The sequence below is a fragment of the Cupressus sempervirens genome, chromosome 6, assembly GCF_028749045.1.
Source record: "Cupressus sempervirens isolate cs-2001-9-10 chromosome 6, ASM2874904v1, whole genome shotgun sequence".
NCBI classification, from domain to species: Eukaryota; Viridiplantae; Streptophyta; class Pinopsida; order Cupressales; family Cupressaceae; genus Cupressus; species Cupressus sempervirens.
This window is the reverse complement of record NC_143123.1, coordinates 690,254,347-690,387,396: the sequence shown is the minus strand read 5'-3', so window position 1 is coordinate 690,387,396 and position 133,050 is coordinate 690,254,347. Positions and strand designations below refer to the sequence as shown.

The 133,050-nt window shown below is 36.6% G+C and overlaps 2 protein-coding genes across 7 annotated transcripts; both read right to left on the bottom strand.

Moving 5' to 3' along the window:
• Positions 1–24,907: 24,907 nt before the first annotated feature.
• On the bottom strand, positions 24,908–83,749 carry LOC149554077 (protein SAWADEE HOMEODOMAIN HOMOLOG 2-like). 6 transcript variants are annotated; one of them, XM_089789411.1, is made up of 10 exons: positions 83,311–83,749; positions 83,027–83,219; positions 75,118–75,200; positions 74,788–74,833; positions 74,556–74,691; positions 54,516–54,579; positions 52,409–52,460; positions 25,528–25,671; positions 25,299–25,418; positions 24,908–25,193 (listed from the first exon to the last, which is right to left on the bottom strand). In XM_089789411.1, the coding sequence occupies exons 2-10, from the start codon at positions 83,081–83,083 to the stop codon at positions 25,143–25,145; spliced, it is 753 nt and encodes a 250-aa protein (XP_089645537.1). In that variant the 5' UTR covers positions 83,084–83,219; positions 83,311–83,749; the 3' UTR covers positions 24,908–25,142. The 6 variants fall into 6 exon arrangements, with proteins under 6 accessions (XP_089645537.1, XP_089645536.1, XP_089645540.1 ...); XM_089789410.1 differs by having other exon boundaries at positions 83,027–83,177; XM_089789414.1 differs by having other exon boundaries at positions 25,299–25,367; positions 83,027–83,177; positions 83,311–83,740.
• LOC149554078 (uncharacterized) lies at positions 62,355–63,365 on the bottom strand. The gene is made up of 3 exons (XM_089789417.1): positions 63,137–63,365; positions 62,598–62,997; positions 62,355–62,485 (listed from the first exon to the last, which is right to left on the bottom strand). The coding sequence occupies exons 1-3, from the start codon at positions 63,251–63,253 to the stop codon at positions 62,415–62,417; spliced, it is 588 nt and encodes a 195-aa protein (XP_089645543.1). The 5' UTR covers positions 63,254–63,365; the 3' UTR covers positions 62,355–62,414.
• Positions 83,750–133,050: the final 49,301 nt, after the last annotated feature.

Here is a 133,050-nt window from a genome sequence, read left to right as displayed (position 1 = left end):
TCTAATGCATGACTAAATGTATGATCCACCCCTTTCTTTGTGGAATGTATTAATAAAATAGAACTAGAGAAGGAAGCACCACTCTAGAACCATAGTCGATTAGATCATTTTCAAATCATTTTCACATTTTTGCTTGTATGAAAGGCATGAGGGAACCTCTTAGATCTGCAAAATGGTTAGTCAATCCATTACCATATAGTAAGAAATGGTTTAGAATCTCACATTTTTGTTAGTGAATGCCCTCATAGATGTATTAAGGATGTCCATTAGAAGTTGGTTCCAAAGATAATTAAATATGCAGTGTACTGTGATTATCTTTCTTCACTTATTATTTGTGTGATTCTTTGGGCATTTTCTATACGACTTGTAACTCCACATTCAGATTACATATGTAGCCTTGGTTATTTTCCTTTTCAAAACCCTATTAGGTACAACATTTATCTTTGTTCTAATACAATATTTAATAACATATGGATACTAGAGTTTGAAATTAACAAGAAGAGGGTTCTTCTTTCCTTGAATTAAACCTTCATATATGTCATGTGGTAGCGTAGTGACAAATTCAATTTCTATCCTAACCTATGAATGTTGAATCTTCACTAAAAATATCATCATTTCCACTAGCATTTTATGTCCTCTACCTTTGCCTACCACTTAACACTAGCAATGATATTAAAATATTCTATGACTAAAGTTTGTGAATTTTGACAAGTGGTATGTGATAGTTGCATTTGTAATATGCCATATGGCAAGTGTTTGAGCTAGTATACTAGATGTTATTGGGGATTGCATTTGAGCACAAAGTATTGTTTGCACCTACAAAAGTTTTCTAAAAGGTTTTTAGTTGATAGTGGACTTATCCTATCATGTCTTTGGTAAATCATGGAAACTAAATTCATAGCTTCTATTGGATTCCAAAGACTATTAGCCATCTATCCTTTTATTGCCTCTATGCTAGGGAACTATGAAAACCATGTGGTCTAATTGTACATTGCAAGATTCATGCATATGATATCATGTTTGGATTTTTTAAGCACCTCAAGAAATATTATAATTTGTTCTGTTCTATTGCTTCTTGAAGTATTTTTTGGACTAAATGGAGATGTTGGAATGATAGTGTTTTTAACACTAATAACAAGGCACTTATGGAGTCTTTGTGGAGATTCTTTATGTTTAAAGTTTTGTGGCAAGTTATCATGGTAATGAAGTTCTCTAGAAAAAAGTTTGATAATTTTATACAAGATGACACAACTATGATGTTAAAATGAAAAGTATTTCAAAGCTTTACCTAGGAAACTAAAGAAGATGATAAGACCCCCTTCAAGATGGATGTAACTATCCTCCCAACAAGATGTACCATTGAATTTTTAAAAATTTGGAAAACACAATAGAATTTTGCCTAGACTTTCAAGATGAGTTATTTATAATCTAAATGATTTACACAAAAATTGTGAAATCATTGTGCTTTTTTAGATCTAATAAAAAAATCATTATTTTGGTTTTTGGAATTCATTTTGTCGACAAGATAGCTTGCACCATTTGAGATTGCATTGCACAACTTTATGACTAAATTAGAACTTAAGAAAGGTAGATATGTATAGTAGCAAGAGATTGCTCTCCTAATTGCACAAGTTTTCACACACCCATACTTAGAACACATGTAGGTAGGGAAGGAATTGGTATGGAAGAAGACTCCATGGGTTGGATGACAAGGATAAAGACTATGGGATATAACAACTCCCATAATCGAGACATAATACTATTTTGGTTTGCAAAGAAAGTATATAGTTGCTAACTAAGTTCAATATGTATGGGAAATAACTCAGATACTAAATAATGAATTTGGACTGAATCTATAGATTCCCCTTTTTGTAAAAGGCTTGACACTTAATAGAAAAACAAATTGTGCAACTTTGTCAAAATGCCTCAATGGCGATGTACTATTGGTCCTTGTAAATTTGTACACTTGATTTTTTTTTATAAATAAAGTGGGTTGCTTTTGACCAATAGATAAATATTTTAAAAAAAATTGTATTGAGAAAATAGATAATTTTTCTTAGTGAACTTTTGATTTGCAAAATCTAATGTATACCTATTTGGATGTGCTCAAGAACTAGTGTTCTTCTCCTGACTAACTCAAGTTTGTCATATGTCAAATGATGCTCTATCTTACCATTAGTTTTCTTCTAGGCATATGAAGTTTGTCATATGTCAAATGATGCTCTATATTATGATTAGTTTTCTTCTAGGTGTACTATGGTAGCCTTAAAAAATGTTTACTGACTCTATATATTTCCCTTTTTTATAAAAGATCCCCTTACATTTAATAGAAAAAGTTAATTGTGCAACTTTTCAAAAATGACTCAAGAAAGGTACATTATTGATACCAATAAATTGGTACAATTGATCTAATTGCTGACTTTTTATTTAAAAATTGAGCTCATATTAACTAATAGATAATTTTATAATTAAAAATTACATTGAAAAAATAAACATTTTTTCATAGTGAACGTTTAATTTGCAAACTATAATATACACTTATAATAAAGTTTTTAATGTATGTCAAATGATGCTTTATATTATGATTAGTTATAGTCTAGATGCACTATAGTAACATTCTATAAGAAAGAAAAATTGTTTGAAACTTCAGGATACTTTTTTTTTTACTTTTATTATAAAAGACCATCTGATATTTTTATGAATCTTGTATTATGAGCTATCATATGATAGGAAGAAGAATTGTGGCTTGGCAAATGTGCTCTGCTAGGTTTTGCATGCAGTACGACTTTTTCTCTGAATTCATCTGTGGTTTTGCACCTGTTATACCACATTTATTACAAGAGCATTAGGGGTTTTATTATGGCTCTATCCAACTTTAGCCCAATAAATAAATGGTGGTGGATTTCATACTGCGGATGCTCATGGTACCTCCACAAGAAAAATAACCTCACAACTTTGTTCTAAAAGTGTTTCATGAGGTAAAACCTTCCCTGATATTTGTTCTCAACATTCAAAATTTTGATAACGCCTCTGAATTGTTAGAGAAACATACTTTGATAGAGTATTTTGTGAGTAGAACTCCTCTTGAAAGCATGCTTAAAGAATGTGTTACCAAGTCCTAGACTCCTCATGGAGTCTGGCTTGAAGGTGTTAAAAGCCTCGCCAAGGGTTTTTTCTTATTTCGATTGCTAACTCTTCCAAGGTCAACACGTTTTTAAACCACAAACCCTAGACAATTAGCTATTCACAACTATTTTTCTAGCGATGGTCCCATGACTTCTTTGGCTCAGATGAAAAGAAGCTAAAGGTCCCTATATGGGTTAAGCTCCTAGGTTTCCCTGTGGCATGTTGGTCATCTATCGGCCATTTCATTGTGTAGACCCTTGGCAAGGTGGTTTGCATTGAACCTGAAAATTTTCTCAATGCTTGCCCTCAAAGAAGGGCTTGCATCAAAGTTGACCTTTCCCAAGACCTTAAAGAAACTATTGATATCCAGTTTGGGGCCCACACCTTCATCGAGAAGGTTCTTTACTTTAGCTTGTTGATCAAGGATTGCCAATTGGTTGTGCCTCACAAGCCGACTCTTAGCAAAGATTCATAGGCTTGGCCAAACTTGACGAGAATGGCAAAAAGGATGAGTGGGAAACTATTATTTGCAATGGAAAAACTTCCTTGCCACCAAAACAAACAATGTCTCCCTCGACCTTCGCTAGAGATTGTTCCAATCACTTCCACTACTGTGCCATTTATGATGATGATGCCACAACCCACTTTTGTATTGGTTTGTTCCAAACATCACTTCTAGAAAGATAAATTGTTCATATGGTATGTTTTGTACCCTATGGGAAGGTCATACCATAATGTGGGAGTAGGTTAAACACACAAGAAAGGTCATATGATAGTAAAGTGAGGTCATATAGTAGTTTATCAAGGTCATAAAGTAGTGTAGCAAGGCCATATGGCCTAGAGGAGGAGGTTGTATGGTGGTTGTGGAGGGAGCCATATGATGATTAGGGAAGGTATTATAGTATCAAGACTTAGAGCGGATGATGGAGGAATGCCTGTATGCTAAGGATGGAAGGTTGTACGGAGCTGAGAGATCTGAAGGGTGACATGTGTATATGAGCAATGTTAGTATGCTAATAGAAACCAAATTTAAATAAAGCTTCTACAAACTAAACAAAATTCATAAACTTCAAGATAGACTAAGATGAACTCTCAATTGAGAAAATGAGCCATTAATGGACTCTCTCAATAAGAAGCTCTCTTGTTGAGTAGCTTTATCTAAATGGATAGGATGTATGCTCAATATGCTTCCAAAGGCTTCAATGGATGATTGTGGATTTTTGGTGTGGATAGATGGCTTTAGTATGGATTTGACTCTCAAAATAGCATTATAACTTTACTTCATGGATTGTGTTATTTTGCAAAGGGGAAGGATCCAATTTATAGGCAAGAGGCTTGAGGGTTTGAGGGCTAAGATGCAAGGATGGGAAAAAGCTTATAGAGGGCTCAGATTGCATGAGAGGAGAGCACATGGATTGTGCTTCCTTATAGCCAATCAAGGAGTGACACGTGTCACATGGTGAGAGGATGGAGGAAAGGGGAAGGATGAGTCAACAAAGGAGGCTCAAGGGATAAAATCTTCATAAAGACCCTCATAATGACTTGTAAGAGCAATAAAAGGGCTTGTAAGAGTCATTTATGACCTAGTGGACTTCATAAAGTTTTATGGTTGAGATATTTTGAGGGTGATGAGAGAAATTTCGACTTGGACTTGATTAGGAAGGTTTTAAGCTTGTTTAGGCTTGTGCAAATGATTAGAGGATGGATTAGGATGGTTTAGGATTAGCTTAGGGATAGGCAAGTGGATGGCATTTAATGAGGGTGGGTGAAGGAGGAGATATTTGTTAACTTTGGCTTGGGTTAGTAAGTCTTAACCCATGTTTAGGAAATGTGACAAGGTTAGGAGGGGATTAGGATTAGTTTTAAAGACATCTTCTAGAAGAGTCTAGACTTTGGATGAGGATAAAGACTTTCTAGAATAGTCTAGAATTTCCTAGGATGAGGATGGAGACTTTCTAGAAGAGTCTAGAACTTCTTAGGATGAGGATAAATTAGATTTTTAGGAAATAAATAAAGTTTTATTTATTTCAAGGGTTTGGGTTGAGGAGATATTTATTAAAACTTTTTTAATAAACATGAGGATTAATATTTAATCTTAATTAAATATTTTGAGTTGGGATTAGGGGTAGGAAATGATGGGATTAGCCTTTAATTAAAATTAAATAAGGATTAGAAGATTTTGGAAGAGGTTAGTGATCTTAAGGAAATTCGCCAAGTTTTGGGCAAAAAATAAATTTTTTGTTTATTTTGGGTTTTTTGGTCAATTTATTAATTAAATAATTAATAAATAAGGAAATAATGTTTAAATAAGATTTAAACATTTTTGGGAGGGATTCCTTAATTAAATATTTTTAATTAAGATAAAGGGATTTAATGGCATAAAAATTAATTAATTAATTAATTAAGTAATTAATTAATAAATGATGATGTCATCGGGACTTTTTCAGAAAATAAAAATACTTTATTTTCTAAAGGTTTTTAGGTGTCTACATTTTGCCCCTCTTTGATGTGATGCCACAAGTGGCATGTCATCAAAGATAAGAAAATAAGATGCCCAAGGCTAGAGCAGAAGATGAGAGAATGGACTGTAAGATGCCCCCTCAAGAAGGCGGCGGGGAGAGAAAGCGAGGCTCGATGACTTCTTGAAAAGTACAAGAATCCAAGATGAGAAAGAAGAATCAGATGGGTAAAGAGAAGGGGCTAAATTAGCTCAAACTCTCACTATGGGAGAATGATAAAGGAGAATCAGATGCAGAAGAGGAAGCAAGCTTAAGACTTCAAGGAAGGTGGAGGATGAAGAAGCAGAGCGCTATAAAAAGGAATCTAGGATAGGGAGATGGATGAGGGGATTATAAAATTGATGCAACAGGATTTCAAAGAGTCAGATTGGTGGAAGATGGGTTTTGGAGATCCCTAGGACTAGGATTGTGGATCTCGAAAGATGAGGCTTGGTGGATTGATTTGGATTGGTGGATCCCTAAGACTAGGATTGTGGATCCCTAAAGTTAAGAGTGATGAGTGATTCAAAGAGATACTGATGCATAAGTTGGGGTAGGAGAGACAGATGTTGGATATGGATGGGGGATAATGGAGATGAAGGAAAACCATTGAAGCTTTTTGAGCGGGGGGATACTTCAAAGAGAAGTACCACCATAAAGTTGAGCACTAGATTTGCTATAGGACTATTGGTTAATTGCCAAGGTTACCAAGAACATCAAGGCCTTTTCACCAACCGTCCAAAGGACTAACAAACTAACTCAAAAAAAACACACAAGGATTGCCCCAGCATCACACATGAATCCTAGAGGAAGCAGCGTGGAAACGACACTGGAGAACCCACAAGCAGAGAAGAAAAAAAAATGAAAGACTTGATCAAGAACTTACGCTCTAATTGCCCCATTCGCAATATACCATGATATGGAAGATCGTGGACAACTTTGAGGAGGGAACAAGGAGATTGCTTGGAAAAGATATTTCAAGACCCAATAGGGAAGAGTCTAAATCAAAAGAAAGCGAAAATCCAAAAGAGAACCGTTTGCCAACGAGATGGGTAGGACGAGGTACTAACGGACCAAGATCAGACATGAGGAAAGCTATATCCTGCAAGGACCTATCGGAGAGCACCTAAGCTGGTGGATTTGGATGAGTGATGTGTCAAGCAAGCTGAACTAAGAAAGATAACACTTTGGTGACAGGAAGTCTAGCTAAAGGATGCATTAGAATAGCTAACCAAGGGTTGTGCGATGTGTGCAAGATGCTGATCAAGGAGGAACTGACACAAAAGATGGATAGATACAATGGTACTAAGCTAAAGAGGATGTACAAGCTGATGGACCAAGATATTTACAAGCTAAAGCTAACCAAGATAGTTACAAGTAGGAAAAAGCTCAGGATGATAGGATAGCGGGATGGTTCGATGTTGTGCAAGATGCAAAAGCTAAGGGTGGGGTGATAGTGAAAGATATGGATTTGGCAAGATGCATCCAATGATGATGAGAGATTTTGTGACCAAGGATAGCTAGAGGAGTAGGATGAGATGGCTAGATAGGATGCTAGATAGCTAGGATTATGATGGATATAAAGAGATGACATTGGGTTTGCATGAGGATAGCCTAGAGCTAGATACCAATGACAAGGGAGGATGGACAAGACAAGATCTCCAAGGAATGTAGTGCCCCAATCAGAAGATAACATGTGAAAGGAGGTCTTATGATGGATGTGATAGGATTGAAGCTAGGATGGAAAAAGATGAAGGGGCTAGGGAGATGGATGATAACTGGGATGGTTGGCTGAAGCTGCAGGAGATAAGTGGATGGTATGAGATGGAAGATGGAGGGTGGAGGATAGGTGGATAGATTGGAAGATGGAGTTGGATGTCAAGAGATGACCAAAAGCATGAGGGTGATAGGCTAAGTTGGGGATGGAAGGATTACGCATGACGCTTGTTTGCCAAGTTTTCATCATGGTACTTGTCCAAGGCGCTTGAATTGCCAAGTTTTCACCAGTGGACGCTTTTTTTTCTTTTTTTCTTTTTTGACTTTTTGACTTTGGACTTAGCTGGAATGATTTTGGCTTTCTTCAGCTATTTTGGCTTTTTGGGGATTTTTCATTAGTTGTTGGAATGTTCAATTTTGTTGCTAGTTGTTGGTACACCAAATGTGTGATTTATGCAATAGATCGGATTAGATGGGATTGATGGTAGGAGATGGAGGGATGAAAATGCTGGAAAGGAGCATGAGATGGGGATGCTTGCAAGAGCAACATTGGCACATGTTGGAATGGGTGCGAAAAGAGCATATGGGGGATAGATGGTAGATGCAGGTGTGATGGAGGATTTGTGGAAGCGTGCTTGGGGATATAGGCACCCAAGATGGAGTTAGGAGATGAGGGACATGAGTCACTAGATGGGGGATTAGCAATGGTGGATGCCATTATGCATTGGGTTTCAACTTTTTTCTTGGGGATCCACATGGTTTTAGATTTTCTTTTCATAGGCTTTTGCATTGTTTTGCATTCTTTGATTGGATTTTGCCTTTTTGGAGTATGTCTTTTAGAATAGACATATGATTGCCTAGGATGTGGATTTTTAGCTTTATGCATTTTGAAGTTGGCATTCACATTGCTGTGGTAAGCTTTGGGAAGATGGTTAGGAGAAGCTTTGTGAGATGGAGAGGATATGAAAGAGCATGTAGGGGGATGATGATGGATGATGTGCCCTGATATGTGCCTTTGTTGATCTTGCATAGGAATGGATGGAATAGGATTTTGATGATGGCTGATAGGAGGATGGAGGATGGTAGATTTTGGGACATAGGGACCCAAAATGGATTTAGCGGATGAAGGGGGGATAAGGTAGGTTGTTTTGGGTTGCAAAGATGGTGGAGGGGGGATGACATAAGATTTCTTGAAGGAGTGATGGGAGGTTGGCATGGTGGGCTTGGAGATAGGCTTGGTTTGGGGGTGTGGTGTACCAACACCTTTAGATGGTGAGCCTTTGGATACATATCCAAGACCATGAAATCCTAGATTTTTTTGTGCAATAATAGGCTCTCTGATTCCTTGCTCTTGTGGTCCTAAACCTTGACCTTGATAATTCCATCGATTGAGCATTTGAACAAGTTGAGGAAACTTTTTGCTTGCAGAAAATGGTAGAAGTGATTTATTAGGTGTATTGCAATGGGGAGATACTGTTCTTAATTCTTTTGCTGAGAGAGGGCCACCGTGGATGAATGTAAGTGAACCAAGAGGGTAGATTATAGATGGTGGAATAGCTTGGATAGGTGGTAAGATGGAAGCATGGAGTGGGGGAGATGGAAGGATAGGATCTTGATGTAGCTGGTGGGATGACAAGATATCTTGTACTGGAGGAGATATGGCTCGAGGTTTTGGAGATGGAGGAGATGGTGACTGCACTATGGATGGAAGACATGGTACGATGATATATTCATTTATGCTTTGGGGGATGTCAACATTCTTTTGGGCAGGATCTTGATAGGATAGGTTTGGAGTGGATGGTGCGATAGGAGGTGAAGGGATGGATTCTTCAAAGGCAGCAGATGGATAGATGGGAGATTCAGTAGTGGAGATGGGTGAGTAGAAGATGGATGCATAAGGGTCATTACGAGAGATTTGGGAAATGTTTGGAGGCGATGTGGATAGGATTTGGAGGGATTTGATAGGTGGTGGGATTTTGATGCTTGCGGGAAGTGGAAGGATTTTAAGCAATTTGATGGATGGTATGGGGATGATAGCTATGGGAGATGGAGGTGATATTATAGATGGGGAAGCTTCATCACTGACTACTTCACATTGTTGGATTAGATGACATGGCTTATCGACTGTTGGAGGCAACTTTTCTTGTATTTCCTCTAGGAGATTCCTTGGAGACTCGTGTGTCGAAGGTGGAGGTGGATTGACAAGAATAGCTAGTGTGATGGGGGTGGAAGATTGGAAGCTTGGTTGATGGGGTGATGGAGGGGAAGCTGGAATATCAGATGGCATGACTAGATAGTTTGGAATAACTCTTGGATTTTGGGGGATGCTTGGGGGAATGTTTCTAAGGCTTTCAATATACCCATCATAGTCAACAAGATTTTCATCATCATTGGAATAGGAGGTGGCAGGAGCAAGGACAATGCGACCAAACACATCATGATAGGATTGGTACTTCATGCTTTGATGGTGAGTTTGATGGGGATGGGGTCTTGCATATGGATGAACACGAAAGCTCATGGTTGGATTTGGATTAAGCACAGATTTTGGATTGGTTGATGAAAGATTTCCTAGGGAGAGTCAAAGCTGTATGACAAACCTAAGGAGGATTGGCTGGAGATTTTTGGCTTTTTTGTGGGTGGAAGACTTCAAGGGTATGCTATCAAAAAGTGAGAGTTTTGCTTTCCTATGTGCAGGATTTGGTGGTGGCTATGTCAACTTGAGGATAGACTAATGATCCTATGGGCATGACACAAGATTGACCACTTGTGGATCCCAACCTTTAGCTCAAGGTGATGAGGGATACAAGTGACAAAGCTGGATTACCCTAGATAATGCTCTGTCAGAGGGATAACCTTGGTGAGATTGGTTGATTGGTAGGATTGATTGGATAGCAAACTCTGGCAGAGTAACAACAACTCTTTAAAGGCTTGGGTGATTTTGGATTGGGTTGCTAGCTAGCTGGGGGGATGATTTGGATGGACTTTGGATTTGGGATTGTTCTAAGGCAAAGAACTAGATAGATTCGGTTGCAGTGGGGGAGCTTGGATGATTTTCTGATGAGGCAGTGACTATGCTAAGTATGCCTTGAGCTAGGAGATTTTTGCTTTTCTGGGATTTCGACCAAAATTGGCAAACATTCATTCAAAAGCTATGAACAAACAAGCATACAAAAGTTTTGAGCAAGCACGTCAAATACACCAACATCCTAAGAAGCTTTCTACAAGGATGAAATTTGGTTTAGCTAGGGAGTCCTCGATATACACAAGGTACGTGAGGCCCAAATCCGTAGATGAAACCAAAAAGATGTCACACAACCGAGAGGAGCGGTAACCCACTTCTCCTCTTTCACTTCTCAAGGGTATAAAGTTCCTTGAGGCTTAGCCCGAGTGACAAAATTTTGATCCCAAGAGAGGTGTCTTTGGATTCACCTCCTGATTTTTATACTCCGCCGGAATGCTGGAGTTGAGGTCGTCCCAAGGGGTGATGAAATCCCCAAGCAGGCCTCCTAAAAAGTGTAAAACAAGACCACATACATGATCTTGGGCTTTAAAAGACACGCGTTCATTCCAATTGATGATTTAGATTTTGTAAGCTATGATTAAAGACAATTGTGATTATGGCATACAATGTCCATTCCAATTTGACAGCGTCGTCAGCATAATGAAAGTCGAGAGATCGTCAACATAAGAAATGCGAGCGTCATTGAAAATGCATCCAAACCATGCAATGTTCATTGATTGTTAGGCATTCAAGATTGAGATTTGTTGTTTTAATCATGCATTCAAGGAAAATTTGATTTTAATTCATGGCATTCAAGAGTGATTTTAGCAACATGCATTCAAAGACAAGTGATTAAACATTCAAGTTCTTTTCCTTTGAGCATTCAAGATTGAGATTTTGTGTGTTGTTTTAAGAACTTTGAAGTGCTTTGTTCTAACCTTAGATCATTCAAGATTTTTTTGGACTCAAAAGTGAAAATGACTCTTTGGAATTTGGTTTTCATTCAAGATTTTGTGTTCTAGTTTGCATATTTTAAGCCCAAAAATGATATTCTTAGATTGTTTTGATGCATGAAAAACTTAAGAAACATTCAAGATTTTGCAACAAGACATTTGTTTGGAACAAAGCTTTTAGGACAATTTTTTGCAACCATTTAGGACTCTTAGTTTTCATGAGATTTTTTTAAAAGAACTTTAGTGTGCACTTAGTGTTGATTTTGAACCTTTTGAAATGGAAACTTGAAGTTCTTTTTAAATTCCCAAAAATGAAGTGTTCCTAATTTTGCATGAATGCATCTAAAACCTTGATGTTGCAAGGATGCAAATGATTAGATTGGTTTAGTTTCACTTGTTAAAAGATTTTTTCTTTTTTGCAAATTTTTAATTTTTTAATGAATTTAAGTATGATTTGGGGGTTCATTTTAAGCACTAAAAAGAAGTGTGTATGATTTTGCTTCCTTAAAAAAAAATGGCCAAGATCTCCCACAAGAAGAAGAAGAAGTAGTAGATGGAATAAGAAGAATATAGACAAGAAGAGGAAGAAGAATTCCAAGTGCTTTGTCCACCTATAAGCTTGAAAAATTTGCAAATACTATGAGATAGACTATGAGTTCCTTTGTCTTCTTCATGCTCATGTGGACCTACAAAACCAATTTATACAATCCTACCAATCACAAAAACAAGCAAAATTAGCCAAAATCGGCAAATGACATACAAAACTTGACTAAAAAAGCTAATGAAGATGACCCATGCGGGGTCCCACCGGGCGTGCCAAAATGTATATGAGCAATGTTAGTATGCTAATAGAAACCAAATTTAAATAAAGCTTCTACAAACTAAACAAAATTCATAAACTTCAAGATAGACTAAGATGAACTCTCAATTGAGAAAATGAGCCATTAATGGACTCTCTCAATAAGAAGCTCTCTTGTTGAGTAGCTTTATCTAAATGGATAGGATGTATGTTCAATATGCTTCCAAAGGCTTCAATGGATGATTGTGAATTTTTGGTGTGGATAGATGGCTTTAGTATGGATTTGACTCTCAAAATAGCATTATAACTTTACTTCATGGATTGTGTTATTTTGCAAAGGGGAAGGATCCAATTTATAGGCAAGAGGCTTGAGGGTTTGAGGGCTAAGATGCAAGGATGGGAAAAAGCTTATGGAGGGCTCAGATTGCATGAGAGGATAGCACATGGATTGTGCTTCTTTATAGCCAATCAAGGAGTGACACATGTCACATGGTGAGAGGATGGAGGAAAGGGGAAGGATGAGTCAACAAAGGAGGCTCAAGGGATAAAATCTTCATAAAGACCTTCATAATGACTTGTAAGAGCAATAAAAGGGCTTGCAAGAGTCATTTATGACCTAGTGGACTTCATAAAGTTTTATGGTTGAGATATTTTGAGGGTGATGAGAGAAATTTTGACTTGGACTTGATTAGGAAGGTTTTAAGCTTGTTTAGGCTTGTGCAAATGATTAGAGGATGGATTAGGATGGTTTAGGATTAGCTTAGGGATAGGCAAGTGGATGGCATTTAATGAGGGTGGGTGAAAGAGGAGATATTTGTTAACTTTGGCTTGGGTTAGTAAGTCTTAACCCATGTTTAGGAAATGTAACAAGGTTAGGAGGGGATTAGGATTAGTTTTAAAGACATCTTCTAGAAGAGTCTAGACTTTGGATGAGGATAAAGACTTTCTAGAATAGTTTAGAATTTCCCAAGATGAGGATGAAGACTTTCTAGAAGAGTCTAGAACTTCTTAGGATGAGGATAAATTAGATTTTTAGGAAATAAATAAAATTTTATTTATTTCAAGGGTTTGGTTGAGGAGATATTTATCAAAACTTTTTTAATAAACATGAGGATTAATATTTAATCTTAATTAAATATTTTGAGTTGGGATTAGGGGTAGGAAATGATGGGATTAGCCTTTAATTAAAATTAAATAAGGATTAGAAGATTTTGGAAGAGGTTAGTGATCTTAAGGAAATTGGCCAAGTTTTGGGCAAAAAATAAATTTTTTGTTTATTTTGGGTTTTTTGGTCAATTTATTAATTAAATAATTAATAAATAAGGAAATAATGTTTAAATAAGATTTAAACATTTTTGGGAGGGATTCCTTAATTAAATATTTTTAATTAAGATAAAGGGATTTAATGGCATAAAAATTAATTAATTAATTAATTAAATAATTAATTAATAAATGATGATGTCATCAGGACTTTTTCAGAAAATAAAAATACTTTATTTTCTAAAGGTTTTTAGGTGTCTACAACATGTACAGGGAAAGAGTGTCGGAACAAATTCTAGTGGAAGTTAAATATGCAAACAAGTGAAATCCAACATAAGTAATTGCACTTGAATGGAGAGTGTGAATATTTGCTAATAAGAATATTGATTAGATTTACCAAATCCAAAGCCCACTAAAACAAGAGAAAGCTAAGTAGGAAAGATCTTTCACTTCCGAAAATGGCGAACAATACTGGACTCCAAAAGAATCCATAGTACAAAGAAATAATCCAAAATGCATACCAACTACTACCTACATGTCATGCTTAAATACCATTCAGAGGAACTTCTCGAGGGATTACAATGATAGCCTATGACCACACCTATGAAAATAATTAAATAAAAAAAATGGGTTTGAGATACACTAAAACAATCAGCCCATTAAAAAAGGCTTGATTATTATTGATTTTATGACAGGAGCATTATAGCTCTCTCGTCCCAAACTTTTTTTATCCTCGAGTAAATGCAATGCCGGATGCTACAAAATGTGTTCACCTTCCCAAGACACATTGTCCAATGGCAAGTGTTTCCAGCGTACCAACTATTCTTTCAAAATACTTTTCCACGGGGTCTTCTCACATACATCAATGATCTCAGTTGGTTCCAATATGAGCTTCCATTCATCATTAAGTGGTAGAAGGTCATCAGTTGTCGTGATCTTCTTTCCCACAACTTTCTTCAAGAAGGAGCCATGAAAAACATTATTAATTTTCCTTCTGGAAGTTCCAACTCATAGGTAACTTCACCGATGCGGTGAGCTACATGATAAGGGTCATAAAACTACAACTTCAATTTTTCTCTCCCCTTTGCCTTTGATGAGGACTACCTATATAGCTGGAGTCTGAGATAGATCAAGTCTCCCACTTTGAAAATTCTCTTGATTTGGTGTCCCTCGACATACATCTTTTGTTGATTATGCGCCCTTTGTAGGTTCTCTTTCAAAGATCTCAGGATGTCTTTCCCTTCCTAAAGTCAGTCCCTTGCCCTTGGTGCATGAGTGTCACCCAACACCATGTCGATAAATGAAGGGGTTCATACCCGTATAGTTCTTTGAAGGGTGCCATCCCAACGAACATGTGATAAGTTGTATTGTAACACTATTTTCCTAGATGCATCCATTTGACCCATGCATGTTATTGTACTGAAACATAGTTCCAGAGGTAGCCTCCTAGCCACTTGTTCACAATCTTTGCATGTCTGTCTATTTGAGGGTGGTAGCTTGTACTTGGCAACAATTCTATTCCTACCAACTAAAACAATTTTGTCTAGAAAATATTGATAAACTGCCCATCTCTGACAAAGTTTCAGGGTAACTCATGCACATGAAAAACTTCTTTGTAAAATAAGTCTTCTACATGCGTGGCTTGAAAGTATGAGGGGATGGTGAAGAAGTGTGCATACTTTGTTAGCCTGTCCACCATAACAAACATACAATCTTTCCCATTTACTTTAGTAAGTTCAGTGATGAAGTCCATAGATATGCTTTCCCACTTTTGTTCTTATATAGGAAAGGGCTACATTAACCTAATAGGTAAAGTGTGTTCAGATTATTTTGTTGGCAGGCTGCACATTCTCGTGCATATGTCTACAATACATCTCCTTTAAGTCCCTTCCATGAAAACCTCTCCCTAAGCTCTCTATAGGTTCTAAGAAACCTTGGTTGCTTGGCCAAGAGTGAGTCATGTATTTCCTTTAGGATTTTCTACTTTAGTTTGGAATCAGGCATCAAATATATCTGATCCTTATAGTAAATGATGTCATCCACCATCTTGTATTAGTCATCTTGAGTGCCTTTTTCCATTAGCTTACATGCAAATGTGTTTTTCGAATATTCCACCAATAAGTGTGCTTTCCAATCAATTGATATTTGAGATAGTAAACAGATTGCATGTTTTCTTGACAGGGCATCTGCAACCACATTGTTCTTCCCCTTCACATATTCAATGTTGAAATCAAAAGCTTGAATCTTACTTACCCATTTTTGTCATCTCTCGTTTAGATCCTGTTGCTCAAGAAAATATCTGAAACTATTATGATCAATACGAATAACAAAGTTGGCACCTACCAAATATTGTCAGAATTTGGTTAGTGCATGCACGATGGCCAACATCTCTTTGTCATAAATAAAATATAGACACACTCCACTTTTGTAATCTTTCGAATCTCATAAGCTATAGGGTGTCTATCTTAGATTAATATCATGCCAATTCCCTCTCCAAATGCATCACTCTAGAATGAATGGTTGTGTAAAATCGGGTAAGGCGAGAATTGAACAAGTGCTTATTATTTCTTTAACTTATCAAAAGTGTGTTGCACTCTTTCATTCCATTGGAAGAAGCCTTTATTTGTTAGATCTATTAATGGTGCGTTGAGCTGAGAGAAACCACATACAAACCTTCGGTAGTAACTACATAGACCTAAGAATCCTTGCAACTCAGAGAGCGTTTTTGGTGGGGGCTAATCCAGGGTAGCTCGAGTTTTCTCTTGGTGGACCTGCACTCTATATTTGCTAATAGCGTGCCCTAAGTATACTAGTTTTGTCATTCCAAATTCACACTTGGATTGCTTGGTGAATAAGGAATGAGCCTTCATGATCCCTAGGACTTCATTCAAGTGTTTTGGGTGTTCTTCCCAAGTTTTGTTGTAAATAAGGATATCATAAAAGAATACCAACAAGTACTTATGTATTTGTTTGTTGAAGATGTGATTCATGCAAGACTGAAAAGTAGCTATTGCATTCATTAATTCGAACAACATGACTAGGAACTCATAATATCTATAATGATAGAGGAAAGTCATCTTCTCCATGTGTTCTTCCCGCATACAGATCTAATGGTACCTAGAACAAATATCTATTTTAGAAAAATAAATCGCCCCATGCACCTCATCCAACAATTCATCAATCTTGGGAATAAGGTATTTGTTTTTTATTATCTTCTTATTCAGTGCATGGTAGTCCACACATATGTGCATCATCTCATCCTTCTTTCTTACCAAAACCACTAATGATGATCTAATGGTACCTAGAACAAATATCTATTTTAGAAAAATAAATCGCCCCATGCACCTCATCCAACAATTCATCAATCTTGGGAATAGGGTATTTGTTTTTTATTGTCTTCTTATTCAGTGCATGGTAGTCCACACATATGCACATCGTCTCATCCTTCTTTCTTACCAAAACCACTAATGATGCAAAAGAGCTAGAGATAGGATAGATCCATCCTTTCTCTAGTAGTTCCTGAATCATCTTCTCGATCTCATCTTTGAATTTCTTGGGATGATGGTAAGGCGTGGTGATAACTAGTTTGGCGTCGACTTCCAACTCGATGGTATGTTCAACCTTGCGATGGGGAGATAATGCTGGGAGGAATGTCCATAAAAACTTTATCATGGGTCTTCAAAATATTTTGACGGTTAACATCCCACTAAGGGGTTTTTTGTCCTTTTTTAGGTCCTTCATTGGCCATTCCACAGAGAACAACCTTCTTCCCATTGACAACAAAAATGAAGTCCATCTATTTGAAGCTTTGAGTGTATTAATCAAGTGTCTCCATCTACTATATGCCCAAAACAACCTCCATCTCATCCAAGTCCATTATAAAGAAATCCTTTGTCACAATGTGGTTAGTCATGGTGATACTTAGTTGGGGAACAAGGTGTGTCCCTTCGGTGACCTTGACCTAGAATCCTACATTCGTCTTAGTAGGTAGACCTCTTTGTTTCACCAATGATAAGTTTATGAGCTTTAGAGTGGCTCCGCTATCGAGCATCACCATGATGCTTTGTCCTTGAAGGATTCCCTATACACGAAAGACCGTACACCTCAGACGCCTAGCTAAAGCGATGGTTCCTCCATGTCACACCAATGTTGTAATTTTCTTCGTACAACTCAAACTAACCATTTTGGTATCCTTGTGGGGATGGTCATTTTCTGTAGGTAGATCCTCCTGATCGTCCTCATCATCGGATATTAATTCAATGTAGTGTATTTTTCCTTTACCAAGGCATCTGTGCCTAGGCTCCCATGGTCCCTTGCAATTGAAGCATAATTTCTTCTTTTCGTAGCTCTTGTCTGGTGGCTTCATCCAACGAAGGCTTCCTCGATAGAGGTTTATTATCTTTGTCCTTCGAAAATAATGATAGTTTGGACTGTGATTAACGTCAAGAGGATGATGTCGATGAAGATGCCACGCTTCACACATTTTTTATAACATTTGAAAGGGTGGCAAAATTCAAAACTTTTACCCAACCCCTCAGTGGTTTTGTCAGTCCATCTATGAAGAGCACTAACTGTCTCCTTTTGCAAATGTCCAGTGACCAAAACAAAGAGTTTTTAAAATTTTGTGATGTACTGGTCAACCGATCTAGTTCACCTTAGTTGTGCTAATTCCTTGAAATTAAGTTCTGGATCTTTACCATCAAATTGATCTATCAATCTTTCAGTGAATTATGCATAAGTATTTATTTGGTCATGATACAGTGTGATGGTGTCATGATACCACCATTCATGCATCACTCCCTCCAAGTGCAGTGTTGCAAATTTGATTGCTTCTTCTTTTGGCATTGGATTAAGTTGGAAGTAAGTGTCGGCCTTCATTACCCTTGCTTGAAAAGATATGGTCCTAGTTTCATCAAATGGTGACAGATTTACCTTACTCAACTTTCTTCTCAGATCATTGTTAAAATATCCTCGATTTTTGCCTCCATAATATCTCATTCTCAATTCTACGTAATCTTTGTAGGATATATCTTCCTCCAAATTTGCATTCTTCCAGTCTTCTCTCAACTATCCTTGAACTTCCTCAAAGGTTGTCTTCTTTCCTCCATGTGATACCTCCGTTCGTCGAGGAAAAAATGACATGGAAGGTCGAGAGTGTGCTAGATGAGGTTTGCCTTACCCAACACCGAGTCCATGCTATGACCATTTTATTCACTAGATATTTTATTATTTGTCAATTTTCTAAGAGTTTCTTCCATAAGTTGCTGAGTAACATCGATATGTGCCTGATTCTTGAAAGATCTCTTAGTAGTGCCATGAGTTTAGCAGTAGTGGGTTTTTGTTCTACCATTCTATCAACCAAATGTGATCTTCTTCTCTTCCAGCTATAAACTCCCATTCACTATCCATAGGTTGGCAAGATAATTGGCTCTGATACCACTCTAATGGTCTGTTCCAAATGTCACTTCCAGAAAGATAAATTGGTTGTACGATTGTGTTTTGTTCCCTATGGGAAGGTTGTACTGTAATGTGGGAGTGGGAGTAGGTTAAACACACAAGAAAGATTGTACAGTAGTGATGGAGTAGGGTCATATGGTAGTGCATCAAGGCCATGCAGTAGTGCAGCAAGGTTGTATGCACTAGAGGAGGAGGCCATATGGTGGTTGTGGAGGGAGTCGTACGATGAGTAGGGAAGGTCATATGATAGCAAGACTTAGAGTGGATGATGGAGGAATGCCCATACGATGAGGATGGAAGGGTGTACGGAGCTGAGAGATCTGAACGGTGACAGGTACGAGGAAAGATTGTTAGAACAAATACTAATGGAAGTTAAATATGCACACAAACAAAATCCAACACAAGCAATTGCACTTCAATAGAGAGTATGAATATTTGCTAATAAGAATATTGATCAGATTTGCTAGATCCGAACCAAGAAATACACAGACGGAATAGGGTGAGAGTTGAAGCCCATTGAAACTGGAGAAAGCCAAGTAGGAAAAATCTTTCACTTTCGAAATATCAAACAATACTGAACTTCAACAAGAATCTACAGTACAAAGAAATAATCCAAAACACATACCAACTACTACATACATGTCATGCTTAAATGCCCTTTAGAGGGACTTCCCGAGAGTTTACAAAGATAGCTGATGATCACACCTACTAAAACAATTAAATAAAAAATAGGTCCAAGATATACTAAATCAATCGACCCATTAACAAAGGTTCGATTAATTATTTGTTTTATGAAGAGTACATTATAGTTTCAAAATCTGCTTCTCGAGGGACCGAGGTGTGTGTGGGTGTGTCTTGACCCGCTTGGGTTTGCACTCCATAGACGACCTCCATGATTGTTTCTCAGCCCTTGCGAAGTTCTCGCAATCTAGATGGTCATGGAGACCTAGATGGTGGTTCTGAGAATTGGAGAATCATCTTTGGTGAAGATTCTTCTCCCACCTTCACCACTAGTTTCTTCTTGCACAATAATTTCTCCTCTTGGGGACAAGGATGACATGCAAGAGTTGTTATCATGAATTTACTCTCATGGAATGTGCAAAGTCTCACAAACCTTCCTTGCAAATATTATGTGTGAGACACTAGGCGTTGGCTTGGTATCTTGGATATTTTGTCTCCAAGAAGTTAAAATTTCATAAAAATTGCTCAATGTTGTTTGTCATGTTATTTGGCCAGACAATGTTATTTTTCCTTCCCAACATGAGGTTGGTCAAGGTGGTGTGGTTACTTTTCTCTCCCTTCGTTTAATTTCTTCGAATGTTTCTCATGGCTCTTACCCCCTACACAAGATTGTATGGATTTTGTTGTCTTTCAATTATCATTCCTTTGGTATAGTTAACATTTATGCTCCCAATGATGTTGAAAGATCACAACTATGGCGTTAGATGGTGGACTTTCTGCCATTGCTACTTGGGTTGTATGCGGGGACTTCAATATGGCTAAGTTGACTTCTGACAAAGAAAATTTTCTACCTTTTTGATGGACAAATGGGGAAAGGTAAGCCTGGTACTACATGCATAACAATTTAGGCCTTTTTTGTCCCAATGCCCATCACCACCATTTTGGTGGGATTTGGCATATTGGGTTTAATTTTAGAGTTGGATTTGACAAGATGTTTAAAAGACTTGTGTGATGATATTTGCACAATCCTTTTTCTCTTTTTCTGAGGAAAGACAGTTACCCATCATTCCTCTGGAAGATGTGACTTTGTTAGACTACTATCCCATTCTATTTACTATTATCTAACAAATTGGTCAAAGGTGTCCTTCTAAAACACATTTTTTTCGTAACACGTCACTCAAGTCATGATCCCACTATGACTCATATTTTTTGTCTAGAATTTGGAACCTTGGCCCCACACCCGATGGATTCAATGGTGTAATGATGTCATCGTTTGTACAGTTAGATTTCTCCACATCTACGACATGAAACCTGCCTTGTACTGCCGACATTCCTACGACGCAACTACCAAAGATCTATGTGCAGCTTCTGAGGCCCTAGCCATGAATCCATTTGATTCAGATATGGAACTTCAGCTAGCCAATCTCTTCCATCAAAAGTAGGTTGCTAACAACTGTAACCGGAGGTGCTGAGGTCAACAAGGTCAACAAGTCTTCTCTTACCTTCTCAAAAAATGCTTGTTGACCTTCTTGACATTCTTCAAGCTTTTGTTCATCACTATAAGAAGGGATTCACTACACAGGGCAATTCTATGGAAAGGGACCAAGGTTTGAAGGAATGCACTACTATTACTCCTAACTGGCTTGCAATTAAGTATCGTTTTTTCTATGAGCAAATGCTCACCCTCAATGACCTCAAGAAAGTCTTCTTCTCTATGGTTGATGACAAGGCCCTTGGGTGTGATGGCTTCCTTGGTGAATTTTACAAAGCTTTATGGGATTCCATTGGGCTGGACTTGCACAAAGTTTACCTTGAAGCCTTCCATTCTAAATCATTCAACACTATTATTAACCAAGGAAACATTAAATCGATATCTAAAGCCAATGATCTTGATGGTATTTACAACCAAAGACTTATCACCCTGTTTAATGTCTCTTATAATATCATATCTAAAGTTATGGCTCTCAAAATTCGCCATCTATTGTCATTGATTGTTCACCCAAAGCAATTTGGTTTCATCAAATCTAGATACATCTTGGATAACATCATTGTTGTCTAGGAAGATATGGAATGGGCCCGTAGGTATAAGTAGCAAGTTCTCTTTCTCATTTAATTTTGTGAAAGCTTATGATCGTGTTGAATGGCCTTTCATTCTTGCTATGCTTCAATCCTTAGGATTTGGGCCAATTTTTCTCCAATCAATGGAGATGCTCTTTAGTGCTTCTTCTACTTGCATCACCATCAATGATAGACAATCTAAGGCCTTTGTCCTCTTTAGGTCCATCACTAGGGATGCCCCCTAGCTCTAGCTTCGTATGTCCTTTCTATTGAAGGGTTTGGGTATCTACTTTCCAATGTCATTTCCTTTGGCCTTTTTAGAGGCATTGCCCCAAGTCTCCAACTAAGCTTGTCAATGGGCACTTTGTTGATAACTCCATCCTCACTCTAATTGAGGATGAGGAAAATGTCTCAGATGCCCTCTAGTGTCTTGACACCTTTTGCTTGGCTTTTGGGTTTGTCATCCAATGGCACAAGACTCTGTGGTATAGGCAATCATTTCTTCCAGCATTGCCTTGGTTTGCCTACTATTAGTGGAAATGGATGCAACACAGAGATATTTTTCGCTTTCTAGGCATTCCTTTTGTTTTTCAAGCTTCAGTTGTTGCTCTTTGGAATCTCATGTTTGCCAAGATTTCTAAGAAGCTGGATTATTAGCTCCCTAACCCTCTTACTTAAAATTGGAAAAGCTTCTTAAAGATTTCCTCTTGGCTTTGAGAATTGAGTATCATGGATTTCACAAAGTCGCTTGGGAATACTATTGTTTGCGCAAGGAATCTAGAGGTCTTTGCCTCATTTCCACTTAGAAACAAGGTATTGTTTTATGTGCTAGATGGGTTATACAATGCCTCAGTGAAGATGAAGCTTGGAAAATTCTTCTAAGGTATTGCATTTCCTCTAGAATCCCAATTAATAGACCTACTTGGAAGGGGATTGGGTTTCAAACCCTTCTCATCATGCTAGAGCTAGTGCAAATCCAGGGCTCTTTTGTTCTCAAAAACCTCTGGAAAACCTAGGAAGCCATCAAGTTGTGGCTTCGTTGGGCTGGTGATGTCTTTAAGGATGGGCTTTCTACAAACTAACACAATTTTGGTGATCAACCTTGTTTGCAATTCAAGGTGTGCCTCTTGCCAAAATTCAAGGTGCTAGTGCACTGCAATTTTTTAAACGTGGCATTAGGACCCCCAAAGATCATTTTTCTAGAGTTACCCTAAGCCTTAGATCGTGGAAAGATTTGCAGTTCCAATTTCGTCTATCTTGCCCAAATCAACAAATTTTTGACCTACTGGTCTCTACTTTTCCACATCATATGCTCCACAAGCTAGGTGTCTAGCCTATCAAATCATGGTGGAAGGATTGGAAGTGGTATCTATGTACTCCTCTTGTCAATCACAAGCTCAAGATGGGATACCTTTGCTTGGTGCCTCACTTGTCTATGGTTGATACTCTCAACTAGCGTTGGCAACTCCAATCTTCATAGCGTAATTGGAGATACAAGTTTAATACTATGCACACTTTGCTTGGTGTGTCCTTTTTCAGTAAGGAGATTCTTTTCACTCTATGAAAAGATAGGAATGCTGTTCTTTTTACTCGTAGCTTTCTAGATATAAATGTATCTATATACACTAAAACTTGCATATATAACTATGTAATGATGTAGATTCAAGTACTAGCCAACACGGTGGCCCACTTGCAAGAGTTGCTTTATCACTAGGGTAACACACCTTGTACAATTGCCCGAGTACCGTCGAAATTCGCTTCTATAGATCAAACTCCACCTTGTGGTCGTCGGCGGCGTCATAGCTCTTCAACCCGCCACTCATAGAAGTCGCATTCCCAGGCTACCCGCTGCTCTCCCAACGGTGGTTGGGATGTTCGTCATCGCCTCTCTGCCTCCAAAATGAGGTTCTAGTTGGTCCCCAGATGCTCCTCCTACTGCCTCTAGTTGGCCTACCTCTAGTACAGATCCCAAGTGGTCATTCCTCCACTTGGACCTAGTGATTTTGCTTCCCAAGGCAGAGGGAGAAGAAGATAAAGAGACAGTTGTTGCAGATGGCTGAGCTCCTCTTGAGCCACCCAACAACTACGCTAATGTATGGGGTTTTAATGATCAATAAGATCCACCTCCCTCAGCTGGCACTACCTTAGCAGTCGAAGGGCAGTTTATATACATACATACATACATACATACATATAATGAATAGGTTTTGGGTTTCCAACTTTGTCGTATGAACTTTCGTAGGGTGCCCTTCGTATCCCCACCCCCTTTTTTGTGAATATGTAACTTAAATATTTAATTAATAGAGAAGGGACTATTCATAAAAAATGTCCATATGACAGACATTTGCTTTAGTGAGATGACTAAAAAAAAATTATTATTTATTCAACTTTATTGGCGAAAGTATTTGTATGCATGTACATATGTTCATAAAACTGCAGTGCAAGACTGGGAAAGTCTCCCAAAACAAAAAGTGTATGCAAGCGACAAATAAACGGGAAGAAGTTACAAATTGGCATTATAGAAAAACATCAAATTGAGAATGAGAATGAGAATGAGACTCCAATATAATGTCATCAATAATTGGAAAAATAGCCATTCATATTGCAGCTGTATCAGAGATCAATCATATGATACTGCTAAGAAGGCTCCCGACACATTTTTCTTTTGTAACTGCAGATCCTTGCCCTCTTCCTCTTCCTCTCTGATCTCTATTGTTTAGGTCATGGAAACAATTGGAATTGTTTTTCCTTTGGTTCTGACTGCTACTGCTGGCCTCATCCTTATTCTTCTAACATAAACTATAAATGTATCCAACCAAGATTCCCACTTTCTGAGACATGACCACAATCTCAAGGTATCACCGGGACAAATTAATCACCAGAGATGATGGGGGAGAGAGAATTTATAATCACCCAGGCCTAAGTGGAGGAGAATCTGGTAAGAATTCAGAATACCAAAGTCGAGTGGGAAGAACATAACCTTACATAAAATGACTGACTACTTTGGGGACATCAACTGGTTTGAGAAGAGGGCTATGTTTAAGAATTCTATCAACAAATAGGCATCATCATCATCATAAATGGATGAGATTTTTAAGACAAGTTAATATAAACTTATTTTCAAATTATTTTACAAAACATAGTCTAATTTCTTCAATCTGAAGGAGTTATACTGCGTTATACTACCCCACTATCAGATTCACGAGGCACATTTCAGGGGATGACAATTGCTTTGTGGTTGCATCAGAACTTGACAGAAATAGGGGTGTCAGTGTAATTATTATTATGAAAATACCCATTCCGTAACAGAAGGCAGAAGAGAAGAACAGATAGCTTCTCACTCTTTGCAAAGATGATATTAATTAATGGCTTCTTGAGAATGCATTAAAAAGGGGGTGTTAAACATTTTAAAATGTGAAACTGTCCATTAATAATGTGCATGGATATTGACAAACCATGAATAACATTTAGTGAGTTTCTAGAAAAAACCCCGCTTTTCACAGTTATATGATAGACAATACATTTCACCAACTTGCTCCAAATGGGTTTTCTCAAAAGTATACAATAATCGTCTTCGACTTTTGTATTACAAGTTAAGCACAATTTTCTGGCCGCCGATAAACTCTTCGCAAGGGTACCCTTTCCTGCATATCATAATAGATATTTGAGATATTAGAAAAATTTTGGTGAAAAAATTAAAATAATCATGCTTCAAGTCTTGCATCTTCCAGTACAGGTTTGCAGTATACCTCTATTTTATCATGGTCATAACGAATCAAAAATCTGCAACGGCATCCCCTCACATCATGCCGCTTTCTCTGGACATCAATGACACAAGCATCAAAGTAGATTGCTTGCTCTATTCCTTCCTAAGAGTTTGGTAAAAAACAATTATTAACAATGCTATATCGTAAAAGTACACATGTTTTTGTCAGAATAGTGAAGCATAACAATGAATGAAATGGAATAAACAGATACCCGAAAACAAAGAACAGTGTCTCCTGGCCTAATAGAGACACAGTCAGATGCTTCACATGGAATAGATCGTTGACGAACAGCCTTTCTCACATTGACCCACTCATCTTCCTCTGCCCCAAAACCAGCAAATCTCACACGGACTTCCTGAAATGAAAAAAATGCAATGTTTACACTCCACCTATATTCCCATAAGTGAGAAACATGAAATGTGACGACAACAAGAAAGCAATATCATTGCTTTAGGACTGTAATACCCTCTTTCAAACATAGAATTCAATAATAATAATAAAAATACAAATAAAAAATGAATAAATATAAATTAAGATTACTGTAATCAAGCACAATAGTAAAGATAAACTGATTAAGGTTAATATTAGCTATTTAAAGTAATGACTAATAATGACTATTAGTCAAGCAATGACTAACGTGCAATAGTATTTAATAACAGCAATCAATAAAAATTATAAATTATTATCTATATTGTATCTAATATGTAAAATAATTGGCAGAGTTGTTAATGAAATGATTGGAACCAATGACATAGGTTGGCAGAAGAAGTCTTCAGGAGTCTGTATTATTATTTCTCACTTATGCTGGGGTCCCATGGGCACCCACTTCTTTAAAAATAGAGCAGGTGCTGCTGAGATTTGTTAGGAATATTTAAAAGGAAGCAGTCCCATGAATTTTATATTGAATCCTCTTTAAAAGGATCAGCTCCTAAAGTAAAGGAATCTAGTTGTCTCGTAAATTTTTAAAATAAAGAGATTATTTCATTTTGGTGGGAAGTTGAAGAGCTTTTTGACAAATGGCAAAATCCTTCCCTAAGCTGGTGGGGCTATTTCCATCCCCAACCCATTTTCACCCCCTTAAATTGAGACGGCAAAAAAGTCAGGGCTCCTATTTTATAGGAAAAGATACCAAATAAACCTTTACCCCCCCCCCCCCCCCACCTTAAAAAGTTATCATGGGGTCACCTGCTCCACAAAAATAGAGCCCAAGTCCCTCCCATGTGACCCCTGCCTTACTTCCGTAGACATATTGGGCGTATCAAGTTATAATGCTTGGATAATGTATTACATCTCCCTGGTATAACTACAAAGTAGTTCAAAGACCAAATTGATAAGTCTACAAAATGTCACCAAATTGAGCAGCTTATTAGCAGAGCATGACAAGTAGACAATTGACATAAACCAATAAGTCATTTACAATCTGTTCGATAATAATCTATCAAAAGGTGCGACATAACAGTGTTTGACTAAAGGTTATTCTCAAAAGAATATGAGTAAGGATAGTTAAATAGCCAACGATCACCATAATCAGTAATTAACGAAGAGTGTGATTAAGTTGAAGAAGTCGGTTTGTGTAAGTTGAAGGGATGCAATCTGAGGATATATCGAAGTCTACAAAATCACAATGACCAAGATTTGGTGTCACAGAGATTAAAACTCTTGATGGAATACCAGTTTATACATCAGATTGATGTGTTTATACAGCCAAAGAAATTTCTACAACTTAGAGAGAAGAATAAAATATTAGAAGACAGAGATGACCTACACATAACTTCCTCACATTAGTGATGAGACTAGGTAAAAAGGTCAAACTACGGCCTCGTCATATTCATCAAGCAAAGAAATGATATGACAAAGAACCTAAATTAGCATTCAATTCAAGACATTTAGTGAGGAATAGAGTATTTCTTTCCAGAGAGCTGATTTATAAGGCTACCACTGTCAAAAATGATAGACTGTTAAATGTTGTTTGGACCAATTATCCAGCCAATCTTCACAATTATAATTAAATTGTGAAAAAAATGAAGAATAGTGAGGAAATTTGTAGGGGATATTAAGTGGACACAAAATTGAACCATGTGAGAAAATTTGGTGTAGATATTAAGTAGACAAACCAATCTTCACAATTATTATTCAATTGTGGAAAATTGAAATGAATGGTGAGGAATTTTGGTGTAGATAATAAATACACAAAATTGAACCACGTGTAATAAGGAATTGACAGTATTGACAAAGATCCTAGCATTTAAATATATAGGAAAGCTTACACCATGACAAAGTACACACGATAAATGAAAATCGAGCTAAAACAACCTTAAAATGTGGACCATTTGCATATTGTAATAGGAAACTACTCTCTTTGGACAAAAGCCTCATCAAAATAAAATACTCTTTTAAGAGTTGATATGATTTTCTCACAAAATCCAAGTAACATCAGATCGATACCCTTCTGAGACAACAATAATGTACCTTGAACAAAGAGATGAAATAGGTTGCAAAGTTGTCTGGCCTGTACTTTTGTCTACAGTTCAGGGGCAGAGCCAACTGACATGGTAATTTGGAAATGCTCAGCATACACACTTCCATAGTATGCCAAGATGGCTTGGCAACAGTAAGGGTTAACATCAACAACTCCAATCACAATAAATTACATAGAACACACCCTCCAAATTCAAATTATGCCATTGAACCTTGAACAAAGAGATGAAATAGGTTGCAAAGTTGTCTGGCCTGTACTTTTGTCTACAGTTCAGGGGCAGAGCCAACTGACATGGTAATTTGGAAATGCTCAGCATACACACTTCCATAGTATGCCAAGATGGCTTGGCAACAGTAAGGGTTAACATCTGTTTACCGTACAGGTAAAGAAGTCAACACATACAGACAATAATAGCAGAATAGCAGAATTATATTCGCAATAGTAGATGAATGCTGATTTACAATGATCCCAGACGGGATATAAATACTACCGCCGAACCTTCCCGAAGGAGTCCGTCAGCCACAATTATTTTATCCGTTACAAACTATACACCGCCGGACCGTCGGCTACAGAAACACCGCCGGACCGTCGGCTACAGAAACATCGCCGGACCGTAGGCTACAAAAACACCGCCGGACCGTAGGCTACAAAAACACCGCCGGACGGGATATAAATACTACCGCCGAACCTTCCCGAAGGAGTCCGTCGGCCACAATTATTTTATCCGTTACAAACTATTTACCGCCGGACCATCGGCTACAGAATACCGAAACACCGCCGGACCGTCGGCTACAAAAACACCGCCGGACCGTCAGCTACAAAAACACCGCCGGACCGTCGGCTACAAAAAACCGCCGGACCGTCCAGTCGGCTAACAACATCAACAACTCCAATCACAATAAATTACATAGAACACACCCTCCAAATTCAAATTATGCCATTGAAGTTCTGAAAACATGACATAAAGTTCATGAACACACTATCACAGATCTGAGTGTTTCAATTACAAGTCTGATGCAAAGATGTTACATGTATCACAGCCATCCCAAACACCAAAATGCCTAACAGGTAGAAATACACTATCTGAAGGTTGTTCTTCAGCCTATCTCACTCCAAGTCCATACCATTGAACAGATCTGAGAAGATAAATGGAGGTCTTCTGGTATGGGTTGCAGGTTATCAAAGTGTCAACCACCTTCAATGTTCTCCAATTCATCAAGAATACATCATGCATTCATTCATCTCAGAATTTACAGTCAACATTGGAAAGTATAAGTCTAATTTCCCAGTTAAAAACACTGAATAGGGACAGATAGGAAAGTCTAAGCAATGACAGGTCTGAAGTTTTGACTGTCATAAGCCTGAATGATAGGGAAAACTGCTGATAACAATTTCTAGCCTCAACAAGGGACACCCTCCATTGGTCAAATACAACTTATACACTTCTAATGTTGCCCAGCACTCTCCAAATGCATATAGAAGGGTAAACAGCTCTGAAACAATTTAAATATAGGTACAAAAAACATTCATTGTTCATATAGCTCATGTTTAATCTAACATTTGAAATATGGGTTATCAATATGATTTTGTCAAAATATTGTCTTCACCGAGTTTCGCCTATTTTTATTTTCCAAATATCATGATACTACCACTCTTCATGCCAAATATGGGATTAATGCTGATGAATGTTGTTTGTGCAATATGTAAATGGTCAAAGTGATATTTTCTTTCAGCTTCTTTTAATAAGAATAGTTTCCAAATTATGTATCTTTTTATTTTATATTTTATAATTTATGTTTTGAGTGTATGAGTTTTAATTCAAGAATTATAAATTAAACAATAAATGTTGTATGCAAACTCAACAAGTTGCAAGTGTTTGTTCTGCTGAGCAGAATTAGAGTCAATACTCAATCCACTCTATCAAGAGCAATTGATTAGGTGTAACAACGCAGAGGATATTCTCTACATACACTCCCATTTTCATATATTATTTAATTTATTGCATATTAAACCGGAATACAATTGAGGGTGTGACAAGTAACTAGGATATAGCCCCTGAGTGTGCTGATTTAGATGCCATAGTTGCACAATTTATCCAAGTTTCCATAAATGAACATGAGGCAGCTGTTGCACATGACATAAACATCGCAGTTTGAGTGCAGTCTTGTGGATTGTGGATTGTGGTTTGAATGAAATTGGACCAGGTATTGATCTTGATGCTTCTTCTGAAGATGAATATGGCTTGCAATTTGAATTTTCATTATGTAATGACATTTTGAGACCTAAATATTATGATCATTTCAAGAAATAGAGACCTACTTTCAAGAAATGATTGTGCAATTTATTATACCTATATTTCTGAAAATCATCTGTCCCAGTGTCAAGAAATAGAGACCCACTGGATAGGGCGCTAAAAATTGGAATTAGAGAAGTAGCAGATCACAGTGTTGGTTGCTGCATTTATGCCAATGGGCTTGTTTTCAGCATTATCCAATCACCTTATTGGCGAGAGATGGTGAGTACCCTTTGCAATATGCTTTCTGATTATGTTATTCATGAGTATGAAAACGTATGAACCACCTTACTGGTGGAGGAGAAAGCTTCATTAGAGACAACATTAAGAGTGGTAAAAAGTAAATGGCTGGAAACAGATGTGTCCAACATTTGTGATGCGTGGAAAGATTGCAAAAATAGGTCATTGATTTATGTTATAGTAATGTCCCCTAAAGGGGCAATGTTCTTTAAGGCAATGGATTGTGAGGGACAAGTGAGAGATGCAAGTTTCATTGCCAATATCCTCATAGAATCCATTAAGATGGTAAGGCCTACAAATGTTGTCCAAGTCATAATGTAGGTTGCTACAAATTGTACGGAAGTTGGGTCCATAGTGGGCCACATTGATCCCATTGTTTGGAAGCTATTTGTAGTCTACTCACTCAATTTAATCATGCAAAAGATTGGCACACATATTGAACAGGGTAAATAAGGTTATGTAGAGGAGAGAGAAATCTTTGACTAATCATAATCATCAAATATCACAAGGCATATTTAGGACTTTCTCTAGGCTGGAGCTGTTGAAACTCAAAGGTAATATAAATTTTTTTTTGTAGTTGATATATGGCGTGTACTTTTTATGTCATGTTAGGTTGCTGAAACATAATTTGCATCTCAAACAATTTTCTTGAGATGACTTGAGAAGGTGCAAGAGGCCTTGAACCAAACACAGAAAGAGTGCAGAAAGTAAAAGCACAGATCCTTGACGATCTGTGGTAGGATCGTGCAGAATATCTTTTGGGTTTCACTGAGCCTATCATGCATATGATCAAATATGTTGATACTAATTGCCAATGTTTGGGTGAAATTTATGAAAGGATGGACACCATGGTAGAGAGCATAAGAAAAATAATAGAGGCCAAGTGTAATGTCCTCTGATGGATTTTCTCAATTTAGTTTTAAACTGGACTAATGACTTCCGTCAAACAGTTGTCATAAAACCAGTAAACCTTTATCATACGTTAACTCACTATCACTTAGCTGAACCTCTAACTTGAATAACTGAGAATGCCCACATAATCATTAGAATGAAAGTTTCAGCATAAACATTAATTTTGGTCTAACAGCCAAAAGGGCGACATTGATTTATGAAAGTAACAGCAGCAAAAGTTCTGTATACAAAATATCAATGACAGAAGGCCAGTCTGTAAATGATTACATTAACACATACTACTGCACAAATGGTTTAGAGATAAGAGACAGACCCGATTCCCAGGTGTTATGGTCTGACCAAGCTCGTGACCAAGCCAGCAAGCGGTTATCCTATGTCTCCATCTTTAGGTTAGGACCAGTTCTTGGTTTGCTCTCACTGCGATAAGTAGGAACCTGTATTGATGATGAATGCAGTGAATGAATTCTAAATGTGGCAGTACGTGTTCAACCTGACACCATTTCCTGTCTCTTAATCAATCTACCATAGACCACCATAAATCTGCTCTGCTAGTCGTGAGCTGAAGGGAGATGAACTTGTGCTTTAGAGATGGTTAACACAACTGCTATTGCTACATAAGAATGCCGTGAAACACCCCAAGATCTCCCGTGGTCATACCCAGTCAGAATGCCACATTCTCACGTTATTCCTCTACCAACACATCTTCTGCTCTATGGTTATCACCAATACTATCACTGTTAACATTAACTTCACCTATCAAACAACTCACGATGGTGTCTGCGTGCTAGATATTCACTGTGAGGAGAACATTATGCCGGCTCGTCCATGTTTCATCTCGTGAACTACATGGCGGAAAGAATCTGTCACAGTATAAACTTGAGATGGCAAGGTTATACTTACTCAATATCACACTGATGACTTCAGTCCTGAAATGACTATCTCCTTGACTGCTGTTCAGCTACGACGGATATCCTGTGAAGGGTAATACAGTGCATTGACCAGTTCCTCTTCCTACTGCTTATTAAGTCCACTTCTTGCCTAATCCCTGAGTTCCAAATCGAACTTCAAACTGATAGTGCAATATCAGTACTAGGTTGGCGTCTAGTGTCACTCCTTTCCTCAAGGGTTTTCGTCCTTAGGGAAATTTCCAGTCACAATTAAGCAACCATTTGGATTTATAAATAACATATATATGTTATATTCTTTCCCAAGACGGAGTCTCATATTTATAACCTCGAAGTGAGGGAAAAGTGTTGGAACAAGAGATGTGGGATAAAACACCAATTTTCATCTTCTAGTCACTTAAGTCACTTTATAAAGTGAATGACTTTTAAAACATAAAGTAAGTTTATTAAAGTACTTTAATACATTAAATGACGAACTTAAGAGAAATCTTCCTTTGTAACTGGCAGGCATCCTTACTGGTAATGCTATTAATCTATCCGGATGTAGAGATAGATTAACCAAACACCAAAAGAACTAGTGCAAATCATGGGACATGACAGTCCTCCCTTTTCGGGATTGCAATCTCAATGCTAGATGTTGTAAAATAGATTCACCTTCCCAAGTGGCATCTTCATACGGTAAAATCCTTCCAGCGGACTAGATATTCTCTGACAAATCTGTTTCACAACTTCCTTTCCTTGGTCTCAATCACCTCTGTTGGCTCCAAAACAAGTCTACCCTCCTCGTCAAGTGGAGGCAAGCCTTATGACAGTACAACCTGCTGACCAATTGCCTTCTTGAGGCATGAGACGTGAAACATGTTGTAGATTCAACTTTCACCAGGTAAATCCAACTCGTAAGCAACCTCACCAACCCTCTGGTGATTGTTTACCATACCGGTAAAGAAATCAACGCATACAGATAATGGACACGAATAGCAGAACTCTTTAGATTATATTCGCATATGCCAGACATTACATTATGCTTGATAAGATGAATCATAGATGATGCTTTACAATGATCCCAGACGGGATATAAATACTATCCGCCGAACCTTCCCGAAGGAGTCCATTGGCCACAAACATTATGTCCACTACAAACTATATACCCATCGGCTACAAAATGCAAAACACCGACGACAGTCATTCCATCGGCTAAAGAAACACCGCCGAGACCATCAAGTCGGCTGACACCATCCCCCCCAAAAAGAACAGTCATCTCCTGACAACTAACAAAATTAGGAGACAAGTTATAGACAAACAAAATAAATACTAGAAAGAAGGGGGCGTCCCAGAAGAGTGTTGCTGGCGACGTAACTCATACACCTGCTTTGTCCTGATGCGGAGATCTGTCCGAATCTGAGAATTAACCTCGACGGCCTCCTTTAGAAGAAGCGCAGCATCCATAGCCTACCTCCTAGCTAACTGCATCTCGTGCTCAGCCGCATCCTTATCTCGGATAGCCGCTTCTATGCCTTGCCTAGCCACGTCTCTCTCCTGCACCACTGCTGCCATATCTGCCAGTAGTGCCACCCGATCTGCGGCCCATGCTGCTTGTTGGTCGGCCAAGTCGGTGGCTAGCTTCTCTCTAGCCTCTCTCTTAGCTGCCAATGATGTCTCTGCTGCAACCCTGTCTGCCTCCACACGTTGACGAGCATAGTAAACATCCTTGTACAATCCCACAATCTCATGTGCCAGCTTCATCAGAGGGGTGTCAGTGGGTCCCAAATCCGGCTCAGTAGCCCAATCTGCCAACATCTCAACTGTCTCCATCGCCGGCCAACCCCTGTCTACAAAAAAAGTCTGAAATCATCGAGGACAGATCCCACGGATATATGCTCTAATCAAATGGCACTCCTTCCGCCGAGTCAGAGCCTGAAGTGCCACATCGTGTCCCTTCTTCAACGCAGACTTCATAGTCCTGAGGTAATCCCGACACCTGTCCTCATCTGACCCGTAATCCTCCTTGGCGAAGTCCTCCAATGACCATTCCGCATCACTCTTCTCCTCCTCATCAGCGGGAGCCATGCCCACATCCGGTGCTGCCTCCTCTACTATTGGCGCAACCATGGCATGTGGCATTCCCTCCTCCTGAAGCTGAGGCTTTGGTGCTGTTGGTGATGTTCTTGAACGCCTAGGAGACTGAATGGACGGACCCCACTTGGCAGGAGTGAGTCGGAACTGCTGCCTCAAAAACACACTAGCTCTATCCATCACCTCCGGTTGGTCTGACTGCGCGAACTCCATGTTCTCTGGTACTAGCTAGGCTGACTCAGCCTCTGCTAAAAAAGATGTCGAAATAGTGACAACTACATCACAATCAATGACATCCAACCGAACCTGAGGCTCAGGCTCCGGCGGTGGCAACTGTGCTCTCTGTGAGACTACGACGGTAACGACATCTGGTTGTGAAACTTGCTCCGCTGGTACAACTAGAATTACCTCCGCTACAACCGTCGGCAATATCTCGACGACTGTTCGTAGGACAACATCTGTTGCTATCTATGGGAGAACTTTTGTCGCTGACCGTGGGGCCATCCATCATTATCCGTGGGACATCTGCCTCCGCTGGAGGAGTCATAAGGACCGGGGCATGGCACTGGCCAAACGGCGGAATGACTGTCGGAAAGGTAGTCAAATGTTTACCTATTTACCGTACTGGTAAAGAAATCAACGCATACAAATAATGGACACGAATAGCAGAACTCTTTAGATTATATTCGCATATGCCAGACATTACATTATGCTTGATAAGATGAATCATAGATGATGCTTTACAATGATCCCAGACGGAATATAAATACTATCCGCCGAACCTTCCCGAAGGAGTCCGTCGGCCACAAACATTATGTCTGCTACAAACTATAAACCCATTGGCTACAAAATACAAAACACAGACGACAGTCATTTCGTCGGCTACAGAAACACCGTCGGGACCATCCAGTCGGCTGACAGTGATGCAATAAGGTCCGTAGAATCTGGGTTTAAGCGTTTTTGACCCACTTTTCTTTAGAGAGCTTTGTCTATATGGCTAGAGACAAAGATAAACAATGTCAACTATCTCGAAGCTCCGCTCAAGATGATGTCGATCAGCATATAACTTTTGTTGGTTTTGCACCTACTGAATATTATCCCTAAGAGATCTGAGAATATCCTGTTGATCCAGAATCCAATCTTTGGCTAAGGGAATCCTGCTGTCCTGTAAGGCCAGATCAATGAAAGAGACAAGTTTGTAGCCATAAAGAGCACAGAAAGGAGTCGTCCGAATGGACATATGATATGTGGAGTTATAGAAATACTCCCCCAAATACAACCATTTAACCCAAGCTCTTTGCTGACCTGCAATATAGTTTCTCAAATACCCTTCCACCCATTTATTCACTATTTCAATCTGACCATCCGTCTACGGGTGATAGCTAGTTCTGGGTGTCAACTCGGTACCTGCCAATCTAAAACCTCCTACCAAAATGTGCTAAGAAACCTTCTGTCTCTATCACTCACAATAGTCCTAGGCAATCTTGAAGACGAAAAACCCCTCGAAAGAACAACTCTGCCATCTAAGAGGCCAACCAATTCATTGCAATAGCAAAGAAGTGTGTGAACTTAGTCAATCTGTCTACCACCACAAAAATGTAGTCCCTACCCTGGACCCTCGACAATCCTGTAATAAAATCCATGGAGATACTCTCCCACCTTTGAGCTAGAATAGGAAGAAGCTGAAGTAAACCTGCTGGAAAGCCTTGTTCTGACTTGTTCTGCTAACAAGTCTGGCACTCTCTAACATGTTGCAATACATCATCTTTAAGCCCCTTCCATGAGAATCTCTCTCTAATCTGCCTATAGGTTTTGAAAAAACCTGGGTGACCCTCTTAAGGTGCATCATGTATAGTGTACATAATATTCATTCTAAGTTTAGATTTTCTGGTACTAGGTAGATTCTATCCTTATAACATGTGATATCATTCATTACCTTGTACCGACCATCCTGAAGTAGACCATCCATAATCTGATGGGCATGAGTATTTTTAGAATACTCAACTAACAATTGAGACCTCCAATTTGCTAAAATCTTAGAAATGGCGCAGCACTCCATCACTGGGGTTCTCCTCGAAAGTGCATCAGCAACTATATTAATTTTACCCTTGACATATTCAACGTCAATATCATATGCTTGAACCTTGCTGACCCATTTTTGTTGTCTTTCATTTAGCTTCTTTTGTTCCAAAAAGTAACATGGGCTGTTATGATGAGTCTTTACTGTGAACTTACTTCCTACCAAGCACTATCTAAACTTGGCTAAAGCGTGCATTATGGCCAGCATCTTCTTATCATAAGTAGAATATAATAGTTTGTTGTCCTAAGTTTCCTGCTCTCAAAAGCTATGAGATGTCGGTCCTGCATCAAAACCGCCTCGATTCCGCTCTCTGAAGCATCACGCTCCAAAACAAAGGGTCTAGAAAAATTAGGAAGTGCCAAAACCAGACATGTGCACATCACTTGTTTCATTCTATCAAAGACTGCCTCTAAATCCTTTATCCATCTAAATGCCCCTTTCCATGTCAAATTGGTAAGGGGGACTGCTACCCGAGAAACCTTTAGCGAATCGCCTGTAATAAGAGCAAAGGCCAAGAAAGTCCCGCAATTCAAATACAGCTCTCAGTGGTGGCCAATTGAGGATTGCCTGTGTCTTTTCCTGATGTACCTTAACTCCCTTTGCACCGACAACATGACCAAGATAAAGAATCTTAGCTGGCCCAAATTCACACTTAGACTCCTTTACAAATAAAGAGTGTTTTTCCATGAGGGTAAGGATCTCATCTAGGTGCTACAAATGTTCCTCCCAAGTCCTGCTAAAGATCAAGATGTTATCAAAGAAGACCAACACACTCTTTCATAGTTGCATTTTAAAGATGGGGTTCAGGCATGACTGAAAAGTAGCTAGTGCGTTACTAAGCCCAAATGGCATCACCAAAAACTCATAGTGTCTGTAGTGGCATCTGAAAGCTGTCTTATGTACATCCTCCTCTTGGACTTGTATCTGATGGAATCTCGATTGAAGATCTATCTTCAAGAAATAAATAGCTCCATGAAGCTCATCCAATAACTCATCAATGGGGGGAATCAGATACTTGTTTTTAATGGTCCTCTTATTAAGGGCGCGATAATCAATACACATCTGAAGAGTGCCATCCTTCTTTTTAACCAACACCACTGAAGAGGCAAAAGGGCTGGAGTTGGCCTGATATGTCCCATATTTAGTAGTTCCTTAATCGTCTTCTCTATCTCTTCCTTGTAATGTCTGGGGTGGTGATAAGGAGTGATAATGACAAGTTTGGCGCCCTCCTCTAGCTCAATGATATGTTCAAACCCTCTATATGGTGGAATACCTAGGGGTAAATCCTCAAATACCCTCCTATGTTTGTCAAGCATCGTCTGGATATCACAATGATACTATTGTCATGTACCTTGTGTTTCCTTAAGAAGAGATGAAACACTGTGTCGCCCATTTGATATCATCGTGCCTCGAAATGGCTTCCATCCTGTGAACTATTATTAACTCGGGCTCCATTCTGGCATAGCCTTGAGGATCACCTGTCGAGCATCCTATAGGAACTCCAACTGCATCTTCTCATGATCAACCGTATATCTACCTAGGTCTATAACCACTATCTCCCCAACACGACATCCAGTCCATCTAAATCCACCAACTAAAAATCTGTCTCAAGAAGGAAATCTTCAAAGTGAATCAGAAGTCTTGACACCTTCCTTGTGCATCTTAATCTCTCACCTCTTGCCACCCTAACCTCAAACTCAGTTATGTCGTCAATTTGTAACCTCCTCCTGGTAACCCATTGTGAGCTTATGAAGTTATGTGAGGCCCCTGTATCCAAGAGACATATAATATGTTGTCCTCTAACAATTCCTTTCAAATGAAAGGGGTGTCCTATGGGGTCACTAGAAAGTGATGTTATGATAGGAGGCTGTCCCTGGGTACCTTCCTTCTTCCCCTTCTAGGTGGTCAATCCTCATTCTCCTCTTTATCACTGCCATCCACATCACTGCCCTCTTGATGCTCATCCTCCTCTTCTAAAAGCACCTCTACATAATGTATCTTGCCTTTGCCAAGACATCTATGATCCAATGTCCATGGCTCTCTGCAAGTGAAGCACAGTTTCTTCATCTTGAGTTCATTCTGTATCTTTTAGTCCATCCTAGGAGATGTAGCCTTATGCTGGTTTTTGTTCTTTTGGAAAGAATTGGTCCCCATACATGTCTTCTTAGGAGGCTGTAATATTGAAGAGGGTGACCCTAGATTGTGTGCAATCTTAATAGCATCATTTAGAGTGTTTGGTTTTAAGTGCCTTAACCAAACCTCTATATCTATCCTACAAACCCCCGATAACAACATTACCTTACGCTGTTTTGTCATGTCAGGAACCATCACCGAGATCCGCTTAAAATCGTCAAATAAAACATCTAGAGATCCGCCCTATCGTAGCTATGCCAAATCCCTATAATAGACCTCTATACCCTTCCTGTCAAAGCAAGTAATCAGCTTAGAGTTGAAAGTCTCATATGATGTAATGAGTCCATGATCCTAGGTAACCAACCCGTGGTGCCACCAATCATAAGCCACTCCCTTTAAGTGCATCATAGCAAATCTGATGGCTTCTGTCTTTGACATAGGTTTAAGTGTTAGGTATGTGTCTAGCTTGTGAATTCAAGTCAGCAAAAGTAGGGAGAGATAATTTGTTCATAGCATGTTTTAAGTCTCTGCTTGGTGCTCTAGGCCTCCTATCATGGTGCTATCTATCTGACTCCCTTTTCTGATTTAGATATTGGACAAATGACATATTTTGTTTAATAGGATCAGGAAACATATTCCATTCATCATACATTGCCATAACATTGTTCGGTAGTAAATTTGGTGCAGCTGGTGGTGTTGCCTCTTCTTTTGCATTAAAAACGGGCATTAGAGGTCTGTCAGTGTTTCATGTGGGGGCTCTAATAGCTTGGGGTGATCCCGCTACACTACTACCACCACTGTGATGGCTCGGAGCTCTCCTGTTAACATTGGCTAATTGCTATATATTAACTGCAAGTTGCTGAAGAGCATCAGCTATGTTATTCTGCCCATCTCTAATAGCCTACAATGTTTCCCTTCCTTGTCTGGTTCAGTTTCATTATGTGCAATTTGAATGTTGTTTACCTATTCTAGCTGTTCAAAATGATCAACCTGTTTAGTTTGTTCAACTTGTTCAACTGTTCCAAAAACCAATTACTCATCCACCGAATAACTATCCTCAATAAAAATTTGTTCAGAAGACCCTGCTTGTTCTAGTTGGAAGGTGACTGAAATTATAACATTTTTTCTTCATACCCCGCTGTCATTTTACTTCCTGTTTAACCCACAAGCTTGCAGGACCTCTTAGCTCTGGTACCACTATAATGTCCTCTGCTAGATTTTCTCAATTTAGTTTTAAACTGCACTAATGACTTCCATCAAACAGTTGTCATAAAACCAGTAAACTTTTATCAAACATTAACTCGCTATCACTTAGCTGAGCCTCTAACTTGAATAACTGAGAATGCTCACATAATCATTAGAACGGAATCTTCAGCATAAACATCAATTTTGGTCTAACAGCCAAAAGAGCAACATTGATTTATGAAGGTAACATCAGTAAAAGTTTTGTATACAAAATATCAATTACAGAAGGTCAGTCTATAAATGATTATATTAACACATACTACTATACAAATGGTTTAGAGACTAGCATATATATCTTAATAAATCTATCTAAAGGAATGCCGATAAATATCCATTATAAAATGATTAAAATTTAATTTAAAACACCCAAAACTATTTATATTTTTTTATCTCTAATTTTTTTCATTAAGTATTTTATTATAATTTGTAAAGAAAATTAATGATTTTAAAATCTCCAAACATTATAATTTTAACAAAAATTTTATGTGGTGTTTATTAAATTATTTTAAAGGTATATTATGTTTATAATTAAATTTAAAATTTTGACATGTAGATGATTGTCAAATTTAATCTAAAAAGATAAAAGTTAACATTAACATGTTCACACCATCCCACTCCACCCATTCTGCCATTGTAGAATGCCTATCGGCATTAATAAGAGATAAACCCAATTCCCAGGTGTTATGGTCTAAACAAGCTCATGACCTGCTGTTATCCTACATCTCCATCTTCAAGTTAGGACTAGGTCTTGGTTTTCTCTCACTGCAATAAGGAGGAACCTATATTGATGGTGAATGCAGTGAATGAATTCTGAGTGCGGCAGTATGTGTTCAACCCGACCATTTCCAATCTCTTAATCAATCTACCCGTAGACCATCATAAATCTGCTTTGCTAGTCATATGCTGAAGGGAGTTGAACTCTTGCTTTAGAGGCGGTTAACACAATTGCTATTGCTACGTAAGAATGTTGCGAAACACCCTGAGAATCTCCTGTGGTCATACCCAGTCAAAATGCCACGTTCTCACATTATTCCTCTACCAACACATCTTTTGCTCTGTGGTTATCACCAAAACTATCACTGTTAACATTAACTTCACTTGTCAAACAACTCAGAAATGATGGTGTCTGCGTGCCAGATATTCACTATGAGGAGAACATTATGCTGACTCGTCCATGTTTCATTCCATGAACTCCATGGTGGAAAGAATCCGTCGCAATATAAACTTGAGATGGCAAGGTTATACTTATCCAATATCACACTAATGACTTTAGTCCTGAAATGACTATCTCCTTGACTACTGTTCAGCTATGACAGATATCCTGTGAGGGGTAATACAATGAATTGACCATTTCCTCTTCCTATTGCTTATTAACTCCACTTCTTGCCTAATCCTTGAGTTCCAAATCAAACTTCAAAATGATAGTGCAATATGAGTACTAGGTTGGCATCTAGTCTCACTCCTTTCCTCAAGGGTTTTCGTCCTTAGGGAAATTTCTAGTCACAATTAAGCAACCATTTGGATTTATAAATAACATATATTTGTTGTGTTCTTTCCCAAGACGAAGTCTCATATTTATAACTTCAAAGTGAGGGAAAAGTGTTGGAATAAGAGATGTGGGATAAAACATCAATTTTGTCTTCTAGTCACTCAAGTCACTTTATAAAGTGAATGACTTTTAAAACATAAAGTAACTTTATTAAAGCACATTAAATGACGAACTTAAGACAAATCTTCCCTTCTGACTGGCAGGTATCCTTACCTATAATGTCATTAGTCTATTCAGATGTAGAGATAGATTAACCAAGTGCCAAAAGAACTAGCCCGAATGAGAGGACATGACACCAAGGAACATACGAATGCACATTTCTAAGTTGTAGAACTAATTATCATTGACTTGTGGAAAAAGATGACCACCCCCTCACATCCATTAGCATTTTCTTTCTCGTGAAGGTTTAATAGTGAGGAGATGCTTGCATTACCAAGGAGGGTGGCACTATATAGGGATGTTGAGGTTGCTACTGGCTACTTGGCTGCATTTAAAAAAGATATATATGATGAAACTCGAAATATTGTCTTCACCAAATTTGGCCAATTTGTATCTTGCTATGTTTCGTGGCATTTGAGGATAGGGATGGGGGCTTGACAATATTATTTTTTTAAATATATTATATTTTTCGATGTTTATAACTTTTAATGACAACATTTATGGTGAAAATAGAAAATGTCTTGTCTAAGAATAAACTGTTCCTACAACTCCAACACTTTGATGCAAGCATGAAACATAGACCCAAGTTAGTGCTTGCTTCGAGCCATTAGTTTATGTCAAAGCCCCTTGGATTCTACATTGCTGTCATAGGAATTGACTTGCGTTGGTTTTCAAAAGTTCCACAATGTTTTAGAGACAGGGATTGGGGGACGAAAGGTAACACATTTCCGGGAGGTCTCCTAGAGGGCCAAAAATAGAGGGCCCATCCCCTTGTAACATAGGTATCTTCCAAATATCGTAATACTATCACTTTTCATGCCAAATAGTGGGTTAATGTTGCTGAGTGCTGGTATGTATATTATGCACGTGGCTAAAATTTCTTGCAGCCTCTTGCAATTAGAATTGTCTCCCAATTATGTATCTTTTTATTTTTTATGTACATTTTAACTTATTAAGTTATAATCCTAAAATTATAAATTAAATACTAAATGTTGTATGCAAACTCAACAAGTTGCAAATTTCTTCATTAGCGGAGTAGAATTGGAGTACATACTCCATCCATTTCATCAAGGGCAATCGTTTGGGTGCAAAAGAGCAAAGGATTTTCCTTGCATAATTCTAACCTTCATCTATTGTCACATAAGCAATTGCAATGCATCGAGGGTGTGACAAGGAATTGGGATCTAGCCCTTGAGTGTGCTGATTTAGATGTAGCACAGCTTGCCCAGGTTTCTATAAATGAACACTGGGCAGCTCTTGCATATTACAATGACATAGCTAGTGCAAGTGCAATCTAATGGATTGTGGATTTTCGTTCAAATGAAACTAAACCAATTTTTGACTTTGACATAGCTACTGCAAATGCCAGTGCAATCTAATAGATTGTGGATTGTCTATATTAAAAATTGGGTTACATAAATCATTTCACAACTCTAAAAATTGCAAAGAATGTCTGTGTTTCTGTTACAAGATTCAAGAATTGGCAAATTAACGGATTTCTGGATGATTGATTAATTAACAGAGGAACAAATGTGTTCCTTATAAAGAATTACATGGACGTTATTCCTAAAAGAAACAATGTAGATTAAAGACGAATTAGAAAAAAAATTGAAGATAGGATAGGAAACATTCCTATCTGGACTGAAGACAAAAGAGACAGGATAGGAAACATTCTTATCTAGACTGAAAGACAGATTACAGACAAGTAGTTGACCATTATAGAAAGTATTTAACTAAGGACAATAATATCTTAATAAAGATATTAAAGATATTATCTTAATACCCTCCCTTAATGGTCAACGTACGGATGTCGGAACATTCTGGGATAACTGAGACCCTCCTTGGATCTACAGAATGATGAAACCAAGAAGCTTTTCCAAAAGAGTGCTATGACTCAAAACAGATTGCAATTACAAAACTTTGTTTTTGTGAAAAAAAGGTAAAACCCAAAATCTCACGCAACCTTGTGTATTATAGACAACATGAAATGATTTTTAAAGAGAAAATCAACAAACCTATAAAAAAAGAAACAAATTCAGAAGGCGAAAAATGCAGCTTCGCCTTGATCAGAAAGCTTGACAACTTATGTTGTTCTGCTTGGTTGGAGGTCGGACGAGTCTTTGTGCCTATAACAAGCTCATCCAGATGATGATACTCGAAGATGGTTAACATGCTCTGCTTCTAGTGGTTATAATTGCGGCTATTGAATCGTAGACGTCCCTCCAACATCAGATTAGTCAAAGATGCCATTTCAAATAATTCAGGTACAAACTTTAAGACTGAAATTCAAGAGGCACGAATTCCAAGGCAAATTCCTAGTTGACCTAGAAAAAATCGACAGGTGACTAAAGGAACTGATACAAAACCCATAAAGAATTTGAAGTTAGATTTCAAGTCCATAGGCTTGAAAATCAATGCATGAAAAACAAGGCACCCACAAAAATCTGATGAAAACCTATTTGAGATCTCGAAAAACCCACCAAGAATATGTGATTAGAAAAATTTTCCAAGCCAAAAACTTAGGGTTTTGAAACAAAACCCTAGTCGGCAGCCATTGATGGAAAAAAGTTGCAGAAAAAATGGCGAAAACTGTAGAACCGACAACTTCCGGAATGAGAAACGTCATAGATGAGGTCGTTTTTGCACTTTGGAGAAGAAAACGTCACTGATTATTGATAAGAGGGACACCGAAAATGGTGAAGAACACCGCCAAAAACGTGCGTGATTTACAGAGAGGAATGACGCGTGTTTTTTATAAGAGATAGAGACGTGGATTCCAAGCATCAATAGAAGACGTGAATGCAAATAAAGATGTCGTGTTTGGGCAAATAACCAGCAATAGAAGTTTGGGATAAAAGCTCAGATCCTTGCACGCAAAAACAGGAGTATGACTACTCGAAAGACCTAGACGGGTTACTCAAAACGAGCACCAAAAAATGCACAGAATAATTTCAAAATTTTATGCACTGATAATTCCAAAAGAAATTATAAATTTTCAAAATAATAACATACTAAGCTATGATACCATGTTACAAGATTCAAGAATTGGTAGATTAACGGATTTCCAAATGATTGATTAATTTATAGAGGAACAAATGTGTTCCTTATAAAGAATTACAAGGACGTTGTTTCTTTTCGAAACAACATATACTGAAGACAAAATTAGAAACAAAACTGAAGACAGGATAGGACATTCCTATCTGGACTTAAGACAAAAGAGACAGGCTAGGAAACATTTCTATCTAGACTAAAAGACAGACTAAAGACAAGGAGTTGACCATTATAGAAAGTATTTAACTAAGGAGATAATATCTTAATAAAGATATTAAAGATATTATCTTAATAGTTTCCTCTCATTGTTCCTTGTAGACAACCATACACATGTTGTCAATTGGCTATATGCTGTGATTTAATTGTTGTCATTAATGGCAACACATAATGTACATACTTGTAGTAAACCTCGGAAATAAAGATACTTAGGTTTTGGTACTTAGAAAATTGTCTGAGTATGAATTGGTTTACAGCAGCACATTATTTTATATTTAAATGTTTTTGATGTTATATTATGACTAACGAAGTTAGATGGAGATAATACACACGTTGATGATGATGTGTATAACCTTAGACATTAGTACGGGCAGTACGAAAATGAGATATTCACGATTTACCTAGTGAAATAGGGCAACAAAATTAAAGGTAAAAGAATTATTTTTTTTACAAAACAATTACTTGACCAATTAGGGCCGACATCCTAGATGTTTACTCTAAGTTGGAAAAGTATATTATGGTCTTAGCCGACCTAGCAACAATTTGTTAAAAGGCATGGTATTTATGCGAAGAACATCTTGCGAAAAGAAGTGTGTGATTGTATTGTAATAAGTGATATGTGAACCTTTTGTGAAGCAATATATGCGAAGTTTTTGAGAACCTAATTTTGTTATCCGAGATCGAGCTGAGATCAGAGATTAGTCAAGAAAGAAGATACAACAACTATATACTTGAAGAATAATTACTTGTTTGGGAAATGAGCTCTTCTTGTAATTGGAAGTGCATGTTTGGGCAATGAGCTCTTCTTGCATCTACTGTACTACAACTCCTAACAGGGTCGGAATCTCCTAACAGGGACTCTCTATACTGAATTTGCTCATTAACTCTTAACAAGGTCCATCCTCTAACAAGGAACATATATATCAGTATATCATCTAGTGGGTATCATCCCCACCGGGGTTTTCCCTTAGTCAGGGTTTCCCTAGTTAAAAAAATATGGTTTTATGAGTTCTCTTTATGCATGGTTATTATTTTTGTTCAGCATTACTTGTTTACTTTCTTATGCACGGTTCAAAGTAATTAATAATATCCAGTTGGCGACAAAAGTTTTTAGAATATAGATTCACCACCACCTCTTAGTATTCCTTATTTCTAACAATTGGATCAGAGCGCAGTTACTCAGAAGAGGCTTAACAGCTTGAGTAAAATCCCTATGGATATGGAACAGTTGATGAAGAACCTTGAAGAGGCACTTGAACAAATTAATCTCCTTACTGAAGAAAGAGATAAGCTGAAAGATAGATATGAAGACTCCAAAGTATACATTGGACAATTGAAGGACAAGATTGAACATCTAATCCAAGCCTGAATCTACTGAATCTAAAACTAGTGATGATGATTATTCAAAATTGAAAATAGAGTGCAAGATCTTGAAGCATAAACTGAAGATTACCAATCTAAAGTTGAGTTTGAAGAATGATTCTAGCAAAATTGAATCTGATTTGAAGACTGAAAACTCAAATCTTAGAGCAATTCTAGCAAAGAAGACATCCGAATTTGAAACATTGAAAGATCATGAAGAACTTCATAAATGCAACACTATTGTGCAGGGTGAACTAACTCAGTGAAAGAAACAACTTCAAAAAATTTACACTAGCAGAGAAAAGCTTGATGAATCTATGTCAATACAAAGACCTACTTATAATAAGACTAGTCTTGGCTATTTATTTAACATGTCTACAAAGAAACTTGAAAGTAAATTAGATCCGAAAGAGAAAGATAAGTCTAATGATAAGATTGAATCCAATCAATCTTCTAATAAATCCAAAGAAGTTGGACAAGAGAAGGAAACTGTGAAATTGGATGAACCTAAGCAAGTGGAATCTCCTAAGGAAAATAGGTATGAATTTCAAGGTAAATGTTTTTCATGTAATGAAATAGGTCATATGAAAAGAGATTGTACAAATAAATCATTTAATCATGTCACGAAATTTTATTGTCATAATTGTCATGGTATTGGTCATAATGCAATTGATTGTAGGAAACCTAAATATGATAATGATAGAAGAAATAGTAGAATGTCTGGAAACACGAACCCTATAGATAGAGGAAGATCTAATGAAAGGACATCAAAAGAAAGTAGACCTTATGAAGAAAGAAAGCAAATCGTGTGTTATAAGTGTAACAACTTTGGACACATCACCCAGAATTGTCAAGCACCTACTGATCAGCAAGATCCTAGAAGCAAAACCCCAGTATGTCAGTTATGCAACAACTTCGAACATACAGTAAAACACTGTAGAATGGACAGAAGTAATAATGGAAGAAACTTCGGAAATGACAGAAGGAATCATGGAAGAAACTTCGGAAATAGAAGCAACAATGGGAGGAACTTCGGAAATGACAAAAGGAATCATGAGAGTAACTCTGAAACTAAGAATGGCAATGAAGAACAAACAAATGTAGTCAATAAACTTCGAGAAGAACTCAATGAGGCATTTGTAAATTTGTTGATTCTGAGCTAGGGAAATCAAAGTCAACAATCGAGTTTGATTCAACCAAGTTGAATTAAGCTGGTTCACAACACTAGAATTGGAAACTTCATTTAGAGATCGAGCTACTCATAGTGAGTTTGCGAGAAGATGTATCTTGATGAGTTTGGACTGTAGTTAAGCTCGCTTACAATTTGGAGCTTATTGGAACAAGTTAGGAAGGAAATAAGAGCTATTGTTATAACAGAGATAGTTTACTCTACGATAGAAGATGAAATCTATGTTTCTGCAACAAATTTCATGAAGCGAAGTTTTGTGGAGCATTGTCATGATGAAAGGAGGCTATGGTGAACCTCAGACAACATTCGAAGATCGCAGTTGATCTTGAGCAGATATTCAATTTAGGAGCGAAATAATCAACTTTTTTGATTTGGCGAAGTACGCAATTAATGCAAGTTCTAGATGAATAAAAGGAGTACAAACTTGATTATTTCTACATTACAATCATCTCAAAAGCTAAGAGCACTCAAAAGCAGTTTGGAAAATTGATTTCAAGCTAAACCCTACTTCAAAAAAGGTATTTTATTGTTTTTCGCACAGAAATTCTTCGATAATTTTATTTTCGGTGTAATCATGGATATGTCAGTTGTTCATAATGTTGAGAATATTGAGAGACCCAAATTAAAGGTTGTTCTTATGAAACCCCTAGAGGAAAACCCTAATTCAGCTTTAGCAATTACTTTGGACAATGTAGTTTTCTTGGAAGATGTAGGAAGCTACCTATGTAGTAAGTTGGAAACCATTGGAAGTGAGTTTATGAATAGAGATATGGAAATTGTTTTCAATCATGATATGACTATTAAGCTTGGATATGAGCATCTAAAAGACTTAGACTTAGTCAGATATCATTTCTACCGCAAACTTGATACTGAGGAATGGACACATATCATATTAAGCAGAATTCGTAACAGAAAGATTTGGATGGGAGACAATGTAGTTGACATCTCTTCCGACCTTATTCATGAGGTCACTAGTCTTAGCAAACAAGGCAATGTACCTATTAGTGAGAAACTAGTTAAGACGAAGGTTGAAAATTATGCTAAGGCAGTTTACAATGGTAAACCAATGGTGATCAGCACCATCAAACAACATGATGTAAGATTCTTGAGCAGAATCATTGCATATTCTCTATGTGCAAGTTCTAAGAGTGATGAGTTATCAGCAGGATTTATTTATGTAGCTCAAAAGATATGTGTTGAGAAAGATTAAGTGAATTTGAGTGAAAGTTTGAGAGTACAACTTATTGAAAACTTAGAGAAGATTAAAAGAACTAAGAAGGGTGTATTCACATTCCAGGCTTTGACTAATCATATTTTCTTTCATGTACTTAAGAGATTTCCATTTTTATAAGTTACTGATATTATGAGTAGTGAAAGATGTACTACGGACAAGATGACAGAGGTATGCAGAAAACATCCAACAAAGAAAATCTTGGACAGCAGAAATTTGATCATGAGAACATTTCAGAATGAGATGAAACAGAGATATAGAATTGCCCCTACAATCGTTGACAAAATTAAGAATGATATATGTTTTATGTTGGACACTGATCTAATCTATATTGAAGCAGTAGAACCTTGGGAAACATTTCTTGATCCCATAGGTTATGAATTGAGCAATGAAATAGCTATTAGTTATATTGATTTATTATTGAAATCTGATATTGATCAAGCATCATACAGATTTGGAACGTATGAGGAGATAACCCAATCAGCCTACCAGGCATCATTAGAAAAGGCATCTCATAAGAAGATTGCATCTGTAATGAAGAAAGCACTATTTGAGGCTGGTATGTCAGAAGAAGAATCACAAGTAGTAAGACAAACTATCTCCAGATTGAAACAAACTGGCACCTCTGTCAATTGGCCAAGCATTCGGTGTATCCATCGTAGAAACTCCTATAGAACAAACCATTCCATGTGTTGTTGTATCAGTTGAGCAGCCAAGTGAACCTAAGAGGAAGTCTGAAAGGCTAGTTGAGACTCACAAGTCTAAAAGAGTTAAGTAGCAAGCTACTGGACCCAAGAAAAGAAAGAAAACATTGTTGACACTTGAGGACTCCAGTGATGAAGAAGAAGAAGGCGAACCAGAAGACAAACAGCCAGAGAAAGTTACTGTTTCTAAGCAGCCAGCAGGTAAAACAAGGCAACCATGGAAACCTAAGATAGAGAAGATTAACAAAGCCATTATCAATGATGGAAACTTTGTACAGATGAACAAGTTCTATGAGTTATACAATGACATTGAGATGGGACAAATAGATATCTCTACTGTGAGATACATGATCCTTAATAACTTGAAACTTGGGAGTATTGAAGGCATGATAAATCAAAAAGTCTATGATAGACTTGTAGCTAAGAAGGCACTAGTTCATGAAGAAGACATGGAACTTTGGAAGTCAATGCTGAGAACTATGTGTAAGACAGATGATGAAGATGAAATCAAGAAATTGATGAAGAAACTAGCAACTTACTTGCGAAGTAAGATGAGGCCATTTCTATTCATGGGAGGAGAAAAGAATGTTATTAGAATTGAAACTGTAGCAGCTATCAATCAAATGATGAGTGAGTCAAATGCAGAATCCCTTGCTACAGAGAAAACCTCAGAAGTATCAATAAGTGATGATACTATGCAGATTGATCAGACAAATGTTACTGTTAACATATTCAGGATCAGTTGAAATTGATTGAAGAAGAGAAATGATAGATAGAAGAAGAAAAGAAGAAGATTGAAGAAGCCAAGCTGAAATTGCTTGAAGAAGAAAAGAAGCAGAAAGAAGATGAAAGGAGGAGAGAAGAAGAAAAAGAGAAAAAGTTGGAAGAAGAAAAAGAAGAAAGAGAAAAGGAAGAAATAGAAAAGAAAGTAAGAGAAAAGAAGGAAGAAGAAGAGAGAAGATCTAAGAAGGCAGCAGAGAAGAAACAAAAGGAAGATGAGGTGAACGCATCCAGCTCATCCTCTCCTATATCTCTTGCTAACCTTAGAGGTGATGATGACAATCAATCTAACTTGATCTCATCTTTGAAAAAATTGTTTGATAAGAATAAAAAGGTGAAAAGTATATAGAGAGCACTAATGGAGGTGACTGATAGATTGCATAGCACCCTCATAGCCAAACACAATGAAGTAGATCTCGAATAGAGAGCACAAGCAATTGTGAAATCATTTGATGATGAATTTACAAATTTGTTGAACGTTGTTGAGTCTAAGGCTCAAATTTCACATGATGTTAATCTTTTTAGCACCATTTGTCAAAATATTCAAAATTATTTGCTGAGTCTTGATACTTGTAGCAAGGAACTCCGAAGATGTCAACAAGTTGGCAAGGTACTATACATCAAATGCACTTTATCTCATATGTTGACCAAAGATGTGGATAAAAAATTCAAGGGAAGCTAAGTGAGCTGAAAGCTCTAACCAATCAGATACAACAACCCTCTTATTGAGTTGATGAGTTGGAAGGACAAGTTGTCGGTGTTCACTTAGACATCAAAAAACTAAAACTTGAAAAAGATCTAATTGTGAGAAGAGTATCATAATTCAGAGAGTCTATTGCTCTAAAGATATCAGCCATTGAAAGACAATTGGAAGAATGTGTCAAAGCTAAACACACTTATGCAAACTTCACCTACTCCGACCTTAATGCAGTTAAGATGGCATCATATGCCTTATGTGTAATTCTCACTACAGCCAAAGCAGCAAAGGACACTTGGAAGAAAGGTATGAACAATTTAAAGGTAAATTTTGATGATTGTATGAAGATTTTAACAGCTTAAGGCAGCGAGACAGTGTATTGACAATAGTCAGACAACTTTTTGATAGTTTTTGGATTTTTCGACCTTTGTCATTGATGTCAAAGGGGGAGAAGTTGCAGAAGAAAATTGCGTAGTAAGTTATGGATGTAGAAATCATATCTTAAGGGGGAGCAATTTAGCAATTGAACATTTGTAATATGTAATGTAATAGATGATAAGTATTGTAAGTTTTTGTTAAGGTTTTGTCACTTAGCCAAGTTTCCTTACTTTTTTGCCATCAATGCCAAGGGGGAAATTATTGACAATTGGCTATATGCAGTGATGTAATTGTTGTCATTAATAGCAAAACATGATGTACATACTTGTAGTAAACCTCAGAAATAAAGATACTTATCTTTTGTTACTTAGAAAATTGTTTGTTTTATAAAGTGATTCTGACGTCATATCATGACTAGTGAAGTTAGATAGATGGAGATAGTATACATGATGATGATGTGTATATCCTTGGAAATCAGTACGGACAATATGGAAAAGAGATATTCATGATTTACCCAGTGAAACAGAACAACGAAATTAAAGATAAAGGAATTATTTTGTTTACAAAATAATTACTTGACCAATTAGGGCCGACATCCTAGATGTTTACTCTAAGTTGGAAAAGTATATTATGGTCTTCCGACCTAGCAACAATTTGTGAAAAGGCATGGTATTTATGTGGAAGACATCTTGTGAAAAGAGTGTGTAATTGTATTGTAATAAGTGATATGCGAAAGCAATATATGCAAAAAATTTGAGAACCTGATTTTGTGATCTGAGATCGAGCTGAGGTTAGAGTTCAGTCAAGAAAGAAGATACAACACCTATATACCTGAAGATTAATTACTTGTTTGGGTAGTGAGCTCTTCTTGTAATTGGAAGTGCATGTTTGGGCAATGAGCTCTCCTTGCATCTATTGTACTACAACTCCTAACAGGGATTCAAAGTCTCCTAACAAGGACTCTCTATACTAAATTTGCTCATTGACTCCTAACAGGGTCCATCCTCTAATAAGGAACATATATATCAGTATATCATCTGGTGGGTATCATTCCCACCGGGGTTTTCCCTTGGCCAAAATTTCCCTGGTTAACAAAATATGGTGTTATGAGTTCTCTTTATGCATGGTTATTATTTTTGTTCAGCATTACTTGTTTACTTTCTTATGCATGGTTCAGACTAATTAATAATATCCAATTGGCGACAAAAGTTTGTAGAATAGTGATTCACACCCCCCCCTCCCCCAGCAGCCCCCCTGTCTCAGTATTCCCTATTTCTAACAACAAAAGCACCAATTATAGCTATTATAACTCCCAAAACTTGAATTTTTACCAACAGTCAGTAAATCTGGAGAACTGAAAACAAACATTTAGATAAAATATTAACTCATAAGAAATTAGTGTTGGAAATCACTTACAGGTTCACCTGAATCCAGTATCCTATGTGTAAGAAACGTAGCAACATCGTACCTGTGTCAATAAGGTGCCAAAAAATGTTAAGAGAAAAAACCATATAAACAATCAAACACTTCTCTACTTCATCATGTATACAATAAGACAGAGAACTAGAGATCTACCTGTGACTATTAAGATTTCAAATATGCATGGGATGTAAAATTAAAACCTGAACTTGGCTTTTTATCTTTGTTTGCTTACAAGAAAACGGTTATTACTTATTTTCATTGGGGAGATGTTTGGAAACATGAGTTTGCAATATAACACATGGCATGATTTCACTGAACCCAAAACGTGAGCATGAATGTTGTAAAATTATACTAGGCTATCTTTTTAAATTGTAATTTCCTGGATCAGGTCCTTACAGATCAAGTTTGTCACACTTCTGTTGCATCTCTGTTGAACATGCAGTGACAAGAGATTTCAAAGCACGATGGTAAAAGCAAATATGTTGGGAAATTGAGTTCATCTTTCAAACACATCATTTGAGTTGCTATTAATTCACCAAGGCTTGGAAGTCAAATAAAAGCTCAATATGCTCAATATGTCAAATTTCTTAAGCATCTAAATTTTTGAGTGCTACCAATATTTCTGGGCACTATCAAAGGCTAAATTCATATGCATTTGCATTCTCTCCCTCTCCTGGTGAGGTTCACATTAAGTACACAATTTGATGACTGCAAATAGAGAAACAAAATACAATATGATTGTTTCAACATAGGTTTGCTTTAGAGAGTAAGATGCAAGATAACGTCATTAGGATAGCCTCTAACATTCCTGAAAGTGTTCAAACCCTTCAGGAAAAACATTAGGCCATGCTTGCTAAAGTCAAACTTGTTTGTTTCAATAAGAAATTAATATTTTATGTCTCAAGACACAGGCTCAAATGTTACCTTAACTATCTCCTGTGGTGTTTAAAAGTTCATATCATTTTGATTTCTTAATGTAATCTAAGATTCATGATAATCAAACACAGCTTCTGAGAGTCCTATCTCTGCAGTATTCAGGTGAAGGAATCAATTTTCAAAACAATTCTAGACAATTTTTATCAATATTAAGTTAACAATAAGCTTAAGCTGGAGGCGTAGGGTACAATAATATTTACATAGGATGAATAAATGAGGTCTGAGCATAAAGAATGAGTTCTATATGGCATACAAGCGCTGCCATGCAACATTGCATGTAAAAGAAACTAAATATATGGCTCATTCACATATAATACAGGGCATATTGAAAATCATATGCATACAAATGGCCATGTACAAGCAGAAAGGCTGTGCAGGCTACTGGATATGTTGAATGTTGTACACTATCAATGTCGATTCAGATCTTTTGAATCACGGAAGCTGGTTTTCAGCACAGTTACATGCTTCAAAAGACCATCAATCTTCATAGTGCTATGAAACTTCCTGCATGACATACAATTGGCATTCACAAGTCTTCCATGCTGGAAAATTGACAATAGTGGAACTGATGGGAATGTTCTAACTTGCATGGCCATTATTTAAGTACCATTAAAATGATTATGTAGTATCATATGACAATCATCTTTATAAGGAAGTAAAAAGAATTTCATGTTCAATATAAGAAAAGAATTACATCTAGCACTATATATATATATATATATATATATATATATATATATATATATATATATATATATATATATATATATATATATATATATATATATATATGTATGTTAGATCTTGGGAATTTAAAAAATGATATTTGTAGAATTGCAGGAAAAAACAATAAAGGAAAATCAAATTTAATAAGTATATATATGATAATATTTACTATATAGTGCTAAATGTATTTTTCGAATATTGAAAATTTAAAAGTAAGAGATTGTACAATGGCCATAAAATAAATAACTCAAATCAAATATATACAGAAAGGCTAGCATTGACTGCTTATATATATTTTACAGATCTTGAAAACGTAAAAAATGGCAATTTTCAATGAACATCAAAAGATGTAAATGTGAATGAAATAAAAATACAAAAAAGTATAATTTACAAATATTTAAAAGAAACACATCAGAAATAAACTATTCAGCCAACTGACCATGCTCCATCCTTCGAAGATTTGGCTTCAAATTCGAGCTCTGAACAATCTAGTGGTTGCCTTCCTGTAAATATTGAAAATTAAAAATTACAGAAATAATAGTCATATATTCAATAGAGAGAAAATTAAAAATGATTTTGCAGAACTCTAAATCAACTGAAGAAAAATTGCACATTTTGCAAAATCTCTAAGAATAAGTGGAATCTTTAATTCTAAAATATACTAAAGAAATGTTCTATGATATCAAGACATTTATTAGAAATGAGGCATATCATTACATTATGTCTCCAAAATAATGTTTGTCATTCATTGTAGAAACAAACAAGGAAAGCAATTGCATTTGTGTTCCAAAATGACTAAGGATGACAGGAAAGCTGGGAAGAAGTACCAAGAGAGATATTAAGCCACCCCCAGGTGTAAAAAGTAACTAACACAACTACCTTAAACAAAAACAGATGGAGTAAAACTTAATTCTTTAACTCTGAACAATAAGAAATGATTCAATTATAGAGTTTCGTAATGGAAGGGCATCTTCATGAAGTATTGAGTTGGTGCAGATTAAAATAGAAGATTATAAAAAAAGGAACAAAGGTGTTACATGTCTAGTGCAAGGATCTGTAAGTTTTCTGCAAATTCTGAAGAGATAATACTGATGGAGTATTAATACCTTGCTGCAAATTGATCTGCTTCAATTCTGGGCTGAATGTTATTGTTCAGGAAGTCTGCAATAAATTATGGAAATTATATATTATTCTGTACTAAATCGCCAAGGAGCAGATTGCTAGAAGAGCATACTTAAAGAGTATATTGTATGTTTTCTATCCACAAACTTGCTCCTACTTTATACATTAACCAAGGGTCTTGTCTTTTCATAAGACACAACCCCTTCTAGGTCAGCCCTCCATGAAACAACCTACTCCTCTACAAATTGGCGACCTTTGTCCATTAACTAATAGTTAATTAATAATTAACTACAATAGTCAAATACAAGGCATATAAATATGCCTAGCAAATCGCCAATCTGTTCTAGGGAGATGTATTTATCATAAGGCCATATCCAAAGATCATAAGGCCATATCCAAAGGAACTTACATGCATTTTAGATCTATCTAGTCTGAAAGATCAGAAAATTAATATGATCAAGTTATCACAATTTAACACTCCCTCTTAACTTGATAATATAAATGAAAGAAACATATCTAGCAACATCGTTACGATGATTAAGCATAGATTTGTACTCTATATCTATCTGATTCTTCCAAGCATGTAGTATCATGGTACACATGATACTTTGTCATATTACTAAACTGTAATATGAATTATCATCTAGTCTTGTGATAACAGTATTGCATGTAATGCAATACACAGGATAAAATCCAAAGAGTTATTAAATTCTTCCTTTATCCAAGTTGTGACTCAAGCTTACATCACAATCTGATCCTAAGTTGAGATTTTCCAATACACAGGATAAAATCCGGAGAATGATTAAATTTTTTGTTTATCCAAGTTGTGACTCATAGGCATAGAAATGTCTAATGTGATCTTGAACTCATCCAAATCTGACAATAGTTCTCTACTATTTAGTACATTATGTCAGTGATCGTCATCTCTCATAATGTCTTTTTAACAAGAGTTCATTATCTCAGAGATAGTCACCTCTTAGATAATGAAAACAAATAGTGAAGCCCATAACAGTCAATAGCTTGACAATAACAATTTTAACACAAAATTATTTCATTAAAAATTAAAGAATACAAATGTATTATAATTCAACCATACAAACTCCTTTTTTGAAGTGATCTACATTCAAGAGAGAGAGAGGTTTGGTAAGAATATCTGATGTTTGATTTGCAGTGCAAATGTATTCTAACTTGACAGTTTTCTTGTCTACCATATCTCTTAGGTAATGGTAACGAATTTCAATATGCTTGCATCTATCATGAAAAAATGGATTCATAGAAAGCTTGATGGAATTTTGATTATCACAGTGAATGATAGTGGGATTCAAGGGTTGATCAAATAATCCCACAAGTACCTTTCTAAGTCAAACTACTTCCCGAGAACCCATTGCAATGCAATGTATTCAGCCTTCGTGGAACTTTGTGCTATTAATGACTGCTTTCTACATATCCATGATATCATTGTTGAGCCTAAACTAAAACACCCTAAAGTGCTTTTCGTATCATTAGCGCTTCCACCCCAATCTGAGTTTGTGAATCCATGTAAGTTTAAGTCAACTTTCTTATACTTAAGGCTAAGGTTAAGGGTGCCTTGTAAGTATCTAATAGTGTGTGTGATTGTAACCAGGTGAATCTCCTTTGGCTCACACATAAACTAACTTAAAGCATTAACAACATAGCAAATATTAGGTCTTGTATTTACCAAGTACATAAGAGACCCATTCATATGTTTGTAAATAGTAGAATCTATGGAGGGTGGTTCTGCTACTACTTCCTTAAGTTTGTTTAGATTAGTCTCCATTGGAGGAAACATAGGTCTACAATTTCACATTCCAAATCTCTTCAAGATGTCTAATGTATGCTTTCCTTGATTAAGTATGATGCTGTCAAAGTTCCGCCATACTTTTAATCCTAGGAAGTAATGGAGTCCTAAATCTTTTATATCAATTTCTTTGATTAGATCTTTCTTGCATTGCTCTATAAGATGATCATCACCTATTATTAGTAAATCATCAACATATAGTATAAAAATTATCATATCATATTTATCCCTTTTATAATAGAGATTTGGATTAGCTTCATTCTTAGAGAATCTTAAATTGGTAAGAAATGTATCAATTCTTTCATACCATGCCTTGGGAACCTGTTTAAGCCCATAGAGAGCTTTCCTGAGTCTCTAAACAAAGATTTTAGGATTATGAATTTCACATCCTTCAGGTTGTTCCAAATATACCTCTTTTGTAACCTTTCCACTCATAAATGCTATTTTCACATCCATCCAAAGTACTTTCCATCTCTTTGATGCTACAATAGCTAGGACTACTCTTACAGAGGTGTATCTGGCAACTAGAGCAAAGGTTTCTTCATAATAAATTCCCTACTTCTGAGAGAATCCGTTGGCTATGAATTTAGCTTTATATTTTTCAATGCTACCATTAGCAGCATGCTTGATTTTAAATATCCACTTAGAAGAAATAATAGATTTTCCCTCAGGCCTTGAAACAATGTCCCAAACATCATTCTTAATAATGGATTGGTATTCTTCTGTCATAGCATCCTTCCAATCTGTATTGTTCAATAGCATTTGAAACATTGGTTGGTTTTGATTTAGATAGATCACTCATGTTTGCAACATAGCTAGAGAATCTTTTGGGTCTTTTGCTTTCTCTGAAGGTTCCTTCTAGTGCAGAGAAGTCTTGTGCTTCTTCTATAGTCTTAGAGGCCCAAAGTGGTCTCTTCTTAGGATTTTGAGTTTCCCCAAGATTAAGATTTTGGATTTCACCTTCAATTTCTTCAATGTTCTCCCTCTGAAACTCAAGTTCATGATTTTCTTCAGAACTATGTATATGTGAAGGATCTTCAGAACTTAAGGCTCTTTTGAATGCTAAATCTTCTTCAAATATTAAACCCCTACTAAGTTCAATGTTTTTCTGACTAGGTATGTAAACTCTATATGCTTTGGGGGTGTCACTATACCCGACAAAAATGCCTTTCCTTTTGGAAGGTTTTAACTTAGTTCTCTTTTCTTTTGGAACATGTATGCAAGGCACCCAAATATCTTATGATGACTTATATTTGGTTTAACCTTAGAAAAGGCTTATTTAGGAGTTTTATCTCTAAGGTGGGAGTGAGGACTTCTGTTTTGAATATATACAACAATACATGAGGCTTCTGCCCAAAGATTAAATTCTAAGTTTAGATCAAGTATCATAGCTCTTATTGCTTCTATAATTGTGTTATTCTTCCTTTCTACTACCCCAATTTGCTGAGGATTATAAGGAACGGTATACTCCCTCTTAATTCCTACTTCTTTACAAAAATCTTTAAACAAATCTGAAGTATATTCCCCTCCATTATCAAACCTTAGAGTTTTAATTTTATGTCCTGATAGGTTTTCATTTCAGGTTTTGAATTCTTTAAATCTTTTAAGGATTTCTTCTGATTATTTACATTTCAAGAAGTAAATCCATGTCTTCTTAGAGAAGTCATCCATAAAGCATAAATAGTACAAAAATTCTCCGAGAGAAGGAACAAACATAGGTCCACATAAATCTGAGTGGACTAATTCTAAAACATTGTTAGCTTTTCTAGTGCTATTTTGAAATGGACTTTTAGAGTTCTTACCTAGTGCACATCCTTTGCATATGCTTGAATGATCTTTGTTCAACTTAGGTAAACCAATAACCATCTTCTCCATGGTTGATAAGGCTTTGAAGTTTAGGCGCCATAACCTTCTATGCCACACTTCATTTATATCAACAGCTTCATGGATTAAGGCTTGAATAGGTTCTATATTTAATTCATACAAGTATCCATTTCTTTGACCAATCAACTTTGATTTCTTGAATGAAGAGTTCTTAGACCAAGTCATTACTTTACCGTCCATGAATATAACCTTATGTCCATCATCTTCAAGTGTTGTAACAGAGATTAGATTCCTCTTGATTCCTAGTGCATAGAGTACTCTTTTGAGATGAAGAGAAATACCTAACTTCAGTTTTAAGGTGCAGTTTCCAATTCCTTTGACAAAATGAGTGGAATTATCACCTACGATAACTTCGTCAATAACTTCTTTTGATATTGAGTCTAGTACTTCATTGTATCATGTAATGTGTCGAGATGATCCACTATCAATTATCCATGCTTTACTTGAAACCTCATTTGATAGCATTGAATACAATACATGTTTCTCAAGATCATAGTTTTCCTCTTTCCTAGTAATGTTTGTACAATCTACTTGTTGCTTTGTAGTCTCTGGGCAATTTGCCTTCTAGTGTCCAAATTTCTCACACTTAAAGTATTTTACTTTGGATAAATCTCTCTTAGGTTTGTCATTTCTTTAATGAGCCTTCTTCTTCTTGAAGTGCTTCTTCTTACCTTTGTAAGAATTTGTGTTGAGAACATGAAGTTCTTCATCTTCGATTTATTATTTCCTCCCTTTCTCGAGTTTCCTAGATTCTTCTTAAAGGCAATCTCCCTTAAGTCTATTGAAGTCAGGAAGTTTGTCTCTAGCACTTACTCCTTGTGATAATGTTTCCCATGAATCCAGTAACCCATCTATAGCCATAAGTGACAGCTCTTTGTCTTCAATTATGGTCCTTATACTTGCAAGCTCATCTCTTAGACTAGTCACCCTTAGGAAGTATGAATTCATAGATTCTCCCTTCCTTATTTTTATATGATTTAGTTGCCTTTTTTTAGTGCAAGGGTTCTAGTTGCATTGTTAACCTCATGCATTTTATTAATGCACTCATCATATTAAATGTTGTCTGATGTTTCATTAGCATAGGTACTATTTAATTTTTAACTCCATGTAACATGATTTTCATGGCTTTCCTATTTCCTTTAATCCAGATAGTTTTATTAGGATCAACATCAAGTTGCTCGGATTCCTTATCAACAAACGGTATTACATCACTATCTTCAAGAGTCATCATAATTTTGAATTTTCATGCAACAAAGTGTTCTTTTCCATCAAACCTATCTTCAGGTCTGATTGCATTGGCCATTAAAGGTAGAAGAATGTTGCTTAGATATTTTCAAATCTAATTGTCAATTTGCAGAGCCTAAGTTCGACAACTTGGCTTTGATACCATGTAAGTTCTCTGCAAATTCTGAAGACATAGTACTGATGGAATATTAATACCTTGCTGCAAATCAATCTACTTCAATTTTGGGCTGAATGTTATTGTTCAGGAAGTCTGCAATAAATTCTAGAAATTATATTTTATTCTGTACTAAATCGCAAAGGAGCAGATTGCTAGAAGAACAGACTTAAGAGTATATTATATGTTCTCCATCCACAATCTTGCTCCTACTTTATACATTAACCAAGTGTCTTGTCTTTTCATAAGACACAACACCTTCTAGATCGGCCCTCCATGAAACAACCTACTCCTCTACAATTTGGCGACCTTTGTCCATTAACTAATAGTTAATTAATAATTAACTACAATAGTCAAATACAAGGCATATAAATATGCCTAGCAAATTGCCGATCTATTCTAGGGAGATGTATTTATCATAAGGTTGTATCCAAAGGAACCTACATGCATTTTAGGTCTATCTAGTTTGAAAGATCAAAACATTAATATGATCAAGTTATTAGGATTTAACAGGACCTATCCAAAAGATCGCACACCATCAATATCTATCACCGTGAAAGGATCACTACAACATCTAGAACATCTGGGACCTAGCAAACTAGGGCAGGCAATCTTAATGGGAAATTGAGTACTCCTGGAGCCTTGACCACTATCTACAACCAATAGGTATATGGTGGCATGATTAGAAAAAGAAAAGTGATGAGTAAAGGTGTGATTTGTTATTTTTAAAAGGTTGGTATATTACATCCATGATTTCATTATTCTATGAAAGATATTCAAAGAAAACAACACTAGTGAACTCTACTTGTATGAGTTGATAGTGGACCTTTAAAAATAACATGATATTGGAGCCAGATTTGCACACAAGATCTACTTAAAACATGCAGTCATTCACTCTTCTGTAGGACACAAAACATAGAGCAATTGTTGAAGCCAAAGCAACAAGTAAATTGTATGTGGCAAATAGAAAGGGTTAGTTGCAAAAGCTTTTATTTTTGAAATGAAACTTCCATTTATAGAGATAAACTTTAATATAATATTCATTGCAAAAATTGCTAGCGCCCCTAACAATCATAAGAGGGCATAAGGCTAGACAAATGATAAAAAGAAAGATATAAGTTAAGTAACGTGACTCGGACATAGCTCGGACTTAGCAAGGGTAACTTGCCTCGTGACTCGACTAAGACTCGACAGTGACTCGGTAATGACTCGGCAAAGTGAAAACACTTCGAAATTTTGAGATTTTTTAGGATTTAAAGACATTCCATGTACCCATTATTGAATAAAGCTTAAAGACACAATAACATCATTAAATAGAAGATGATTTGGTCATAATGCAAATACCTAAAAGTTAAACATACATTGATTACATAAGTACAATACTACAAACGTAAATTGCTAAATACTAGTAACTAAACAGTAGCTGCAGGAAATATTATAAAAGTAAAACATAGATATATAAAATGATAAATCCATGCAACCCATCAAAAATGTATATGTATCATGAAATCCAACACATCAATAGTCATCATCAAATGTTCCAAATTTTGCTCATATGTTAAGTTAAACAAAAAGTTAAAACAAGACTATAGTTATGGCTCCTAGTCCTCTTCGTCGTCGTCATCCTCATCCTCATCCCCAACCTCAACCTCAGGCTCAGTATAATCCATAAAATGCTTCTTAGTAAGGCGTCTGAGGTAGGTCTTGGATGAATGATTAACCATAGCATCAGACTGTGAGGTGCCTCTAGGATCAACTGTAGTCTCTGGCTCTATCAATGCCTGTGAGGTGCCACTAGGAACAACTCGAGCTCTCTGGTCCTCTGTTGCCATAGCCACAGCCTCAGCCTCTCTATCTGCCTCATCAACCCACTCTAGATCCTCATCATCAAAGACAGGATCAGTAGCCTTAGTGATCCACTCAAACTCTAGATCAACCTCCTCTAGAGTAATCAAAGAGGTGTCACTATCCAAAATCTCCCTGGTCCTAATGCATAAGTTGTAATGCACAAAGACTAGCCTATTCATATTCTCCACAGACAACCTGTTACGCCTCTTCAAGTGGATGTGCTCGAACATGCTCCAGTTGCGCTCACATCCAGAAGTGCTACTTGGCTAGCTCATTATGCAGATGGCAATTTGCTGAAGATTTTTGGTTGAAGGCCCAAACATTTGCCACCATCTATCTGAATTTTGAAAAAAGGAAAAAAAAAAAATATTAGTCTCATTTCAAAGTTTGAACTTTAAAGCTAGAAATTTACAAACTAGATTGTATAAGGCTTAATTTGCAATTTTTACCTGGCTGCAATTTTGTACGACCTTCTTTGCAAATTTGACTTGAAAAAATGGGCCCTGATGCATTATTATAGGCATCCATCTCAAGCAATATATCTGTGGCATTAGTGGCCATCATTGATATCACAGTGTATAGGCCACTAAGAACTTCCTTATCTGCCTTGAAATCTTCACGAAAATAGTATGCCAGATTGAGGTAATAGGCTATTGCATGGATGGGCTTATGAAGCTGATTTTGCCATCTCCTATCAATTATGTCCCAAATAGGGCCATAGTTTTCCTCAACTCCTACATATTTGGCCTTAATAGCCTCCTTGGCCCTATCCATACCCTCATATATGTAGCCCATAGAGGGCTTCTCCCCATTAGTAACTCGTAGGAGGGCTACAAGGGGCTCAATGATCTATAAAACAATTAAACAAAAAACAATTTAGTGAATGATGAAACTTTGCAAAGTTGCACAATGAAAATAAAATAAAAATATGTATGAGATAAATTAATTTATAAAATTTTAAGACTTAAGCCTTTAAAATTTAAATTACCTCCACAATCTTTGAACATGGCTCCCAAAAACCTTCATCACGAATGCATTTTGTTGCATCTATCCCTGCAGGGATGGTGGCAAAGGAGGAGGAACTCCATTCTGGACCAACAAACATGCACCTCAAAGCTAACTTTGAACTCAACAAGGATTTTAGTGTGATAAAATTAGAGGCAAATCATGTGATACAGGGACAAGCCAACTCCTTTCCCGTGATGTATTCCCTCATAATGTTGAGGACCAAGGCATGATTATAGATGAACTTACAAAATTTTTTGGCCTTAGCAACACATGATTTCACCCATTCAAGCTTGCCAATATCCTCTAACATGAGGCCGAGGCAATGGGCCTCACATGGAGTCCAAAAGATTCTTCAGTGTCTCTCCATCAAAAGTTTTCCTGTAGCAATTTTAAATTAGTTAGCAAACAATGAAATTTTTTGATGTATTAAAAATCTTTTAATTATCAAAATTTAATGAAAAACTAAAATAATTTTTTTAGAGCTTAGAAAGTTAGAAGTTAAAATTTTACCTGTAGCAACATAATTAGCTGCATTATCAGTGACCACTTGGACAACATTGTCTTCCCCCATCTCTCTTATGACCTCCTCAATAGCCTCACATAAGAATTTTGCATTTTTTGATATGTGAGGAAGCATCTATAGACTTCAAAAACATGGTGGATCCTGAAAGTGAAAGTAAACAAAATAATTATCATTCAAGAATCAATAGTCAATAAAACAAAATTTTCATTATTCAATAATACATTAAATTTTAGACTTCAAGAAATAGAGGATGATGAATTACCTCCACTAGAAACATGAAAATTTAGGAGGGTTTTATTTCACCTATCTGTCCATCCATCCGTCATAATGGTTCACCCCTTTTGGCTCCAAATCTTTCTATGGTCCTCCAACTCAAGTTTCATCTCCTCAACCATTTCTAGTAAGAGGGGGTCACTCAACTCATCTTCAGTGGGGGTTTTAAACCCCACACCACAAATGGAAACAACATCAATCATCCCCTGCCAATAAGGAGTCTTGTTAAATTTATAAAAACATTTTAATTAGCATATTTCAAATTTTCAACATCAAGTTAAAATTATAAAATTGAATTTAAATTTTAAAACTTTTAAGTTAAAAATGTAAAACAATCAAATATAAATGAAGTTGAAGTACCTGGCTGCTATAAATGGAATGTTGTATAAAAACCAAAACTTGCAAATTGCTCTTATTCCAGCTTCATGGATCTCCCTATTCTAGCCCAAGCTCTCAAGTGAGAGTTGTGCACTAGAAGTGGACCATGGTACAAAGAATTGTCCAACCTAAATTTTCTGACTCTTGGACGAAAGGTAAAGCCAATACTACTAGAGGGGGCAGTAACCGCAACACCACTAGCAGTGCAAGGAATAAATGTAGAAGAAGTACAACTAACAAAAACACTAGGACAATAGGGGGGGAAGGGAAGAACTTTCTCCAACACAACCTACTGAACCTAGCTCCGGTGTAAAACTAGACACAAAAATGTTTCCAGATAAGCGTGGAAGGGAATTGGAACCAATCTGAGCTAACTCTGCTAATTGTTTTTGTTTTAATTCCTTTTCTTGTTCATATTTTTCTAAGGCAACATAACAAGAACGTTGAGCCTCAACAGTTGCAGCGAGCCTCAACAGTTGCAGCTCTACAACGCTCGGTATCATGACCATGTATGCCAGCAATATGGCATTTCAATCTATTTATCCCCTCACTATTAACGACCTTACAAAATAGACATTTTGTTTGAGTTTTACCTCTACCCGGAAAGTCTATGGTGTACTTCCAACACTCATCTTTTTTATTGCCTTTAGAGAGCTTGGGTTTTTTACCTCTAGAAGCCATTATGAGTAAGGAAAAATGTAAAGGTTACTGCAATAAGACATTTTAGACCAAATATTACCATTTAAGCATTGTATTTTATGAAGATCTAAAGTTAAAAAAAACCCATAAACATAAAAAAAAAATTAATCCAAAAAACCCATAAGCATAGAGAAAAAAATCATCAAAATCTAAAAAATCAACTCTTACCTCTTTTAAATGCTTTGGGAAGTGTTGAGAAGAGCTCCTATAAACTCCTTGATGATATAAATGCAAGCTTTTCTCCTCTTCCTTTCAGCTGGTTGCAAAACAATGACACTCTATTTCTCTTCTTCCTCTCTCTCTTTCTTCTTCTCACAATAGAGTGTCATGAAAGCCCTTTCAGGGTTATAAGAATAACAAAGAACAAAAAAAATATTAAAAAACATTGTTTATATAATTTTTTTACTCAACAGAAAGCCTACTGCCGCGGCCGGGTCACGTGACTCATGAGTCAAGCGAGTCAGATTACCTGACCCTCCAAGCCTGGGTCACGGGTCATTTTGACCCGGCAGGCCATTGGTGACTCATCTGTTAGCCGACTGGATGGTTCCGGCGGTATTTTGTATTCTGTAGCCGACGGTCCGGCGGTGTTTTTGTATGCTGTAGCCGACAGTCCGGCGGTGTTTCTGTATTCTACAGTCGACGGTCCGGCAGTGTTTTTGTATTCTGTAGCCGATGGTCCGGCGGTGTTTCTGTATTCTGGAGCCGACGTCATCGGTAAATAGTTTGTAGCGGATAGAATAATTGTGGCCAACGGACTCCTTCGGGAAGGTTCGGCGGTAGTATTTATATCCCGTCTGGGATCATTGTAAAGCATCATTGATCTACTATTGCGAATATAATTCTGCTGTTCGTGTTCATTGTTTGTATGCGTTGATTTACTTTACCTGTACAGAAAACATTTGGCGCCGTTGCCTTATGAATCTGGAAGGTGGGAGGAATGAAGATTAATGCCAAATCAGCTTAACAAGGATCGGAATAAGGCGAAGGGAAAAGATGGAATCCGTATTGCGCAAGAGAATTTAATTCTGGCACAACAAGCCGAACGCCGATGAAGATTTCAGAAGATTGCCGACGGAAACCGAAGTGCGGAGGAATTATTGGAGGAGACTCGGCAGCGGGTGGAATTGGTGGAAGAAGCACGGGAGGAGTTCTTGAATTTGTGTTCGCCGAGGGAAGAAAATTCAGACAGGAGAGCATCAACTCGCACGGCTCGCAGTGCCGACGGAGCACAAGCGTGGAGTGACCTCTTCATCCAGGATAGACTTTTGCGGGAAACAATTTCGGAGGATCCTTCGTCTTCACCAAGGTTTGCAGCTGTCGACACCTCCAGTGTGGGAGTGCAGACCGCTAGTGTGGGAGTGCAAACCTCCAGTGTGGGAGACCAATCCGCCGGTGTGGGAGTACAGACTGTCGGTGTGGGAGTTCAGACTGCCAGTGTGGGAGTGTCGACCGCCGGTGTGGGAGTGCCGACCAATGTAGGAGTGCAGAACTCTAGAGTTATGGCGGGACCCAAAGAAAAGCTGTCGAAATTTGAAGGCGATGGTACAACCGACCCCCTCCGACATTGTAAGACGTGAGACGATCTGACGGGCAAATGGAATCACAGATACCGACGAATGGGTCAGGCAATTTCCGGCAACCTTACGGGGTGTCGCAATTGATTGGTTTTCGGATATGGATCCGCAGAAGCTGGATACATGGGATAACATTAAAAAGGAGTTCTTGGCAGAATTTAAACTCTTGCGGGATGATAATGAAATCGTAGCGAAAATTTTCAATATCAAGCAAGGGAAGCACGAAACTATCCGTGTCTACACCAGGAGATTGAAAGACTTAATAAACAAAATGGAAAGCAAGCCAGCGGACGGATTGCAAAAAAGGTGGTTTGTGGATGGCCTACGCTCGAAGTTGCGGAGGAAAATGAAAATTGTGCCACTGTCATCATATGTGGACGCGTATAACAGAGCATTGGACCTTGAAAGTGAGTAGAAGACAAAGAAGAAGAAAACTAGCTCCTCTGATTCTGATGACGACGAGCCTGCCGGAGATGATAGCAGCGACAACAAAGGCAGCAGCAAGAAAGTTCGAGCCCTACAGAAGGATATGATCCGCGTGATGGAGTTCAAAAATATGTAGAAGGAGCCAAAAGGTAGTTGGTGCACGGAATGTAAGACTGACGGCCATACTAAAGGATCGTGTCCAAAGAAACAATTCTGTGACATTTGTCAGATCATGGGCCATTCGACAAAGGAGTGCCCCTTTAACATGAAGACAAGAGGATCTCCGCAGGTGTTTCTCACACAGGAGGCTTCCCCGTCAGGTAGTAGCGGAAACAAGAATACCGCCGGTGCTACATCCGAAGGATACAGGAATAATAACAGAGGGCAAAATAATAACAATAATAACAATAATAATGGCAGCCGAAGTCGAACTCAGTATGATGCAAACGGACGGCCGATCGTTCAATGCAGAGCGTGTAATTTGTGGGGTCATTTTGCGTGGGATTGTACAGCGGAAAACACACCGAAATTATTATGTAGATGGTGCGGACCCAGCGATCACGAAGATTCCAAGTGTCCAAAGTCTGGAGTAAACTTGATCACTGTCAGCACAGATGTAGAGGAGGTTCTGGCAATTACACGGAGGCAAGCGGAGGAAAAGAGAAAAGTGGGGGAAGCGCAAGCGAAAATTGCAAAGGCATCATTGGCGGGGACATCTCAATTGAAGGACATCACCGGCACCTTGGCAAGGAACTTCGCAAAACAAAACATTGTACGATAGATCTTACAAACGGAGATACCAGTCAAGATAAGTGACCTCCTTCTCACAATACCTCAGTTACGGACGGCCATTCTGAATCATACATTGTTTCCGAAAGCATCCGGAGGACACAGGAAGGGACAGTAGGGAAGTGATGACAACAGACCCAATGTTGCTGGCACTCACATCCGGACGGCATCCGACGGTCGTCGAGATGGGGATTTTGGGAAATATTTTGACAGAGACAATTGTTGACAGAGGGTCCAGCGTGAATGTTTTACCGGAGGATACCTGGAAGAAGTTGGGAAAGCCGACACTGTGGCCACCTACATTCTAGTTGCTCACGGCAGACCAACACAAGATCAAACCATTGGGAACCTTAAGGGCGCAAACGGTAACTATTAGTACGCAACCATTTTTATTGGATTTTGTGGTTATTCCATTGAAAAGAAAAGGATATGATGCTATTCTGGGACAAGATTGGCTGGTGCAAGCAAAAGTAAAGCATGATTGGAAACGAAATACCCTGTCAATGGAGGGCGGAGGCAAAAGATTCACAATTGACCTGCACACACAAATGGTCGGTGAGGAGGCAGCATCGTCAGATTCAGAAAGTGACGGCAAAAGTGACGACGAAGCAAAGAGGAGAATGGAACCAGACGAAGGAGTATTGAGACTTGAAGGAGGATCGAATAATGACAACCTGGACTCGGTGAATGGCCTGTTCCACTGGCAAATAGAAGACTACGAACTGTTTTTGAGTTGCAATCTGTTAACGGTCGACGAACGTGACAAAACACAGGAAAATGAATGTCTGGAGAAATGCACGGAAGGGAAGAAGGAAAAGCTGCCATGGCTGAAGTTGAGGGGAAGAACATACAGGCTGAACACAGAAAAATGAAAGATCCCACTGTCCGGTACATGGTGAATGGACCGCGCGGAAAGAAAAGGTTACAACGCAGCGTAAAATTATTGGAAGGGCACCGACAGCAAGGAAATAATCCAGTTGCGCAACGACCGCAGGCACAGTGTGCGACAGAGGTGGCACAGAACAGACGTAAGGCATACGATGATCGGAATGAAATCAAAGTGGAAAAGTTTAAGGCCAGATGGGTTGGACCATATCAGATTCGGAAGGTCGGTGATAATGGAGCGATCAAATTATCAACTTTGGACGGGCAGAATGTACCTTCGGCAATCAACGGATCCAAATTCAAAATATATGATGCCAGGAAGACTCCATCGCTATCACAGGATGGCCAGCTGACTCCGTCGTCGTTGCAGAATGGCGACGCCTGGAGGCAAAATGGAGGTACCTTTGTTATTTGATTTCTTAAAAACCAAAAAAAAAAAAAATTATTATTATTAGAAAAAAAACAAAAAAAAAACAAAAATTTAAAAAAAATAAAAAATAAAAAATAAAAATTATTATTAAAATTTTTTTTTTTTTAAAATAAATTAAAAAAAATTAAAAAAAAAAAAGAGGCCGCGGACAGAAAGGCCCGCGGGTTGAGAAGTCTGCGGGCAACTGCTGTCCACGGGCAGTGAAGTCCTGCAGGCAACTGCTGTCCGCGGGTAGTGAAAGTCCCACGGGCAAAAGACCCCGCGGGAGTATAGCAGAAAGTCCCGCGAGCAGAAGACCCCGCGGCGGGAGTTCAGCGGAAGGTCCTGCGGACAGTCTGTCCGCGGGCTGTTAAAAGCCCCGCAAGCAGATGTCCGCGAGTATAAAACATTTGGCTGCCGAAACTATAAACCCCACCGAACATGCAATGCAAAACAGATTCCCTCCTCTGGGCGTAGCTGTGCCATCCGATACAGAGCAGAAAGATGTTATTTAGATACATTCAATAAACAAAAAGGGATTGTTGTTGAGGAGCGTAAGTGAAGGTTGTTTATGTTGCTGAATCAGAAGCTTCGTCACCAGTTGGGCCGTCATTGGATAAGGAAAATCAGGTTGGTATTGGTAGTAGTAAAGATTGTGCTACGGCTGGTACCTATGGTGCAACGGTGAATGGTTGCCTTGACTGCTGCAACATCATAGGTTCAAAATTAGCCGTGGACATAAAATGTCTGAATCCTCCAGCCAGACTCCATTCCCTCCTCCGGCCAGACTTCCGCCAGAGACATAAAGAAGAGTGCTTGTTCTGCCAGAAGGAGAAGAATTTCTGTGTGCAGAGGGATTTGTGGTGGATTGTAGAGGAAGCAGTTAAAAAAAAAAAAAAGGACAGAATCAAGTTGTTCAGAATGAGTGACAGATGATGCCAAAGGGAAGGGGACACATCCGTGGTTGCCTAAAAAGTGCAAAATCGACAAATAATGACAGAAATGGTGTGTTCCGTGCATTTCTGTGTGGGTTGTGAAGTGTTAATTTGGTCTTGGCGGCGAGGGGCGCTGCCCCTTGACCTCGCCCTGTACTGCGACAGGGAGTGCACCCGAGGTGCTGCCCCTCGACCCCGCTGGGGGCATTGCCCCTTGGACCTCCAGTCGTGGCGGATATCAGTCGTGGGAGTCTGACCAGTTGAGAAGAGTTGAAGTTGCTACAGGCATGGACTTTCTGTGTACTAGAGGCAGTGGGAGCAGGTGTTGGCTGTGAGGCTGTCTTGGTGGATGCGTAGAGAGCTCGGGAGGAGCTAATCATCCAGTTGGAGGCAGTGCAGCAACACTTGGCTCAGGGTACCGAGGAATTGAAAACAGAGAAAGCAGCACAGGTGGCTATCAAGGTCAGCTTGAGGAAACAGTATTGTGTTAGCAGAGGCTACAGATGTAACGGGATGAATGTGGAAGTGATGTGACAGAAGCAGATTTTTCTTGTTGTAGTCACTTTGATGATATATTTTGTTTGTTAATTTGTCTCAGATATGTTGTAATTGTCGTTCGGAGACGACTTTTCTTTTTGGGGGGGATGGTGTTAGCCGACGGTCCGGCGGTGTTTCTGTATTTTGTAGCCGACGGTCCGGCAGTGTTTCTGTACTCTGTAGCCGACGGTTCGGTGGTGTTTCTGTATTCTATAACCGACGGTCCGACGGTGTTTTTGTATACTGTAGCCGACGGTCCGGCGGTGTTTCTGTATTCTGTAGCCGACGGTCCGGCGGTGTTTCTATATTCTGTAGCCGACGTCGTCGGTAAATAGTTTGTAGCGGATAGAATAATTGTAGCCGATGGACTCCTTCAGGAAGGTTCGGCGGTAGTATTTATATCCCGTCTAGGATCATTGTAAAGCATCATTGATCTACTATTGCGAATATAATTCTGCTGTTCGTGTTCATTGTCTGTATGCGTTGATTTACTTTACTTGTACGGAAAACACCACCAACTTAGGTGACTCGCCCGACTCGTGGCGAGTCACATTGCATTGATTACATGTCATGTCAACATCATATTCTTTGAGATAAGCCAATAATTGTTCCTTTGGCAACCCTTTTTTATTTGGCCCAAACGAAACATTTATTCCTTCTGAAGGAATAATGCAAAAGTGACTTTCAACTAAAAATATGAGCTCTTATATTCTTTTCCACATTGTCCACTATCCCAAAGATAAGCCACACTGTTGAGAAGTTGACTCATTTTTTTATGTTACCAAAGAGGTGACAACACACCAAATTTTCAAAAAACACTCTAACAAAAAGTTCAACTGATTCTATATGAACCTAAAAAAAATTACAAATTACCACACTACAACATAAAAAATGGAAAAAAAAAAAGATATTATAACCCCTTATTATGAATAAAAAGTTCTAAAAACATTCAATTTTTTTTTGAAGTAAATGAATTAGGTTTTAAAAGCTTAAAAATCTTCAACAAAAATTACTGAAAACTTTTTTTTTTAAAAAGATTTACTTAACTTTGATGGGTAAATCTTGCGTAGTGATTTTTTTGATGATGGTATAGGTCTTACTCCAGAAAGCCATCACCTTTGGAAAAAAGCAACCTTCAAAACCCAACAATGGCAACTTCGAGAAAAAAATTCTATTTTTGGTGTTTTGTGTTTCTCAAATAAGTTGCAAACATAAGAAAACCTCACTTCAGGGCAAATGGAGTCATGAGAGGCATTATTAATTACCTCAACCACACCCACAGGCAAACCAGGGGCAAAATCCAAGGATCTGTTACATAAAGTCTCCTAAAGTTTTACAGTAAGCAGGACACCTGAAAATAAATTATTCCTAATTCTTCACCTCATGGAAAACATAAAGATGATAGATCCTGTCCATGAAAGAAATATGGTAGCTTGACAACCCATAGCTGGTGGGAATAAACACATCCATCCTCTTATTCATTCATTGAGGCTACTACTGTCATGTCCCCTTTTTTGAATTAAGATAATTACTAAATTTTAAAAATGGATATAAAGGATAGCTTGAATGGCCTGAAATGAAGATTGGTGCCTCCTTGATATAATTTTCGAATTGGGCTTTTGGACATGTCAAAGTATTAAAATACATTTAGTTTTTATAGTTGGTGATTGTTGTTGTCAATCAGGAGCAAGACAACAGGGTTTTAGGAGACAACCATCACAGATCCATATTTAGCATATTTGATACCGTGCAGCTAATCAATTCACATCCCTTATAACTTGGGTTGGGATGATCAGCATAAAAAACATCCATTTGGGTGGTTGTACAATCAAGCCAGTCAATAATTTGCAGATTCATGCAGCATTGACAATCAATTTTTTGTAGAATTCTGGAGTTTGTAAGTTGCTGGTTAACATTTCAATTGCAAGATCTATTCATAACTAATTCCTTATATCTACATATGTTTGGAGCTGTATGCTTTTCATTGAACCATCAGATATTTGCTATACATTCAGCCATTAAACTTCTCATAGAATCACTAGATTATACATATTAGTTTGCTCTGAATATTAGTAATTAATGTAAGCATACTGTAACTGTTTAAACTTTACATTTCTCAAATTCACAAATTCCCTGTAAAGGGTTTATGCTGGCAATTAGCTTATGGAATAGTTAACAGAATGACTTTGGTTGCACTGTTTGTTCATGACCAGAAAACACAAGAAAATTCAAATAAATCAAACCCTTGGTTGGGGACATTACAACTACCTTGGCCCCTGAAGATGCTCTCGAAGCTATTAGCGATTGGCTATAAAATTGTGAATTGCAAGAAACTATCCCAATCTGGGAACACTCTAAATCATATGAGGAATCACCTCAGAATCATTAATGATCATAATGAGTAGTATCAGTTCTGCATAGCTGAGAATGAAATTTATTTAGTAATAATCTATGATATGAGGTCCTTCAGGGGATCTCCCCGGGTCCTAGTTTGATTTGAATAGGGTCCTGGACTGCACTCAGTTCCTTGTGGGTTCGGACAGGATCGAGCCCACAGAGTGTGGGTTCATACCTGTCGAATCCAGATAAACCCAGGGAGAATTTGGGGTTCTGCTGATAAAAACTGGGCATGTTTTGCACTTTTTAATTTTTATATCTTGCAAAAAGGTTTTTGTCCTAAAAAGGTCAAACCAACTCCCAACTCTAGTATTGACAGCTAAATACATTGAAAAGGTTAACTATATTTCATTTATGGATAGAAGGATGAAAAACTTGATATTTGGCATTCAATCAGTGATGGCTGATTGTTGACAGTTGACATTATTATTTTTGAACTAAACCATCAATATGGTGGTGTTTTTTGGAATTTTTCTATGTTATTTGAACTAAAACTTTTATAATTATCATAACAGTCCAGTTTCGACTATTAATACACTGACATTATTTTAGCTATGTTATTTGACTATTAACATAGTGGCATATTTTGAACTTAATTGCTACTGCATAGACATATACAATTTTTAATTTATTTTCCTTTGTACAAACAAATCCAAAACGAACCCAAACCCAGTCCCTAACCAGAACTGGCAACTTGCGTAATAATAAGAGAAAATACATCTAATAATAGTCCAATAATACCTATAATGAAATGTACATGGAATGATAATTTATCAGTATTCATATACAAGTAGGAAATAGTTGGTTCACAGTTAAAAGTATAATCATCATATAAAGTGCATATGGAAAATTTAAAAATCTGAACACAAAATATAGCGCAAGAACAAAAGAATTAAAATCAAACCACCAAAAATCATGATAATATTTAAATGGCAATGGCCCATGACCACAAAGTGAGGCCTTCTCCTTACATAGAAATTTTAAGAAGTTTAAAATCATATTCTGAACTTTGAAGAATGAGCCAACCATGAACCTTTGCAGGTTAGCTAAGGAATGTCTGATGCAGCAACCATAGTTGCAGACTTCACAGTGCATTGGCTTTACAAAATTGTGCATTATGATAAATCAAACTAAAATGAAGGTAAAGTTAGAGAAAGTATAATGACATCACTTCTAAAATGTTCATTGGAAATTGAAGTAATCTGAGTTCTTTTACAAATCCATATGAAATGTAATTCACTGTGCCAAAATGTATATTGCATCCAACTAACAGCTATTTGCAAATTCAGAAAACCAAATGGGATAATTTTAAATACTTATCATTGACAAAAAAGACAAGGAGGTTTCCCTAAGTAGGTCCAAATTAGCAGGAACTAAATCCTTTAATAAGCCTTCTATAAAAACAATAATAATTCCAGCAAAGATACATTATTGTTTGCAGTTGCATTAAAAGAAATATAGGGTTTAATGTAATTGGAATACAGATGTTTGAAGTTTCTGCAATATAGCACTACCACAGCAATGCATGCATAAATGGGATATAGTGCAAATAAAATAACCTAGAAATTCACCTGAAGGAACTTCATTGGAGTTCGCAATCACACTCTTTGCAGGACAGTCGTTAACAGGCAAGGGTTCTGTATTTGATGTAGTTGATATTGCTGTACATTTGCCCTTATACCGCTTCTTTGTGAACCAGCGAAGTATCTGAATCATATATTTAATTGAATATTCAGTATATACTAAATGATATGCATTAGGTTTAAAATAAAGCTCATTCCAGAAAAAGTGTCACATTACAACCTGCTTTGTTTGTACAGGAACTTTTCCAGCTCGCTCTGGTGTAGCACTGCATTTCATGAAAAGTGACAAGATTGATTCATATGCTAAGATGATGCAATTAGAAAATGGTTTCTCTCGGAGAAGAAACAAGCTTCTAAAAATTCATTAAGATCAATTCGTTATAACATTCCCAGTTTTGAGTGTATAACATGTGGAACCTCCAACATTTTTGAACCTAAACTCGATAATAATCTGCTTCTAATGGAATTGAATTGAAAGACTTTGATGCCTATTCTAGAGCACGTGTATAATTAAAGATCTTAAAGCATCCCTTTAAACCAAAAAACTCACTTGAACTTTTTGGCAAGGGATTCCACCACATCCTTAGGAGATGCACCCTTGAGTTCCTCTAGCAGTTTTTCCATCTGTTCAGTCTATCCCAAAAAATGACACAAAAAGAATGTTAGCATTATAACATGGCAACATAAAGGAATCCAGAAGCAAAAGAAAAAAACCATGTTCAAGTTATCAGATTAAAACTTGAACAATACAAAACAAAAGTTTGACAGCAATCCAATATTAAAGTTTAGTTTTTGCAGTCTATCAAATTACATGACAGTTTATTAGGTTTCAACTGCATGGTTTTTGGGTCAATCTTTGTGATAATTTAGGTTATATAGATTTACTCTAAAGCTATGCCATTGTTACACTCCTGGAATTATATTTTTTTGTTATGCAACAAAAAAATGATTACCTGAACTACCATTCATGAGAACACATTGCTTTTATTAGACTGATATGAAAATCAGCATACATTCATCCACTGTTGCAATTGAACACAATAGAAAGTCAAAGCCATATAGAAGTACAATGAATAGAAGATGTTTCACAAACAACCACAATGAGAAATTGACAAGTAGGAGATATTTTCACAGCAAGGCAAATTGTGATATTGCTATCAGGATTCAACTGTGTAGTTTTTTTACAAATGTAACAAAATCAGAAACAGAAATAAATATTATAGGTCTGAAACATCATATAGCACAAGCTACTGGTTTGTTGAACACAACTTGTTGGATAAGGTAGCCACGAATAACTTCAGAGACCACTCCTTGTTGCTCGTATGACACTCAAACCACTATAGATATATGCATTGACTGTTCTGGCTTCGTCAAACACCACTTAAAACTCCTGCTAGATGTAGATACACTCACAATTTCTCCAGATGGCCATGCCTTTCATACTATCACAGCCATACCTTCCATCTTGCCTAGCTGTACTGATTGCTGCAGGTATCAAGCATGAACTCATTCTGTATTTCCTGTTGTCAAATGAAGATTATAACTGACATATTCTTGCAAGTCGCTCACTTTGAAAATGACAGAAATGCTAAAAGATTGTTGGCCATATGTAATAATCCTGCTCAATTCCAACCTTAAAATGCTGATTGAAGGCTCGAAGAATTTTGTCAAACACTTTGCATACAAGGGGTCATATGACTGATATAACTTTTCAGATTGCTGCAATGACTCTTGTTTCGATTTGCATCAAAGAGAATGCTTACACAAAAAACTCCAGATTGTCTAATCAATGACCTAACATGAATGTGCAACTAATCTTGACAATATTCAATACAAATATGAGACTTAACTACTTGCAATATGCAGCTACAGCAACTAGTGTTATGACAAATACTTTGGATGCAACCTAAGATGGCATTAATGCACTTACAACCAAGTGTCATTAAAATAAACACTTAGTATGCAAAATTATAACATTATTTATGCCAAAAAGAGAACTTACAGCCAATTAACATTTTGTCAAACAATTGGCATGCAAACTAATAAGCTGATCATCAAACTCTAAGTTTGCAATATAGATAGTCTAAAAATTGCAATGCTCTTTCAATTGCAAAATCCTAGTCTTCTTTTGATACCAATAATGCCAAATGGCAAACAAAGACAAGTACAATGTGAAATAGTGAAGTGCTGAAGCTATATTTTGTACTCATCTGAAAACCTACATTTCTCAGAGAATATGCCAAATGAGACGTGAAGAACCTGATTGTAGATGGCTACAATAATTTTCTTCAATGCTGCCCCTTCTGCTTTTTCTTTTTTCTGATCTGCTTTTTCCACTTGCTTTTTCCGGATTTTCTTTTTTCGTTTTGCTTTTTCGAACTGCTTTTTCGGATTGCTTTTTTTCGGAGCTGCTTTTTCGGCCTGCTTTTTCGGACTGCTTTTTTGGCCTACTTTTTCCGGACTGCTTTTTCAGCCTGCTTTTTCGGTTTTTCTTTAAAATGGCTTCTTATAATTTCAGACCTGCTAGAAATGACCTCCAATAATTTCGACCCTGCTAAAAATGCCCCCTGAAATCCTGAAATGCTGAAAAATGGCCTTAGGCCCAATGATGCCCTAGCTGAAGTGATTGAAGTATCACCTCCAAATGTGCAACCCTTCAGAAGATATTTCACTTCCTTAGTTATGCAAATCCAAGGGAGTTTTCGTTCCCAAAGATCAACTGACTATCTGAAACCACTTGGCTCCACAATAGACTATGTGACTGAATGACAATTTGATGTCAAGAGAGAAATAAACAACTGGATGATCAGAATGAAGCCCAGGTGCCTATTTATTCTTTTTTCTCCACTTCCTCCAGAAACTTCTAGAACATTATTTTATTTTATCTATTAAGTGACTTTATAAAATATTTTATAATTCAAGTCACTTTATTAAATTAATTAAATATAAAGTTACCTTTTAATATTTATTTATTTGATAACTTTATAAATCATTAACTTAATACCACTTATTTATTTAATTAAAATAATTAATTAGTCATCCCCATAAAATATTTATTATTTTGGACAACCTAATTAATTAAATTAATTAAATCAAATTGCCTCCAAAATGGGGACATGACACCATACCATCCAAATGTTGAAAGTCTTCTTGACTTGAGCATTGAGGTAGGGTTAAATCCTTGAGGTGTGGTAGCACCCAGTCATATTGCAAACTTATCAAGTTCTTTGGTGATGGATTTGACCTTTCTATTAGGGACTTTGAAGATAATAAGGGAGTGTACCTACTGTACCAGTGTCCATGGTAGACCTATACCAGTCTGATATCAATTTCCAATATCATACCTTTAGGTTCTGGTAAACTAATGTTGATTTTAACACCATTTTTGGCAGCTATTTCAATTTTTTATTGTGTTAATTGTGTTTGGTATGAAATGGTGTAGAATTTTGAGCACCTGTTTACCATGCAGACCTACTGCAGCACCATTTCCAGCGAGCTATAAACCTGCACCAGTAAATTCCATCAATCATTAAGTTAAATTTGTTAAAATTTACAAGATGAGAGGGTTACTCCTGATATACGGTACCATTGAGGTGTGATTCAGTAGTTTATTTTTCACATCAGTACTTGCATCAGCAATATTTTCATTTATCAGCAGTTAATCAGTGATAATATTGCTTATGGACTATAACTGTAATATTTCAGATGGTTATACTGCCACAACCTTATTTTTCTATGCATTTCAAATGGTAACATTGGGTGGTAATACCACAAGTAAGTTTTTCTTAAATTGTTAATACTTACTTTTCCAACAATATAAGTGGTTTTCTGTAATTGCCCATCATTAAAAAGTGAAGAGAGCTTGCTTTACTTTCTGTTGTTGTACAAGCTTTCCCATTCAATGCAGATGTGCCCCTTACTCGCGATTAGACAAGTAGAAGATGCAATTTTAATTTTAGTAATGCATGTGCATTCCACTGAGTCAGTGGTATTAATAGGCTTGCCTCCTTTGTGCTTTCCTTACAGCAATTTTCTTTCAATTGTTTGTAATCCAGAACATAGTATACTCCCACCATGCAGTTTCTTTGGACTGTGATCAGGTGGAAAGGAAGTTGTTATGCACTTCATTTACAGTTGAAGCCAATGCAGTTTCAAAAAATAAAAATTGATGGTGGTTATTAAATCTTGGTGTGCTTTCCTTATTTAGGTACAATTTAAATTAATCTTGCAAATCAATCATTAAGAATTCTTGGGTTGTGTAGTAATTCTTTTACTTCTGTTTTTGGTAGCCAGAATTTGTGTTGCACTGGGGTATTGGTTTTTTTTTAATCTGCTATGGCCATTTTTATCATCAACCCCCGAGTTTGAAGCATTAATCATGTTTGTACAGGCCATGGACCATCCATATTTGTTGAAGTCCTACACTGCTTTCCAAAACCTTGGTAATATGAATGGCATCTTGAAAAGTAGGAATGTGGAGAAGTATGGTGTGTGCTAAATCATGGCTACAATGTGTGTAGTGGCCACAAGAAAGTAAAACAGGTAGTTCTGATAAATAAAATATTGCACCAAAATCAACTAAACTGGGCATACAACAAAGGCAACAGAAAGAAAACAATTACAATTATATTTTTAATAAAGCTTGCAGCCAAACGTGCGGTTGGAAAAAAATTAACAACAAAGGCAACAGAAAGAAAACAATTACAATTATATTTTTAATAAAGCTTGCAGCCAAACATGCGGTTGGAAAAAAATTAAGTGGTTGAACTTAAGGGTTGGTCCTCTTTGTTATTGCTAGACCAGATTGCATCCAGGCCAACTTTAACAGATAAGTTTGCAGTGGAAGCTACCAAATCATCTTGTTGGGAAGACTGTTCTGTAAAAAAAACTAATAAAACCAGCAGGCACTTCTTCTTCTTTATAAGAGTAGGTGGCACTCTGCTTAGCAGAAGAGCCAAAGAGGATGACGCTTGTTAAAAGGCATCAGGAAAACCAGTCAAAGCAACCCTGCTTGCCCTGATCAGTCTGCCAACTGAATGTATTTTATTACCACAAATCAGCCTGGTCTCCTCAGGTGTCTCTGCTAGCCATAAAATGTGTCTTTCTCTGATAAACAATGAGAGAATCGGTAGGCATCACCTAAACTTGACATTCGATATGTATGCTACAATTAGCAGCAATAATAGAGATGTTGGCAAAGCACAAATCGCTAGAAAAATCTATCCAATCTTATAAAGCTCATAAATCTTTCAAGAGCTCATAAAAGGAAAGAACAAAAAAAATTGGCATCACTGGTTAAAGCCTAAGTCACATGGTTCGAATTCGAGTTCAGGATTCATAAATATCGGATGAATTTCAGCAAGGGTAAAAAGTCAGGAAAAAATCCACATTAAATTTGCCTTATATAGATTTATTTATTTTTTAACATAAAGTAATACATCCAAAAAATTGTCAAAATAGTTTAACCTTGCTGGTTAATTTAACAAAGTATATCTATATCATTTTAAAACAAAACAAATATATTAAATATTTAAAATGATATATTTGTTAAATCTAAATTAAATATGTTAAATTTAGCTTAGTTGGTAAATGAAATTTAATTATTTAAGTTTCAATTTAATTTAATTTAATTATATTTAAGTTAAATTTAATTATATATAAATGGCTCAAAATCTAAATTAAATATTTTAAAATATTACACTAATTTATTAAATAATAACATCAAAAAATAATATAGATTTAATTATAATATAATATATGTTTAAGTTTTAATAACTATATAAAACAACTTGTCATTTGAAAATAGTGATTTTAAAGACGTATTTACTAATAGCTTATATTTAAATTATTTAAGTTCATAACAATTTAATTTAAAATGAATGACATTTAATATTTGACTGAACAATTTTTAATATGATATGTACATCAAATTAAATATAATGTTTTAAATTTAAAAATGAATATTATTGCAACTTAAAATATAGCAATAGATATATTGTATATAAAATATATATGATTCTATACTTATAAACTATATAGAAATTTTATGCTAAAAACACAAATAAAAACAAATATATTGTATATAAAATATATATGATTCTATACTTACAAACTATATAGAAATTTTATGCTAAAAACACAAATAAAAACAAACTGGTAAGAAATGGATGCAGAAGATGTTGTAGATGGAGGATGCCAACTCAACTGATACAGTGCAACTTGTCTCTCCAACTTTGCTCACACCATACAGTGCAGCTCATCTCCTGCCAACAGGTATAGCTTATTGCCGTTACGTGGCATTGTTTATCTCCAACACCCATTTCTGCACTCCCATCAGCATTTTCAATATTCCTTTTCCATGAGCTCTATTATTCCCTCAAATTTGAGCGCCAAGGGATATATATAAACACTTATAACATATGATCTGAGAACACACACTATTTTCATTGTATGCTTCAAAGACCCAGGTCTGCATTTGAGTAGCAATAGGTATTCTTTGCAGACATGTTGTGGGTGAGTTTCAGCTAGCACTAAGCACGATAGCTTTGGGACTACAACAAATGGTTTGTTCTTTTGCCAACCACTTAGAAATTTTAACATCCAGCTGAACGTATGAATTTAGGACCAAACTTCAATGAATTTTATGAAAATATTTGAAATGCGTTAAAATTCGAACTTCATCCGTGAAGTTCACCGAATGCTGTGACTTAGGTTACAACAGATTTCAATAAAACTCTAATTTTCACAAGAGAATCACCAATAGAATGGGATTGGAATCAGAGCTCCATGACACTCCACAAGTGAGTAGTCCGGGTCACCGAGCTGAGCAGACCTTGCCGAGTTTTTATGACTCGGCCCAGGTCATGGAATACAGAAATATATAATTTCAAGGGTTTTATCATTTTGCCAAGTCGTTGCCAAGTTGTAGATGAGTCATGAGACTAGTTAGCATTGCCTGGTCCAAGCCAAGTCGAAGTCTGGAAACTCTGATTGGAACAAATGCATAAAACAGGTATCCTTGGATGTTTGTAAGAATTTGAAAACCCTCTTTACAACTAGATTGAAAAAATGAAAGGAAAAAATCCCACTTAAATTTGAAGAACCTAGTTACAGATTTTTTTAAAATGTGTATGAAAACCAAACAAAAAAAAACACCAGAAAAGAATAATATAATCAGAACCGAAACTGTAATTTGCCAAAGAAACAATAAAAAGTTTCACAAATTCCGGACTATCAAAGTACAAAGACAAAGCATACTTGCAAGACAGACAAAGAAAGATAATAGCTATCAAATGAGTGCATTTAAATGCTACAGAAAGCCAAAAGACAACAAAAAAGAAAATAACTGAGTTAATGGACAAAACAAGGCAATCAGTATAAAAGCTGAGAAATATATTATAAAAGTTTGAAAAAAATACACATTGCATTGGTCTGATATTTATTTAAAGAGACCCTGATTATAATACAGAGAGACAGAGATAAGAGTTCAAATTGTGACAAGGATTAAATAATTGGAGAATTCATTTTTAAGAAACTATAAAAACAACAGTCAGATTCCAAAAGCCGATTCCACCAAAAGGAGAAACAAAAAAGCTGAATGAAGACCTATACCAATTAACTGATGTAAATGGAGTTAATAAGCCGCATGCAAGTTGATTTTGTAACCCTTCTCAGCATACTTGTGTCATTGAATATTTTTGAAAAAAATAAAAAAATAGAATTCCCAATCTGTGTTAAAATCCTCCTCCAACCTAAATGAAATTTTCACAAAACTTATAAATGAGCCCACCATGGGGAGGAAGGTACTAAAACTCTGAAGTAATTTGATAATTCCCTATTGCAGTAGAGTTCTGGTTAATGTATGATCCAAGAATTTGAAATGAGGTAGAGCAATTTGCTTCTACTCTAGAGTGTGCTCATCATTTGTAGTGCTATTTTCCTCCAGTTGAGCAGGTGGTGGTGAGGGAAGCATGCCAGCAAAATGATGGCAAAAAAGTTGTCAAGCTATATATAATTAGAGAACCTCCTTAAAGAACCTTGGGAATCATACAACCAGATTTGGCTAGTAACGTATAAAAATTAAGGAATGGAAAATTTTAACAAGTTAACAAGAATATGGAAAACAAACTTCTTATGCTTATACATAAGGAGATCACATTTACCAATTTTTGATTTCAAGTGACTTAAACAATTCTTCATCATTAAACAAATGATGGGGAAAAAAAAAGTTCCAATTTTATTGAATTTTTAGAAAAAGACATAAATGTATCTGTTACATACCCTCAAATCACAAATTGAAGATTATATGCTAATCCAAACTCCTAATCCACTTGTGTCCATTCTCACAATATACCCAGAAGTGAAAATTCAGTAAAATAGACAGTGATCCCCCCATAAATAGGAAAAAAAGGCAACAGAAAGATTGAAATTCGATAGGATTGACAAGAAATGGCAAGTACCTCATTCTGTGTAAAACGGAAGTATTGAGATCCACCCTTAGGTGGAGGACGTCCCATCTTGTCAAAATCTGGTGTTGCCACTTCTGTTTCCAGCGAAAAATTCCGCAAATTTACAGTGAAAATCTCTGTAAATACACGGCAAACCAGCAACCTGAAAACCCTCCAGGAAACTTAATAGTTTGGCCTCGGAAGACTAAAGAGATAAAAACTTCAAGAGTTTAATTTTGCTTTTTATGGGTTAAAAAACGGAAAAACAACAGAATAAATAGAAAAACGAGGCGTACAATGCTTTCCCGATAATTGAGTTTCTTCTGCCCAGCCCAACGTTCAAAATATTGTTTAATTAGTTTTGGGGAACGGCAAAGTCCCTGCTTATCTGCATACTGCTTTTCTAATTATATATTTATTGAATGGAAATTGAAGTTCCTTAAGCTCTCCATATTTAGCGAGAAGAAAGCATATGCATTAGGACCCATTTTCTATGGAGATTTGTGCATTTGTACCATCCTCCAGCGTTATTTTAAGCGTGAGAAAGAATTGTGTGGAAAAAATTTGAACGTTGAATTTTTTTATTATATTCTCTTCAATTAGAAGAGGGAAAACAGCATCGTACATTTTAGAGATTGAGGAGCTTGAACGGCTGCATGGGAAGGAATTCGAGGGCCCTAGTTAGATAAGATCTTAACGTGTATTCCAATTTGGGAGAATGAGATTAAAAAATATATTGGATAAACTAATATTTTAGGTTATAAGAAGCACTTTGTTAGGTGTATCTGCTTTGAGAGAAGTTTTTTATAAATAGAAAATAGATTATTTATTAAAATTATTAGTTAAAAAATATAATCGCAATCTTCTAAGTAGATCATGTGGAATTGAGCTCTACAAGTAGAAAAATTGAGAAACAATAGAAGCACATGACCTCAAAAAGGAAGAAGCCAATAAGACAGACCCATCTAGAAAAGAAAGTCACTAATTTAACAAACATAAAAGATAAACCCTTACAATTAAGAAGATGGACAAAACTCCCATGTTGAAGGATGGATCTTATTCGGAATGGTTATCCCACCCTCCATCTAATAAATCATTACCTTCATCCATAAAAAAATTTGGAAGTGGGTAATCAAGATTAGCAATTTGAGGAGGCAAAGCTTCATAATACTAATGGATTCTTGATCACAATTCACAAGAGACTTGGCATTAGAAAAAATCTTGAAAATTTGTTAATGTTTTGATCCTTGGTCCCTTAGATTGTTGGTCTCATTGATGTTATTAAAATCGAATCATTCATTCTTCCTTTAAGTCATCATACATCTAGTTTTGTGTAATTGTTAGCATTAAAACATTGCAGGAGACAAGTGAGTGAATTCAGCCTACGTTGAAAGGGCCAAATCACACCATTGAAAGAGCACATAAGAATAACATTGAAGATAGAGGCCACTCACCCTAGTGGCCAAACATCAAAGGTGTGGGTGGGGTCTATCACGAAGTTGGCCTAGTGAACAGTTGTAGTGGAGTGAAGACTTTCTAACAACTTTTAATGTGATAAGTAGGAGATATTTTCCATAGCAAGTCAAATTGTGATATTTCTATTGGGATTCAATTGTGTAGTTTTTTAGTCAAACTCATTGTCTCATATTTCATTAGTAGTGGTTCACACAAACCCATCTCTCATGAGAATGAATGAAATACTTAACACTCATTGGATCTAGGTTATGCTTACAGAGGTGAAGAACTAGGACTTCCCAGTTCCCAGGATGTTAACCATACTAGGGTGGGTGGTCTCTATCTTCATGTTATTCTTATATGTTTTTCAATCGTATGGGTGACCTCCTAGGAAGTCTCACTACTTCACCTCTGTGAGCATCACTTAGATCCAATGAGTGCTAAGTGTTCCATTCATTCTCATGAGAGGTGGGCTCATGTGAACAACTACTAATGAAACATGGGTCAATGAGTTTGACTAAAAAATGATATAGTTGAATCCTAATAGCAATGGGTGACCTCCCAGGAAGTCTCAATGCTTCATCTCTTTGAGCATCATCTAGATCTAATGAGTGCTAAGTGTTCCATTCATTCTCATGCGGTTTGTGTGAACCACTACTTATGGAACATGGGTCAATGAGTTTAACTCAAAAACTACACAATTGAATTCTAATTGCAATATCACAACTTTTAGGATATTAAAGTGATGGCTCAAGGAAGTTGCACCACAGATCATGGTAGATTAATGTGGTATGAGATGATGAAGGTAAAACCATAGCCACAATGGGATGGACATTCTCTTAATAATATAATCGAAAATGGTTATCTAACCCTCCTAATAAATCATTACCATCATCCATAAAAACAATTTGGAGGTATATAGCTTAGATTGGTCATTTGAGGAGGTTAAACATCACAATACTTATAGCTTCTTGATCAAGATTCACAACAAATGAGTTAAAACAAAACTTGAAAATTATGAATGTTTCAACCCTTGGTCCCTTAGACTGTTTGTCTCAACGACGTTTATTAAAATTCATTCATTCATTCATTTTTAGAATCATCATATGATTAGCTTCGTAGAATTGTCAACAAAAAATTATAGTGCAAGGCAAATGAGAGAGTTCCCTATAAGTTGAAAGGGACAAATCACACCATTGAAAAAGCCCATGAGAAGAACATGAAGTTAGAGACCTCCCACCCTAGTGGCCAGACAACAAAGATGCAGATGGGGTCTAATAAGAATGTTATCTAATGAATAGTTGTAGTGCAATGAAGACTTTCCAACAACTATGAGGGTGTCAAAGTGAGGACTTAGAGTAGATGCACCATTATTTGTGGTAGAGGAATGTAGTGTGAGATATGACGAAGAAGGGATAACACTAGCCACAATGCAATGGGCATTCCCTCAATGGTCAAGTAAGATTTGAATATCATTGGATTCCAAGACACATTTTAAGAAAATATGGTCAAAGAGGAAACACATTTTTCTATAAGCTTATGTGACGAGAATCATTTTAAGTAGAGGATGACATTTTGTGGATTCCAATATGAATTTTTAAGCATGTCCCATTTGAACAAAACATTATAGAAATTTGTTTCATGGGAAATTTTATTTTATTTATAAGCCATAAAAGAGGAAAAGGAGGAGAGCAGGTGTGTGAGCAAGAAAACATACTCATCTATGACCAATCAACTATTATGTCAGTAAGAATACTACCTCTAGTGTTGTATCAACCCTTTGGCATAAGAATCATATACTGTATTGGACTAATTGGCCAAAGCCTTCTAATCAATGTACAATTAGTTTTTTTAGCATTTATGTGAGGGGTTTTCAGTTGTGGAAGAAGTTTTAACATACATTTTATAGTCATACTTAACTCTAGGAAAGACAACTTTTAGTCATTCCTTTTGTAATTCCTAACAGACAATCAACTACTTTGTTAGTAGAAGGTCCACTTCCATTGTGGCATCCCTATTAACATAATGATTGGTATCTAAACTTTATATCTTATCATAGGTCAAGCTTATGAGCTAGTTTGGAATTATTGTTTGGATGTAGACATCTCCAACTTGAGAAGAACATATTTTCAAGAAACATGTATGAAGTCCTGTTTTTTATATTTTGGAGCTACAAAGAGGGGAGGCCAAGCAACTAAGCATAGCCTCTCCAGCCAATTAACTATTTTGTTAGTACAAGGACCACTTCCATTCTAGGATTGCCTTTGTCAACATAGGATCATGGTATATTGGACTATAAATCATGCCATGTCCTAAGCCGTCAATCCAATAGGGAATTAAATTTTGGATGTCTCTTAAGTATCACAATTTTTTTAATTATAGAAGCAATTTTAAGAAAATTGGTCTTTCAACCCAGTAACAGATTAATTTTTGGATGTTGATATAAAAAATTTCTAGTAAGAGCAACAGTTCAAAGACATATGTTTCTAGAGATATTTGACTTGAGGGGAAATGTATTTTTTAGAAACTTGTAGTAATGAGGTTTTCAAACCACAAAAAAGGAGAGGGGATGACAACTAAACCATATATAGTCAATTGTCCACTACTTAGAGAAAGCGACAATTGCATCACGGTATCATCTATATTGGCATTAGAATAATCATATATTTGATTGTAGATGTCATAGCACAATCTTTTCAACCAATGAATTATTGGACATAGAAACGAGGTTCTTAAAGTTGTAGAACAAACAAGTTGAATACACATTTTTTAGGTGTATCTAATAAATGGGGAAAAACATTTTTTGTGAGCTTGCACAAAGCAGATTTTTTTTAAACGAATATTTAATCCACAAATAAAAGGGGTGAGGTCCCCTGTTGATGGGGTTGGGCAAGGGAGTGGAGGGGTACGATGAGTTTTGATGGAGCCTCATGGAATAATTTGATATTGTATAGGATACCATGTAGTTTAAGAAACCATGAAGTGAAAATTGCAAATCTATCCAGTCCCCTTTCTATCAACACTAAGAACAAAGTGGAATTGCAAGTGATCTTAGCAAAGACTTGAGAAAGGATTGATGATTAGAATGAATAATTTTTTTGTTGAAGATGATTCTCTTAACAACATAAATGCATTGACAGCTAGGAAAATCTGTAATTGGAAACTTAATTCTATAATGAAAAACTAGCTGAGATTGTTGAAGACTTTGATGAGTAAGTGGGTGTTCTCACAAATAAGGTTAATGATTTGACAATTAATGCCACTCATTAACACATTAGCAGATAATTAATCAAACCATTAAATGGATAAGAGATGTTCTAGTTAGAAGGGTTTGGAGTACAACCAAATGCAAATGATTCATTGTTATATGGAGGCAATGTAAAATCATTATATCTTATGCATTAGCTAATTTTAACGGGGTCACCTCCCTTTAACTTCTCATCACTCAAGGTGATAGTTGTGAAGAATAAATGGTGTGTTGCAATACCAAGGTGAGGCAAATGGCCTCTAATTGGTGCCATTAACAATTTGCAACTAAGTAAGAATTTTCAAAATGAAATTGCTAAGTTGAAATGTAATTTCTATATGTTTTCCTAGCCTATTCCTATAGTAGACATAGCATCAGTAGAGGTAACTACCATGAAGAATTTTGCAAGAACAATTTGAAATATGCTCTGGCTCTCCTTGAGTGTTGCAATTTTTTGTAATAATTTATACATGGTAATAGATATAGGGTATGACCATAAAGTCAACTAGCTTACCAGAAAAAGAAAAGAAAAGAGGGGAGCGTCAGCAAGCAAACATGCTCATTCTAATCAAGAGGCTTGATAATCTTGAAAGAAAGGGAATGTCATTTTAAGGAACAAAATGTTTTGCATCCCACCTATACTCATAGGTACCGTATGAGATTACTCCATACTCTTTATAGGAGGGGAATCACTTTGAATTTGATTTAATAATATGAGGCATGCATGCATCCTACCTTCCTTTAATTTTAAGAAAGTAATGTGAGTCATTATTAGCATGTGATCTATTGTATAAGCCAGTAGACTCCTCTAGATGGATATTTTGGATGTACCGCAATCGACCTCTAAACTTGGTTGTGAGGTTATAGTTGAGGGGACAAAGTTTAAACAAGTAGCAGTAGTTGAGAGGGAGTTTCCTCATACCAAAAACCTAGGTTCAAACTTTAGCAAGTTTAAAGTTATATGTGTTTGAAGAGTGTAACCTCCTAGATTGCATAGCTTCTTATGAAAAGGGCAAGTTATCAATAAAAAACAGCATATACGGTACATGGAAACAACCTTTCTAAGCTACTACAAGGTGGATCTTATTTGTCTTCAAAATCAGCACTTTAAAGGTGTTGAATAAGCCTAACAATGCTATTTCTATATAAACAAAAACATTAAGAAACTTGTCAAGTTGTGATCTAGCAATAATATGGGATGTTTTTTACCAAAATAACCAATAGTAAAACTTTATGGTTGTACCCTTGGTGATTACATAAAATGCAAATCAGGTATCATCTAAAAGTCCTATATTTGAAGAAGACAAGACAAGGTTAGTTTAACTTCCTTGTTTTTTCCTCTCAACTATTCCTAAATTTACAAAATGGGGCAGCGTAAATATGGTTTTAAAATCATGATATACATGTTATATGAGCATTAAAATTAGAGCGGGGTGAACAAATAAATTTTTCTTTATTCCAAAGGAAATTAAAGTAGAATCTTATATTATGCTCATATATATAGATGTGGTTTGAAGCTTTGAAAACACATCTAGAAAACATAATTACTGACCTTTTAAGAGATGTGGTTAGTTGTCAGTTTCGAAAGCAAATTGACAAATATGAAAGTCACCATGATAAGAAGGCATTAATATGTTGTAAAACTCAAAATAGGTTTTTTATCATTGCTCACTCAAAAGATTGGCTAATTGATTTACCTGGTGCACATGAAACTTGAAAGGACAAATTGATTTTCCCCCCTTACACACCATGCAATGGCTTTCACATTTTAACCACTAGATAAAAAACCAATGATTAGTCCTCTATTCTCACTAATAAACATTAGTAATTATGAATTTACTTGCAGTAACTCATCTAGTTGCTAGAATATGCTTAATAATTGATTTGCACCATAAACTTCAAAACATCATCAAAGACTTGTCCTAATCAATGATTAAGCGAGAAACAATTATCTATGGAGAACTTAGTTTGGATGAATTCTATTTTCTTATCTCAAACATAATTTTGATGGAGCCTCATGGAGTAACCTAACATAATTTAGGGCAAGTATGGTGCTCTGAGATTCAAAGATCATTTTGTGAGTGAATGGTCCTTCTTTTGAAGCATCTAAACGTAGGACATCAAAAAATGGGAAGCTGCAATGTTGCACATTATGTTGGTTCTTCTCTTGGTTTAGAAGGCTAGTTGTGGAAGGTGACTCAATGAATATAATTTAAGGGTTGCGATCATCTCAATCTTCTAATTGGTGGAATAATAGTGTTTTGAAGGAACAAATTCATTGAGTAAATCCTTTGACAAATTGTGATTTCAACATTAATATCAGGAAATCAATATAGTAGTATTTTTTTAAGCCAAAGTGGTTATAAATCAAACAACCATTTTCACCATTTTTAAAAATCAAGAAAGGTTGTGAGTGTCATGTCCCCACTCTAGCTCAGTCTAACAGAGACATGTGAGTCAGCTAATTATGGGGTCTTGTAGGCTGACAGAGTTGGATAGAGACCCAATATGGTTATTCAGTGTTGGGGACTCGGTTTTCTGGTGGGTATTGATTAGTTGGGTGACGTTCCTTGTTTTTAGGAGGCAGTTCCTACATTTATGGGGTTCATTCCTACGTTTTAGGAGGTATGATCATGCCCAGGGCTGGGTTTCCATGAGATGACCCTTTGGGTTCAATTTCAGAGGGATAGGGCTTGTTTCCTAAATTTTAGGAGCATCCCTAGATTTTAGGGATGAGACTGCCAGTGGATCCTTGATTTCCGACTTCAGTCACAGACAGGTGACAGGATGATTTTATGGTTTGTGATGTCAGTTGGGCAATTTGTGGCTATTTGGGTTATATTTTTAATATTTCCTAAGTTAGCGTTTAATATTTATATAAGGCTAAGTTAATAGCCATTTTGGAGTAATAAGGGAATTTTGGCCTCATCTGGATGCGTATCCCATGTTATGATAGCTCATTGGAAAGGTCTTGAAATTCTCTAAATCTTCCTCTTTGGTCTTAGGGAAATTCGGTGAACAGATTTATTACTATGGTGGAAAAGGTCATTTTCTAGTGACATGGTCACTTTAAAATAAGATTTAATTCATTTTTTATAGCCAACGCGAATTGGGGTCACTTTAGGGTTCGAATTGCTTTGCAAGGGGTTATAAGGAGATGGGTGCCATTTCTCATGATTATGCATATTTTTCAAACACTTCTTTTCAGATTTGCTCTGCTTGAGCGATTTGCATTCTGGGACACAAACCCCTTGGGTAATTGCTGGCTGGGACGTAACCCTCAGCAGCATTGGGTATTGGTTTGTCAGTAGTTTCAACAGTATTCAGGAGGAAGGTAGACGCCACTTCAGCTTGGGCCTACAGTTTGTTTTGTTGGGCATGTTCTTTGGTGTATGGGAGGTGAATTCTAGCAGCCGTACACTGCCATTTCTTGCATCCGTACTCTATCATTTGCAGCACTTGGATACATAGAATAATCGGTTACTCAGCAGAAGATTCTTGCATCTTATCAGCCCGTCTTCATCAGCCAGTTGTGGCGTCATTGTTAGAGGAAATGTACTGGTTCTTTTATTTGGCTCTATAATTCAGAGATCTGCCTAGTATGATTTGTATCAACTCTGACTTTACTGCATATTGTTATTTAATTTCAGACTCTTTTCTTGCCATTTGCTACTTCTCATTTCTATGTGGAATAATCATCAAAAAACACAAAAACAAACAAACTCTTCTGCATTTCCATCTAGTTCTACAAGAAAACATTAATAAACAGGAAAAAAAAAAACAAAAAAAAAATAAATCTACAGCAGATTTGCAGCAAAGATCCATCAGGGATCTTTCAGTGGGAAGGGCTGGACATGTTACTAATTTTAAGCTCCCTTGGTCACATGCTGACTTTTGTTTTGTATATTTTTTCCTCTATAGATAGATGTACACGATTTTGATCCTTAAATATGATCGGTGATGTTTAAAGTGGCCTACTTTGAAGCCTTGGAGGTATCATTTAATGACTATTGTGTATATTTCTTCGCAAATATGTACTTGAAGTCTTTGGAAAAGACTATTTTTAAGACATGATGCACTAGCTTTTCATGTTGCATGACTTCATTTTCCATACTTCCCTTTTGGTGCTTGCAAATGTTGGTTATAGATTCCTTTCCTGGGCTAAGTTGTAGCTTGCATTGATTTGGTGGATGTTTTCTTGACATGACTTGAAGGAACCATTTACAAATTCCCATGGGTACTTATTTAAGGGGGAGGGATTTCAATAAAAACCTTTCTTCCAATCATGATCATCACAAGGCAGGAAGCTATTGATTTCATTGAGGGTGTTTTGGGTCCAATTGGTCACTGTGAATTTAAATTGACACTCTAAAACCTTTCGTGGGAAGAATCTCTAATCATAACTATCAATGATGGTACCCTTTGTGGAGCATTTTTATTCCCTTTCATTTGTTAGATTTGCTAGTGTCTAATGAAGTGCCTTGTTTATTGGCTGACAAGGTTGAAATTTTGAAATATTTGGCACTTATAAGATACATGAATTTGGCCTGCATTGAAGAGTTGTATAATAACCTATCAATAAATTTTACTTGGATTTCTATTTTGTTGTAGATAATTTGTTGATAACTCACTCCAAAGTATTCTTGGAGGTTTCTATCACTTTCACATTGCATTCTTGGGTGGAAGGTTAGTTACAACAAGGCAAGAAAAAGGTTGGAAATGTTTCATAGTTTCAAGTTTCCGAGTCAAGAAGAAAGATATTTGGGCTTAGTTTCAAAGGTTAGGAAAGGAGATTTAATATGCAAATTGTAATGGACTTGAAAGGATAATAAGTTTAGAAAATTAGCAGTATTAGTTGTTAGGTAGAAATCAAGTAGATCAAACCAAGAACTTAGGTTGTTTTCCTATTGGATGGTAGTCTTTGGTAGGTAGTCAGTTTATTTGGTGCTGTTTTGACCTCTTTTGTAAACATGCTTTTATTTTCAAACTTAGTCCCTTTATTGTTTATGTGCTTCTGTTTTTCTTTTTTAAGAAAAGGTCCCTTTGGGTCCTCAGTATCCAATCAACAAAATGTTGTTGAAGACTCAAATCAACTAACAACATCTTAATGCTGATGATAAATATTGGTTTGTTAGAAAATCTTTGAAAATTCAATTCCATATATCTTGAGATCTGTCATAATTTTAATAGCTGGGAAAGCAATGTGACATGATTGAGTGAAAAAGGAGACATTTGCAAATAAAAGAGCCATACATTGATGGTTCTTCTTGTTCACTTCCACTTTATATGCATTTAAAGATTAGTTAAACAACAATAATGGGATACCATTATGTTCTTTAATGTGCAGAACAAACAAAATCCATTGGCATTCATTACACAAGTGATTGACCTCCAATGACTTAAGGCCAAGGAATGTGAACTATCTATTCCACCAAACTTTTCCTAGGGTTCAACCCAACTTCATCATTAGTTGGTGTCTATAGGTATCAGTTTGTCGGGCTCTTTGTGAGATAACTCTCTTTCTATTTTAATTTAACACCCTTAGGAAATTCTAAGATATGTTTCCTTAATGTTGCATATTGAGTTCCTTTCTAACATCAATGTGGTATATATCAATACGCATCGTTTCATTGACAAATGATTGGGATGTTTGGGGATCATCTTGAGTTTATTCATAGAGGTCATTCACAATAACTAGTGTTGGGCCTTATGCACGTATTTCCCATTTTTTGACAACATAGTGAACTTTCTACTGATTAGTTAATCATCTCACTGAAAAGGAATCAAAATAACCATTTTTAGTATATCTTATGAGTAGTGTGTCAGGTTGTGTGGATTGACATATGAATTTTAATAAAGGATAATGATTCTTCTCATTGTGCACATGTACCAATGTTGACAATACCACATTGTTTTCCTTCCATTTTTATTTATATACAAATGATATTGGAGTTTTTAATCTTAGCAAGGTACATGAATAATTTACAATACAATCTTGGCCCAATTGACATTAAATTTTAGTTTGCAATTGTTTGAGTGAATACTTGAAGTGTAGCACTACTCTAGGATTTATAATGTAAGCCTTAATACTAATTATCGAGAGCACACTGGAGGGCTTCCAAACTCAATTAAATTATAGATTATGAATTAAGACCTTTTGAATTCAAACATTTAGCATCAATTAGTAAGTGAACTGCCTATTTCCCTTCATCTTGTGTCCTATTTACTGGAATTATATTACTAAGTCTGCCCATTTTGACTGCATATTTGGGTCCAATACATACTGGACCCATATTCCAGTTCAATATGGTGTCTAGTCCTAGCAAGGTACAGAAACCAAACAAAACCTACATAATTCTAGTAGTGATAGAATTGAACTCATTCGTTTTTTTACTGAAATTTCACTTTCTCCCCTTTCAAACCATTTCCACCAGAATTCACAAACTCGGCAAATTTTTCAGAATTTTCTTGAGTGCTCATTGGGTGTTTGGGGAGTTTTATCTCTTGAATTATGCCATGAATGGAAAATGTGGATTAAGCAATCCAAGAATGTTATTTTTTTCTTTTAAATTTTTTTTTCCATTATTAAAATTTGAAAATTGTGTGCACCATGAAGGTTTGTGTGGCTTTCAAAGTCATCATCTTAACTCGTGCAGTGTTATCATACATTACAACTTGTACGAACTCATGGAGTATTATCATTGCCTTTCACCCTCACACCTTGACTCTCAGTTTTTATCCATGCCCTGAGTATGACTTGTCATCATCCTGATGACTATGAGTCATGTTCCATACTTCTTCTTTCACCTTGCTTCTTATAAGCAGCTATGTCTTATCATCTTTGAATGTCTTTGTGTTTCCTCATATCATAAATTTTGAAGTTTGAAATATTCCATAATATATTATTCTCGGCTCTCGGCTGTCATCTAAAGATTATTCCTTACTGGGTTGCTCAGGGGTCCCACTCGATCTGCTGGCTCAAGGTTCACTAGCATCTTTCTCTATGATTATCACTTTCGAAGACATATGCAAGACTCAAAATGACTGTCCTTGTGCTTGTGTCAAGACAATCTTCTATACTAACGTTTACTATGTCCTTACTTCAGAACCTTGGCCATAAGACAGTAACTATGCCATTTTTCTTGACTGTCTTTATGGACATGTATGCCCTTCTATTTCACAACAGTCTAGTATTTTGTTTGCTCCCTTTAGCCCTTTGACCTTTACTATCACATGGATTTTGTAAGATCATGATTATTGTCTTTCACTGATCTCTTTATAATCTTCATAACTGCCATTTCTATTAATTGTCTCATTATCTTGGCTGTATCCTTCTTCTTGACTGATCACATCCATCTCCCTGTGACAGTCATATTCTTTTTTACTCCTTCCATAGTCAACTAGGCATCTCTCTCTCTCTCTCCCATCATTCTAATGACTAATGGTATTCCCCATATCCCTAAAGGCTGCACAATGCCCCCTAACAACTTCAAACACCTTCAACACAGAGATAATTAAAGGGCTGTGAGACTGTTTTGTCAGTCCTATGACTCTTGTCAACCCAACATTCTTGATCTATGCCCACACCTTGGGAAACTAACTCCTACCACCTTGTAGAACCCTTGCCATACCACACTCAACAACCAACACACCCAATCAACTTGATGCTAACCTTTTCCACAGTTCTAAGCCTTTAAACTGTTGTAACTATGACAGTCAATGCCTTCCTACTGAGACAGCCGTGAAACACCCATAGACCACATGCCATTGCCTTCTATTCACTTGAATGTACTCAAGAATCATCATTACACACATCTAAAACAACATCTTCCTTACAAACACACTACATAGACAAATTCAGAACCATTCCATCATAACACTGTCTTGTCACCAACCTAGACAAGAATTACTGCTTCTTCCAATCTAATACACGTGCAAAAGTTTGCATGGTCTCCTGAAAAACATGAGAAAGGAAGCATGGACCTTCTCCCGCCAATCCACCAAGTTTGGATCCTTGGTACATGTAGAATGGTAGAGTTTCACATTTTAAAATGCTTACTGTTTACCCTACACAAGGGTTTGACAGTTTAAACAAAAACTTTAATAACTTTCTTAAACCTCGATGAAATTAAATTAAATAAAAACCAAAACAGAGAGGGATAATTCCTCTATAATCCCCAGTAAAAGCATTATTGATATGGTAAGATTCTCTTAACGAAACAACATCTGTAATCAGATTGTACATGGGAAAAAACAATTAGAAAATGCAGAAGACTCACTTTGTGTTGATAATAGACTTCTTACATCAACCACCATACCCATTTGGAATGCTTTCTCACATATTTAATCCTTTCTACAACTATTAAAACCAGCTTAAACCCCTTCAACTGCCCATAAAACCACTTTTGGTCATTTGAAATATGATTACTATAATGTTGTCAACTTCACAACTTTTATTTTCCTTGTATCATGAATATACCATTACCCCAAATTACATGAATATGGTATTTTAATACCTTAAGAGCATCAAACCAAACTAAACCTAACTATCTACGCTTAAGCCCATGCATGACTCAATTGGGCATCATTTGCCTAACACGGTCTCATTTGACTCCTTGATTACAAATTCTTCATCATGGATTCTTATGGATTTTAATTTAATAGCCTTTATTAGATGCATATACTTGACCTTATAAACTCAAAACATTCATGGATCTTCCCTTTGGTCTCATGGTGGCCCTCTTTCTCTAGGTGCTCCTGCACCATACTCTCGGGCTTCAAAAGTTTCCAAGTCCCTTGGAATTGTTATACCTGCAAAAAGAACATTAACAAATACATCTTCCTTTCCTTGTAGTGCTCTCATCTTCACCTTAGACTTGTACTTGTTCTCCTCTTTAAGTCTTATCCTTGCTTGATCTCTTGAACCCCTTGTGGTTTCTCTATCCACTTGGATCTTCCCTTCCATACTCTGATTAGGCCTTCTCCACCTGTTCTCAATCTGATCATCATCTTCATACATGTCAAAACATCCTGTACCATCTTTCATCTTGACCTTTGGTTTGCCACCCATCAACAAAACCGATAAAATTAATAAGCAATAACAAGCTCCTTCCACCATTTGACTTTTACCAGTCATCACCATCTTCACCACGCTTGGAATCTCTACCAAAAAAGTGTACATCTGCAACACAAACAGACTTACTACGCAAAGATAATTATTTGACTTAACATCAACATAACCTATCTCCATGCTTGGAGTACATGCACATTCCTTGGCCTTCTCATGGCCCATCACCATCATCTTCTCAATCTTAGTCTCTTCCCTCATTAAGACCATCTTCGCTTCCTCTAACAACTTCTCCTTTACCATGTGCCATTCCTCTTGGCATTTCAATCCATCATCCAACTTCATGGCAACATTACTAGCCTCACAATGTGCTATCATAGGGGCACCTTGCTGCCCTGTACCCTTTTCCACTGTCAATGGACATACCATAGTCCCTATCAGAATCACCTTATTATGTTCAAGCCCTTCTTGGCTTGTAACAAGTAAAATTTTCTAAAGACTAGAAACCTTAAAATTCTCTTTCTTTTATCGAATAGAAGTGAAGCTAGCTACGCATTCACATGAAAAGGGATAATAGGAATTAACTTATTAACTCCATTCTCATGAGAAGATCTTAACTACCAATTGAAAGACTTAACTATCTTTTGATAAGCTAGATGAGTGATCAGAATAGAATAACTAATTATATTACACATGAAAAGCAAAATAAAATCTAACTGCAATTCTAACTACCATTTCATATGAACAGGAAAGTAACTACATCAGATATATAGCTGAAACTAGAATAAAGATGCAACTGAAAGTGAATAACGAAATACTAACAAGGTTTAGATCACACCATGTCATTAGAAGTAGGAACTGATCCATTCTGTGCAAGTCTAGGCATTTGGAGAAGAGGAAAAGCATTGGCAAAGGCTTAACCTCCCAACCATAGTGTAATCCCCACTCATTCTCTACTGAGAATGGCCCTACCTTGCATGAGATAAGGCGCATGTACACCATCTCATCCTACTATCTAAGCAACCTAGTGTTAGAGTTGTCAACTACACAGTTGGAAAAACTGTGTACCTCCCAATAGACTATCCATATGACTATGAGTTATTCTAACCCTTGGTGAACACAAAAGCACCATTCACCACTACACCTACCTTGGCCAAGGATTTCCAAAGAACATTATGTGCTCAATCACCCATTGCTTAAAATGGCAAACCTAACTAATAGCTAGTTCCCACTATGAGCTGACTAGATTAACTAAATTCAACTATTCTACATAGTTTGAATTCATCTCTCTATTTTTGCATGTTTAATATTCTGTCCAACTCATGTGGACTACACCACTCATCTCAGCTATTCTTGGCTATCCTTGATGATCTCTAGTGTGCTCTCCAATTCGCATTATATATATATATATATATATATATATATATATATATATATATATATATATATATATATATATATATATATATATATATATATATATAAGCTATGTAAAGGATTAGCTTTCTGTATCCATAAGTCTAGAAATATAAGAAAAGAAAAGATATAAATCTGAGTGATCTGATTTAAGAAATGGGTTGGAACACAATATCAGGTGAGAATCAAATACTTGCGATATCAATATTCAATTTCTGGAAAAACTTGCAAAAACTCAAAAGAGTTGTATGCAAACCAAAAGCCATCATATTATTCGAACATGTAAGAATATATACAATGATGGAACATCAAAAGTCACCATAGCCATGAATTCAAAATGTATATGTGGCTAAAATAAAAACAACAATATTTAACTAAAACTATTCAAAACTAGGTATTTATTTACCCCAATTTGTCGGGGTCATAACTTTTGACCTAGAGCTCGGAATTCAAAACCGTTTACACCATTGAAAAGAAGAACTAAAAATCTAATTTTAGTCCCTAAAACAGGGAGCCTTTGGCTTTGGCTACTATGTTTTAGGGATAGATGAAAGTTTCAACTTAAAATTTTGAGCAAAAGACCTTCGAAAAAGCCACTTAAAAAGACTTACAAAAGCTTTTAAAAAAATATGAAAAAAGTTTTCAAAAATTTGATCGTTTTGGATAATCAAGATCACTGAGTGGTCAGATTTACTTTCAACCATAGACCAACTTTCATAATCTTAGGGACATGCGTCCGATGTCACTGTATTTTGGAAGTATTGATGACATATTCAACTGGTTCTTCTTGACATGATAAATAAGCTTTAGATCAACATTATAAAACAAAGGCAATTATTTGCCTATGAGTGCTCTTAGCATGACTAGTATGTCAAATCCAATATGGTTCATATAGACTTTACATGTTGCAAACAAAAGGTCTGATTGGACCGTCTTTGAGCATGCTATACATGATAATCTCTTGATGTGATGTCCCCTTTTCGCTAGATATTTTAGTTTGGCTATGATTTAGCTCATTATTGGACCCTCATAGGCTAATGAGGATGGTTAGAGGGTCTTCTAAGGATTGATTCATCTCCAACATTCAAGAATTTATGGATTTGGCCTTCGTTCGATATCATCATGATAAATGTTGAGAATTGCTGCTATGAAATTCAATGTTATTGTACTTTTTATTTCAAATTTTATTGCATTTGAAAAACTCTCCCATAAGAGATACTATTCAACTCTTTTTATGATGATCCTGGAAAACTATGAAAGTTATGAAGAAAATCATTATAATTGACATAGATTATACAGCAAAGCTTAAAATGTGATCTTGAACAAGAAGGAAGTTTTTCTAAGCCTAGCCAACTGCTATAGAAAATCGAATATAACCTGCAATCTATTGTTATGGAATTCATGAGAGCCATCAGCAAGTATTCATATAATGATTCTAGTTCTATTATTAATCTCTCTTGACCTAGCTGACTATAATCGTAATTCATAAATCAGAAAGATGGAAGAATAGCAGTAGCCTGTTATGTATGCGGTTGGTTTTTAGATTGGATCTTGGCCTCCTACTGTTCACCAACCAGTATTCTTGCTTAGCTTAATGCACCACCCACTTGTGATGATAATGCGATCCGAAAATATGTAGGGTCCAGCGGAAGTATAAAGAAAAATATTGAAAAAGACTGGTTGTAGCAGACCAAATAAGCAGTAACGCTATAAAAGAGTGGTGAGCTGACCTGAACAATCTAACTCTCATACCATGACTTGGAAAGAAATGAGCTTGGCTTGGATTGGAAAAACGCAGCTGAAAGGAAATGAATTGAGAGAGTGATAGAGATGCCATCTTGGTTGATTCACGACTTGATTTAAAGGTTTAGCCATGGCTCCTCGGCTTCCATCGGTTTCAAGAAGTCCATTCGAATTCAAACATTAATTCAATTTGAAAAGAAGAGAAATAAAGAGGGAAAAGAATTGAGGAGGGGTTGAAGAGTTATAAACTTTATTTTATTATTATTATACATTCTTATATACGTTCACATAGGTCTATTGATGAGGTGACATCATTAGATTATATTATTATAATTTATTGGTGCCATTTCATTTTTATATTTATGTGTTCGTATGTAACTATTTATTGTAATGATAAGATAAAATTTAATAAACAAGCTCTAAAGGTATGTATTATATTTTAACTCAATTATTTTATGTTTCTTAATTAATTTATTTAAATAGCTCATGCGGGTCCCACAAATGTATCCTATTTCAAGTCGCTAAGTTCTCAACCCATCTGCTTAGTGATGGTGATGCTCCTATGCCTAATTCTTTTCTGACAATGCTTCCACCCCACGACGCCTTTTCTGCAAGGAGATTCTTCATAATTAAATTATATTATCATAATAAATTATTTAATCATAAATAATCATAATGATTAACCATCTTCTCAATTCCATGAATTCATAATAAATGATCAACTAGCTTGCTATCTTCACTTGAAATTATAATGACTAACCATCTTACTATTTTGCAAGATTAAAACAAATTAAACTGCCAAGTGACTTCATGTGAACCTCAACGGCTATATTTTAAATTAGGTCAAAAATTGGGATGTAACACAAACGAGGTAGAATCCTTCTCAATAGAGGTTTTGAAGGTAGATTGCAAGGCATCAAGTTCAATGCAAAGATCAACCGAAACATGCGGAGTGTCCAACTTCAATGAGGGGATGTTAGAAAGCTGGGTATTCACAGTACCTTTAGCAGATTCGCTAGGTTCGCCTTGGGTCTTGGGATTATCAAGAGATTTACAAGAAGAATAAGGGCCATGTTTTTAATAACAGGGAAATTTTTCCTCAAATACCCTTCTTTCCTACACAAGAACCAGGCATTGAGCCCTACCAAGAATGAAATAGGGCACACATGGTGGTGACCTTGAATAAGGAAAGAAATTTCTTAAGGGAGGTCTTTGCCTGGATCAATTGCAATCAGGATTCTCGGGTCAGTATGTGGCAAAAGAGTGGAGGATTTATCCACACGTATAACCTTGCCAAGGGGCTTGAGAGCCTTTGGTACGAGGTTCCAAGGAAAGGGCGGGAGGCCATTGATAGTAACCCATCTTTGTGAAGAGAGGGCCTAGATTTCGCAATTAGCAACATCTAGAGTCCAACGAATCACTCGAAAGGTTGAATTGCCAATTCTCTAGAATTTTCTATCAACAACACTCTTTTGGGAATTCAGATCATCAAAGAAGATGAGAAACATGCCTTTTTTAATCATTATGAGGAAAGAAAAATGAAACTCTATTTTTTTGGCTAAGGTGTTTTCAACCATTCGTTTAGGATCTCGTAGGGAACCTTTTGAGTTCTTGAATTGCAAGAAAAATGGCAGTATCTCTAAGCCTAGAAATCTCACTCTCTATAGCCTTGTTCATCTATGAATTAGGAACAAAAACATATGCAGGAGCGGAAGGATCCTTACCTGAATCTCTTCCTTGATATTCCTCATTACCACCTCTTTGCCTCACTTGCTCGAACTTCGCTCCATTCGGGATCACTAACTCATTCTGCAGAGCTTGAATGTCTCTGAGTGTGCACCATTTCAAATAATTGAATTTTGCAAGAGATTGGGTATTTCCTGAGAAATACAGCCTAGAGAAGAAATGCTCATACATGCCACCATAGAAATATGCTTTCATAAATGCGACCAAAGTGGCAAGAGAGGAAGATGGCCCTTTGCCTTATGAAAGGCCTCCTCGGGATTGTTGATACTTTTGTACACTCGAGCAGAGAAAAGTTGCAGATCCTTCCATATCTCTTGAATTTTCAATAGATATAGTTAATTTATATTATTCTATATTTAATTATTTATTTACTTATTTATTTTATGTTTATTATTATTTATTGTTAAATCCTATTTAGAAATGTAACATATTTTGTACAAGATTCTCTCTTTTTAGTTTATTTATTTATTTATTCATTCTTATTTTATTATTATTTTGTTGATAATAGAATATATATATATATATATATCTTATTATTTTTATCATTATTTCTTATTTTATATTTTAATATGGATTTATTACCATTAATTATTTAATATATTTTATAATCTAATTATTATTAAAATTTTATCTTAAAATGGGGACAGGACATTATATCCGTTTACTAAAATGTGTTTTTTTTTGAAAATGGATATTCAATTTGGATCAGATTTCTAATATTAATGGATCTCCGATTTGATTTTGTATTACAAAACTAGATTCAATTTTTTTCCCACCCATAAAGAAAGTCATAATGGATTTTGGCATGTTTGATAAAATAGAAAATGCATTTTTCCTCATTGCCACATTTTGGCCAACATGATTGTACACATACCGATCTAAGGCTGACAGAGTAAAACTATTAAAGCATGTAAGGTTTCCAAGGTTTATCAAGGGATTTTGAAATGTGGAACTTAAAAAGTACTAAAAACATCAAAGATTGTTAGTTTGAACCTATATGTGGGTCCCATCGAGCATGCCAAAATGCATGTATGAAGATGTGCTTCAAAGGGAATGCAAATAACAAGTAAAGTAGTCAAAATGAAGATAAAAAGAAACATACAAGATTGGACAAAGAAGACTAAACACAACAAGAAAAGAAAACCCAAGTAGCAAAAGAATAGCCTCGATGATGGCAAGGATATGTCTATGGATGTTTTCTTGGATGTGTGGTCACACAAGCTTTTGAAAGTATAAAGATGCTCCAAATGCAAAATGGGTGAGAGATAACAATGGTGTTGTATCTTCAATCTTGACATTCACAAAATTGTGGCAACCTTATGCAATTTTCTCATGGATTCATAGGCGCATCCTTTTTGTTTACCGTATTAGTAAAGTGTTAGGAAGGCAATTTGTTATCCCTAAATTGTGCTCTAAATAACTTTATTCATGGGCTTCTTTTGAAGGTTTCTATCAAGTTAAATCCTCAAATGTTTGTAAGAAAGAGTTTTTCTTCTTTGACTGCAAATGTTTGGTTTTTGGCAAACTTTCACATATTTTCTTCATTTTTATTCTTGTTGTAAATAGTTTTGAGTCTTTCTTTTGCCTTATGATAATTTAGCCCTTGCAATCCCACTCATCTTGAGCTGACTTAGGCTTCAAACAAGGTTGTGTAGCTCAAGTTATAAAGGAAAGGTGGAGTTTTTTAGGGTGACCACATCTTGATTAAAAATCCTCCAAAATGTGTTTTTATTGGCAATTGCATGAAATAAAATTATTTTTAATATCTAAAGTGGATTTTAATATCCATTTTAAAATTTGAGCTCATTCTGAGTAGATTTGACCATAGTTTTTAATAGTTTTTAATGTTTTATGAGAATTGACATTTTAAGTCTATTTCATGTTACTTTGTTGAAATCTATATTTAATTATTAAATTTAATTACACGAGGCACTTAAAATGCATAAAGGTGGGGTTTGTATCACTCATTGCATATTTTCAACATGCAAAACACTTTTGAAACCCACTTCCAATAAAGTATAAGTCCTACATACATATAGATAGACTTTTTATAGGCAATCACATATTTTATATCACTTAAATGCTTATAAGTGGAGAATGTGAACCCAAAAGAATATGCATTTTGAAAAGCATGCATTTTTCCTTCCTAAAAAATGTTATTACTTTTTTTATAGAGGCATTTGGATATGTTAATGCATGTGGTGGAGTATTTAAAGTGAAAAACACATGCTTTTCCTTTCAAAAAGCATGCCATTACTTTTATTTACACTAGAAACTCTTACAAATGGCTATTTTAAAAGCAAAAGCATGTGCTTTGGTGCTGAATACCCATATTTTTACTCACAATATAGGCATTTTTTGACCAAACCATCATATGGGTGGAAATTTTTGGGGCAAAAGCACATGTTTTGTGCTTCAAAAAGTGTCTTTAATGGTTTTATAACTGTTTGGCATCTTGGTGGCAATTTTCCATTGAAAAGCATGTATTTTGTGTTATCAAAAACCTATCTTTACTTGTTTATATATATGTTTGACCCTTGGTGGCAATTTTGGGCTGCAAAAAACATGTTTTGGACATCGAAAAGTGCATATTTACCCATTACTTCATACGTGTTTTTCTAAAATAGCATGGATGGTGATTTTTGAGAGAAAAACATGTGTTTTTGAGTTGTAAAAACCCACTCATTTCGGACTTTTTTTTAGCAAAAATGGGATTTTGGTGCAAAGAATCACAAGATTCATGAAATCTTTCAAGGATCATTCTTGACTCATTAAAAGTGCAGATTTGATCATTGTTTTCCTCCAAATCTTCAACTTATTGCTTCAAGGTAAGTTCTAAAGCATTGTTTATAATTTCAAGCTTGTCTATAATTCTTTTCAAGTTGCATGTGATGCCTTGGACGTCATTTTTAATATGCATTGCATATTGCTTGATCCAAACAGATATTATGATGCATTTTTAATCTCCAACTTCCCATACTTGGCAAGCCAAAGATTTCGACTTATGAATGCATTCATTTTACAAAGATTGAGTCAAGATTCGAAGTCTATTTAACTCTCATTCATGCAGTAATTCTAAATCTGAAAATTTCATTGGATTCATTTTCAGATTTTGCATAAGAGACTAAAATTCTTCTTCATTTGCTTCTTGCAGGAAAAAGGTAAAATTCTTTGCCAAAATCATAGGGCTTTGTTGTATATATTTATTTCTTTGTTTATGCAAGTCATTTCATTTCAATTTTTAAATTTGCATAATGTGTACGATGTATCTTTCGTCTAAATTATCCAGGCTGTACATGCATGTCAGGATTAAAAACCCCATTCTTGAAAGAAAATATTATGAAAAGTGAGCTCATTTATCTAATGCAGGGCCACACCACCCTTACAGATTCACAACCAAGAACACAACAATATGGAGAAAAAGAGAAGATAAAATGCTTTGCAAAGATTGCTTTTATTATACTTGAAGATCCTTACAATATTCTCCAAATGAGAGAACTCCAAACTCTTACAATATAAGAGAGCTTCCACACTAAGAGTTTAATCACAAATGATCATAAGCCTTGCTTATATGGGCACTTACCATCCAAGATATTACAAACACAACAAATGTGGAATAAAAGGCAAATACAACTACCTTACAACAAATATTTGTTAGAGTAAATAATTAATTATTTATTAATTATTTATTCTATTTACTTAAGCTTATTTAGGTAAATGCATTTATTTAATATTTTGTATTTAATGCATGTAGTGATTAGTTATTGACAACATGAGAGTTTGTTCCCTTCTAGCATGTTCCACCTTTTGAGCTTCCATGAGCTCTTTATAAGCGGGCTCCCTTATTGTATTTTCATAAGGCATTGTGCATATTATAAATACATTTTCTTCTTGTGTTTGCACATATTGTCTCTCATGTCTGTTTAGGGTTTTACCCTTGCTCCATGCTCTTCCTCTCCTTGGCTTCTCTTTGACAGGTTTTTGCATGCAGGTGATCTTGGGCATCTTCGGAGTTGGCTTTCATCAACTCCAACATAGTATCAGAGCCTTCCTGCTGCTACTTCGTTGAAGGATTTTTGAAGCTGTGATTTGAAGTCACAAACCCTAGTTTGTTTGTGCATTTTTTTCTTCAAATCAGGGGATCAACAAATTTTTGGAGCACTTTGTGCCCAAACGGACATCACCATTGGATTTGGAAGGCCATTTGCAGTCAGGAGTCATATAAAACTTTTCGATTTTGGAGACAGAGTTTCGGGAGGCAAATTTTTTTTCATCAGGGGCTGCCGTACGGACTATACGGACGATTTTCATTCAAAAAAATAATAAAAAGTTTTTTTTTGGCGCACTGCCGAGTGGCCACCACCACGTAGCTCGGTGGTAGCGCCGCTGCGGCCCAGTGCCACCGGCGGGCCACTCCGGCGCTGCTCCTTCCTGGCACCTCTGCCGGCGCCACCCTCCTGAGCCGCTCCGCAGGCTGTTCTGCCACCTCCAACTGGTGCAACTCTTGAAACCGTCGCCTCCATTGACTGAAGCTCCTCCGCCAGCACAATGCTTTGTCAACTCTACGCTCTGCTTTCTTTGCTCAGTCAGCTCTATTTTTCTGCACTGTCAGCGCCAGTCTGCGCGTGACACATGGCAAGCGTGGCACGTGACACGTGGCACATTGCCAAGTGGCCCCTGCCACGTCAACCACCCACCACATGGCGTCCACGTGGCCTTTTTTTTGCCGTGACGACTGACAGGCCGTCAAATTTTTTCTTGTCAAATGCGGACGTTAGCATGACATCAGCGCTGCATCATCATTCTTGCTTGCACCCTCCTTCTAGGTCATTTTGGACCTACCTTTGGTTTTTTGGCCATAACTTGAGCATACGGAGCTATTTTTCCGATCCGAAAGAAGCACCGGAAAGCTGGTTCTGAGACGGAGACATTGGTGCAGGTATTTTTAGGTTTTGATACTTTTTTATTGCCCGTTTTTTCAGTTGAAGTCCGAAGTTCTTTTTTTGACTCTAGCAAGCATATCTTTTGCGTCCCATGCCTGTTTTTTGAAAACTTTATATTTTTGGAAAGCTGGTTCTGTCACCTTTTCAAAAATGTAGTCCTTTTTCTTAATTTTTGGCCCATGCTCTTTCTATCATAGTTTTGGCATTTTTGCTATATAGTGTATATTTTGAGTGTTTTAGGCCTGAGGATCGTTTTCTTGGCATGGTTTCTTTTGTTTTAGGTTGTACTATGTTTTGTATCATCTTGTTTTCCGTTTTGATCATTGTAGCTATCATTTTAAAGTACTCTTTTGTATCGCACTGAGATAAAGTGCCACTTTTGCATTCCTGGAGTCATGAACGTTGTTTTGAGTCAGTTGTAAATGCACTATTTTCATAAAGCACCATGGGGGGGATAGTTGTTTGCTATTTTAGGCATTCTCCCTTTGTCAAGTGAGTGTCCCTTCCATGACATTAGCCCCATGCAGAGTCAGTTTGATCGTGTCTTTATAGGTGTTTGTACCTCTTTCCCTCTTTTGTCGTTCTTGGTTCGTCTGCAAGAGACTTTGGCCCACCTTCTCAGTTGCCTGTCATCACACCCCGTCTGCATTAAGGGGGGTTATGCTGTTGTTCTAATGCATCCTTGGTTCGATGGTTCGTTAGTGTGAACTATGTATTCAGTGGTTGATCCTATATACAAGGCGATTACAGTGGCTGGCTACCTATGCATTTCGGTGAGATGGATCATCTACCATATAGACATGCTCAGTTCGTGCCTTCTTCTTCCATTGAGGTTCTTCAGATCAGCAGTTTGGCAGATTTGTGGCTTCTTCATGCTTCAATGATGCTTCTTCATGATCACTCCCTGTTCCTGTTTTAGGGGACATTTCCCTAGTTGGAGGCTTCTTCAGTTCTTCACTAGGTTACCTCTTTTTGGGGGAGGGTTTTTCTCACGTAGTTTTCTCTTTTTCCCTGTTTTACAGAGGTTGCATTTTGTTGCATTGTTCATGGGTACCTAACATGGCCTCGTTGTCGGGACCCATTCATGCATTCCATCTTAGTTTTGTGAGCTTAAGGCATTTCCCTAAGTTGCACTTAAGGCGGGGTGTTAGAGTAAATAATTAATTATTTATTAATTATTTATTCTATTTACTTAAGCTTACTTAGGTAAATGCATTTATTTAATATTTTGTATTTAAGGTATGTAGTGGTTAGTTATTGACAACACGGGAGTTTGTTCCCTTCTAGCATGTTCCACCTTTTGTGGATATGTGCTGAGTTGTCAAGCTTATCTTCTACCACCTTCTAGCTTGTTCTACAAGCTTCCATGAGCTCTTTATAAGCGGGCTCCCTCATTGTATTTTCATAAGGCATTGTGCATATTGTAAATATATTTCTTCTTGTGTTTGCACATATTGCCTCTCATGTCCGTTTAGGGTTTTACCCTTGCTCCATGCTCTTCTTCTCCTTGGCTTCTCTTTGATAGGTTCTCGCATGCAGGTGATCTTGGGCGTCTTCAGAGTTGGCTTTCATCAGCTCCAACAATATTAAATTCCCACCCAAATACAACTAAGCACCACCATGTGGCCCAATTAGAAAATTACATTTCCTTTGTGGATCACAACTAATATTAAATGCATGATTTAAGGAACTTTCCACAAACTTCTAAGATGCCACCTACACACCTCGATAAATGAAATGACAACCTTTTTCTTTCTTTTTCTATTTATGCCACCTATGCATCTTGAAAATAGAAATTCTTCTTCTCTCTGTTTTTTCCTTTTTTTTAATTTATTATTTTTCCTCTAATTTTCGTCACTTTCTCTCTCCATTTTTTTAATTTTTATTTTTAAATAATTTTGATCATACCCCCTTTTTGTGATGGAAGATGCTCCTGTACAGACACCCATGGTAGGAAAAATTTTGTGGATATGAATTCACAAAATGAAGCAACTGAAAATGAGATTTTTTTTCCTTCTCTTCCAACATCTAGCTGGAACAAGTATCCACCATAGATATATTTCCTTCTTTCTTCTTTTCCAACACCTAGCAGGAATAAGTGTCTAGTTCTGAAAATACTCCTCTACAATGAACTTTGTCCAAGTATAACTCTCTTCCTCCTCCAATCTTATAAGATTTAATAAATCTATAATAAACTTAGCAACACCATACAAATCCTTTTTTGCATACCACACATCACTAACAAGATCCTTATGCAAACCATCATCATCTTTCAAATTCATCTCATAGACAATATCCCATGATTCGTAAGAACTTACCTCTTTGACATATTCATCTTCACTTTCTTCTTTCATGACGTCAAGAATGCATGTAATTGCTTCACTTGTTTGACTTCCAACCAAGGAATTGTATGCATCCTCTACTACTGCGGTCTTCAAATTATCTTCATCTGCTTCTAGCTCACAAATTGTTTCATCTTCATGCTCTTGCTCTTCTTTTGTATCGCATGTGTGCTACTCCATTGGATCTTCTTTCCTTTTCGCATCCAAAGAATTATCATCATCTCTTTTCTCGTAATGCGCTCTTCTCTTCCGCAACTCTACTTCTAATTCATTCACTTGCTTCTGTAAATCAAAGAATGCAACTCGCAATGCCTCTAGATTTCTTGCTCTAATTTTCTCAAGTCTAGGAATCCTCAGAATCCATCCAATCACAAATGTCATCTTCTTCTCCATAATCAAGTCTTCATAAGACAAATTTCATGCAACACAAGCTTTTGCTTCAAAAAACCTCACTTCCTTGCTTGCTTGCTCTTCACTCATACTTACATACCACTGCCACAAGACTATAAAACTTATGGTGGTGATTGCTTGCATGTGCTTACACGTAATCATAAAAAAAACATAAAATCTCATTACAAGTAGACATCTTTTCATCAATTTTCATACATTTTCCATATAACGTCATTGTTGTCCACCTATGCTTTCAAACTCCAAAAACTCATTTTTGGATATTTCATCATAAAAATGAAAAATTTCAAGGTCTAACATTGGCATCCATTTGTTGTCCCAACAACTTCCATCTATACTTCCATGCAAAGGTTCTATAATGTTGGCAAGTTGGCTAGTATGGATGCATGTAAGTTGTCATTTATGGCAACACTCTCCTAAAGTAAGGTCACATGGAGTTAAAGTGTAGTTTTGTTTTTTTGTTTTAATAAGAAAATTGTCAAAGTATAATAGAGGAATACAGTCAGCAAAAGTATAGTTTTCATCAACGAGCTTCACTAGATTAATATTACTGGTCAACATTTATTATCATGGAAGAATATAGTATGTAGATGATGTAATTATGTTCGATAGTGTTATGGTATCAGTTGACATGTGTTTTGGTTGGAAAACATGAAGGTGGGTTATTATCGCAAAATCAGAGTATAACAGTAAGATCAGGCATTTTGGCCTAAGGAATTGAATTGCCTTATCAATTCAATTACTTGGCAATGTAGGGAGGGCATCCTACATGTTAACCCACAGTAGGTTTTGATAATATGTTTTGGTAAGTGTTTAACACATCTCATCATAAAGGTCGACTAGATAGGATAATTAGATGCGTATATAAGAAGGCATTTAGGATATGTGAAGTACAACTATGGTATGATTATGTTATGTGAACTTTATGTATGATGAGATATTGATGTTTTCATGATCAAATGCGATGTACACAAACGACTAATCAGATATTAAAAATATTAGTGTAATCAGTTTTGGTATAGTATCTATAACTCTTGTATAGATTGTATATCATTGTATGAGTAGTAAGCTCCATTGTAATACAACTTCTAACAAGGTCTAGTCTTCTAAAAAGGACTCATGTAATAAATATATGTAATAGAATCCTAATAGGTTCAACACTCCTTACAAAGTATTTTCAGATTAGTTCATTATCTTGTGGGTACCATTGCCACTAGAATTTTCCCTTGGTCAAGGTTTTCTTGGTTAACAAATCATGGTGTTATGAGTTTCATTGTGTTGTGTACTTTATTTTTTAGTTTATTCATTTGTGCAAGTATGCGGTTAAGTGTCGAAATATATAGTTGGACAAAAAGTAATGGAATAGTGATTCACTTCCACCCTTTCAATATTCTCTATTTCTAATAATTGGTTTCAAAGCTTAGCTACTCAGAAGAAATTTAACAACTTGAGGAAGATCCCAATGGATTCAATAGATTTGCAAATAAACTATGAAGAAGCACTTGAGAAATTGGATCAAGCAAATAATGAGAAAGAAAGACTAAAAACTAAACTCAAGGGTGCACAAGATTACATGAAGAAGCTTACAGATTAGATTGATGTTTCAAGGACTAAGAGAAAAAAGATAGCTGAGAAGATCGGGGAATCGGATTTGGTCGCAAAACTCAAGAAAGAAAATCAAGCACTCAATCATGAACTTGAAGTTACATCACTTAAGTTGGTCAAGATATCAACTGAGAGAAAATCAAAGAAAGATAAACTTAAAGCAGATCTGAAAGGCAAATCTATTGAATGCAAAGATTAGAGCACTCGTCTTACAAAGGTAAATCTTGAACTTGATGATTCGAAGCTTGAATACAAGGAACTTGAGAAGTAAAATAATATTGTGAAAGGTGACCTTCTTGAAATTAAGTTACATCTTGATAAGTTTTATTTGAATACTTGACAAACTTGATGAGTAATTGATGCTAGAGAAGCCTAAGAGAGGTATGACAGGGATTCGATACATAGAAGGAGAATGTTCTAAAGAATCGAAAAACTTGATTGAGAAGGAACTTGAACAAGAACCAAATCAGATTGAGCAACCTAAGGAACAAAGAAAATTGTTCACGGGAAGGTGCTATGCTTACAAAATGTATGTGCACATGAAGAAAGATTGCAAACATATTACTGATGCATAACTTTTTACTTAATATTGTTTCAATTGTTGTCTTTGTGGACATAAATCACATAAATGAAACAAACCTAATCAGTGATCTTGTGGGAGAACAAAAGAGAGATCAAACTGTTAAGTATCAGAATTTGCACCTAATACTGAACTAAAAAAGTTCAGTAATTCTGACTTAACATGGGAATCACTTCACTTCGTGGGATATGCAAATGAAATGAGACCTCCGGATTCTAGGCTGGCTCCTATTGGATATTCAGTGATATTTCCAAGATCCTAACTTAAACTTCAGGTAAAAGGGAAGCAATTGCTGAAAATGAACCTAAACCTACAGCCTAAACTAGTAGATGGTGATACACCAAAATAATGATGAAATCATTCATCTACTATTCCGAATCTAAATCTCAAGCTGATTTAGATTGATGTCTGAATTTTACAATTCCAGCAAATTTATATAAATCCACGTATATTGCAGCAATGTTTGAATGGTCTTCCTGCTGTTTTTGCTGAATGTTTCACAGAAACATGATTGTTTTGGCAAACCTGCATAAAACTGCCCTTCTAAAAAGAATGCAAGTCGCCAAAAACTCGGGATCTTGCTGTTGTTCCAATTGTAAATATTACAGAGTAATCCCCTGTGCTTGTGTTGAAGAGCTGATAAAGACATTCTTGAGTGTTTTCAATATAATATACAAGCTGAGTGTCAGACAAATCTGATATTGAAACCGAACCCAAGCACAATCCCTTTCTTAATAACATATGCATATGCTACTCCACTTGTGGGCGAACTCGCAGTATTTTCATTGGCTCTGATTTTAATTTTCATATTGGTTACTATTAGCGGATTGGATACTCTTATATTTGACAAATTTTCTTCTTTGGCATGATGAAGAAAAGGTACATCCTCTGATGAGTTATCTTTGTGCTGGCCTAATTCTATGCAACTGTCCATTAGAACTTTGCAATCATGTTTAGTTAGTAGATCCAATTTCTTGAAAGCTTTGATTCCTCTTCAAATCCTACAGCATTATGTGGATCTGACCCAAACATTCCAAATTCAATATCATCACCCAATTCCTGTCTTTTAAGAGATCTTTTCCTGCTTTGGAGTTTGTGATGCTTTTTATCACGAACACTTCTATACTCTGAAGAATCTATGGCTTCAAAGGCCCTAACATGTAATGGTTTATGATTTGCAAGTGTACCTTTTCTTTTCCATCTAAATCCACATGCATTGCATAGCACTGGCTTCTTTGGGGGTCTATCAAAACATTTTATAAATCTCCTTATTCCAGCTTCAGCAAATGGTGCTGACTAAATTATAGTGGAACCCACAATGCAGAATTCACAAGGCTTCATGAAATCCCTACTGACTGTATGCAGTCATAACCTGTAGCGATTGTCTCCATTAAATTAGAGCATTACCATCATTATCAAAATTGACCCCAAACTTTGTTGCAATCTGGATTGTATTTTAGGTAAATATTTTAGTGCCTTTCCAATTAATATTTTGTTTGTGAATCTGCCATTGATATCTGCAGTGTCAAAAACATGACCCTCTTGTTAAAAGTCATAAACATCCCAGACCTAGTGCTGAAAAGAAACTTTGATATTTAAAATAGTATTTCATGAGGTTCAAGTACAGGCTCGTGACACTCATAAACTACCCTTTCTATGAATTGCACCTATTCCTTATGCAATCAACATGCTTGTTTTCTTTTTTATTATAACGAAAGGTTTCATATCAGATTTAACTTTTGTCATTGGAGCACTTGGAATACTGTTTTTGATATGTATTTAGAATGAGAAAGATATTGCATGTGTGGGTACATAGTCGTAGATAATTAGTCATTGCTTAGATCTTTTAAGATCTAACTCCATTTCTTTCTTCTGTGGGAGAACGAAGAACTGGATCTATCGAATCGAAGGCTGGACCAGGATTTGCAACAAAGAGCACTTAACCAGTCAAAAGCCGAAAAGGCAATGACTGGTTACCCCTGACTCTTCTCTCATATGTTATACTTTTCTTGTTCTTAATATGTATGAAAAGTAGTAGTTAGACTCATAGCTTGTGTGAGAGTTTTCATTTCCAGCATTTTTTCCATTCATTTCATACTTTGTAAAAATGAAAATTGTACATATCAGTGATGATTTATACAATGAACATTATATCTCCTTTTGCTCATGATTTCATATATGATTGCAAAATGATGAAATATGAATAAATAAAAAATGAATGTTTTCTTCTGCAATTCTTTTTGTGATGTTACTTGAAATAAAATTTTCAGCATGTGTAAAATTTTAGTAACACAAACATGACAACAAGAAGACCTTAGGGAATGAACAATGTTATTAACAATGGTGTCATATGCTACAAATGTAATAACTTTGGACACATAGAAAGAGATTGCAGATTACAAGTTAATTATAATGGACCAAAGTATGGAAATTTTGTTGTTACATGTTACATGTTATAATTGTAATAATTTGAGTCATACAACTAGATAATGCAGATATAATGGATTTGTGAACAACATGAGAACACATTATGTTAGAAGGAATAGCTATGCTGGAAGAAGGAACAATAATATTAGTAAAACTCGGTATGAAAGCATTGCTAAAAATTTTGTGAAGGTAATGCTGCTAATGATGAGGTATGGAAGCAAAAGGATTAGGTTAATGTTGAGAACAAAGGGGAAGCAGTGTCAAGCACTGAACCCTCAACTTCAACCCAAATAGCTATCATAGCTATAGGGGAGCATTTCATCAATAAATTATCAGACCCTGAATTCAAAGAGTTAAGGCATGCAAAGTTAATATGAGGCGTGTAAGGCATCATAAATTCTATCCCTGAGTCTGCAGATGTTTATGTAAAGATCTGGATGTTCACTATAAGATTGAGCATGTTTTGTTAAGTTCTATCAACTTTTGTACTATACGTTGAATGCATTAATGGAAAAAACATTTTTTAAAGATTTAAAGGGTGTTAAATTGGAGTTCTTTATCACCATTTGAGAAGTTTTAAGTCATTAGAGAGCCAAAGTCAAGGAGTTGGAAGGAGATTAGTGTGATTTTGAAGGAAATTGCAAGAAGCCCTAACACTCATGTTTAAGAAATATTTTACGCATTGTGAAGTTGTTTTGAATCATTTTCAATTGTTATTGAAGTAGTTAGATCATAGATATACCATAACTCTATAATGTTTAGGATAGGCCACGATATTAATATATATCTGCGAAAGACAACCCTTCCGGTGTATTTTGGCAAACCCCTAAAGGTGTATTACATGTGGAAGATATAAGAGCATACATACATTGCAAATTTGAGATCATTAGTAATAAGGAAATATGGAAAGGCCTAACTAAGATATCCAAGGAAGATAAAACTTTGAAACTTGAGTTTGCACACTTACAAAACCTAAATATACTACAATACATGGAGTATGAAGAGTTTGAGGAATCTGAGTGGATAAGGATAGTTCTTAGTAGAATCCATGACCAATTATTTTGGATAGGAGGTAAGCCAGGTATCATATTTGTTGCCACTAAAATGGTGAAGAAAGAGTTAGAAACGCTGTTACAAAATTGGACAAGAGGCAAATGAATTTGTCACATATAAGACAAAAAAATATGAGATTAATTGTTCAAATCTGAGAGTATGTGAAAGAAACGACATTGTATGTGTTAGATCTATCAATCACATTGGCATGAAGATCAAAGATCTTGAGTGTTGTCATTGATTGGCAATTGGTAGAAAAGGAAGATGATATTAGGATTTTACCATGGACAGAAATAACAATTAAATGCAAAATATAAACAATATCAAAAAAGAATAAATTGTACAGAAGAGAACACAAGACACAAAGATTTAACACAGCTCACCCAATCCCTAGGCTACGTCCACCAAACAGCAAGTCCAATATTATTATTATCCAGTGATTACAATCCGTAATTCCTTACAGCTTAATACCGCCACAAGAAGCTACAATCTCATCATACATAATGAAATCCCTAACCCTTAGCCATTTTATACAACCTTTTGCTGCTTACAAGATTAGGGTTAGAATAAGTTATCCAATAGAAAAATAGTAGCCGATGCCTTTTACAATAGTGAGTCATTTTTGGCTTCGAGGCACTGCCTATTTAAACCCCCGTAGGGGTGTTGCCCCTCGACCCTGCCCTGTACTGTGACAGAGAGTGCACCTAGGGTGCTGCCATAGGAGCTTGCAAGGGGTGCTGCCCCCAAACCCCTATAGAAATAATCTGGGGGGAAACCACGTAGAATAACCCTCCGAGTCTGATTAAGCTCTACAACACAACAATCTCCCACTTGGAGACTAATCAGACTCCACAACAACAACCTCCTACTTGGAGACTAATTGTGCAGTCTGATCATAGCACCACTAAACCTGTAGCTCCCATTGGAATATCACACCACCCTGGACTATGTTGTTCTTTTATTCTGTTTAGTCTATAAGACCAATCGAAGCTAAAGAGGAGTTCATCTTCTCCCTTGTTACTAGCTTGGTAAACATATCTATTGGACTATCATCTATGTGTATCTTCTTCAGCTTTAATTGTCCATCATCTAAAACTAACCAAATGAAATTGTACTGCAACTGTATATATTTTGTCTTTGAATGTAGAGAAAAATTCTTAGCAAGATGAATGGCACTTTGGCTATCTATAAACAAATAATTATCCCTCTGCAGGTGTCCCAATTCTTTCATGAAGAACTCAAGCCATATCATCTCCTTGGCTGCCTCTGTAGCAGCAACATACTCTGCCTCTATAGTGGATAAAGCATTAATCTTTTGCAACTGAGAAATCCAACTCACTGCTGTCTCACCAATAGTAAATACATAACCTATAGTACTCCATCTGGTATCAATATCCCCTGCCAAATCTAGTCAACATAGCCTTGTAAATTAGTAGAGCCCCCAAAATATAAACACTTACCAGATGTTCCTCTCAAATATCTGAGAATCTATTTAACTGCATTCAAATACTCAATCCCTGGATGACTCATAGACCTACTAACAACTCCCACTGTGATGCAGAGACAAATTCAACGGAAGCAATATCAAAAAGGAACCAGCACCGGCAAGAAATATATATTGAAATTTCTTCTTAACTAATTCTTCAAATGAATAGTAAATACATTTGCTCTCCTACAAATTTCTTCTCCCATAATTTCATATTCCAAAGACTTGCCCTAAACCTAAACCAAAAACTCTATTTATACTTGCTAAGACGGTCTATGGAAAATTCTAGATTATTGCAAAATAGGAAAAACAGTTGATAGAATACTCTAGATTGATATAGAATGGGGAAGAATGACCTCATAATGATCTGAACAAATTTCAAGAAAAAATCTTATCCTAATGACATAATCGAAATAAATTTCTCAAGTCGGCACGTGCATAAAACTTGACCTAAATACTTTATGTGCGTGCTCCTGAACCACACTGCATGTTCAATATCTGGCCTAGTACATATGACATATATTAAGCTACCTATAGCTGAAGCATAAGATACCTTGGACATTTTAGCCTCCTCTTTTGGTCTTTGGACACATCTCCTTAATCAATTTCAAATGACCAAGTAAAGGTGTGCTAGCAGCTTTAGCATTCTCCATAGAAAAACATTGCAACACCTTCTCAATATAATCAACCTAAGATAATGTCAATTTTCTGTTCTTTCTATCTCTGCAAATTTTCATACCAAGGATTTTCTTTGTTGCCCCCAAATCCTTCATATAAAATGAATGTGCTAACTATTCTTTTAACCCCTTAATGTGATCCATGTTAGACCTAGCTACAAGCATATCATCAACATATAAACATAAAATAATGTAGCTGTCATCATCTAATCTCTTAAAATAAACACAATGGTCAGAATGACATCAAGTATAACCATGCTCATTTATAAAACTGTCAAAATTAAGATACCATTGCCAAGGTGCTTGCTTCAAGCCATATAAACTTTTCTTTAATCAGCACACTAAGTACTCCTTACTTTTGACCTTAAATCCTTGTGGTTGTTGAATAAATACCTCTTCATCCAAATCATCATGAAAAAAGGTTATTTTAACATCAAGCTGCTCCAAATGAATATTTTCAGTAGCCACAATACTTAAAACAATACGAATGGAAGTCATTTTAACAACACGAAATATCTCATCAAAATCAATGCCCTTTTTGTGTGCAAATCCTTTTACCACTAACCTAGCTTTAAATCTTCTCTTACCTCCATCCTCTTCTTTCAATTTGTAAACCCATTTATTCTGTAAAGCCCTTTTACCTGCAGGCAACTTGCATAAATTCCAAGGTTGATTTTTCAACATGGAGTCCATTTCTTCATTCATTGCAAACTCCCACTCAATCTTTCTATCCACCTACACAACTTCATTATAACATTCAAGTTCACTAACATCTGTTAATAAAATAGAATACAAATAGGGAGAAAACCTTTCTAAAGGTCTTCTTAGCCTTGTTGACCATCTAACATTTGCTGGGGTGTGTGGTATTTGTTATCGCGGTTCTTGCAGAGCATGAGGAACTGCTGGAACATCATCTTTTGGAGTATCACCCAACACTACATAATCAATTTTTTCTTCTCATACTGTCGCAACAGGTTTTTATACAACACTTTCTCATTGAATATGACATCCCTGCTTTTTACAATTTTAGAATTTGTAAAATCTCAAAGCCTATAACCAAACTCATCAATGCCATATCCAACAAATACACATTCTTTGACTTAGCTTCCAGCTTGGTTCTATTTTCAGAGTCAATATGTGCAAATGATTCACAACCAAAGGTTTTGAGAAAATAATAACTCACCTTCTTACCAGTCCATGCTTCCTCTAGAATACCACAACCCAAAGGAGTAAAGAAACCTCTATTGATCAAGTATACAATGCTATTGACAACCTCATCCCACATGTTTAAGGGCAGCCCAACATGCAACTTCATGCTCTGTGCACGCTCCATTATTGTCTTGTTCATGTGTTCAACCACTCCATTTCCCTGTGGAGTCCTTGGAATAGTTTTTTGTCTACAAATACCATTAGTGAATCAATAATCTTCAAATTCATTGCTGCAATACTCACACCATTATCAGATTTGAGATATTTTAGCTTCTTACCAGTCTCGTTTTCAACCAAGCATTTCCATTTCGTAAAAGTTACAAATACATTAGACTTTTGTCTAAGGAAATAAACCCATACTTTTCTAAGTGTGTCATTAATAAATGTAACATAATTGGTCCCCATACATGTGTATGCACTGTTGGCAGTGGGTCAGCATCGCTCACACGATTTGCGACATAGTTTAACCATCTCCTGTGGTTCTATTAGACTATTGGTTGTATAGGGCATTGACAGGTCGATCTTTTGGTGCAACGACAAGCTTGGCCTTTCTAACAATCGGTATTAGAGTTTGGTCACTAGTTCAAATCCTACAAGCCATAGTGAGTGACACTAAGAAGGGGATTGTTGGCAATGGACCAGCATCCGTTGCAAGATTTGCGACATGGCTTAACCGCCTCCTATGGTTTTATAAGACTATTGGTTGTATTAGGCATTGACAAGTCAATCTTTTGGTGCAATGGCAAACCTGTCATTTCTAACATGCACAAGCTCTAATTTCTTGTTTTTCTTTACCTTCCTACTTTTCGCAAAACTCGCTATCTGTCATTTTCCATGCACACAATGTTCACAGAAATTCATATTGACACATTTTAGACCTAGTAATACTTTCTTTGAATGAAATAATTTCATACCTTTCTCACTCATGTGCCCAAGTCTGTTGTGCCATAGTGCTGTATCAAAATCTATAGCAACTGTTTGGTCATTTTGTTCTCCTTGCTCAACTACAACAACTGTTCCAGAACATTCATTTTTTTCTGAAACAATTAAAAGTATAAGGAATGATACGACCTATACAAAGATATAAGGTTCCTACTTTCACACCTTTTGCTACTACAATGGAACCTTTTGAAAACTTCCAATTTTTATCATTAAAAGTAACTGTGAAACACTCATCACCTAATTGCCCTACTGAAATTAAATTTCTGCTTATCCTTGGAACATGTCTTGCCTCATGTAGTAGCCAATTATTCTCATTTTGCAACTTAACTTTTACCTTTCCAACAATCTAGCAAGGTTCATTATCCCCCAAATAAACAAGCCCAAATCCCCCTTGGACATGATCAATAAAGTAACTTCTATGGGGTGTAGCATGAAATGAAGCCCTAGAATCTAAAACTCAAGAATCCTCAACACTTTCTAAAGAAAGAAGCAAAGCATCCTCTTCGGATTTGTTACTTAAAACATTTGCCTCCTTGTTCCCTTCTGGTTTATCTCCATTATTCTTTCAAGTCCAACAATCTTTCTTCTTATGCCCTGGTTTTCCACAATACCAGCAATCTCTTGGTCATCTGGATTGAGACCTCTTCCGCTCTGATTTTCCTCTTGATTTCCCACGATTTTCAGAATTACTTCCTCTCTTAGTCATTCTGTCTTTGCTTTGTGCGTTCAAAACACTTCCTGGTGTAGATCCACCTAAGGTTTTCCTACGAGTTTTCTCAATCAAAATAACACCAATCACATCATCAAATTTTAACGTACTAGATCCAAAAACAAAACTACTCACAACCATTACCAAGCCATTCCAACTTTCAGGCAAAGAACACATAATCAATAGAACCTTAATTTCATCATTGAAATTAACATTTACAAAAGATAATTGAGTAGTAACTATATAAACTCATTTAAATGATCTACAACATATCTATGATCTACCATCTTCATATTAAATAAACACTCCATGAGAAATACCTTGTTTGAAGCAGAGAGCTTTTCATACAGTTTTTCTAGGGTTTGCATCAACACTTTCATCATCTTTGCTTTTGTAATATTAAATGTCATTGATTGCGCCAGGGATAATCGAATACTTCCAAGTGCCTTTCTATCAAAAATTTCTCACTCCTCATCTGTCAAAGTTTCGTGTTTCTTGGCTTTTCCTTCCAACAGCCATCGTAAATCCTTCTAACAAAGATAGTCCCGCATTTGCATTTTCTATAACTAAAAGTTTATCCCATTAAACTTCTTAACCTTTACCTTACCATCATCTGCCATCACTCCCACTCAACCGTGAGACTCCCATTCAATTGTGAGACCTTCCTACAAAGGATAGCTAAAAATAATGACGACCATCTAACTCTGATACCACTTGATAGGATTTAACTATGGACAAAAATAACAATTACATGCAAATATAACCAATATCAAAAAATAATAAATCGTATAGAAGAGAACACAAGATGCAAAGATTTAGCGTGGTCCACCCAATCCCTGGACTATGTCCACCAAACAGTAAGTCCAATATTATTATTATCTAGTGACTACAATTTGCAATCCCTTACAACTCAATACTGCCACAAGAAGATACAATCTCATCATACATAATGAAATTCCTAACTGTAAGCCATTTTATACAAACTTTTGCCACAAGGGGCGCTGCCCCTTGACTCCATCTTGGAACCTCTATAGAAATAATGCAGGGGGAAACCACATCGAATAAACCTCTGAGTCTTATTAGGCTCCACATCAAAATAGATCAAGTTGCAAGTCAATGCAATCACCAGCAGGACCGCGTATTAGTGTAGGTGTGCATGGTGACTTAGTCGAAGTCATTATAAGTAGAACAGGTGAAGCCATCAATGAGTTTGTAATGTTCCCAATTTTAATTAATGTGGGTCCAAGTTATTAATGTTTGTATTAGGGGTTCCAATTGATTTAGTATATCTCAGACCATTTTTGTTTTTTGTTTTTGTAGTTTGTGTCACTGTCAACTATCTTTGTACACCCTCAAAAAGTTTTCCGATGGTTATTGTAGTCTGTAGGTATACTTTGGATTATTTTTCTCTGTACTACGAACTCCTATTTAGGGTTCTCTGTAATTCGCCATTTCGGAAGTGAAAGACCTTCCCTATTTGGCTGGTGCAGTTTCGATGGGATTCAACCCTCACCCTATTCCGTTGTTGCATTGTATTTTCCGCTCGGATCTAGAAAGTTGAAGCACCATCATATTGTGAATAACTATTGGTTTAATCTATTCTTTGTTCTGTGCACTTCCATTTTGGTGTCTCTATTATTTTGTGGATTCCATCAACATTCTGTGTATGAGAAACATTGTGTTTTTGTTGCGAATTGTGTGATTCGGCACTACTCATTCCTACCCCATCCATCCTTCCATGCCGTCCTTCACCTCCTTGTACGGCTTGGGCCTTCAAGTTATCCATTTGAGCCACCGTACGACCTGCTACAAACACTGTACAGCTTCACAACCTCCACTGTACGGATTGATAGACTCCTGCATATGGCTAGCAATCTCCACACCGTACGGCTCTGCATTTTGCCCCACCCAAAATTGGCCCATACAACCTCTTAGTCTGTGCATTCATATTTCCATACAGCTATTCTAGTTTCAGAGTTAGTTGGAACATTACAGTGGTATTAGAGCAGAAATCATCGGAAGCATCTCCAAAACCGTTCGGGAAAGTGGCCGCGCGACACAGGCAACTGAGGCCACGCAACATGGGACCATCTCCAAAACTGTTCAGGAAAGTGGTTGTACAACACGGGCAGTAGCTGCGCAGCATGGGCAGTGGTCGCATAGCACGGGCAACTAAGGCTACGCAGCACGAGAACCTCTGAAACCGTTCGGGAAAGTGGTCACGCAGCATGGGCAGTAGCTGCACAGCACGGGTAACAGACGCCGCGCAACACAAGCAGTGGCCATGCAGCATGAGCAACTGAGGACATGCAACACGAACTGAAGTCGTGCAACACGGGTTGAGGTCGTACAGCACGAGAGCATCTCCGAAACTGTTCAGGAGTAGTAGCTGCGCAACATGGACAACTGAGGCCATGCAGCACAGGCTATGACCGCACAACACGAATTGTTCGAGAATATTATAGAGTTGAAGATCAAGTGTACAAGATCACCATTGATGTGACATTACAAAAGGATAGTCAAAGAGAGCATTGCGATAGCATTCCAACACGTATAGGATAAAGGACACAAGGACATAGGCTAGTCATACTATGACTAGTGGACAAGCAAGCCTATGACGCTAGATACCCATTTATGGATTGTCACGGGTATTCTGTGACAAGCTCATCTATGAGATTCAAATTTTGAATTCATGATTTGAGCAGGATTTTTGAATGAAGGATTGGTGCCCAGATAGTGCAACACATAGAAGGAATCAAAAACTTTGTTGTGTATGGTTGGTAATTTGATTGGGAGTTGTTGCAAACGAATAGAGAAGAAAACTAGCTGTAGAGAGTAGAACTGAGCAATAGACAAGTTGTGTATGATAGGAGTGCTACAACAAGCATGGAAAGTGATACAAAGGGATCACAGGGTAAGCCAACACAGAGAAAGAAGATTAGGGAATCCTCAAGATATACATCAAATATCTAGAAGGCAAGGTGTGCCACATTTTAGATCTAAACCTTAGTTTGCTTTCTTATCATTACAACTATTGCAAGCCTTTAATCAGACAGAATTGAATATAAGCCTTTGTAAATCCTTTAGCAAGGTGTCACTCAGAAAGAGATCTTAAATCCTCTAACAAGGCAGCCTTAACAAGCTTATGTAATCCTAATAGATTATATGCATTCCTAACAGGATGTGCTTTTAGAAAGAACATCTATAGCCTTTAATAGGGCACCCTTTTACTTGCAAGGAATGGGCTATGGGTATATTACTCCCACTATGGTTTCCATCCTCTCAACAAGGGTTTCCATGTACAAAACTTATGCATCATTAATGTATGCTTTCTTGTGTGATTTTGTTGTGTTTCATTCATCGTTATTTTGCTACCTAAGAAACTAGTAGTTGGAATATTAAACAAAATAGCTCATCTAGCAGTAGAAAGGTTTGTACTGATTCACCCCCCTCTCAGTACCGGTTTGGGACAACATTTGGTATTAGAGCTTAGACCTAATAGAGAAGAGCTTAACAACTTAAGGGTAATCAAATGGAAGCATTCAAACTTCAGAAACAACTTGATGAAGTTTTTGACGTTGTTGAAGACTTAAAGGATAAGCTAAGAAAGCCATTGAGCAAGAGAAAGAAACTCATGAAGAAAGTAAGTGAGAGTCATGAACTCATTGAACAACTTGAGGAGCAAAGTGGGTATGACGAATATGAAGAAGCAATAACTGATCTCATGGCAGATAATGAGAAGTTGACCAAGAGATAGAATTGATGAGGAACAAGAGGGAATAAAAGTTAGAATGAGTATAGCTTAAAACAAGAAATGTAATGCCATTCAAGCAAGAGATGAAGTTGTTGGAGCCCTAAGATTAGCCCTAGAAGCCAAACAACATTACTATTTTTAACTATACATAGGTGCATCATGAGGTAGTTATTAATTTGTGAATTAAAAATCTCTTCAATTTTCATATTTGGACAATTCTAGCTAACGATTGTGGAATCTTTGTGAGAATACTGTGACACTCTAAGCAGAGAAAGGTAAACCTAGAACACTATCAAAGGAAGTTGGTGTGTGTGGTTGTGAGGCATATTGCTGAGAAGAACAATGGTTTGAGAACTATATGGTGTAGAAATAGTGGAAACTAGTGTTCAACACCATCCTGATGAAGGTAGATGATGACATGACTGGAGCATTATCGTCGCTTCCAGGAGACGTTCTCCTCACTGAGAACGTAGGTGCATATTTGAAGGTAAAGATTAGTGAGTTAGGTGAAAGAGAAACTCATGAGCTATTCCAAACGTTCTGTCACAATGGAGTCTTGAGCCAAACTTCAAAGACCTGGAAACCACTACCCTTCATCATGTTGTAGCCATCCCTAATTTCTTCAATGTTGATTACATAAGTAGAGTGCACAATCAATACATATGGTTGAAAAGACCCTACAAGATCACTAAAGAATTGATTCAAAGGGTCATAGGGTTTAGTGGAACTAGAAAATACCTAACAACAAAGACAGTCTCACCAAAAGAGGTGGCTTAACTAACTTGATGTCATCACAATGGTCGAGCATGCACTGTGAATGACATTAGAAACTTGAGATGAGGTATGCAGCGATGGTAATTGCATACAAGATTATTACTTAGGAAGAAGCAAAATGTCAAGCCGAGGTGTATATGGAGCATACCAGATCATTAATGATCTTGTGACTATTGACCTAAGTGGATGGTTGCAGATGCAAATACTAACAAATCTGGTAAAGATCAAAAGGACTACAAGAAGCATAATTTTAAATTTTGGTTCATTACTTATTTGTATCTTCTTTTACTTAAGAAATAAATTTCTTGGATACATTTCATTTGAGTGGAAGAGGGAAAGACCTATCTCTACCCAAATTAACGAGTTATACAACAAGTTGGGAGAGAAAGGAAGTGAAATTTTGGAGAAACATTTCAAGGACTTTCAGCTAGAAATGCAGCAAAGGAAAAGACTTCCCTTTAGATAGGTAGAAGAATTTAAGTAGGAATTATGTTTTCTTGCTAAAATAGATAGATGTATGATTCAAGCAGTTCAACCACGAACCACTCATTGATAGGGCTACCCTATGAAGTTGACAAGATGTTTACTAGAGAACACATTGAGAATCTTCTTGCACTACCCATTGATCCTAAAGGAAAAAGGTTCAGAACAAGTACAAAGATTATAGAAAGGCACAGGATAGCACAAGAGGCTTCTTTAGAACACATAAAGCTAAGGTGGAAGAATAAAAGACGAGCCTCAATACATGAAGATGAGGTGGAAGAGGTGGAAGGTGAAGTTGAGTTAATCGATGAAGCTCAAGATAGTCCCCAACCAATGATGCAAGCTATTGAGATCAATCTTGATCCAGAACCAGAATCAAAGTGCTGGCCTAAACCTAAGTTGACAGAGCAGCAATTGTGAGAAGGAACAGAAGCACCATCAAATCTCCGACAGTAGAAATATACAAAAGAAAGAGGAATGAAAAGGCTAAGAAATCACCAACACCGAAGGCAAGTGTAACAATTGAAGCAGAAGATGAGGTGATAAAGTCGCCAAGAGAAGGTAACAAACTTACTCTTGATGATATAGTAACCAATATCGTGCATAATGAGAACTACAATACACTAAAGAATAGGTTTTCAAAGTTTAATAAATTGAATAAAAATAGTGTAGTTAGTGTTGTTCTGGTAAGCATGAGGACATTTAGCAGAAAGCCAATAGATATTCGACATAAGGACTTGGACACAATAGTAACAAAGAAATGGGAAAATGGAATCATCAAGTTAAAGAAAATGATGGATGATGCCCTTTAAAAAGGTAAGGCCAAACCATAGGAGATCTGATAAGGAGACGCTGATAGATAGATTTCAGTATGCAAGATATTGTAGCCTTAATCATAACTGGTCAAGAAAGGGAAGCATTTGAGAATGCACCTTAAACATGGAAAAAGATAGCCAGTCAACTAGAAGAATGCTTCATGAAGAAGAAAGCAAATCAAGAGTAAGTGGAAAAAGACATATGGAAAGGAAAATGTGTAATGCCTGAGATAGAGAAACAAAAGAAAAAGGGTGAATAGGGAACTAATAGATCCTTATGAGGCTCTTATGTAATGACCCTGCTCAAATCTGATCCCAAAATGTTGATAATGGTTCAAGAAAACACTTTGCATACAAGGGTCATATGACTGATATAAAATTTCAGTTTGCTTTTATGGCTCTTTCTTTCACTTAGCATCAATAAGAATGCTTGCAAGAAGACTCTAAATTGACTAAACAATGACCTAACATGAATGTGCAACTTATTTTGACAATATTCAATGCATATATGTGACTGAAACTACTTGCAATATGCAGCTACAGAAACTAGTAATTTTGACAAACACTTGGGATGCAAAATTATAACATTATTTATGCCAAAAAAGGAACCTACAGCCAATTGACATTTTGTCAAACAATTGGCATGCAAACTCATAAGCTGATCATGAATGATAAATACATATTCAATTACACTATATCAGACCAGCGACTTATGTCTTCTTTATTGCACATAAAATGTCAACTACAATGCTAGTATGAAATGGCCAAGACTCTTGTCTTACATCCGCATGAATAATGCTTAAATCTGTTACAACATTTCACCTATAGCCTTACCTCCTAATATGCATCTAGATGAAAGAACAATGCATGTAATATCCAAAGGAACCTGATTATAGATGGTTGTAATATTTTTTTTTCTCCAATGTTGCCTTTCTACTTTGCTTTTTTTATGTTCTGCTTTTTCACTTTCTTTTTTTGGATCTGCTTTTTCAGATCTGCTTTTTCGAACTATTTTTTCGGACCTGTTATTTCAGACTGCTTTTTCAGACCTTTTTCGAACCTTCTTTTTCGGACTACTTTTTCAGACTACTTTTAAAAACTCAAACCCTCAGGTAGTCTGAATATACAAATTAAGCTCAAGTTGAAATGGTTGAATACCACTTCCAAAGTGCAACCCTTCAGAAGGTCTTTCACTTCCTCCGTTATGCAATCTCTTGAGAGGTGTCATTCTCAAGGATTATGCTGAATATTTGCAGATCTGGATGGTGCCACAAATGCTCAAAGAGAATGGTAGTAGAATCATCAATTCCCATCTCTCCAAATGAGAGGCCAAGCCCTCTATTTATTTACTTTTCTAAGAAGTTACTAAGGACTTCTAGAAGCATCCTTTTCTAAGAAGTTACTAAGAACTTCTACAAACATCTATTATAAAATCCCATTATAATGCACTTTTATAATAAAATAACTTTATAAAATAAAAAGTGCAACTCAACTTAGAATTATAACATGTAGGCCCAATATAAGAAGTAATGATAAAATATAAATAATATCTCCAAGAGCATCATCAAATAAATGCCAGAATGATTCTCTCATCACAACCACCAATCTACGAGAGTTCGTGATAGACTGATCTGGCACACAAAACGATGTCAACCAAAATGGAGACATTACAGTCCACCCTTCCTCAAATTGCTTGTCCCCAAGAAATGGCCAAACAACAAACCAGTCGCTCCACCTGGATCCCAAATGTAGTCATGAACTATATTGTTGTCAGTCAACGTAGGCTCCTGCAACAACATCTAAAATATAACCAAGAGGAATCCATGAATGAATCGTGAATCACTGTGCAACTGAACTCCAAATCCACTACTGCCACAGTCAAGAACCCACGAGGCACAAACTCTCAAAATATTAGACCCCAAGTAGAGTAGATCACCCAAACTGTCAACATAATAAACACCATCCACACAACCCATCGTGTTATGCAGAATGCACACTCCAACTTTGCTACAATGGTGACCACTCCCACATGAAACTACACCAAATACAGAGAATCCACACACTGTACATCTACTGCAGTTAACACAACTCTGCAGATCACCGGCCACTATCTCATAACCATAACAACCATGCATTGTTGATGGTGAATAGTCATTACACGGTAGATAGCAAAAACGAGAGCCTAGACCAAACCTGTCTACCATCGACTCCTCAACACATGGATCAAAAGCAAACCGATGAACATTTCCTGCAGTATAATGCTGATAAAAAGAACCAATCCTAGTCAAAAACTCATCCTGCAGACGTGATACGACCAACTGTGACTAATCATCAGCTAAGTCAGATGATGATATAGCCAAGGGCGCAGAATCAACAACTACATCACTAGTCTTTATGCCCTCCAAGTCAAACATACCACAATGCTCAATTGCAGCGCCCAACTCAGTTGAACCTGCCTCCAGTGGAAACGAACCAAATATACCAATACTAGTGTTGTGGAAAAATATATCCTCATCTCCACTGCCTCTATCAACCTCGACCATGGACATCCTCGGATCACCAAACACCACAGTCTGTGACTATACAGAATCTAGTAAAGACTGAAGTTGTTCTAACTCCATGATCACCTCAGCTAAATGAAACTGTAACTCCTCGAAAGCCAACTGTGTACTCTCAAGAAACTCAGAAGTCACCTTGAGCTATTGAGTAAGCTCACTCACCTCATCTTCCTTGACCAATAATGCATCATATGTTGTACTGCCCCACTCCATAAGATAATCTCTGTCAGCTACCAACTACATATAATTCTGTCTCAGAATCTGGATAGCCTCCCATAAAGAGTGGATCTCTGTCAAGGAAAGATAACTGCCTCCCTGCTCATCACTAGTAGGAGAACCCCATCCATAAACTGCTAACAACTGACGAGCAGCATCGAAATGCTCACAAGCAATAAAAATGTCTCACTCGCCAACTCTCACTGACTAGACACATGATTGTGCTGACTGGTCGAACTCCTATACTCTACCCCTAGTACACTGTCCAAAGGAGTAACCTCAAAATAGCTATCATCTGTAATACTGCCATCCAAATTCTGCAGACCAACTGCTGAACTCGTATCATCAAACGGAGCGACTGAAGCATCAACATCAAAAACCTCTGTATCAAAAGAAACTGCTAAGGAGACTAAGTCCTCAAAATTGTCCACAACATCCCCTTGGGTGTCATCTGTAATAATCAGATCTTGGGACCCTTCTGTAAACTCTGTCATATCTGAGAGATCATCAACCCATTCCAACAAGAATGGTCGACTGGATACATGAACAATGCCCAACATAGGTGTGTAAAAACTAATTCCAACATCAAACAAGCTGTTGGCATGGATAAGAACTGCAACTGGAAAACTACTAATCAAGTCCATGATGGTGCAACAGATACTACTACCAAAGAATGATAGATATCTCCGGTCAAAACGATCCCAAGTACTAAGATAAGGATCCCAACATCTAATCCATGAACAAAAACCAACTGGCAATTCAAGTAAACTTCTCACCTAAGTAATGTGAACAATACCAACTGACTTCACGCACTTGTCTACAATCTCTGAATCCGGAGTGTGAATGCTAGACATACTCATATCATCATCAACATGTGACTCGACTATAAAAGAAAATTGAGTCCCTGCTAACTCCCGAACTGAACTCACCTCAAGACAAAGCTCGTCCACATGTCTCTCAGAATCCTGGAGAGCCAACTAAGTATACACCAAGGAATTTCGAGTATCCTCCAGCTCATGAGAAAGTTGGTCAACCTCCTCCTCCTCCTTCTTCAATGCATCTAAATAGATCCCTGCAAGATTAAGAAGATGATCGCGATCTGAAAGTAGGTGTATGTAACTTACCTTCATTGCCTCCATGCCTTCCTTGATCTGTTGTAAGTCATCACAAGAAGAACCTGTTGTGACTCCTTTCTGTCTCTCCTGCAGTTGAATCATCCAAATGTGATTCTCAATCAATCCATGCATCCTATCATGATGAGATAAAACCGCGACAATATCCTTTTCCCTTGTCTTCAGCTGGCTTGCCAAACCAACTGAAGAGCTACTAGCCTCTATCTCATGGGAAGAAGCATCCAACTATGCCTAATACTCATTTTTTGCAAAGTCCTAAATGCTCACTTTTTGATCAACTGTACTATCCTCAAACATGACAGTATCCTCAACTGCTGTAACTTCATCCAACCCAACTATACTGGAATCACTATCTGTGTCAATCACGCAATTCGATGTGCCTGTGATAGCACCTTCTGATGCAACTGGCTCAACCTACACAACATCTGTAACCCCTTCTGCCTATGAAGATGATGCAAATAAACCGTTACCTGAAGATGTGCTAATGTCTCCCTGTTTCAAATCCGCATGTCTGTTAAACTCCTCATACAAGTTTCTGCCTGTCAATGGGAAGGTACGATCCTTAGGCCTATCAATCAGGGTCTTTAACCACGTACATGCCATAGGTGACAAATTCTTCTCTTTTGTCCAAACATACCATAAGTCTTCTGCCAAAAGTTTAGAAATTTCATCCTCCCCCTCAAAAAAGATTGTGAACATGATGGAGTGCATCGATGCCAATACCCTGCTGGGATGAAACTCGTCCATAATATTCCAAAATGTATTAAACATCCTGCAAATGTCACCAATACAACCTATTGCCAGCATAATATTTTCAAATCTACACCTTGCAAATACTTCAAGTAATCTTGCCCTCTTTGTGAAATAAGGGTCCCGGATGTTGTCCAACTTTTTGAAGCTTTTTACCATGGCATGAAGTACCTCTCTCATAATCTGATTGTCATAAGAATTAAGGCTAGCTATTATCCTCATGATTTCACTAATGCAAGAGAGAGTTGTAAGTCTTATTACCTCATCATGATGTCTCAATAATCGGGGCTTAACCAACGAACCAAATGCTAGAGATAAAGTTGTTTGCATAGCATCGGGTCTTGACTGATCAAACTCGCCTAAATAAGTTTCCAACTCCTCCAAAGTTCTTAGAAGGTCCTCTGTTCGCTGAAATGGACAATCTAATTTCTTCTTTACATTGTGCATTCTTTCTTCCAAATCCTTGTCTCCTATTAAAGCCATACTGATAATTTAATTCAATCTAAAATAACCCAATCAGGCTGACAGGAAACTGCTCTGATACCATTGTAATGACCCTGCTCAAATCTGATTCCAAAATGCTAATAATGGTTCAAGAAAACACTTTGCATACAAGGTTCATATGACTAATATAAAATTTCTATTTGCTTTTATGGCACTTTCCTTCACTTAGCATCAATAAGAATGCTTGCAAGAAGACTCTAAATTGACTAAACAATGACCTAACATGAATGTGCAACTTATTTTGACAATATTCAATGCATATATGTGACTGAAACTACTTGCAATATGCAACTACAGCAACTAGTAATTTTGACAAACACTTGGGATGCAAAATTATAACATTATTTATGCCAAAAAAGGAACCTACAGCCAATCGACATTTTGTCAAACAATTGGCATGCAAACTCATAAGCTGATCATGAATAATAAATACATATTCAATTACACTATATCAAAACAGCAACTTATGTCTCCTTTATTGCACATAAAATGTCAACTAAAATGCTAGTATGAAATGGCCAAGACTCTTGGCTTACATCCGCATGAATAATGCTTAAATCTGTTACAACATTTCACCTACAGCCTTACCTCCTAATATGCATCTAGATGAAAGAACAATGCATGTAATATCCAAAGGAACCTGATTATAGATGACTGTAATATTTTTTTTTTCTCCAATGCTGCCTTTCTGCTTTGCTTCTTTTCTATTCTGCTTTTTCACTTGCTTTTTTCGGATCTGCTTTTTTGGATCAGCTTTTTTTAGACTGTTTTTTCGGACCTGCTTTTTTGGACTGCTTTTTCAGACTTGCTTTTTTAGATTACTTTTTAAAACTCAAACCCTCAAGTAGTCTGAGTATACAAATTAAGCTCAACTTGAAATGGTTGAATACCACTTCCAAAGTGCAACCCTTCAGAAAGTCTATCACTTCCTCAATTATGCAATCTCTTGAGAGGTATCGTTCTCAAGGATTATGCTGAATATTTGCAGACCTAGATGGTGCCACAAATGCTCAAAGAGAATGGTAATAGAATCATCAATTCTCGTCTCTCCAAATGAGAGGCCAAGCCCTCTATTTATTTACTTTTCTAAGAAGTTACTAAGGACTTCTAGAAGCATCTTTTTCTAAGAAGTTACTAAGAACTTCTAGAAACATCCATTATAAAATCTCATTATAATACACTTTTATAATAAAATAACTTTATAAAATAAAAAGTGCAACTCAACTTAGAATTATAACATGTAGGCCCAATATAAGAAGTAATGATAAAATATAAATAATATCTCCAAGAGCATAATAAACCATCCAATCCCCAAATAAACGTCAGAATGACTCTCTCATCACAACCACCAGTCTACGAGAGTCCGTGATATACTGATCCAGCAAACAAAACAATGTCAGCCAAAACGGGGACATTACATCTTATTGAAGAACTACCTCATATAAAGGATAAAGAGTCAAGTAAAGGAAAAACTTAGGCTCAAGCACCGGTAGTACACTAGACTTAACCTTAGGAGACAAAAGAGGAGAATCAAGTAGAGAAACTGACCAAGGAAGAGTGACTTGTGAGAACTGATGTGGATAAGAATGATGAGAGGTGGGATAGGACCAAAGTACACTAGAAAAAGAAAAATCACCTGTAACACATCAAGAAAGAGAGGATACATCTATGAGAGAAAGCTCTCTAATTATGATAGACACTAGTCTATTCAAAAGAATCAAGCACGAAGAGAAGGGAACTCAGGACTAGATTCAAACCGAAGAAACTGCACAAGCTCCTAAGAAGGAAAAAGAACAGGTCCCTCTAAGGCAAGTAAGCCAGAATGACAACCCATACAAGAGAAGAAACCTGCTCAAGAAAAGGCGAAGTCCTCACAATAGGAAGAAGAACTAGTAAGACAAAAGACTTCTAAAGTAAAGTAAGAGAGAAGACAGGGAGAACTAAAATCCTCCAAAAGGAACAAGTCACCAACAAAATTCAAGCCTTTTGTAGGC

Excerpts from the sequence above, each read along its gene's own strand:
- LOC149554078 (XM_089789417.1), bottom strand. The coding sequence starts at position 63,253 with ATGTTTGTTGGTCCAGAATGGAGTTCCTCCTCCTTTGCCACCATCCCT. Across the intron at positions 62,998-63,136 it reads CATGTTCAAAGATTGTGGAG|ATCATTGAGCCCCTTGTAGC; the intron begins GTAATTTAAATT and ends ATTGTTTTATAG. Across the intron at positions 62,486-62,597 it reads TCGTACAAAATTGCAGCCAG|ATAGATGGTGGCAAATGTTT; the intron begins GTAAAAATTGCA and ends TTCAAAATTCAG.
- LOC149554077 (XM_089789411.1), bottom strand. The coding sequence starts at position 83,083 with ATGGGACGTCCTCCACCTAAGGGTGGATCTCAATACTTCCGTTTTACA. Across the intron at positions 54,580-74,555 it reads CTCCAATGAAGTTCCTTCAG|GAAGGCAACCACTAGATTGT; the intron begins GTGAATTTCTAG and ends CAATATTTACAG. Across the intron at positions 25,194-25,298 it reads ATGACCATGATAAAATAGAG|GAAAGGGTACCCTTGCGAAG; the intron begins GTATACTGCAAA and ends TATGATATGCAG.